Source organism: Diuraphis noxia, unplaced genomic scaffold, assembly GCF_037042655.1.
Source record: "Diuraphis noxia isolate RWA-SAM2 unplaced genomic scaffold, SU_Dnox_SAM2 contig0001, whole genome shotgun sequence".
Classification (NCBI taxonomy): Eukaryota; Metazoa; Arthropoda; class Insecta; order Hemiptera; family Aphididae; genus Diuraphis; species Diuraphis noxia.
In genome coordinates, this window is record NW_028301711.1 from 56,224,944 (window position 1) to 56,369,122 (window position 144,179).

The 144,179-nt window shown below is 28.3% G+C and overlaps 5 protein-coding genes and 1 long non-coding RNA gene across 9 annotated transcripts; 3 read left to right on the forward strand and 3 right to left on the reverse strand.

The window, feature by feature from the left end:
• The first annotated feature begins 214 nt into the window (after positions 1 to 214).
• On the forward strand, positions 215 to 74,484 carry LOC107164017 (nose resistant to fluoxetine protein 6-like). Its single transcript, XM_089217532.1, has 13 exons — positions 215 to 923; positions 40,142 to 40,300; positions 42,673 to 42,899; positions 50,623 to 50,834; positions 52,259 to 52,338; positions 52,429 to 52,622; positions 55,172 to 55,332; positions 56,778 to 56,946; positions 61,445 to 61,638; positions 61,980 to 62,109; positions 62,869 to 63,058; positions 68,656 to 68,798; positions 73,554 to 74,484. The coding sequence occupies exons 1-13, from the start codon at positions 644 to 646 to the stop codon at positions 73,731 to 73,733; spliced, it is 2,319 nt and encodes a 772-aa protein (XP_089073658.1). The 5' UTR covers positions 215 to 643; the 3' UTR covers positions 73,734 to 74,484.
• A 737-nt stretch (positions 74,485 to 75,221) lies between these two features.
• On the reverse strand, positions 75,222 to 81,279 carry LOC107164019 (uncharacterized). Of its 4 annotated transcripts, none has more exons than XM_089217534.1 (4): positions 81,131 to 81,279; positions 79,657 to 79,866; positions 76,510 to 77,398; positions 75,222 to 75,900 (listed from the first exon to the last, which is right to left on the reverse strand). In XM_089217534.1, exons 2-4 carry the CDS (start codon positions 79,809 to 79,811, stop codon positions 75,352 to 75,354), a joined length of 1,593 nt encoding a protein of 530 aa, XP_089073660.1. In that variant the 5' UTR covers positions 79,812 to 79,866; positions 81,131 to 81,279; the 3' UTR covers positions 75,222 to 75,351. The 4 variants fall into 4 exon arrangements, with proteins under 4 accessions (XP_089073660.1, XP_089073661.1, XP_089073659.1 ...); XM_089217535.1 differs by lacking the exon at positions 81,131 to 81,279 and adding an exon at positions 80,735 to 81,106; XM_089217533.1 differs by lacking the exon at positions 81,131 to 81,279 and adding an exon at positions 80,739 to 81,105.
• A 22-nt stretch (positions 81,280 to 81,301) lies between these two features.
• On the forward strand, positions 81,302 to 85,755 carry LOC107165546 (uncharacterized). Its single transcript, XR_001506094.2, has 4 exons — positions 81,302 to 81,559; positions 83,726 to 83,823; positions 83,893 to 84,084; positions 85,189 to 85,755. It is a non-coding gene; the product is annotated as an uncharacterized LOC107165546 (long non-coding RNA).
• Positions 85,756 to 92,351: 6,596 nt separating this feature from the next.
• On the reverse strand, positions 92,352 to 98,833 carry LOC107164018 (uncharacterized). The gene is made up of 2 exons (XM_089217537.1): positions 98,393 to 98,833; positions 92,352 to 92,624 (listed from the first exon to the last, which is right to left on the reverse strand). The coding sequence occupies exons 1-2, from the start codon at positions 98,831 to 98,833 to the stop codon at positions 92,352 to 92,354; spliced, it is 714 nt and encodes a 237-aa protein (XP_089073663.1).
• A 39,978-nt stretch (positions 98,834 to 138,811) lies between these two features.
• Positions 138,812 to 139,543, forward strand: LOC149060977 (52 kDa repressor of the inhibitor of the protein kinase-like). Its single transcript, XM_089230795.1, has one exon. The coding sequence runs from the start codon at positions 138,812 to 138,814 to the stop codon at positions 139,541 to 139,543; it is 732 nt and encodes a 243-aa protein (XP_089086921.1).
• Positions 139,544 to 140,747: 1,204 nt separating this feature from the next.
• On the reverse strand, positions 140,748 to 141,206 carry LOC107172251 (uncharacterized). Its single transcript, XM_015522539.2, has one exon. It carries the CDS (start codon positions 141,204 to 141,206, stop codon positions 140,748 to 140,750), a length of 459 nt encoding a protein of 152 aa, XP_015378025.1.
• Positions 141,207 to 144,179: the final 2,973 nt, after the last annotated feature.

Here is a 144,179-nt window from a genome sequence, read left to right on the forward strand (position 1 = left end):
AATGTTTATTTTAATACAATATAATATACTGGGGCACTGGGGGGCCTGTGCAGCAGTGTGCAACGACTGAGGCGATGACGTGCAGTCGCCGGGGAGGCGGAGGCGTCGTCATCGTCGTCCACCTTGGAAGAACCGAAGAAAGTGAAAGAGATGCGTGTTTATAGTATTATTATAGAGGGGCACGTGGACAGACACCGCCGCCTAAATAATAATAATATATCGCCGCGATAACCGACGAACGTCAGTCGATGGCCGGCTCTGTACTATACTGGCGAATCATATAAATGATATATCAAGCCCGATAATAGTAAATTGCGATTAGAACAAAATCGAAAAACAAAAACGTAAATCCTTCTGCAAAATTATTATTCTCGACGATACGGCAACACGACACTTGTAATAGTAATATATAACCGACGGCCGCGAGATAGGCGACCGCAGTCGACGATCATAACTCACCTAAGACACGTACCATTAAATATCATACGCGCAGTGCTGATATCGTACATACACCCGAATTCACGTCCGCAGGTATTCGCCTGACCGTCAGCGCGGCCGACGCCCGTGTAGGTTTTGGGTCCGTCGCCTTTGGACCTTTGGACACACATCCGACGACGTTTTTCGAACACATCCGCGCCCGACCATGTCCATAACATTGCAGCGCCGATGGCCGCTGCTGCTCGTCCTGCAGTGTTCCGTCGCGTTCTTCGCCATCGGCCAGGAGCAAGTTTTGGCGCACCGGAAGTGCGAATCCAGACATTTTGCATCTCTAAACGGAAGCGGATTCGACGAATGTAACAATCAGAATGACTCGTCATTGTCGTCGCACACGGGACAGCTGGACCAACAGCGCCGATACGCCTTTTTGTCGGCCGACGACAATAAGAATGTTTCGTTTCTGGTTCAAAAAGACTTGTACCGGGGTGAGTAAGAATAGCATAACTATATAATATAATGTTTAACATGATTGATGATTATCACCGTCATCACTGTCGTATTTATAAGACGTATTTCTTATCGTGTCCAGAGTTTTTCGGCATTAGATAGGTACAGTTGTATATATATAAATAATTTTTTTTTACAAAACAATTTTCTCGAAAAATAATATTATGATCAATTTGAACTCAAATTATTGTTAATAATTCAAATCGTTTAAAAAACTTGAATTACTTAAATTACTTAACAGTAATACTTGATTAATTATGAAAATATTTTATCGTAATGACTGAAGTAGCTTAAAAAACCCGTTGCCTTCTTCTTCGATCACATACCAATTACGTTGCTGAACACCACTGTTGATATTTGCTAGTATTATTATACAACATTACGCACCAATTCAGGGTGAAAATTCCATAATATATTGCAGTGTCAGCATGATGTGATCTAGTCGTGGCTCTGTAAATTTAAAAGATAATCTTACGTACAATCATACATATTATTATGGATTTCGAGTAAATAGTATAGTAAAACAAATTTTGTGCGGGAAAGAGTATCGTTAGATTAGACAAGAGCACAACTACTATGCATCTAAATGCGTACAAGAATTTAAATATCACGCTGTTTTATATAGTATATCGTAAGTCTAAAATGCACAGTCGAATATGTTCAGTGGAAATATCTTATGATTTAATAACTTATAAATATGTTTCAAAAGTGAAACATGATTTCAAATAATATTATAATTATTATAAAACACACATATTAATTAAGTGTTTCTGTATTTGTTAGACACTTTCTTAAATACATAGGTAATTATAATATTATAATGGCTATACTAAAAGTAAGAATATAGCATACCTAGGTGTGCTCAACATCGTGTTGTGAAATAATTAGTAAATTTGTGAAATACGATAGTGACAACAACCTCCAAACAACGAAATGAAACCACCGACCAGTTTAACCCGCGAAAAAAAACCACCGCGGTAGTTAATTCAAAATGCACACACAGATTGTACTATGATGCTTATTTTGCAACGGCCATACACCCGTGTCTATCATTTTTCAGCAACAATTCCGTTAGTCAGGTTTACCCAATTCATCAAATAGGATGTCTTCAAAAGTTCAAATTCACGTGATATTATAAATTTTTAATAATCAGGTCATTTAACTGTATTAACTATAATTATTACTATTATTAGATTAATGTAAAAAAATAATAACTGGTAATTTAATTTAATTACATTAAAAAAAAACACATTTTATTTAAAAACCTAGTATTTGCCAGAATTTTCAAAATTGAGTTACTAAATCAATAATTTATTCAATTAGTCGTAGGATTATGATATGGACATTTTATGTACATACGTTATGAAACAAATTTATATATGACAAGATGATATTATGGCGTTTTTATTTATTATATTTGAATAGTTTAGTCTAGTCAAATTTATTTTTATTTGCCTTAAGCTTGTATGGAACACTCGTAATGATTTGAACATCGTTTTAATTATACTTTTCGGGTTTATCTATATTACATTTTTTTGAATATTTGTTATGATGATATATTATGTAGGCATAATTTACTTTTTGGCACAAAGGTATTTGGTCTAATTAAACATAAAAACCGAAATACAAAATCTATAATATCTATATAAATTAAATGTATATTGTAAAAGCATATGGTTATTAAATTAATAAAATATATGGACAAATTAACAAAAAATAATAATATAGTGAATAGATTAAAGATTTATACTTAAATAGTTCTGTCTTTGTTGACGTAATTATCTATTTAAATCTAATAATTATCTCTTACCTATGCAGTTTTATATAAATTTGTATTGTACCTACGAAGTTAAGAATGCCATTATAAGATAACTTAAAAAACAAAATGAAAACACTAAAATAAATTATACCTATACCAACCTATTATGTTTTTTGTTTGAACGGCTTTTAGTGTAACTTCGGGTTAATCTATAGAAATTATGTACCGTAATTATATTTTTGATTAGATGCCATTCTCTTTCTTACACCTAAATATACAAAGAGAATATTGTTGAAATGTCAAAGTAATTACACAAACTATACCTATTTAGTATAGGTATGAGTAGGTGATATTTTTTTAACGGCTTATTTTTGATACATTTGTGTCGTAGTTCAAACACTTACAATCATTTATATAATTATATTTTAATGTAAAGTTTGGATTAAACAATGAATTCTGAAAATATTAATTATACTGGTACATCATACTCGTATAGTGACGTTATTGTGTAATCCGAGACATAAAAATTTTACGGCGTATGATAGTTTGCCGAGAGAAATATTTGTCCTCGCAAATTTAAGTTATTGTGCATAAATTATTTTTTATTAGGTAATAGCTAATAACATGTATTATGGTATTAGGCGGGTATGAAACGTATAATCAAAAATCGAACAAATTATTTTTAGCCTAGTAAAACCACGATATTGCGTATCTAGGTATATGCCATCATATTACAAATATTACGCCAACTAGGCACCTATACAATGAAAACTCAAAAATATTTTTAATTTGTAAAAATTATAATACATTTTAAATATTGTTTACTACGACGACTCTTTAACCATCGATTCCCATTCTCATATTGTCTAAGCCTTTACTTATATCTTAGTATTTATAAATTTTATTAACTCAGATAACTTTTATTTAGATTTAGATGCCTTAACATTTAAAAAAAAAAAATTATCTGTTTAACAATTTTCTATTCAATAAAAGCAAATAATCTTTTATTGCCATAGTGCGCATCTCTGCAAACCTCCAAGTATTAAATATAATATGATTGTTAAAATGTTTGTTGAAATTAGTGATGTCAAAGCGTTATCACTTACATATATTAAATTTGAATACTTTAAATACACAGATATAAAGATTTTTTTTAATGGAAAACAATTTGGAATTTTCTATGGACCCTTCACACGTATGACACGCATACTAATTAATAATTAATATGTTATTTTTTTTATTTTTTTATTATTATTAATATAGTGGGAACACGTGGCAACGCATATTGCCAACGAGTGTGGGGTGGTACTTTAAGGGTTATTTTCGTGTACCATTTGTTAGTAGGTTATTAATAGTTGGTAGGTCGTAACACGTATTTTTTTATGTGTGACAACTGTGACAAGGATATGTAGCTAAAAATGCCGGCTGGTCACCCATCCGAGAGGTAGCAACTGCGGTCAGTACGAACGCTCAGTGCGTTTCCGCAGATTAAGCGTACGACCGCGCCTTACCAAGCCATTAATATGTTATTGATTTTATTGTTACTATATAATATGTTATATCGAATTTAAAAAGTTTCACTATTGATGGCCTAAAACCAGAGAACGACTCGGCCAACAAGATTTAATTCTGAACTGTAAATTACAAGCTCCATTTACATAAGTTGTGTAAAAATAACTTAAATACTTCATTGATTTTATTAAACGTGTTGTAAGAAATATGAACATTCCCCCCAATAAATGATGTTATATCTACTTAATATTTAGGTAACTCTTAAAACAAACCAAGGCAAAACGTCCGTTAATACATAAATAACATTATATATTTTCACTTTTCTACGGCCAATTAGTTATTGCGTCACATTTGCATTTATATATAATCAATACTTGATTCTAGTTACTAACTTTGGATTCAGGATTAAACATCTTAATTATAATCATTACTTCAGCTGCAGCACGGTTACCTATTATGGTTGATATACCAAGGCACGTCCTGTACCATAATTATTATGATGTGCATAATAATATTGTGATGAATGGAACGTCTGAAACTGTATCTTGCATGAGTTGCAGTCTGCAGCGTGCAGGCATATAGGTAGATGCACTAGGTGCATCAGATAATTATTGTTATTATTAGCGATTGGAAAGATATGCATTAAAAATGTATTAAACATGATGCAATTTATTGAATTAGACAAAAATTACCAAATGTGTACTAACATTATATGGTTGTATAAGATATTTAAATTTAATTCATAAAAATTAAATTTTTCAATCAGATAATCACTTCAAATCGCGCGGTTCGGAATATAATAAGATAAATTAAAGTAAATAACAATTATTCGTTGGTATTTTGTTATTGCGTTTGATACATTTTCAGAATTTATTACAATGTACTTAAAATATACCAAAATACCTATACAAAATTTCTATAAAATTTCAAGAAATTATTTTTTAAATATTCTTGCTTCACGATTAATAGTTAACAATATCACGTTTCTATCATTTATAATTTAATATCAAAAACTAAATAACCCAATAATTATTAATATTGTTTATACTTTAAAAGTCTATATATCAGTTGCAATGTATGCACTGTTGAGTAGGTATTGACAAAATATGCCACAACTATCCAATTCAGTTGCTTATCAGTAGAGGTATATTATGCCTATACATTTATGAAAACATTTTATTTATCAAATCAGCTTAAATTCAAATTATGACATTGCAAACTCTAATTAATGACTCAGTACCTATTCCTTATAAACACGTAAGTATACCTACTTGAATTTCTGTAATGATCATAGTATTTTTCTCGCATATACCTAAATATTCTATACCTACATTTTGCATTTCCATTGGTTGGTATTCGATGAATACAGTATATTCGTTCAAACACCACAAGTCAAACAAGCAAGAGTCGGATTAAGCAAAATAGAAGTTAAACAAGAAATCATTATATTCGGCTGTACAGTAGATGACAAATGCACAACTTACTAAAGTAAAAATATAATTTGAATTAATACATTTTTAAAACAAAAAATATAATTCTACAATATAATTATATTTCAATATTATATTATCGTCATACTATCAATTACTATTGTATCATATTATATTAACAGTTTCATAATATCGAAAAGCTAAAAACACGCCAATAATAATTAATACACCAAACTACATGTTTGAAAACAAAATATTACGTAATAATTATTTCAAAAATTGTACATCATAAAATATTATTAAACTTAAATAGATTGATTTTTTTTTTACCTTAAGTGACCCATTTTATTAGGTAGGTACATAGGTAAATTTTATTTTTTTTAAACACGACAGTCGCATGTATTGGACACGTTATAAATAAATTTAAAGGTTACTACAAAAAAGGCATACCTTTAGTGTGAATCTGCTTAGACCCTTAGGCCTTAATTAAAGTGACGATAATTGGAAGTTCATCGAAGAATTTTGCAATTTATTTTTGTTATATGTATATCTAATAAATAATTATTCCTGAAAATATGGTTTGTAAACTACTTATATATATATATATATATATATATATATATATATGTGTGTGTGTGTGTGTGTGTATATATATACATATGACGTGTACTTATCATTTTTTTTTCACTTCGTTATCAGTCTAATAATTCCACAATCAACGAAATACCATAATATATTACACCTACCTATGTGCTGAGTGATTTCCTTTAACTTGACATAATTAGTAGACTACTTTTTTTTATTATTATTTAAATTTATTAAAAATTCATAAAATATGTCATTGAGTACCTACAACAACTGAACGTGGTATTGCGATAAATGTATTATTCAATATTTTTTTTAAAGTTTTATGTTGTATAAAATAATTAAGTATAAATTCAATTTCAGAATTTTTCGTTTTTCTAACAAATGTATTGTAATGTATTAAACAACCACAGTTTCAAACAGTTCAACAGATTTTTATTCATATATACCTACTATAGGTATATAATTATATATCTGGGTATACTATGCCTCCAACACCATAGACTTAATAATTTTATATAAATCCATGTGTGAAGTGATAAGAAAGGAATAAGAAATAATAGCCAAGTTTTAGTGTTAATGTTTTTTTTTTTCTTATCGTTACCTATCCATAAAAAATATATATAGTGCCTATACAAGTGTATCATGAAAAAATATATTGGAATCAAATGATATTATTTTGTGGATTTGAATAAAATATATTTTATGCGGAAGTGTATCGATATCAAAAAAATTTCTCGAAAGAATTGTAATCTAATCATCATTGACTGACAACTCACCCATGTTTCAAAATAATCTAGGTTTACTCTCAATGTGCCGCTAACATTATGGAGATGGTCCATAAAATATGTTTATATATATTACTTATCCAATGATTGCAAAATAAATACTTAATACTTTTAAAATCCCGAATCGACTATACAGGGTGATTCATGCTCAACCCATTTTATTTTTTCAATAATGTAGTTAAACATAATGATTTTTGGAATTTTCAATTATACTTTAGAACTATATTTTTAAATTTTTGAGATTTTTTATGCACCTTAAGAATTGATGGGTTAAAAATGGAAAAATTGGGTACAACACTCACCAAAGCAGCTGATAATCAAAAACAAAGTAATGTCTTGTCTCGATTAGCGTTCATTCGGTAGAAGTATTTTATGTTTAATGTGAAGAGTTACTCGATTTTTACACCGTTAGCAAAGCATATTATACAACAACAAATATTATTCCGTCAGATATTTTATTACTCATCAAGTCTGTTATGCAAATATATACGCGTAAGCTAGCTGTGTTTACAACACGTCAATAACTTTTTAAATTATGATTTAGAAAAATTACCGACTGTATTTATATATATATATATTATTATTATTATTATTTTTATTGGTGAATGTTGAGCCATGCAGATTATGGTACATTTATATGGTATTTCTCTGCACAACAAAACTCTTATAATTAAAACAATTTAATTTCACGGAGTATCCAAGTATAGGTAAGTACCTGTAATAATGACTTTAAGTACCTACGCAAGTCTTAATGCTAGGAAATATTTTATAATGGGCATTTCTGGCATCCATATCTATACATAACACTACACTAGATGAATGTGTGAAAGGCCAACAAATTTATTATAAGAACAATATAAATACCTATTAAAATATTTAGATATCAAAAAAAAAAAAGGTAAAATATGCGAAAAAATATATAGCCATATAGATATAATTGTTTGTATTATTGATAAAATAATTAGGTTTGGTATATGCTACATTAAAAAATTGTGTTTTCTTATCACTGGTATTTATTTAAAGTACTTTTTTTTTATTTGTTGTAAAAATATTGATAAATTTAATATCATGTACCATTAAGCTGTTTCCTAGAAGGAGATATTTCCCAATATTTCAAATTGTTAGTAAATAAGCTCACTCGAGCATATGAGAACTTATCCTAGCGGTCAGCGGACGAAAGAAAATGTTCATAATATTGTGGTTCGTGCTCTGTGCAGGATATGTTATTAATGCTATTATATTATGTGCGTTTGCTGTCTATTACAACTTTATAATAAGCTCATACCTAACAGCCCATATTTAGTATAGGTATAGGTTAATAGGTTAATAGGTATATTGGTATTAAACGCTTGGTCATTGCCACGCGTGTCATTCAATATAATTATGTTCATTTCGCATATAGGACAACCAACCACGGCGCGATTTTTTTTTTTAATATTATAATTGAAAATCGTACAGGTGTGTGGTGCATATATTATTACAATCAGTAAACACACGAGCCAGAGTATAACATAACACGGGTTAGGCGTGACGGTCGAGAACATCGCTTACCTAACCCAATTATATACAGTTGTTATTGTATACGATAAACTCATTGTACTTTATGTTTTGGATGCTTATTAATTAATAATAAATTATTCACTTGAAACGAACGTAATAATTCGGTCGGTGCAATAATTTTATATCAAAAACTGTATTCGAAATTCGTTGTACACTTGAATACCTAATGCAGTTAAATAATACCTCGCGAGTGTAATTACAATAGGTTCCATGGCGTACACGAGTCATTTTCGAAAATTATTGCCTATTCGAAAACAATATAATTAAAAACGTCACTGACATTGAATATAGTACGTATATGGTATATGCCCTGAGTAATAATAAAATATGATGACATAAAATACCTACATCACGTATTCACGTATAAAACGTATATTTAACGAATTGTTTTGAACGATGCATCATCGACTGTGACAAATAAAAAATAATAATACATTTATTAGTGAGTAGGTGCGTAATCGATATATTTACTGTATAGAAACAGCTTACTATAGAGAAAGGTAATAAGTAAATCTCATTTATTTATTTCGTAAAATGTTGTCGATTAAATGAAAAAAAATAATAATAATAATAACAACTAACCGAATATAATTACAAATTTTAACGCAAATAAACTGTTGTTTAGATCACTATATTATTGTAATTTGTGTAGATGTACTTTATATATCCATATTACGATTGAACGATGTTGTAAAATCATCTGAAAATTCCCAATATGGCTATATTAATTCAATAATAAAAATTTGCAACACCAAATTGTATTTGATTTAATTAAAACATTATGGATAACAAAGAAAAAAACCAAACGATACAGATTTACAACTGATAAATGCCATTTGAATATTTGATCAATTTTATGACGAAATTACTTTTTATCAATGATATTAAATTAAAATATTCGTAATCATATTTTAAAATATTACTATCTAAAAGAAACGACTTGACCAACCTTGTAAATATATTATTTATTGTGTTATATAATTTTATTGTTTTTAATATGGCTGATGGTGGGACTATAACGGCTTTACCTTTAAAAATGTATAATCAAATTGTTTTTATTTTTACATTATTATAAAATGTATTTCAATATTAATATTACTAAAAACACACTTTTACAACAAGTGGCAAGTGCAATAACCAAATATTGGTAAGGACTCAAAGATGAGCTGATTATGCACTATATTTTTAATTGAATTATCCCGAGTCTATATACTGTGTTTTCAAAACAAGCGTGCACACGTTCATGAACACATCTCAATTATTATTTATCACTTTATCGAAATTTGAATTTTCTAATTAAAAAGTTAATTTATAAAATAAATCCCAACAAATGCGTTTTTTGCAGTTAAAAACTAGGTACTGCCACTATTGCACCACTATACGATAATTATCCACCTACATAACTACGTATTATATTTTTATGTGTGCGATTCGATTTTGGGATGAGCGGAGTGGAGGTGGGCTCTCACATAATATTTAAAGTTGCATATTATTTTTCCCATCACCGATAACAATATTATAACTTCTGCCTACCATCTGCATACGTCGTATAATAATATAACAACGTGTTCGCTGGTCATCTGCTGTCAAAACTACGCACGTCACTCATATTCAGAATACTACAGAGATATACTTGCGTAGTGGTTATTGACTCGAGTGCAGATCCATGCTCCGTATGTTGGAATCGCATAATGTATGCGTATGTAGGGACTAATGAATAGTTTAATAGTGCATTAGTGCATAATAGTCATAATACACACACATTCGTAATGTTAATATTTATAAATGCATCTACGTGACAATATTAAAACGTAAGTGAATTCCCACGATGTTATTATTATATCACGGTAATATTATTCAGAAAAACTTAATTATAATAATATCATATACATAATATTTATATATATAGGTCGGCGTCGTTAAACATTCATTTTTTGGCCAAACATAAACCGTTGTTGCTTGCCGAGAGACAGTAATAAAATATAATATGTTACGTTATACAACGATCGTAGATTTTTTTATTTTATATTTATATTTGAAACGTAGAGACCATAAATTATGACTTATGATGACAAAACTAATTAATTTAATGACAAATAAAAAAAATAAAAACCACTACCGGCGAATGCTGCAGGTGACTTCTTGCAGTGCAATAATCCGTATTTAACACATTAATTAGGGTGATTACGTTGTTCAATGTATAGGTAGGTACGCCATATATAGAGCCAAATTAATTTAGCACCTATAATATATATATATATATATATATATATATATATATATATATATATATTACTTCTACATCTCATTATCTCGATAATATATAGTTTAAATGTCTTTCTTTACAGCAATTTCATGTTCACCAAAATCCTAAACGTAAAAAGTCTTTCACTTTCTTATGCAATCATAAAAAAAAACATTATCTGAAAGTTCCTTGATATGCCAAATTTTTTTGGTAAGTTAAGTAATTTTACTTAGTCTCCCAAAATAATTTAGGCTATTTGCATCAATTGTAGTTATTCTTAAATAATAAACATAAATTAGGTATTTATATGTATTAATATACGCAATAGTGCTAAATTCTCTAATAACGTTCGTCTGTGAAAACTGAAAAAAGTAGAATTATTATTCATATAATGTCGCTATTAATTAAATTGTGACAATATTATCTACCGATTGTAGGTAATAGTGTCATGTCATTAGTGACAAATTCTTACGTATAGTGTACTCGATTATTTTTCAAAAACGATGCGGGTTGGTATGATAGTCAAAACTACTAAAAAGTAAAAACGTTCAAAATATTTTTTATTTAAAACGACAATGACCTTCAAGAAGGTATAACTAAAAAATTTTCATTGCGGGCGCGGTGTGCTTTCTACAAAAAAAACTCGTCTAGCCAGGCGCACGCGGTCATCTGCTTATATTAATAATAATACATATATCGTACACTCTTATTAATATAAAAATATATTATAATATAAGACATACCTACGCAAGGTCATCCAGTTCCGATGCACTTTAAAGCACTGCCGCGGTCGTATACATCGGTATTATAACAACATTATGCAACGACAACTCAGACCAAAAAGTTGCATAATAATATTTTAAACAGCATAAACACACTCACACATATTATATTCGACTTACGCGGTTAGCGGATATGTATATTTTTTATTATTTTTATATCTATAATTTCTCCATCTATACATTTTCTTTCTCTCTCTTCTCTTCTCTAATTTTCTTTCTTATTCTCTTTCTTACTCTCCTATACCCAGAAGTTAAATTAGTGTTAGTTTTTTTTTGCTGGAAAACTTGAAGAAGGCACCGAATTTCATAAATGAAACTAGAGTTCAAATTTGTGTCGTCTTTCATTCTTGTCAATACCTTCTTACTAGCTACTATTGTCCACAAATTTCTTAGTTTCTTCCAAAAACAAACATGAATACTGAATAGTTAAATAAAAACAAAATAATGTGAATTATATTCGTATAACTATCTAATAGATACATATTTAAAAAATTAATTATTAACGTAAACAAGTTCAACATTTTGTGGAAAGTACGCTAGCTTATTTTGAAGAAATCCATGAGAAATATTTTCTTATGGTATATACTATATTTATTTGGGTCCGTACTCCGTATATCTATTATCTGATTAGTATATCAGTGATGAATTTCTAGAGAGGGCTAAATAATTTTATAAAAAGATTGTTCCTCCAACTCCCTTCCTATTCGTGATTATAAAATTGGATTAGAATTTAGATGAAATCTCTTCTTTAATAAGAGACATCACTTATTGTGTATCATTTGGCAACGTTTTTTTTAACAAATATTTTAAACATTTGCTAGGTAGACATTTTAATTGTAATTAATTCAAAATAAATATAGATAGGCATTAAGTAATTTAACTTGAATAGTTGAATATTTAAACTATGAACCTAAACGTTAAAAAAAATCGTTATAGTGCGTTATACAATAACAAAATGATGACAATCCGGAATCCGATAAATCGGACAGAATTATAATAATAATAAGCATAATATAGTCAATAATAGTTGTATGGTTTGGCGATGAGTGTTTTTTTATATATCATTAAATTGAGCTTTACTGATAATGGGTCTAGACTCAAGTCTTATAAATTTTACATTTTTAATGTTTATGTATTGGTTTTACGTATGCATATATATATTTTTGTTCCTTTGATTATGAATTTATTAAGATTCTGATTTGATATCATTCATACATAGAAATATATTCTGATATTTATATAGACATTTTAAGGGTTCCTTTAATAATACTTAGATTTCTTGTACCATTTAAGCGTTTAAAGAGTATCCTGTCGTAACTTTTCAAATTAAAATCACGCTTTTATCTCACTAATTTTTGACCAGATTACCTTTTTTGAAAATGTGGATGTTTGAAAATCGAAGTTCAAAAAAACCTGGCCTATTTCTACAAAAAATTACTCGAAAAATAAAAAACCATGTTATGGTAAATATATAATGTCTATACTTTATAATGACGACTAAAGGAGTGTTTGTAAAAAGAAAAACAATTTTGTTCGTTTAACTGTTAAACTAAATCCGTAAAATATTACTCATAACTCATAAGTTATTATACCTACCTATAGGTACTATATTTTTAACTAATCTGTAAATGTTTGACTGACTAGAGTTATAATAATAAAATGTTTGATAACTTATTTAAGGAATTATTTAAGTGTAAATGATCAGTTTTTTCTTTCCAACCCCGGAACACGAGATCTATGCCAATGGATGATGGATTGATTATAAACTGGTCAACTTTCAAAATACAATAACGTATCAGTCGTATCACGTTGTAAGTTGTAACTTGTGAGTGCATGTATATATTACAACATTTATCATTTAATATTTATGTGTATGGTTACTGCCTACTCGTATAAGTCGTATATTATAATATTACACCTATACCTACCGTTTGTTTCAATATACGATTCGAGAGAAAATAAGCGTTTGATTACTCGGAGACTACAACTATAATAATGTTAGAATATAATAATATACAATTTGTGAAAAATAATTTTGCACTTCTTGCAAATGAAAGGAATATATATTATATATATAATGAAACAAACTCGTTCTATGTTCTATAATATTTTATAAATTAATTTATATCGCTAGTATTAATACGTATATTTTAAATGCTTTAAGCAGTTTGAGCTATAATAAACCAATAATTGGAAATCATATAATATATGATAACAATTTTTTAGCTCCATTAAGAAACATTCTATAACTCTATGCTTTGAAAAAGTATATGTTATTATACCTGCAAAATGTCTGATTAAAATACCGTTAATATTTCAAATATGATATAATGGGTACAGGAGAACTTCGATTAACTAAACCTCCGTTATACGAACCCTTTATTATCCGAACGTTATTTCGTTTCAATTTGTGTTTCTGAAAGCTCTTTTATTCGAACGCCAATGCGTAATATATCATAATAACGCACACGCCCAGTCGCAGTTTATTAGCGCGTAGCAGCGATTTGCCAATGGCCAATTCTTCAAATAAAAATTTATGATTGTCAAAAACAAATGATAATTAATAATTCATACATCATATAATAAGTCTTTATAATATTTAGTAATATTCCTTATATTCGTAATTAGCAATAAACTAATAACATACTAAATATATTGTATGATAAGTCGACAATATGCAATAATAATTCCATATTTGGCTGTAGTCAATTTGCTCCAAAATTGACCCAAAATATTTACAACATGTGTAATTTGCACCATTTTTTTAAAATGCGTTTGTAATTTGCACCAAAATTAAAATCGATTGTTTTTTCGATAGTATTTTGATAATACAAACTTCCACGTTTTTATATCCTAATATAAATTTAGCTTAGTTTTTATTTATAAAATAGCTGAGCTTATACACATATTGATGTAAGTACTAAGTTTATATAAAATTGTATAATTATGAATATAAAAAAAAGTTGGCCAATTAAAAAAATTATATGTTATTAAATCGTTATATTATTATTGTCATTCGTGTTAATCTAGTCTCGACATCTACGAAGATACCGAGGAAAAATCGAATATTTCAAAATCGAATATTCGATAATCGAACAAATAAATAATCATTTTGGTGCAAATTACAAACACTATTTTTGGCTACCTGAAGTGGTGCAAATTACATATCTTTAATTTGGTGCAAATTACAAATTCTCCCGTATTTACAGTACAAATAATATTATTTTTTTAATTTCTATTATCCGAAATTTCGCCTATCCAAACAGTATGATCCCAATTAGTTCAGATAATCGAGGTTCTACTATACCTACATTGTGTATTATCGTTATAGTTAGGTAGCCAGTAGTAACTTTACTAACATTTCATATTAGTTTTAAAATGCGTAAATTACTTGTTTATAGCCTTTAGGTAACGATTCTCGAGTAAAACATATTACATTTACATTAGATTTAAAATATAATATAAATGTGAAAATAATTGCTAAACAATAGCAATATTGTAAATATTTACCGAGAGGTTACCGACGACCATGTCTTCATATTCTGTGCAGTCAATATGCGTCCGATCATCCATATGGTGTAATTCCATTAAATTTCAGCAGGTGCAAACATTTTATCGGTCCAATAATCGTAAATACATATAATAAGTAATATTTAAAGCTAGCTCATGTATAGGCATCTTTTTATATTTAATAACAATATATCGTACACAAATATTAAAATCTGTATATTTTAAACATCGATCCGTACATAATACATTATGCATATAAAAATATAATATTTATATGAAATAAACTACAGTGTTAACAACATTTTTAAATAAGTTTATAAAAATGTCGACAAATATTTCTATAATTCAGAAACAGTTAAAAATCCAAACAAGTCTCAAAAATCCAAAAAAAGCACTACAAATTAAAAAAATCATTTTTATTTTCGTTCATAAGCAATCCAACGTTAATAATGTATTTCTATTTTTTTTTATTACAATATTATCTAAATTAAAAAAGAAAAAACAAGTACCTATATTTTAATTTATATTTAATATATTTTTTTTAAGTTAAAATTTTATTTTGCGGGCTTTGAGCTCAACTTAATCAATGGTTAAGTATTAAATGACTATATAATATATATTATATATATTTCATAAAATGTTATTTTGCAATATTAATTAATACAAAATAAGTATTACTACTAAAATTTCAACGGGCCCACCGGCCCTTAAAGTATTCGGGCCCCTGTACTCAAGGTCCATCAGACCCCATTGTGAGGGTTCTGTATACCGGTATGAAAATTGGCAACAACGATTAAAACTTCGTACGCAATCGAGTAGTTAAAAAACAGGTAAAATCGTACGGAATCGTGTTGCTTAAAAAGGTATCGCCGATAACGAACGTACGCAATCGTGTTTTACCCATATTATCAGGCGGTGCAAATGCACCGTCGTGCACCCCGTAATTTCGCAACTGGAGCCATCATCTACATTTGTCGAGTTTTTCCACACTCACCAAAAAATTATCTGGTTGAACGTGACTTTATATGGCGATATGACCTGCAGTGTTCAAAATAAGTGAAGGAATGTCCTAGATTTGTTTATTTGTCATATATGACTTATACACATTTTAGGGTTGGGGGAAGGGGGTGAATATCACTCCTATATATCTTTTTTTATAGCATACATTTTAGTTTCTTCGCTTGGTGTCTTTTACCCACCTATATATATATATATATATATACTTACAATTAACTATAATGTATTTTGAATTTAAAATATAACAAATATTACATTTAAGTTATATAAATATATGATTAAATACATTTATTATGCTTAAAGTATTTATGCACATACCAATGGCTGCAGCCCCCTCCCCCCCGATATGTTAATAAAATTTAAAAATTATTTCAATGGTCTACAATATTCACTCAAAAAGTATTAAATTGTATTTTACTAATTTTAAATTATCATCTTTATTTTGTTAGTTTTCTATAGCTTCGTAATGCACCGCTGTGTATAAAATTGATCAGCCCCCCCCCCAAAAAAAAAAAAATCCTGGCTACGCTGCTGGCACATACAATTTATAAATTCTAACAGAAAGTATACAAAAAAATAGTTAGAAACTTTTTTAAATACAAATTATATTCGTTATATTTATTAATTTTTTATAAAATTAATCAAAAGGGTTGTAACTTTAAACAGTTTAAACTGTTTAAACTCTATATCGAAAAGATTATATATCAACTTATTATCATCATAAAATTGTAAGAAATTACGTTTATCTAAATGTATTAGATCTAGTATTCCCAATTTAGATGAGCAAACAAACAGGTGTTCTTTTTTTTTATCAAAAAAGTAATAAAATTTATAATATTAATAAATATCAATGTTAATTATATTGTTGTAAAACTAATTTAAAAAACAATCGTAAAAATGAAAATGTTTTAAAAGACACGAACATAAATTGAATAATATTTGTAAATAATTATAAGGATGTTATATTGTTTTTGACAAAATAATTGGAGGGATTGAATATATAATATGAATTATAAAAAATGGAGAGATAGCAACCTACTCCACTTCGACCACTGGATATGACGTCCGCAGAATTCGTCCTTCTGTATGCCAGGACTTTGTGATTCCTAATAAAAAAAAAGGACTAATTGGCGATCATCAATCCCCTAAAAGACGCTTTTTCTGAAAAACAGGCTCCAGTGCCGTATCTCATCGTTAAATCATAAATAGTTATGACTAATGACATACTTATAATAATACGTTGAACAATATGTCGAAGCATTGACATGAGAATTTCGCAAAGGCGACTGCAGTTCGCAAAACCGTAATAACTAATAATATGTAATAAAATGTACCTACACGTAACAAACAGCATAACATTGTAACTTGTAAGTATTTATCTACCACAGGTATAATACCAGACTCGAGTGATATAATTATAATAATTACAGTCAATCGGATTCCATACATATTCTCGCGCGCACACACACACACATATATGTATATATTTTTAGGCTTAGATTTTTAATGAATTATCGCATAATCAGCAGTCGTGATTTTTTTTCTACAAAGTTGCTTAAATCTTTGTCTGACGTTTACCCATAATATCATAGTAACATCATTACACTCATTGTGTGCATATAATATATAAACTATGTGTACAGAGTGATTATATTATAAAAAATCTGTAAGCCTATGTATTTTTTAGAACACAATTTTTTCGAAAAATTACACAATTTTTTATCGTTATAATTTTCTTATTTTTTTTTTTTTTGCAAATAACAAAATAATTACGTTTTTCAGTTCAGCAAAATATTTTTCTGAGAATTCGTATCAATAATATAATTAAATATAAAACGAAAAATGACCGCAGTAGATATTAATATACAGTAAATATATTAATAATGTATTATAAATCTTTACGTACAAAATGACTCTTTTACGTGATAAAATACACATGCTGTATATTATGTAAATTCATTACTATAGGTAGGTTATATTATTATTATATTATTATACTGTACTGCAGTGGCCTAATTACTTTCTCGTGCACCGTGACTAGGCGTCAATTTTATTCAAAACAAACACATAATAATAGAACAGGTACCTATACAGAATACGCATTGCACGTAAATGTGTAATGATGTTATAACAATAATAATAATAATAATATGCAAAACCGCAGTCGTCTTCTATTTATTTTGCGACCGAGAAAAAAATAGAAGCAACAATAATAACAACACTCTAATCCTACCCACGCGGAGTATAACCAGCTAACATTATGTAATATTATTTTGTTTTGGCTTCATTTTTTCCACACTATTTAACACTACAGACCGCGTCGATCTGATTTCAGGCATTTCAGTCCCGTCATCGTCATTCGTCGTTCACCGTTTGCGCCTAATTATGGGCCTTAAATAATAGGTACATTATTATCATAAAGTTAGATTGTTGTTTCGCATAATTTCTGTTCGTACAATTTCACCAACACCACAACAACTTAAGCTGCAATTATATATTGATACATTATTATTATTACTAACGACGAAGATAAATAATAATATGAGATATTTAAAAATTATTAATAATTCGTGCCTATATTATTTTCAATATTTTTGAATAGCTACAATAACAACTTATTAAGACCTTATATAAAACTTGTACCTAGGTATTGATAATTATAGAAAAAATCGAAGTGTCTATGAATACCATCACAAAATAGTCTAAGTATATTTAGAAAATTAAAGGTATGATAATAATACTTTGTAAAAATTTAAAGTATCTACACTTCTACAATTAACCTATTTTGTTTTTAAATTACTACCAAATAAAAAATCGATTTTGTCAAAAACTACGAGTAGTTTTGCGTAAAAATTCCAGTTTTACCATAATTTTTTTTTTCAAAATCATTAAGAAAAATAGATTGTATAACTTTGACCTTTCAAAGTACTATAAAAGTTTATTTTTCTACTAGATAAGGTATTAAAGTTAAAAATCCAAAAATGTATACAGTTCTAAATGATGATGACACAAAACACACAAAACATTAGATAGGTTCAACACATCATTGTAAAATCAATACATACTCAATACATCACTTTACTCAGAATCTAAAAATGCCATAAATATTACTTTGACAAAAATATCTTAAATTGATTTTTGACTAATTTAAAATATTTAACGATTTTCATTATGTTATTATCAATACATACTGGATAATAATCACAAGCCATTGCATCGTATAGGTTACGATTTGTTTCTATTTTTTAAAATATTATCATTTATCAAGTATACCTACTTAATAAAATATTTATGAAAAATTGATCTTACTATCATGCATATTTATTTTAGATTTTTGGGGCGGTTTATGATGCATATCTCTGCATGTTAATAGCATAGTATGAAAGATCTATACCTAACTCTCAAGCCCTGAAAACCAAACTATTATGTAGATACAGACGCCCACGATTGCGCCTGTTTCGCCTCAACGTGAAAGCGACGACCTTGATTTAATTATGTCACCGTTAGTTAATGCGCGTGTGGTCTCGATATTTTTCTTATTTATCTAAATTATCGTTTACCAGAAAAATATACTTTAAAACGAGAGATTGCGGACCGAGACGATGCGATGACGTCGTTGTCCGATAAAAAATTTGAGATTTGAATTCTAGTAACGTTCATATTATAATATGTTTGTATGAATATAAAAATATGATATAGCCCGGATTTCCTCAAACGGCTTTCATTTTCTACCAATATGCATGCTTGATCGGTACCAAATGAAATATTACATATTATTATTATCTTCATTATAATATCTTTCACGTGTGTCCTACAAATCGATATTTTTTAAATGTATATTTACGATTTGTTAAAATTAAGTAATATCACTGATGGGGTCTTTGGAAAAATAATATTTATTATTTTTAATTAATTATTTAACGTTTATATAATTTATATTTATCTGAGAATTAAAAGCTGCACAAAAATACTTGTTGAGACTATTATTCAATATTGTGGCCTGTATGACTATAATCTCCAGGAATAATTAATAATATAACTTGTATACACTGTGATAAAGCAAAAATGTAGTACCTACGTGCACAATATATATCTATCTATTTCTTTTTACTCATATATTATGATTTATCATTTATATATACATATATGTGTATTGTATATATTATATAATGTATGTAAGTATATGTATAATGAACGCACTCTAATTATATATATATATATATATACGCATATACGCATGTTGGTATATTTATATGTTAAAGGTTTATTATATAATAAATAATTAACTTACCCTAATTCGACTGCAGACTTGTCATATATTTTATGAACAAATAAGGAAGAAGTAATAGTTATACTATTTATTTGCTTATAATTTAATACTAATTAAAATATTATTTATATACTTGAAGTATTGAAAAAAAATATATCTAAAACAAATGTTTTTACTTATTTGCCGGTTTTTTTTTCAATTTAAGGCGTATACCTATTACATCATAATTTATGTAAATCGGTGAAAAGAGAGTGCATGTGATCTATCTTCCTTTAAAATATGATTGCACTATTTTTCACCGGATTGAAATAAATAAACAATTGGAAATAAAATTAAAACATTACATTCGTTCTCTTTCTGTATTTCAAAATTTAAATAATTTTGAATAAAAATTGTTTTTCTATGGTTTTCTAAAAAGTTTGATAAATTTATTCATTTAAAATATGAAGAATGTTATTACAAAAATATCCAATTATGACTTAAAATAATGTACGTACCTATCTAATAAATACTGATATGAAATCCTATCAAGATTGGTATTTTGTTGATGGTCAAACATTGATAACAATTTTATACAAGTTAAATGTTTAGTTTTCGTTCATCATATAAATATTACATGATCCGATATTAAATATGCATGTACAAATAATAAATGACTGGAGTTTCGAAATCCTGAGTTAAATACATAAGGTGGAGAAGGTATATTTCAAAGCTGTTCTTTAGAAGGTTAACCATAGTTAAGTTATAAATTTATATAATAAGGTTATAGATAATGAAAATAGTATAGATCCTCGGTAATTTATAGATTTGAGCTGTGGTCTACATGCAACTAAACAACTAGAAAAGAAACTACTATAACGTTTGAAAATAAAATATGAAGTATATGTGGTCCAGTTGTTAACAGTGTACTTAACTTATGGTGTAAAAGATAAAAAGCATATCAAGTAGATATCACTTAGGTCTAAGGTGTCATTACTAACGAGCTACATTAGAAGACGAAGACCAATGGTTTGACCGGGCGATGCGAAAAACTAAAAATGCAATTGTGGGGAAGACCAAGAGGATAAATAGAGTAAAGAAGGGTCTGGAAACATTGAAAGTGACAAATTGGAAATATATAGAATCCGAAATCGGGAAGAATGGAAAACAGTGCCGGTGGCGGCAAAAATTCTTAAAGAATTGTAATCGCGAAGAAAAAAAGAAAAAAAGAAGAATATGAATATATAATAAATAATTTGTGCTACACCATCACGATTTCATGAATTGTATTATTCGTGGAGCATATCACCTAGTGTGTGAAGATACTGAAAATGTGTTCTTAGATTGAACCAAACATTGAAAGATGATGACATCGAAATTCGAAAGCACTATCATTATTGTAATATAAATACGCAACGACAACTACTGTTCAAAATTATGCTAAAAATCAATAAATTTTCGTTTCATGTATTTTAAATCATTAATTTTTATAATATTGGTTCAGTGTAATTGGTGAACCTATTCTGTATATCGGTTAAGAGGACGTTTACCCGCATGTGTGTCTCCGTCTTACAAGTGAGTAACATGACAAATTTTACACTCAGAAAATCACGTTTAGCTCCGTGAGTTTGAAATTTAGAGTGAATTGACCTATTATAAAAATTAAAGGTAACATTATTATCGTGGGCTTCTCGTAAAATTTGTATTATGATTTAATTTTAAAGCGAGTTATGAGTATTTTAAAATTGTAAATTGTTTGTATATCTTAAAATACTCATAACTTGCAGCTTTAAAATTAAAATATAATAAAAAGCCTATGAGAACCCCTCGATAATAATGTCAACTTTAATTTTTATACGATTTTAGACAGTTCAGCCTAAATTTTAAGCTCACGGGGCTTAGTGTAAAATTTGCTATGTTACGCACTTGTAAGACGGAGACAATACATGCGGTATAACGTCCTCTTAACATTTTTTGAAATATAATATTACCCAGGTACTCAGGCCCGTGCACAGGATTTCTTAATGGGGGAGGGGGTGTTTTGAAAAAAAAAATGTATAAAATGTATACATCAATAATAATTAGCAAATAGTGAAGATAACGCTATATTATATTATAGTATTGTTCTATATTATGTTATGAATTATTACAAATAAGTTCATAAAATATTACATATAGGTAATAGAGATCAAAAATGAATAACACGATGTTTTCGGACATGGTGAGCGGGGTTGAACCCCTTCCCTCTTGCGCACGGGCCTGCTGGTACTTAAAAATTGTCGTCCTGGGGAGGTACTTGATTTTTTATCATTCAACGAAATCGCTATACACGTTTTAACAGAACTATATCCACCTACCGTACTAAGGCACTAGGACTAGGTATTTAATACCTAACTAAAATTTTATGCAAATAATAAAGAAGCAAACAATTTAATTAAATATTATGTATATACCTATGTAAATGTCTATATTATTCCGGTCGATTTACCAATTATTACTACCTATATCATTGTTTAATCACTACCCATATTAAGACTTAGATAAAACGCCGTTTAAGTGACTTCACTAATCAAGCCGCCGTGCCTAGTAAATTTTGAAAGAATCATTCTGTGTCAGTGTATAATATAACTTATTGTATTTGATTATACAGATTGTAATTAATTGTCATTGTTTGTCAAGAAAAAAAAAACAACTCAATTGTAAGCATTCTAATATTTCCTATGCCTACATCGTATTATATTATTACGCTATCGCAGCTGAAGTTTATTATGAATAATATTGTTATACATGCAAGAGGTGAAATATCGGCGAGTAGAAAACAAATGACTGTGTGTTCCTCCGAATTTCTGGCATGGCTAAAATTGTCTCTGGGTTTTAAACATTTTCCCATACTGCGACATCATTCTAGGAAAACGTGCAGATTTGTTCAATTACATTTATTATTTACCGTAATTCGTCTATTATAATCATATAATAATCATAACCAACGCGGTTATAATAATATTTTCGTGCAAGTATGGAAAAAAATTGTTGAATAATATAATAATAATTATACGTCGTGTCGTGAATATCGCGTTTGATGAACAATTTTTAAAAGCCACCGAACAGCGTAAGTAATATAGTTATAATATTGTTTCGTGCAGGTTGTAAGCATTCGAAAAAAATGTGTGCACAGATTACGTATTTTATATAATATTTTGAGTAGCTCCAACGGGTTGAAGGTCGGCCGGGCGTGTGAAAACAAACCGCCGTCGTCGGCTAGATAGATAACTCCACTGGCCGACTGGCTTGTACTTCGATGATAACGGTACGGCACGCAGTACTAAACGGACGTAATCGTTACGTGAAATTAAAACCGAATTCGATAAATATTAATTCTTCTTAAGCACTTAAGAGAACGTTAATACGTTAAACAGTTGTAGCGACAGTACTGACACATACACTTATACAGTTATACCTCACAGTTTTTAGTTTACATGTAATCACGATGAATCAATGCGTAGAACAATGATTACTCGTTTTAAAGTTGTTTAAAGGGAATAACCCAATTTACAAAATGTCAAGCGATTATCTGATATTTCGAAGATGAAAACACCCATTCTCCAAACTACTGTAACTACTGAAACACTTATTGTACAGCCGTTTAAAAAATAAAATAATAATGATTTTCATAACTGACATTTTTACACCTAATACTAAAAGAATAATCTGATTATAAGAGTTATTATTATAGTAAGCAGTATGGGCCTATCCTAACGTAATATTATTCATTTGACTATTTCACATGATGAAAAGTTTTTGATCTAAAATCGTACTAGAAACGGTCGTAAAAGGCATTTTGCCATCTACGTCTATAGCCGTGTTTTATAATAAATTGTTTATATAACTTTATAATTACGTAACAATCGACACAACGGTAATGAACACTGGGCAACCATTAAAGCTTGAACTACTTTGAATTTTCATTTAAACTAAAATTGCCGGCAATATATTAAACCCTTTAAAGGACGTCACATCAACATTCCGTGAGTGTCGTCTCGGTCTGTGTAAATACGAACCGAATTGTTGTGTAGAAAATGGAACCAATTTGTTGTTAGAGCTTTAACGATATTAGAGTGAGTGGAACAGTGGCGTTTTCAAGAGGGTGTTAGGGGTTATATCCCTCCTATTGTATTTTTTGCCGACCTACAGAAAACTACTTATTAGTTATAAGAGCTGATTTCTGGGCACGCCACTAGAATGGACCGTGGAGGCGTGGACCTATTATTAAACTTAAGGAAAAAACACACACCTGTGTGTGTGTTTGTACACATGATAGAAGTGAATACATAATATTATGATGTCAGTGCAATAGATGTGTTTTTTCTCAGACCCACGCGCAACATAATATAGTAACTACTCAAAACACTTTCACCTAAAATTGTTTTTATGATTTTTGAATAACCTTATAATAAAAAATAAAACCCTCTATTACCTACAAAAATTATAGAGAATAATATTTTTGAAGGTTTATTGGTTTTATATTTTACGATTATTTGACTTTATATTCGACTTTCAAAATAAATATTGTAAATATAAATGACGTTTAAATTGTTTTGGGATAATATTTACATAAATCAACGTCGTTTCCTCAAAAATATTATACTCTATCGATTTCATAACGAGTAATTTTACTCTAAAATGATTAAAATACTGTAAAAAAAATGTTAAACGAGTTAATGCATTTTGCCTGTGTTACTGTGAGCCAGAGAGAGAAAACAACCGTTTACGCTGACAAAGTGACAACCTCTGTCCTCTTACGAATATTTGACTTAGATTGCAATTAAAATATTTTACACAAACAATAAATAAAGAACGTGTATTATGTTAGTATATGATATGTATATATCTAGTATAAATAATTTTTTAGACTGAAACAACACGTCTTTCGGGCATGACATCCGTCATTAATAATAATATTATGTACCTCTATAATCCTTAATAATAATACATTGACGATTGGATTTTCATCGCACATTTGACCTTATCATTGCACGGTTGCACACTCCTAAAATGCCAACTGCTAATGGAATGCTCTCGGCCATAGTTTCAATTACGTAAATCGGTCAAAAATGTTCGGGTTTTCCTTACGGTTTTTTTTTTTTTTTTATACTTTTCTCGATAATGTCGTATCTCTCGAAAAAATTCATGTTTTTCTAAGAGAACTATTTCGGAATTAGTGATATCTATATTGATATAGGTACCCACAAACTAAATGTAAAATCTAAATAACCTTACCGCCATGCAACGGCTGAACTCTAGAATTTATTTTGGATCCTTTTTAGTCATTTAAATAAAATACTCGACCATTCCAATCATTAATAGGAAAGCGAGAAAATCGACTTTTAGGTATTCTAATAACAAAATTATTTTTAATTATTTAATAATTATTTTTCAATGATAGAACGATGTGAATAATAAAGAGCAATTTTTATTTATTTATCGCATTTAGAATTTAGGCAACGAAAAGACAACAAGGACCAAATTAATTAATATTATATAATCATCATGGTTTACGATTTATGAACACAACAACAGGAAGGCAATTAATGTTTAGAACTTAATAACACTAAAACAATTATAAGCTTAACTATACGATGATATTATAATATTTAATAAATAATTAATTTAATTTTGTATCAAATTAATTATAATATTATTATGTAGGATAATTTAATAATACAAATAAAATGTAATTTTATTCTTGGACAAATCGTTTAAACATAACATAATATTATATATTAATGTGAAATCGTTTATTATACCATTTATATCATACAAGTTAGCGTAGGCTTGTAAGTTGTAGTACAATTATTGCAAGACAGTATAAAATTAAAAAACCTGACTCGAGTCAGCGGACTCGGAGAGATAAAGAAATAGAGACAGACAGATAGACAGAAAAACGATGTGACAGTGACAGTGAGACAGAAAGAAAGATAGATAGATTGAAATAGAAAGAAAGAAAGAGAAACATTCGGGATCCATTTGGTGATTGGTATGGTGTCTTGTTAAAGGGAAGGGAGATTTAACGCGCGGATAACCCCTCCCGTCAACATAAACGAGGTAAGTCGTTATGTACCATGTACGACATGGGTTCAAAAACTTCGTTCGATTTTTTTCGTAGGTTCGTTACTACGACGTCTATCTTGGTCTGGTTGAACAAAACTACAAATATTGCATCACAAATTCACAACGACGCGCGACGTCAAGGACATTGCAACGACGCTGCACAACACTTACGAAGTTATTATTATATATACCCTCATTTCTGACCGTTGAACTTAAGAGGACGTGATACCCGCATGTGTTGTCTCTGTCTTACAAGTGCATTATATGGTAAATTTTACGTTCAGCAGAACACATGTAGCTTCGTTTGCTTAAAAATTAGAGTGAATTGACCTCTTATAAAATTTAAAGGTATGATTGTTATCTAGTCAACCTCATATGCTTTTTATTATATTTAAATTTTAAAGGAAGTTATGAGTATTTTAAGATGCACAAAAAATTTACAATTTTAAAATACTCATAACTCGCTTTAAATTTGATATAAAATAAAAAGCATATGTCTAGATAATAATCTTACCTTTAAATTTTATAAGACTATTTAACACTCTAATTTTTAAGTTAACGGAGCTACACGTGTTCTGCTGAGCGAAAAATGTACCATGTTACGCATTTGTAAGACGGAGACAACACATGCGAGTATCACGTCCTCTTAAATATAAAATACAGCGAATCGCGATTGCTATTGTACTAGACAGTACTGTAGTTGTGCAGAAACATAAATTTAAACCGATATAAAACAATCTTAAAGAGGTTATTTTCGAGAACCTAAGTACCTACCCTGGTTATTGTGGCGCAACTACTATTATCCGTGTTATCGTCAATATCATTATTATGGACCCCATATTATGTCTCGTGTATTAAAAACAAAAGTCCAAGTCCGTATAAGATGTGTGACTCGCTGACCGATTCCAGCCTGTTTGAACAGTTTCTATAGTTCATGTATAGTTGTTTTTCTCGAGACGATTAAGCGTCGATTGACATCGCACCGACATTAAACAAATAACGTTCCATTTAGGCTTTAACATAAAAATGTTTAATCTTATTTAATCAAATTTCAACATATTATTATATGAAATTATCATAGTATTATTACGTATGGGATCAACTTGCGAACAAATGTAGGTAAATGCTCTTTCGATATGATCGGTAACAAACCGACCACGATTCAAATTTATTCAAGAAACAAGAGTAGAATATTATTAATTATTATTTATTATTAATATATATTTGTGTATATTTAGTGTTTATTTATACATTGTATTCGATAGATGCCCCATTACTTTTTTTTTCAATGTTTAATTGCTTTAATTTATGACAACTATAAATTATATTTTTAATAATTAAATAGTCCACGTTAAAAAATCAGCCACATCCCCTCCTCCATGACGAAATCATTTGATCACCACTGGATGCCATGGATGTCTATATACCTAAAATAAAACTTTTATTCATTTATTGAGAACACTTTGATTTCGTCCCAAATTATAATAATTAATAACAGTGAGCCCAGGCTCAGCGCGGATCGAGTTTGACAATAAATGATCCAAAAACAATAGGTAATACAGTTTACATAAGGCATTTTTTCTGTAACGGCTTTTTACACATTTATATAGATATCTATGATCTTGTCACTTTCAAAACTAATTTTTGAAACAAAAAAACAAAAATAACTGTTTAAAGTCATGAAAAATACTTCAATATTATCAATAATTGTGACGTAATCTTAATTATTTAATAAAAATATTAATTGTATAAACACTATAAACCATGAGTAATAAATACATGAACAACATGGGTTTGGAAGCTAAAATTATACTCTAAATTTATTGTAAATAATTATTTTATATTTGAAATGCTTTAAAAAATATTATTTTTATAGTATGAATTATAATTATTAGGGCCAATGTGATATAATTTAATTGTATTTTGTATGATATATTCAATAGCATGTTGTATTTTGAACATTCACTCATCTAAATAAAAATTCATGAACAAAAATCAAATAAAACAAATTTATTATATTTTTATAATATTTCAAAATTACACGGAGAGTTGCAGTTAACCCTTCAGTTAACTACTAAAGACTTGGATACATTTTCAAATAAAAATGCACTTCGATTTTCAAGCAAATTTTTTCTTTACACATCCACGGGTTTTACATAATATGACATAGCATTAAGTATTAGTATTAATAGCATAATAAGTATTATTTTTTCATAAATATGCATTTTATTTTAGAAAGATGCTAAAATATGCATAAAAATTAAAAATGTTCCAAATATTATACAAAAATATGGAACATTTAATTTTGCATACCAACACATCAGGTTAAGATTCAAATTTGTATCTTACCTAGCTATTTTTAATTTAATAAATAAAAATATGCAAACCATACAATTCCGGGCCCTAACAATCATTATTCTGTTTTTTTTTCTAAATTTGCTTACATTTTTATTTTTTTTAATGGATTTTAATTTTTAAGTAGAGCTTTTAATCTCATACAATAGGTCGTTTAAAAATGTAAACTGTAGAAGTTACGGTAAGCAGATATAGAGAGGAGGTCATACACATAAAACAGTATACGAGTAGTTACAGACAGACTGTGGCCTATGGGACGTAGCTGTAGCTGCTATTAAGACGAGGACAAACCTTCAGAGACACGCTCTTATATTATGTTTAAATATAAAAAATTACACTATATTACACAGTTATAGAACGAAGCAAATGAATGAAAAAAAAAAAAAAACATTATGATGCTATGCACTAACGATATCATTAAAATTGTAATATTATGAACAATACAATCGACTGACGTAGATATAAAATAGCAAAAAACGCTCTTTGTATACACATTATAATATCATGTTATGAATTATTGTGAGTTTAGATATCAGATCATAATTTTTAAGTTATTATTTGTTTTATAATTATATCACTATATTATGTTATCGCTATCAGAAATTTTCAAAATTATTCGATAACCAATTAATCATAATAACCACTTAATCAAGGCCTTCTTTTAAATAATTATAGACAAATGACGCAATAACATTTCGTAAAAACTTACGTGAAATTCATGAATAAGATGTATAAAAAATACTCGGCGCATGAAAAATGTTAATGAAAATTGACAGATATTCCCAAATGGAATTTTTTTTATCCGAACAGCATTTTTTTCTTTTTTAGTTCTAAATAAAAATAAAAATATATTCATTATTCGTCAAATGATCCAAGCTGTTTCATATTCGAATACTGAAACAGTCAAACGTATTGTGCTCAACCCTCAACAGTCAACGTATCATATAATTATATTATGTTCGTTTTTCTTTTACTTTGTTTAATATGTTCATATATAAACGTACATAATCAACTTCAAAATCAAAATCCGTGTGGACCTAAAACTGTTTTAAAAATAACTAATATATTACTTATTACTATGGGCTGATATTTTGTTATTAAAGTAAATTTCTTTTTCATAATGTTCATGTAGGCTTACTTATAACATTATAAAACAAAATAAAATATTATGAGACTAAACTTTAATATGTAAGACTTAAGTAGTTCAAAAAGCATACATTTAAATACTAAACACAATTACTTGAAAACGCAAAATAAAGTATTTAATTAATTTCTGTCTAATTGTAACTATAAAATTAATATTTTATGCACGTAAATGATTTTATCCATAAATATTTCAAATTTATTTATAGCTTAGTGTGTGTTGATGGCAATAATAATTGTGGTTTCTTTTATCATAAAATGAAAACAGTTCCGGTTCTTGGCTCAGGCAGGATCATTTTAAAATTGTTCGTGGAAGCCAAAACAATTTAACAATATCTAACTATAATGTCTATTATCGCATAATCGCAGCAGTTTAGAAATTATAATAATTGACATTTTAAACAACTGCAGCACATTTATTTAATAACTGATAATTCTTTTGTCATCAATACAAATAAAAATAACTAGTAGGTATTTATATTTTGTATTTCGCAAAATATGTCGATTGCGTTTTTTCTCGGTAGATTTTCTATTCATAAACTTTACACCAATCGAGTTAGTAAACATTAGTTAGAAAACAGGTAAAAATACCTCACAAAAATTGTTAACATAGTTATATGCTTATATATAATAAAATAATTTTAATTTATGGTATATTATAAGATTTTGTGTTTGGTCAGATTATTCCCTCCATAATAACGACTCCATCTATAATAATAATATTATAGATGGAGTCGTTATATGTATAAACACATCAAATGCAATTTAAGAACACAAGTGAATTAATATATAAACAGGAGAGCGTGTGTTTAATTTACATAAATTTGAAAAATCTGTAAAGTATGAAGATCATAGATACCATTTCGCTGGATGTAAATTCACATTCATGAACCAAAAAATAATGCCCATAGCTTATAAAATATAAAATTATAATAAATTATGATAAATATCAACTAAGTACCAAATATTAATTCACCAATTCGCAAAACCTTTTTTATACTATCGTCAAAGGTATACGGAAATATTTGCACCACAGTATTGTAGCCAACACATATTTCAGCCAACAATTATTACGACCAATTTGAAGTTGTAATTTAAGGTTTAAAACTTCTAAAAGCTTATTATTCATGTCAGAAAAATGTCCAACAATAAAAATTAGATGGATTGGGAAAGTATGTGGAAATATAAAAATATAATATAAGCTTCCGAACAATAATTACAAATCGTAATTATTACATCAGTCGTTGTTAAATTATTGACATAATTAATGGTATTTATTTATACGGCTATGAGAAACTAATCATTTTTTAAATTGACTCGATAAAAAATATAGTTATGTGCTTACGAATTATAAGTCAGGGAATATTTCCATTATTAAATGCATATTATTGAGCACATAATTAAAAGGTTTATATTTTAAATAATACCATTTTGGAGCAATTGTGAGTATTATTGGCATAATATTGTTTTATTGTGTGTACGTACAGTTAGTACTTACTGTTCACAATATAATATTATTAATCATGTATACACTAATTTAAGAATGAAAGTTATTCAGTAATGTTTAAGATTATAAAAAGAAACACATAATAATATGTGTTTCTTTAATGTATTAAAAATTTTATATGTACCTCATACACAATTTTAATCTAAATTGAATATCATTGAGAAAAAAAGGTAAAATTTAGTATTTTAATATAATAGCTAAAATATTGTCTGATCTTGTTTTTATGTATTTCGTACAAATTAATTAACTGTGTGAGAGTGAGACTGTTTTCATTGCTTCATATCATCATAATAATTATTTTCCTATAACAAAAATTCAGGATTCCATCCATCCCTTCTCAACTTAGAAGCCTTGTTATGCTTATGTTATCTGTCTATGCATTTATGACTTGATAACGATAATAAAAATTAATGTTAACCGACTATGCCAACTTTTGATAATATTGATATACCGTAATGGACACGACTCGATCGATCTGGATTGTTAACAATCGCGTTGACCTCGTGACACATTCAGTTAAGGTTCGGGTTTACAATTAATTGAGAACTCACGTCACTTATACAAATACAGTTCAACAGTTGGACAGTTAAATCTTAAATCTTAATACATTATAATATTATTGTATAATATGTACATTATGTTATGTACTTGATATTTATGTAAGAAAAACGCATTATAAATGTCTCAAAAATCATAACACTATTTTTTGCAATAAAATAAGTCTAGGCCGAAGATACTTGTTTACAAAATATTATACTTACGAGTTACTTACAGTTAAGTACTAACAGCTAACAGAATTCATACTAATACAATATTATTTAATACCTATCGTTATGTGTAGTATATAATTATACAAATTAATAATACAAATTATACAAATTAATAATATTTTCACCTTTAATAATTTACAACTGTAACTTTTTGCGATTTACTTAACTCCAAAAAAATATGATTAATGACAGTCGACAAATTTTAGATGAGTTAAGCTGGAAACAAGGTTAACTGAAAATAGTTTTTATTTAATATATTTTTAATGACAATGTTCAGATAAATTATCAATCCATACACATATTTTTTGTAGAACGTTGTCAAAACAGCATTATCATTAATTATTGTATTATAATTAAAATAGGTACTTATTTCGTACTTGTATAATATGTTTATTAAACATGTTAATTTTCAATTATGGCACCATGCCAATGTTCTTAACCTTTTTTAAGTACCTTTTCCAATATGTATTCTGAAAACATTTTTTTTAAAGGTATTCGAATACTAATATAATTATAAGTATTAGGTATTCCGATCATAAAATAAAAGTATTCTTCGAAATACTGTGAACTATGCTAAAAATTATTTTCGGATGTTACGAACAATTAACAATGATTCGTTATTATTTATTGCACACAAGTTTAAAATTTAATATCTCGCAAAACGATAGGATTATTATTGTACGAGTTTGCCGTTTTTAGTAGCTCTGTATTAGTTTTTATTTGTTCATCAACATATTATTAGTTTAGATAGAAATATAATACAGAAATTGTTATTAATTTCTGTATTCCGTATTTTTAACTGCAGAGGTCCACCGATGATAGTGTGTTCTGTATAATATGACGATAATAATAATATTATTATAACATTTGCATAGACGCACATCGTGGTGGGACAAAATATCATTATAATGTTATTCTAGAACGATTAAGATTGTGAACAATATAGACGCTATGTCGTAATAACAAATAATAACATACTATACTGCGGACTACAGTGTATAAGTTGTAGATAACAATGGTTTAATACTAAATATAAAAACCGCTGGTCGCTGATAACATTAATTAATTCTATGAGAAAAAAAAACCTACAAACGCCATTAGTCATCTAGAAAATAAATACATAATTATAGCTATAATATCTATAAATATTATGGTGATGTATTTTAAAGGTCCCCTACCGCCGAGTCCGCCGACACACGCACATTCATTCGATAAAATATAAATATCGTACTTACGGAATATTACATCGATTCGTTGCGTATTATAATATTGTTTACATAATAACTTGCAGATTAAATTATAGTACCGCTTGACATTCAATTAATAAATAATTGCCGAATATTCGAATGCGTATAATTACTTTAACCCGCGGTGCCATGTATAAATTATTATAAAATAATACTCTACAGTATGATTTTATTAAAACCTTTGTATAATATAATAACCATTCATATGTTATGTTTTGGAGTACATATTATTACATGAATATTTTATTATACCTATTGTTATTGTTCTTAAAAAAATATAACAATAAAAATTTATCAATTATTTGCTCTATAACGGATCAAACACCGCTGAATACAAATGTATAATACATTTAAAGTTACGAATAATGGTACTCGTATTGTAATTATTTAGATATTTACCTAAATTGTAATATCAGTTTTACAGTTTACAAATAATTACAAACACTATAGTTATTATTATTGCTGCTGTTTTACGTATATTGTTCCCCATTAAAAAGTTTAGGTAGGCACGTTAAATATTTTACATGATTACGGATAGTGATTAACTTGTTTTTATATTGTTATAGATGTTCTTTTTTTGTACTAGATAGAAGATACCTATACTAAATGTAGTAGTGTAGTTAGTAGTACTAAGTGTATTACTGTAATAACCAAAGAGTAAATACACCGTTATTAATTGTAAAATATTAAAAATGCTATAAATAAATAATAATTATTATTATCCTATACTTTTTAGGTTTATACAAGCAGACTCCTTTAAAATGTTTATGTTTGTGATCCTATATTATACCCGATAAAGTGATAAAATATAAGTATAACCATATGACAGTGTTAGGTAGGTATGTAATAAGATGATTATATCATAATATTATGCATTAAGATGTATTAGCTATTAGAAGTATACTTTAAAAGTCTTATCCCACCGATAACTACCCAATTGATCTAATATTTATTTAAAATTTATTTAACAGATTGTACTAATACTCATATACATATATTATAATTTAGTGTTACGAAAATAAATATAATTCATCCATATTCCACACATTTTAAGCGTAGTTAGAACGAAATTAATTTCAGAGTTTTAATATAAAAGTTTATAGAATAATAAATGATAAGCCAAAAATATAAAATCAGCATTTATTGTAGTTACATTTATAATAGATATATGGAGGTGTTTTACCTGTATATTATGATACTGTCAGAATCTTAAACGCAATTTGTGGGAATCCAGTGGATAGCTTAGCCTTCTCATGATAATGGGCGCCCATAGGTAAAATTTTAAGGAGGATCAAAATAAAAAAAAAATCTCAAATGTAAGAAAGTAAAGATTTAATGTTATTTTCACATATATGAATATAAATATGCATGTTATATTTGTATATAATATAGGTACAGTTGATTCATATTATTTTCTGTCCAGGGAGAGGCAAGTGCCCTATCTTGCCCCCCCCCCCATAGGCGCCCATGTTCATGATAAATTAATCTTCGAGCTTGTATGATATTATCAATTAAAAATTAATAAATAATAATAATGTAAGAATTTAAGAAGACATTCGTGGGAGAGGATCAAAGCAAGTAATACCTAAAAAACTACCCCATCGGTTCTATGATTCATAATAAAAAACATACAAGACTATGTTGATATGTCTACGTATATGTCTTGAATAATCCAAAAGCAGAAGGAGCGATGTCTCTTTTGAATATTAATATTTTTTAATTTAGAAAAATATATGGTTTTGCACTGTTGTAAGCTCTTATTCATTGAATACTGTGACATATTTTTTTTAAAATCGTTTTGCTTGAGCTTGAATATAATTTTTTTTGTGTGCATATTACTAACTCAACTCGTAATAATATGTAGAACACTTAAAGTTTTGCTTAAATATGGAATATGGATATAATAGTACAAACTATTGAAACTTGATACATTTTCATCCGTTCTACAACTCGACAACTTCAAGGACTATTATAATGCAATACTTACATGTACAGATGTATTATTGAGAAATTATATGGGAGTATAGTGGTTGACACCACTCAAAAATGAAATAATTTTCAGTAATAACATATTTTTTAGCTTTAAAATATATAAACGTGTTAATGTGTCATATACAATATATTTTTTGTGTAATTACTATCAGAACTTGTATCGGTAGATACAGACATTTAGGACACAGGCAAGCGAATTAATCTAATTATGTACCTGCAAAAATATTTCACAAAGCTTATTTTTATACTTTTGTTTGAAAATATATAATATTTTAGCGTCAATAAGAAAACAAATATCAGCAATAACCAAACCAATCATAAATTATTTTATTTTAATAAAATTATAATTATAGTCTTATAGGCCTTGGCTCTATTAATTCTTATAAAATATGAATAACTTATGCTATTATAAAAATTTATTTTCAGAAAATTAACTAATTAGTTGTATTAATAAAAATACCCTTGGTGACATGGGCCACTGGGAAACAAGTATTGCTTTACAAAATAGACTTAATTGTAATGATAGCCAGATATGACTATTGGCTAGCTTAAAATAATATTGTTAGGCAAATAGGAACAATTATTATTTATGTCTTATGACTTATGAGTGTTATAGGAACTTAGCCTATGACTAATAGCATTGCAACTATAGGTAATACATCTAATACGTGTTTATTAAATGTGCTCCGCGTGGCTGATAGCTATATAAATATTTTTTTTATTTACTGTCTATCGACTATCATTATTTTATTTATGTATTATGTTTATGCCAAACTATGTAACAGTAATAATTAATTAGTAATAACCATAACCATCAGAACTCAGAAGTAGTAAATTTTAATAACAGATTAATGGACTTTTAACGCTGTAAGTATATTATTCATTGTTTGAGTTCATCTTGGCTGTGATGTAACAGATTTCATAACGAATTTCAAGTTCAACTTGTACGTCCTTACTCCACTACTCTAGTCGCGTACAGCGTACAGTTATTATAAATTATTCACGCATAAACATGACCGAGCTGTGATCAATGGGAACAACACAAATATAGTTTATAATATTAATTGTATACCACACACGGCACACACTAGGGTCGATGTACAAACATTAAAATTATCACATTTGAGACACAGCGAAGAACTAAGTTTTCGATTCATGCAATGGAAAAAAAAAAAATATTTTGGAATAACAGTGTACAGAAATAATATTTACAGCTAGCAGGGGGCCACCGCTTCGAAAACGGCCAAACGAGTCTAAAAATATATTTAAGTTTTAGTGTTTTACAGAGTATAGCGCGTCACTGTGTTTTGACAAGTACTTGTTGCTTGCTTTATACAGATTACATATTATATTATTAAATTTCAATCCAATTAAAAAATATATGTTACGAGATTTCTGTATTATACAACTAATAATAATAATAATAAAAAAAAAACTGTAAATTGTATAATATTAACGTCGTGGCTAAATAATATGTCACTTAACTCCATCATGTAAGACTTGTATTTTCTATTTCTAGCTAAAAACTAAATCAAAATAATATGTTGAACGTATTACATTGTGCGCACGTAACCCGAGCCTTGGCCTTAGCTTAGACAGACCACACAATTAGGTACATAAAAATAGAACAAATGGTATAATAAATGTATGACGTATCTATAATATCTCCACAGATGAAACGTTCTCTACACTTTATACTTCTCTATTTGATATAATATACTCATTTACTCGTTTTCAATGAAAATTAACTAATACTTTTTCAAAAAATTCTTGGAAACTTCCACAGTTTTTATGCTACTCTTATTAATTTATTTTATACATGCGTGATACGTCATAAGTTCATAACGAACTTGTAGACCTATTAAGTAATATAAATACCTACGTATATTTCAGTATAAGGTCCATAAATTAATTAAAAACTTTAAAATCAGAATTTTAATGAATTGATTATCAAAGGAAAAGTAAGCAGAGCATGTTCAGTGATTCATTCTGTATAATGAAATTACGCGGAGAAAACGATATGTTCACAGTGGTAAATTTTTATCAAATCTATCGGTACAACAGTTACACTTGTAGCACCGCTTCTCATGTCGTGTTTTTCATGTCATAGCCTTAAGACCATAACAGATTACTGAACAATATTTTATTTCCATATATTATGTCTATTTAAGAAATTTTTGCTCGCCTATTTGTCCGTAAACTATCATTTGATTCATGCATGCACATTAAAACATAATTGCCTTTATAAGTAAACACTTGAATTAATGCAAATATTGAAAAGTTGCTTGATAGACAATTTTCCTTGAATTGTATATACGACATGAATATTTGGTCATTATCAGGGCCACATTTACTTGTTGACTGTTGTCTCGAATAGACATTTTAAATATTGGAGATTTTTAACTGACCCGGAACATGTTATATCTTCACCTAATAAAACATTATTTTGTTTTCATATATATTTTTGGTAGGGAGCACCAATATCTTTAGTTTTTAATCTTTTCGGTAAAGATTAATCCAAGTCTTCTCAGTGGCGCAACTATGATCTATTTTCGGGAGAGGTTATTCATATAAAAAAAATTAACCAAAAAAAAAGGTCTTCACTTTGAAATATTTGACTTTTAAAAACATTTCGAGGGGTGTTACAACCCACAAACCCTTCCCTGGTTGCGCTACTGAGTCTCTTTACCCACCAAGGGCCTTTTATAAAATATCAGATACCTAATTGAAATTGAAATACAAGCACTGCAGTGCAAACACAACCTAATCTACCTACTTGTATAGCTATATTATAAATTATAATATTTATTTAAATGAAAAATATTATGTATTATTATGTATAGATTATATCAGAATTAAATAATTAATATAGTTCTTTAAAAAAAAATAATTCACTAGTAAAATAATAAATCAAGATTTACAATCAAATTTACCAATGGAAAATTATTTTGGTGTGGTAATTTTATACGAGTCATATTACTTATGTCCTTATGAACAGCATGCAATAATTATATCTGGAGCAATATTCTATAAAATATAATCAATTCCTAATCATATTAATATTATAATAGTTTCAACTGTTTTAAGTATGAATTATTTACAACTTTATGATTGCCTCATTTAACTTGGCCACTATACGGGAATAGTAAATAATAAATATTTCCAATTATTTTTAATGAGCTTTGGCTCATTTGCTTACTTGGCTTTATATATTAAAACCATTGTGAACCATAAATATAGAACAAAACATCTAATTAAATAATGTTTGAAGAATAAAGATTATAGAAAAATATTCATACATTTGCTCCAACTTTAAACTTGCATTCATCCCGTATGGTAAATTTATTAAAGGGAACAAATATAACTATTTTTTTATTGTTTTAAATAAACGATCATAACAATTTCCATGAGTAAAGTTGATTTTAAATACAATAAAAATGATAAAAAAACAAATTTGAATTTTATATTTATAATTTTGAATGATTTATTCAGTCAATTATTGTCAGAATATCATTGTAAATAATCGGAAAAAAAATTTAGGAGTATTACCTAGGCAACAGATGAAAGTGTTTTATTACATACTTAATATGTGTATAAGAGGACTTAAAACTGGCATTTGATGTCTTTGTCTTACAAAGTGTGTAACACAAAAAATTTACACTCAACAGTTCACGTGTACCTTCGTTAGTTCAGTTAGTTGAAATTTAAAAAGTTTTAGTAAATTGACCTATTATGAAACATGATGGTAAGTACATTATCTGTGTTTTTAATGGGTTTTTACAATGGTTAATTTTTTTAGCAAGTTTTATGTATATATTATAGAATGTAAATAAATATAAATTACAAATTCTCATAACTCACTTAGAAACTGAATTTTTCGTAAAAATTCCACTTACAAAAACAGATAATGTTATTACCATTAGGTTATACATATAAGAGGTTTTGATTCACTCTAATTTTTAAACTAACGAAGGTATACACTTGAAGTGCTTAGCGTAAATTCACTATGTTACGCACTTGTAAGACTGAGACAACAAAATATGTCAGTGTTACGTCACAGTACTTACCAAAATTTGTTTTTACCTTAATTTTATAAATTGTTTCAAATTATATTATTATTTGGGTTCTTAAATACTTTAACAATTATATAATAATACAATTTAAAGGTTTGACTATTGTCTAACCTCCCTCGAAGGTTTTTTTTAATGTTATTTTTATGTACACAGACAAAAAAATAAATACAATACATCTAAACATAATAAATCAAAAATATCTGCCCATCGAATTACATTGAGTATCGATTTTAGTGATAGGAAATAAATAATAATATATAGGTAATAATTAATAATTATATAGCCAACTTGCGTCCCATTTATAAAATATTCTTTGTTCATTACATAAGTGCATGCTGCATAGGTACAATTAAACAATGTTAACAATACAAATAATAATAGTAATTGTTATAGCTTATAGACTTGTAGGTTCGTTTTCGTTTCAACATAATATACATTTTATACGAATGAGAAATTATGACAAAAAGTTTGATAAAAAAAAACTGGAAATTCTAAATGTGTGTTTAATGTATATTTAATGTATATATAAATAAATTTTAACTATTCTTTTCTTGTGTGTTTAAGGTAATAAACAAAAGGACATAATGTTGTCAAACACCATTCAAGGATTGTTTTCCGCAAGTCCTCCGATGGCTGTGTTAAGCAGTTCAAACGAATTATGCAAGAACCATAGTCAGATTTATTTAAGAGAATTAGAAAAATTAACAATATGGGCATTAAGAAGTAAGTGGTATTATTAGTATAAAATGGTTTGATAAATAAAAAATTTAAAATTTAAATGTTGGTTGAATAATTTATTATTTTTGTACCTACTATACTGCTATATACATATGATCATATAAATAATACCTAGGTAGCTGGTACTAGCTATAATCATCAAAATGGGTAGGATATTATAGGAATTCGATACTGGGTGACGGGTGTTGGAAAAATACTTTTGAAACGCCTATACGTGTACCTATGTATGAACGTAAATAATTCGAATTTTAGGTTTATTTGATATTATTATTTATTTGATATTATATTACTGATAGCGCCTATAAGCGTAGGTGAGAAGGTACTTATAGGCTTTATATAACTCAATCAATATAGTTTTATAAAAATATTGAGACATTTACCCAGAGCAGCAGCCCCTTTTTAGTGTTTAAAAATAGGTATATAAAATATAAATACAACTATTATATGTTACATATTATAATGTGTACATATATAGGAAATTTAGAAATAAAAATAGAGACTTCTCTACAATGTGTATTGCAGTCATACAAATTATTGCACTTATACTCTGTTCAGTGAGAGAACATGCCGATTCTACTACACCCCCTACTCTCACATCATCAGGTTGTCGTAAAAATACTACGATACAAGTATGTCATTAAAATTTGTAAAAGCTGCAGTACTTTTTTATTATAATATATCGAACAAAATTTGCAACACAACTTGGTATCGAAGAGTGTCAATGCGCATTTTATATTCTGGAGGTTATTTTTCAAGTTCGACCTAGTACTTATTTTACTAAATAGAATAATACGCAATACTCTGTACACCTGTGTCTATACTATACGTCATATGTCTACTTATATAGTTCCGTCTGTCCCGACTAGCTGGCAACTATTAATATTCAATATATGTCAAGCGGTATACCATGTTTACGTACACTGCATATACAATTTTTAAAAAACCTTCACGTTTTTTCCGAATGTTTTGCAAATTATGCCTATAATATGATATGTATATTGCATAGTGACGTCAATTTGATAATTTAATATTATATTTAATAAGGATTTTAATCGAATTTTAAAAATCATTAATCATTCACAAAATTATACTTAATATGAATGACCCTGGACAAATAGTTTACTGTGACTAAATCTAAACGCTTGATTAAAAATTAAAAAAAAAAGCTAATTTTTATAGTAAATAATTATCTATGAATAATATCCATCAATACTGCTAACGTGTCACGGTATAAGCAAATTAATTGGAAATTATATACTAATTTTCCCTTGCACTGAAAGTTAAAACTCAATTCGTGCCGTATACTATAGATTATTAATATAATAAAATATAAATACTTTTATGCACAATTTTTTCACTGAAGTGAATAAAAATAAAACAAAAATAGATCCGATCAGTAACTCAAATTATAATGATATATATATTTATTAATTAACCCGCGGAAATATAGCCCATTGGGTAGTTATTTTTAGTAGGTTTTTCAACTGTGAAAGAGGGTACAGTTGGTTTGGAACCAAGAACCCAGGTGGTCACCCATCCGGAAACTAGTGGCAGCGGGTGATGCGTACACTCTATCAAGTTGCGTGAATGATTGCAACAATCATGCCACAATAATATTTTGTGTATTAATTAGACATAATTTGGCTTCTCACCCCATCTTGTTTCCGGTCTTATCGAGTATGTAAATAGACGGCTAACGATTATTCCTGCCATATTATCAAAAATCCAGCAGTCATATTAGTCAGTACCTAATATATGAAACATCATGAATGGCAAATTGACATGCTCTGTTAGGTATTCACTATTCGATGATAATAATTAATAATAGCTATAATATTCATTAGTTCGTGTTCCTCTTAAAATAAAGTAGCAGATGTACTTACGATACAATATTTTAAAAAATCAATTGGTCCCCTCGAGTCCCCCACAAGTCAAGAGTCAAGCTGATGTCGAAAATATTGTCTATAATATGAGTCATTGACACCTGAACATTTGAACACTTAGTGTGCACTAGTGTGCACTTAAAATGTCAGCTATATTTGAATTATTTTTTTATTATACACCCACGAGACTGTGTAAGCTAATATATTATATATCTATAGGATCTTTCACAAATTTACTGACCTATAATTATATTCTACAGCTATTGAAGTAGATTATTTTTACGAATTTAACATCGTCATCTAACTTGTACGACTTATATAATTTATGCTCTTATACATGTCACTTGGTACCGCAGAGTCCAATCTCGTCTAAGGTCTAAGTCATTTTTGTAGAAAAATTTCGCTGCTGTATTTATCGTGCTCGAGCGTTGGACTGTATATGACTGTAAGTTAATATCTTGTTTACGATTACAGTGTACGATTCTTCAGCAAAAATACCATCGGGCATTCTGAACGGAAATATAAATCAGTTTGGAGACTTCGATCAATGTCTGAGTGCGAACGATGAAAACTTGGGCATTCGGGGACAGTATTGCTTGACATACATAGAAATGACGTTGCCATCAAACTCCAACGAAAAATTAAAATACATAATCGATTTAATGCATTCACACTCGGCATTTCGTAGTCGATTGGAGGACGTAAGTATAGATTATAATTTATTATGTATATTATTTTATATTATGTATACTTAATACTTACCTATGTATTATGTATATAGGAACATTCGGGACACATGTTATTATGTGTTATATCTTATAATTATTTATATTACGACGAAAATAATAAATTTAAATGAAAATACGTTACCCACTACAGGCCACAATATTACAATATTTTGTTAATCCGAGCCTCTGAAACGAAATCGTTTTTTAACAATACATACAGATATTTAAATATGTAACACTGGATAACGGTTATATTGTAAATTTGTAAGTACTTATACGACTATACATTAATCATGCATACTAAAAATAAATACTTTTGGAATGAATTCTATCCAGGAGCAAACTCGGGGTATATTTTTGGAGGGAGGACTTACAAACTTTCCTACTTTCCTTCACACAAATAAACAACTGACACACATTGTTAATAATAATTTTTTTATATAAATCTACAAATAATTTCCAACGAAATATCGATCAGTAATAGCCACAAACCTTATCATGTACAGCTATATTAAGAGGTCGTTACACTGACATTTGTTGTATCCGTCTTGTAAGTGCGTAGCATGGCACATTTTACGTTCAGGAAATCACGATTAGCTTGTTTTAAAATTAGAGCAAATGACTCGTTTTAGAATCAAAATATAATAAAAAGCATATGGCAGTACCTAAGGCCTTTTTATTAATATTAAAAATATTAAACGAATAAATTTGTGCACGATGATGAGGTATTCAGTATTTTAAAATCTGTGAGCGATTTTGTCCAATACGTATTTTTCATGTTTGTACGGTATAAATGGCGACGCCCCCCCTTTTCCCGCCTTTTAATGACGTTACCGACTTTACCGTCGAACAATGAGAACTTAATAGAAGTCGCGAATAATTGTTAAATTAAAATACAGACAGAAAGTTTATTCATAGAGCATTCGAGGATACAATATTTAAATATAATATTTAAACAATTTAAACGCGGTTTGGCGCTGTTGGGACGAAATATTGTTCATCTATCAGTGTCACCGTCTCTAGGTAAATACGATATTCCGGTTAATGTGTAGACAATAAATACGTAAACATAATAATTATATAATAATAACACTATGATACCATAAATAAACTCATGAACACGATCATAGTTTAGTGTGTCAAGTATACGGGTTAAACAATAACTTGTAATAATAATATATGATGGGTATTGTATTGAATGTGCTAATCGAATGTGGTTAGTTGAACATGGACGAGCGACCGTGAAAAATAAAAAAGCGAAAATAAAATAATGTTATTGGTGGAAGGTATAGACGATATATGTTTTAATAATACGTTGTAGGCATAGTAATGTCCCGAAGTTTGATAATTATAGGAAGTCAATGTACCATGAATGTCAAGTCAGTTATTATTGCGATTGTGCCGATATTACCCATATCATAATATCGAGAGACGATTTTATTTCAAATCCTGGCTAACAATAATATTGTCATTATTTTTTCAAAAATAAATTCCCAACTTATCGCGTTGTTGTTTTCAAAGACGAACGTATTATTATCATACGGGTCAGTGACACACGTCGGTCTTGCAATGATGATAGATATCATTGATTTAATGTTATAATTAAAAACCTTATTAAAAATATTAAACCCATAAACTAAATGATGGGATATCTAATCATTTGATTATATTTATGAAGCTTTCGTGTGCCAATGTGTATTTACGAACTTGCGTCTTGGTACACGTTAAACAAGTACAATAAATTTATATACCAATAAAAGTAATATTATAATTAATGAGATGAACATTTTTTTATTCATTTTAAATGTAATTTATTTCACAGTGTTAATTGAATTGCTTACAATAAGTCAAAGGATGTGTATTGAAGGTGGTGAATTAGGTGTTAAAATTAGAAATTGTATAATCTGTTGGGCCATTAAATAATTTGTAAATTATCATGCTTTTGAAGAATTTCGTAAAATTTGAATCTCAAGTGCTTATAATATAATATAATATTTATACGTTAGAGCAGGGTTTCAAAACTACGGCCTGCATCCGGCCGGGAAACGAACTGTAAATAATCTAAAAATATGCGTAATACCCAGTCGTTATCGTGCACACAATATGTCAATATTGACACGATCACCTACATCAGCTCTATCATATAATTTACGACTCGTATGTTACGAGGTAGAGATGTTCTCATTCATGATAATATTTTCACTACTGTAAAAGCATTTAAGCAAAACCATATTTTATTTGAAACACAAATTTAAAAGAATTGTTTCACTCATTATTTAACTTATGATAAATATAATAAAAATTTTAAAGTCAATTTCTAGTCGACTTTTTGCTTAATAAATAATTTCTCAACTTTAAATCCAATTTTAACAAATTTTTTCTGACCTTGACGGCTTGACGTAAAATCTGAAGAAATTAATATTTTTAAAAATCCGTTTAGTTGAGAAATTGTCTCCTACCAGTCCTACCCTACCAATGGAAATGATTGATTTGCAAACCAATGTAGGTAAACGGTCTAGCCCGGTGACTCTAACTCTAATAACCAGCAGGACAGCCAGGATATAACGAAAGATATAAAAATAAAACATTATCAATATAAAATAATATTTAATTAATAATTATTGATGTTCAAATAAAAAGTAAAATTTATGGTCAAATACATTTTTTATTGTCCAATAACAATAATGAATATTAAACATTTTCGAACTATTGCGGACGACATCGAAAAGGTTTGCTGGCGGTTTGTAAGAGTCGTTAGACTACCGGTCCAGCCATACACAAAAGAATTCATTCGTTCATGTTAAGACTCTAAACCACCTTAAAGATGTGTAACCTTTTGTTTTCAATAATTATTAATAGGAAATTGAACAATTTACGAGGAATTGAGGAACATTGTTTAACTTTAAAGCTTTTTTACTGAAAAATAGAACTTTTATCATACAGAAATCGAGAAATCAAAAAAAAAAAAAAACAGAATATTTTAAATATCTATAAATAGCAAAAAGAGAAATATTTTGAACATTTTATCATGTTTATTATATTTAAATAGTAAAAGTTACAAGCCTATAGTTACCAATTAAAATAAAAATCTAAATCTATTTTTGTTTTGTTTTTCCTGGTTATTTTGGTAAAGTACTGGGACCCCGCGCTCTCAGAATTTAAAATTATTTGATATCGACTTAAACTCGGTTGCCCTACAGCCAACTTTTTTAAAGAACAAAAAAACTACCCAACGGGGATCGTTATTTTCAGCTGTCATAATAATGTATTGGGCATTGACTGTTTTTATGTGATCTAATTTACACATGTATCATGTATGAGTGTATTGACACACATTAATATTTATTACTATAGTAAGCACAGCCGTTCAGGCACATAGTAAGGAATTTTTCCATAAGCTAAATATAGTCAATATTTGGACGTATTCAGTAAATATCTACTTGATAATATATCTCTATCAACACCACTTGAGTCTTGAACTTTCCAATTACCACACAAATGCGAACATTTTGGTTGGCTGAAGAATATTAATACAATCTAAAAATTTAATTTTGTGTACAACTATTAAATATCTAACCACGTACTTTTTTTTTTTACCATTCCGTTTTCGAACAGATGGCCTCGCGGGAATGCTATCGCAGTACTTCTGCGACTCCGCCAATTACCTATGTACATATAGGTTGTCATCATAATATATTAGTATTTACTCTTAATTTCCCCCAAACCCCTTATTTAACTTAGCATCGATATTGTTTACCATGCCATTTAAGTATCAGTAAATTATTTAGCGTTATAGGAAACACGTGTTTGTATATTATACTAAAACCTATGTACCTCGTACCTACCTAAATCCAAAATGTTTTATATGAAATATTTCTGACTTCAAACGCTCATAAATAATACATGCGTTATGTGTATTTAAGAAAAAAACATTAGAACACAAGATTTATTTCAGTAATTCGTATAAAAAACAACATGATTTGTTAACGATAAATTAACTATTGTTATTCTAATATGTACCAAAATATAAATTATCATTAATTTATCTAGAATTTTAGATTTTTCCCGTTAAATTAATTATAATTTATAGGTATGCACGTATTTTGTATGTACAGATTATAAGCGCTTCCCAGTTACCGAATATGAGTTGAGTACAAATGTAATATTACGCCGTGTCGGGTACCTACCGAGTAAGAGCCACTAAGAGCTGAGTCTTAAATATGATATCGAGTACCCAGCCGTCGAGTAATTGTCGGATACTCGGTACATCTCTAATATTGATTCATTTTATTAGATTAGATAGACACAGTCACTCTTTACGTGATTGACATACTAATTAAAAAAAAAATTGATTCACTTTTGACTTTTCGAGTTAAATTTATAATTTGTTAACTGTTAACTTTTAACTTAACGATCGTGTGTCCTCCTCTTAACGTGGGTTAATTATTTTGATTAACTTGTCCACTTAAGTGTATACCTCACGCCTCGTTTACTGTAGAAGGTGGCATAGGTGTAGCGTAATTAATTTATATGCGGGGGGACTATAGCCTTTAAAAAAAATAAACAATGGTTCAGTTCTCATACATGGACGGAATTCTGGGGGGCTATAGTCCCCTTAGCCCCCTCCCAATTCTACGTCTATGGGAGGTGATCAGTATAGGTATTCTAAGTGTACAGGCACGATCTGGCTACCTATATTTGTGTTTAGCCGTATTATAGGTGTTGTGCTTTATTTATTCATCACTTATTTTTCTATTTTTTTTCAACGAGTTTACTACGTTTCCGATGTCCACAGTATGTTTCAATTCTATATACATTATAATAACTAATATATTCCATTTCGTTTGGACAATATGTCATTTTAATGCGTTTTAGAGTTTAGACTCGTAAATAACGTGGTTTATATATGTGTACACGAAGTGTGCAGTGTGTCTTATACAGACAACAGGAAGTCGACTGCTTGTGTCTATATGTACTTTTATTGTTTTGTATAAAAACGCAGTTTGTCTGTGTGCTCGGAACGTATTTACCATAAAAAAAAAATCGTTTTTTTGATATGATCGTGTAATATATTATAATACTGAATTTACTGTGTGATCACACTTGAAACAATCATAAAATGTTAATTTAGTTGTAAATAAATACCGTATATAGTGCATGCATCATAGTCTTTTACAAAATATTACTGAAGTCTGAAATAAAATATAGTGTGCTATTAGACAAACATGACGTAGGTGCCTACCAGATAGTGTCATCGTATGCTTGAAATATGGCCAATATCAGATGTCTATCGCGAGAATAATTGAATATTTTAATAATAAAGAAGTTACTGCGGTATGACATATTATTATTATCATAGTGTTTTGTTTGTCTGTATACGGTTGTTTCGTCAGTCACGTTTTTCATGATAAAAATCTTGTAGCACAACAGTCATATTAATGTATTCTTTTACGACCTAACAATAATATTATTATATTTATGCTAATGCGGCCGTTATTTTTAACAATATTGGTATGCCTATATACTGTAATAATAATATTGTTATGGGTTTTAATAGTAATTTAACTGTCAACGAGGACATCGAATAAACTAAACGAGTGACGACTGGAACTGCCAACTGGAGTATTACAGGGGCTCTACCGAAATAGTACCATGTTGTTTGGCAGGGGCGGGAAGTGAGCTATTTCAGTCGCGGTTGATGACGTGTATACTGCACGAGCTGCAAGCTATAGGGATACATTGCACCCAAGACTGAAATTGTGTTCCCGTTCTCGGGCCAGGAATACTATTTTTGATCACGTCTCATCTGTCGCCTCCGAAACAGCCTCCTTCGATATTACTGTAATCCAAAATGAACTGCGTTCATATGCCGTAGGTAAATACGATACGCCAAACTGCGTCACACGACAACACGGATGTGTAACCCGCCGACCATTAAAGCGCTTATGTTTGATATACATGTTATAGACAAAACTTAATGATATACTTTTTAGTGACGTATCAATATAATTTGGGCAATAACTTAAGCATTTTAACGAAACTTATTTACCAAAATATCAATGGGTATAACGTTACACCCCACCCTCACGGCTCATACAGCACGAAAACGATTAAATACAAAATACAATCAAAACAATGTAATTACCATTTGAAGTCAAAAACACATAAATCCATTAAAATAGATGAATGTGACTAAATAAGGCTAAGAAAAATAAAACAGTTTTAAAATACCTTCTGTTTATTTGTAATATTCTTGCAAAAAAACTAAATAATTTTCAAATCCCATTATATATAAGTACTTACGTGTTAGAAATGAAAGTGAATTATGTTATAATATGGTTTACATCGTAAGTATAAATATGATGAAAAATTGAAAACCAACAAATAGCTCGACTGCAAATACTCAAAACTGTATGAAAACGTTTAGGTATTTTTCATTGCATATCAGATATACATTTTTTATTATATAGCTTGTTCAAGTTTATAAAAAAAAAAATTTAATTTATATTCAAATGCCATGAAAATGCGATTGAATTCAATTTTTTCTGGATAAATTGCGTGTTTGATAGACATGAAGAAAAACTGCACAGTTGGAAACTAAAATTGTCCAGAAAAAAGTATTTATCTTCCTATTAGCCTTCTATACACACTGCAAATAATATGCGTCACAAATATCGCGGTAACTTTTTTTTTTTCATTGATCAAATAAAACTTGGCAGCTATGGCCTTTAGTTACAATTGAAGTATGGTTGGTTTTAATGAACAATTTTTTTTAGAGTATACGTTATTATTTCTATGCACTATTAGTAATCCAGAATTCGACTAAATGACCTTCAGAACTGTCGAGTAATAGGAAGTTTGGGGTACCTAATCATAAGTTCATAATGTAGCCAACGATTTCATCCAAACAAAATGTAATCTATCGAGATATCATAATTAATTTGAGATTTGAAATTGAGGTCAAGCATTATTATATTGTTCGAAAAAGTTCTTATTGTTGTTGCTTAACAATAAGTATATTATTATTTATTATGTTAAAATATAATGATATTATATACCTAGTACCTACCTTTTCGGAAAGTTATAACACTTAGTCCAAATAGCAATTTATCACTGTCACTTCCTATAATTTAACTACCCGTGATTCGAACAACTCTCCTAGTAGTTCTGTTTAAAAATAAAAGCAAATTCAAGGCAATTCAAATCAACTATACATTTTCCCGCATCCGGTCTTATACAGAGAAATAATTTTTAATTTTCCACATGAACTATACATTATACATACAGCAAGTGTACAAGGCTACGGGCTGGTAATTTTTAACATAATATATAATATGTATATCCATTTTCAATGTATTATTATTTATAAGAGTTCGGATGTTTATGACCCTTAAAAACTTAAAAAATAATAGATGCTTTATAATTATAAGGATTTATTGTAAGTATAGATATATTGTACATGGAGATACCATATTCGTTATGAAATTATGAAAATGATATATTAGATATATATAAATCACATATCCCTCGCTATTAGTTTTTATCTGCACTTGATGATCTGATAATAAGCGATGATACGCATCTTTACGCTCGAGGGATATCAATAATACATAATTTGTTTCAATTTTTCAATTTGCTTACTGTCAATATTGTAACTACTACTGAAACTTGTAAAACATGATTTCGTCTTTTTCAGCCCGGCCATCGTGTCCCGAGGTTTTCTACCATGAACTGGGCTGTTTGTGCGCCGGCGAGCTGTTCCGCAGCCGACATAGAACATGAGATGTACTTATTGCTATCGAAGTACGTCGATACAACCGAAATCAATTTGCGTCTTAAAGTCGATCCGGAAATGTGTCAGACGTATAGGCCATCAATCGTGCCGACGACGGGTTCATTGATCGCAGTGTAAGTAAATAAGACGAAAGTCGTGTAAATAATGAACTTTGAGTACCTATATAGTATGCATATTCATATATTTGATAAAAGTATAGATTGTAGGTTCTTAGATGATAATATGGCCATTTAGTTTTGTTCACTAATAGTCGTCAGTATAAGTCCACGTAAACAAAACTAGTAACAAATCATAAAAATGAATTATAATTATTTGATTTACTATAATACTGTGATTTATTATTATTATGTATTTTGAGTTTTGACGATTGGGTGCTAAGTATTTAACTATTATAGAATACACAATACAAAATTTGTTTAAGAGAATTTAACGCACTAAAATTTTACGTATTTTTATGTCATATAAAGTACATTTCCTAAAAATGTTGTATACAATCTAAAACATAAATATTTTAAGAATTTCGAAATTTTAAAACATAACTTTTTGTCAAAAACATGTCAAAAACATTTGCTCAATTCGGTAGGCCACGTTTGTGTTATGAGTATAAGTCGACGTTATAACAATGCGAGCCTATATATGGTAAACGAAAAACTGGTACGATCCACAATAGTCAAGGTTTCCCAAACTTAGATTTTAGAATAAGTTATGGTATGAAATATGAATATATGATTAACGTCTTAGCATTTTTACCCCTTAGTGAAGTAATAGATGAAATGGTTTATTTATATACAACGACACCAGTACAATTGTGAATTGTTACCATAACTAAATTATTTTGACGAAACCCATGTTAGTGGGAAGTCTGGGAGCCCATTATCTTCTCCCAACTTTTGGAATGTGCATGAAATTACTTTAAATAATGGCAACAGAACAAATAATCCGTCATTTTGGTTAGTAGTTAAATGTATTCAACAAGATGAAGCGACAAAGCGGATTGAAAGAACACACAATACTAATAATACCTTAATGCCTAAAAGTTCAAAAAAACAAAATAGTTTGCAAGACAAACTACATAATGAATGTGAGAGCTATTTGAATAAAGAGATTAATATATAGGACAATTTTTAAATAATATAGCTAAGTGTACGAAATAGTTGTTTATATATTTATCAACTATTAATTTATTACTGATCATATTATATTATATATTGTATTTATTGTATATTTATTTTAATTATCAACTATTTTGTATGAACTTATTTGTGTGCTTTGTTCATTTTTATTTCTAACATTACTTTTTTGTTTTAAACGTATTATTTTAATTTAACTTGTTTACGATGGTAATTTATCAAAACTATGAACAAACATTGTACATTTGTAAATATTTTAGGACCCCTGAAAATTAAATTTTGAAGAGTACCAGAATTCCGCGTTTTTGATTTCTTTTGTTATAAATTCTATGGAGCGTACCAATGTTCCGAGCATCCCTATATATATATATATATATATATATAATATAATATCTGATAAATTACAGATCGGTCTTTGGAATTCTGTTCTTGGTCATAATCTTGTCTACCGTTATGGACAAGTACAACATGTTCCAGAGTGTGGAAAGTGAGTGCACCACGGACACCTCGGTGAACGTAACACGCGATTTTTATCGATTATATTGATATGAAATGGATTTATACGCAATTTTTCCAGACACCGTTTCGAAGGTTCTGTACTCGTTTTCGTTGAAGAGGAACGTTCGGCAGCTGTTCAGCGTTAATGAGTCACCTGAAGACATCAGGTCAGTTCACGGGATTCGCGCGCTAAATGCTCTCATGCTGCTGGCGTCTCATAAGTCCATGGCAATGTTTTTCAACCCTTATTCGAACCGGACCGCCATGACAGAGGTAACATATATAAATTGCATGAAAAACGATTCAGTAAACTGATTACGTATGCTCGGAAATTATTTAGTGGTACGATATTATCCGTAACTTACTAACGACTTTTTTTTCGATTTTTTTTTCGGGGAATACTACATATTTTGTTTAACATAAAAGTTTATAGGTTAAAAAGAATAGACGGATTCAAAACCAGGTATAATCTTAATCTGCACTCGACTTCCTATCAAATTTTTTAATACTTTTGCTCTTTTTTATACAACTATTGACTATTACCAATTGTGCAGGAAATAGTTTATGTAAAACAAATAAAATTTTAAAGTATACTGCAGTTCATAATAATTAAGCACAATATTTTTATATAACAGCTAAGAATTAAAGTGGCAAACTATTTTATTGAATATTTGTGATGGGACGAACTCTGATTTTTTAAATCGATCTGAACTTGAGAATATATTTTTTTTAATACAAACTGGGCTGAGCTCTGACATTTTCTTTATCAAACCCAACTGGACCGAATCTATAATCATTTTTTATCATGTAAAAATTAACTAAACCATAATTACAATTTATATTTTGAGTTTCCGTATTACTTTTTCTACATTTTAACTTATATAAGTCTTCTTAGGTAACTCTATTTACATTAAATCTAGATAATTTCTTATTTTTATTTTTACATAGGTATACAATAAAAAAAAATAATAATTTAATAATAGTTATTAGTAATTTTAAATATTTAAAAATGCATTTTGAAGAATAGTACAATATATAGGTAATATTTTGTTCTTCAAACTATCGTCTATCGCGGCTAGGAATTCTCGTTCGAAAAATATAATTTATATGAGTTCGATTTTCCAACAGTAAAAGATGCTTGATTAGAACGGTTTTTAATTTTTTCATATCTAATTCGAATTTCGTATCTAACCGATTCGGTCTTACGGTTCGGTTCCTGGTTCAAAAAGTTCGACCCATCACTATTGAATAGCTTAAATATGAATAATGAATATTAAGCAAAATGATTTTTACCGTGATGAGACGGGTTTATAGATAACACTTAATAATTACAAAAACAAAACAAAATACGCACGAACCCATGTAGAGTATCTTAATATACTTATTCTGCGTACCTACCTATATTTCTATATAGTTGTCACGATATTTTCCGGTAGCATCCGGCAGCGATGATTACGCATTAATGCTGTTGTTTGCGAATTCAAACGTGAGACCAACACACCCGGAAGTAATAACCAAAACAATTACACTTAAATATATTATAAGTATATACCTACGTATGTGTACATCGAAATAATGAATTACCAGGAAAAGCGTTTTTTTTTTTTTTTGTTATTGTGATCACGATGGTTTGACGACTTCACCTTGGCCCGTCGCGTCATTCTGCGTTTCGCGTCGTTTAACGCGTACACCTAACTTTTTAAAGGGGAAAATCCCCAGACAATCGTTGTGGTTCAAATCGTGTCATTATTATTATTATTATTATTATTATATAAATGTATAAAATTGACCTCAAGTATTATATTCATGATTATAGCAATACCATTCCGTAAGATAGGGTAGGTAAATATGTATATATCTCCTTAAGTGATATAAATCCGACTATAAGTTCTTAGGTGTTACCAATGGGTGACTTCCTTAAAAGTTGTTGTTTTTTTTTTTAAATAAACTATGTATATATTCTATATCAAAATTACTAAATGTGCTTGTTGTACAGATTGTTTTTGAATAAAAAAAAAAAAATAAAAAAAAAAAATATGTATATAATAAATAATATATGTAAAAAATGCACATAATAAAAAATATCATAAAATTATACATACTTATATCATGTAGGCAAATGCCAATAGCCATGTAGGTATTGTATTGTGTAATTTGAAAAAAATGTATGAAATAAAATAGTGAATATAATATTTAGAGTAATTGTAAGTGACATACAATGTAATTTATCAAAAATAGTATGAAATAATGTTAAATATTATATAACAACAAAAATCTAAATTATTAGTATAATTTTACACTTATTTTGACAAATTTCATATTAATATGCAACTTAAAATCATAAGAATTACATCAATTGTTTTATTATATCTTTTTTTGTTTTTGTCTAACTATTTACAAAATTTGCTTTTTTTATTTTATGGGTTGCTATTGTAATCGTGTATTTAGTATGTGAGGACAATCGGTACAATTAGTTGAGGACAACTGGGACTCACCACACACCAGTAGGTCTGAAAAGGAAATTTGGATAGAGGAAAAATGAATCTTGATTTGGACATCTATTAACTAGATTCTAGTGTGTAATTTGAGATAATTTACGACATGTTATCAAGTAACTATCGTTAATATAGACATAAATTTAAAAAACATATAAAATTAAGTTAATATTTATTGGTATAAATTTAAAATTTCACCTTCATTTATCTTAAAATCACTTATCCTATAATATAATACTGATCAATAGAAAATCGAAAAAATCATCATTCGTCACCATTCATCATTCATCACATATAAATTTAACCATTTTCTGAAATATGTTCTAGCATCTCGGAAAGCAGTGGACCGTTATTGCTCGGGCGGCGAGTCTCTACACGGATCCTTTCATATTCATGAGTGGATTATTGACTGCGATATCGTTCTTGAGACATTTAGATCGAAGAGGCAAGATCGATTTACCAAAAGAATTCATTTCTAGATTTGCCAGGTACGTACTCCATAACCGATATAATAAGTACGTAACAATTAACAACTATGTCTAATTTGATTTAGAAGGTATTTAGTTCACTGGTACCTACAATTATTAATTTTTATCAACAATAATATTATGTCAATTTCGTGTAGGATGGACTAAGTGCAAACATAGTATTTGTGACATAGTGTCTCTCATAATCCTTGTTTGAGGACCTCTATAAAATATGAATTTGGGAAAATCTTTTCTTGGTACATCATAAAACGAAACCACTGACTACATTTCATAGCTTAGACAGTTTCAACTTGATGATGATGAACCAGTCTGGTCAAGTTTATATGTATATATATATGACAATGCATGTTGGTAAATACTTTAGGCTTATATAAATTATACTTTATTCGTAACGAGAACGTACTTCGACGGTCGACTTGCGCATGGGCGTGGCTTCGTTCCGTAGCGAAGAATTAATTTTTGGACTAGGTGGGGGAAGCGTCTGATCGTCGTGGATGAAAACTGGTCGCCTCCGAGGTACCAACGATCTCATTCCGAATAGAGTATATTAAGTATTTAAATAATACAAGTATATACAATTCATAACTCGTAAGAGGTCTAAGTCTAATAATAATATTTTCACTAATCTATCCAGTGAAGAGATACGTGCACCATGTTTTAACATCATGTTTCAAATTGGTGAATAAAATATACAACTAATTCGTAAAAATCTGGTGTTGGAGGCAGTGGCGTAATTAGAAATTTGTCTTAGGGGGGGATAAACATTTTTTTCCGCACAAAATACTTAGATTTTAAAGTACAATATCTGGGAAAACTATTTTATCAAAAACTCTTAAACTAATATATATATGTACACAAAATGTATTAATAAATGTGCTTTAAAATTCTACACAATTTAGTACCTATACAATATTATAATAATTTCTTCAAAATGTAAATTATGAATATATTAGAATTAAAATTTACTTTTAAATTAAATAATAATTTATAGATTTCTTGATATTAATTATGTTTAATATATTTCGTAGTGATGTCAGCACGATAAAACATATAATTCCATAAGCTTCAAATTAATATATAAATATACACATTATATAGGCTCTGGGGGGATATATCCCCCTCATCCCCCCCCTTAATTACGCCCCTGGTTGGAGGGGTTCACGACCACAAAAACGAGTCCTTCTAATTGTGAAAAAAATGACTATTTGTAGACAATTTTAAGTAATAAATAATCGTTAAAACGCGAAGAAATATTAATAATTTTCTCTTCTTCCAATTTATCACGGATGTGAGGCGCACAGCCTCATTGCCTCATCCAGCGAGCCGTCACTAATACTAAGTGTGTTGGCCGACATCTATATTTATTTTTCTTGTACGATGAAACGTATATTTTATGTGAACTTTTACGTTATATATTTATTCTTAATTATCATTTGGCATTGCAGACTAGTACCAACAATGGGTGCCATCATATTATTCTGCACGCTAATTTTGCCAAATTTGGGTTCCGGTCCACAATGGAATCTAGTGGTCAAACACCACGCTGACATTTGTGAAAAAACATGGTGGAGAAATTTCTTGTTCATTCACAACTACTTCGGCTTCAAGAATATGGTAATGCTATTATGCTAAACGAGCAATTAGGATGTAACTGGATGGCGCACTTCTTATTCAAGCCTTGCAATTTAAAAAAATATAAACAAATCAAAACCTATCTCAAATTAGTATCACCACTTATAGAAAAAATTCGTTTTTATAAGAAATTATTGATTATTAAATATGCATAACTGATGTTTAGCACTCACTCCAAACCTCTAACTATATTGTCGTATTATTGGACACAATAATTATAATAAAAATTGTTATATAATAATTCTTTATAATATGTAATCCTGCTGTATTGAGGTAGGTTTGGGTTATCAATAAATGTGGAAGTGCATCATCTAGTTTTACCCATATAATCTGAGACATTATATTGTTAACATAAAATAAATCGATATTAAATCGAATAAAAGGTATACTTATATAATTCATAACAATAAATAATTATAGTTAATAACTAGGGCTAGGAAAATGAAGCACTAAAAACCTACAATAAAGGAATTAAAAAATTGCCAATAATGCTACAAAAAAAAAAGGATTTTAACCAGGAAAATGCAACTAAAAAAGACTTGAAGATTTTTAAGTTTAGCTGAAAAATATTTTTAATATCAAAAAATAATTTATTAAGTACATTTTTATATGTTCAAACCAATTAGTTCTTAGAACAACTAAGCACAATTTATAAATATTGAAAAAAATAAATTAAAAACTGTTTTATCAAGTTTTAGGTACCTGTTTATTTTATAAATATTCAATAAGACAGTAAGATATTTGAATTTTTTTTTGATATTTTGTAATATTTTGACGAAATATATATAATAAATAATTAATAATACAATTAAAATTAATTAATAAATAATAATTTAGATAAATATGTACGTAAATGTTCTAAAAATATTAAATATGCGTATAATTAACAAAAACTCATTAACTAATAATCTGACAAAAAAGTACTAAAAAGCATTTATTTACGAATATCATAAGGAAAAGCAAAAACAAAATTGCATATTTTGATTAGCTATGTCCTGGACTACTATGAAAGAAAATGCAAACGCTACAAATAAATCTCAGCCCTATTAATAATAACATATTGTAGATTTATAGTTACCTATACATTTAATAGTGCGACCATTCTGTTATCATAAAATATGTCATTGACTTGTAAAAATTTTATGTTCTCGGTAATGTGATTTTATGGAAATTAGAATAATTAGATTACATTGCTAGGTACTTTACAAAGTTCACATGGTAAAATATTATATATCAGTCAATAATATGATTTGCTTAGGTATTTACCAAATTGGTAGATTACAAAATTGTATAAATAAGTCAGATAAGAACATGATGATTATTTGATCGAGAAACGGCCTTCTTTCTGTGACAAAATAACCTTTTTTTAAAGTCAATGTGCAAAAGTGTTAACTGTGTTGAATAAAATTTGTATACATACTGCAATAAAGAAATCGTTAATAATATGCAATAAAAAAAAATATTCTACGATCATAATGCAAGTGCCTATAGATATTTAGTAAATTAAAAGTTATTGGAATATATTATTTTTTAGGTGGTTGTTAATTAATACGATTTTCAGAAATTTTTTTAATACTATATTTTCTTACGGCTTGACGTTCAATTGTAGAATCGGGTTCATGGTTTTACATCATACAACTTATATGTAGGAATATATACCAACAAGATGTTGTTTATCGTTAAATATTATTTTAATTTATTTATAACCGATTTTTTTTTTACACTTCTTATAATATAGAACATGTTTGTTTGATAATTACCCACTTTTTTGCTTCATAATGTATTTAAAACTTAAAATTATTTAATGGTAATCGTTGTCTACCTTTCTGACTAAACATCAATGAGGATTCAATATTAAATAAAACTGATTTAACATAACTTTAATTTTTTTTTTTATGAGTTTTAAACACTAAGACACGTTAAATTTATAGACATTGACCATAGCCTATACGCACTTCCTTTACTGCATCTAACTAAAATCATTAAAGCTTTAAAGTGCCGAAACTTAAAATCTGGATTGTAATCAGTGATATTTCCAAATGTATGATTCTTGATTGATATAAATTATTGCAGTTACCTAATATAATACTAAGATTGGAAAGGGTCCAAAATAAGTTCCTTTCTTATGCACCTTTCCTATTATAAATTGACCACTTTATACACGACTACTCGTTTGTTCGCCAATCTTTAAATATCCACACACCTTACCCATCGACTAACTGCTGGCATTAATTTTGTTTCATCTCTTCTTAATGACTCCTTTGATGCTCCTATTCTTCTATCTAGCATCCAGTTCAGTGTTCCGTCCTATTCTACTAGAGATTACACTCCTCTTCCACCTCACTCTTCTTCTAATGGGTACAATCACTCTTTACACTGTATGCTCAAAAATTTTAATAAAACAACTGTTGCTTACTTCTTGGGCCTTTTGTGTATGCATATATTTATAAATTTTTTTTTGTTTTTTTCTTCTTTTTTCTTTCACATTTGTTATATCTGTCTATTTTTTATCAAATATTTAACATCTTTACTATATAAGTATTTTATAGTATAACTATAAAAGTATCCTTAAATACTCTTTGTAAAATTGCCCGATTGGATGTAAGTTAATTTAAATTAAAATAAATAAATAGAATAATGTTGATGTACCTTGTCGTAGTTTTACTACAGTTTGTGTTATATTTTTTCACAGTTTATACATAATATTTTTCAATTTTCTTTAAAAACTTAACTCTTTCATAGCATCTCTCTGTCCCTTTGGTAAATGCATGTGTCTTAGAAAACATTTTACTTCTCTTTGCAATTATTACTGGAATTCTAATTTATTTTTCACTATCTTTTATTAGGTACTATGGTTATTATTCAAGGTTTTACTTTTTTAGTTATAATACCTAATACATATATATTTTTCCTTTCGTATTCTAGAGCAGTATATTTTACTTAAGTTTATAAATTTATCATAGAACCATTAGATAATAAGTTATTTATCAAAAAACTTTGAAGGCATATTCTTGATAGTTGACGTTAGCTATAAAGTTTTATTAATTTAACCATTAGACTAAAATAAATTATTTTATATTATGTTGTAGGTATAATGCAATGTTACGAAAATAACGTAATACGGCTTTGAAAATTAAAAATAAATATACGAGATTCATGCAACGGTTATAGTAAATAATGTTAATTTTATGTTGCGTAATTTGATACTGATTAGTAATTTCTACTATATAATTTTTTGAATTTTAGCGAATTTTAACATTAAATATGGTTATATAGGTTATATATATATATATATATATATATATATATATATTTACATAGGTAGCTGATAATTCCATTGACTAAATACGTTTTATAATTGGTATGTACATTTTATAATGGAAAATAATATACAATTTACGAATTTTTTTTAAAAAATAAAACACTAATAATAATTCATGTTTTTTTAATGTAATTCGAGTATCTCAAATTGAGTATAGTATAGTAATATATTATAGGTAATGAGTATTGAGTATTGAGTAATGACGCAATTAAATTAAATTATATTTTATCACAATGGATTTTCTGGTTATGTTCTTATGATTTATACCATATTATATTGTTAAATAAATATAAATATACACGCGCAACGTTAGTTGAAAATGCGTACACAGTAATATTATCATCATTCATCAGTCATCACAATTCATAAACGTATTATATAATTTACAAATAACTATCATATCTATACGTTTGTACTTTGCAGTAGAAACTTAAAAGTCTACAAAGCAATAATCGTTTGCAGTGTAGGGGATTACTTATTATAATATGCATGCATTTAACTTTAGATAGTGGTTGAAGTGCATACTGCAACCATGTGCTTACAAACCTTAAAAACTGATATGCTATTAGTATAGATATAAATAGATATAAATATTAGGTATATAAAAGATCAATGGTAGGATGAAAAATATAATCTAAAAAGTTGGTAGGATAATAGTGATTAAAAGTAAATCACTCAGATTTAGCCACTTAGGTTAGGTTAGGTTTTTCAACTGATTATATATAATTTGTATTTGTATAAATAATTCTTAAATATATACCCAGTAGTTCTCAGCCATTTTTTCAAAACAACATCCTAACTTGGAACCAAATAAATGGTGACACTCTTATAGCTCATCAAGATCGAAGACTGAAAGAGTATGATAAACAACATTAAAATCCAAAAACATTAGCCTGCAAATATTTTATTTTTGAGTGACACACATAGCGATACGTCGTTGCTTATTACCATAGATATACTCGTAGACAATATTATATTGTCTTGAGAAAATTATAATTTTTTAGGGCACGATAAACCTTCTTCTCTCCAAACGTGTTGGTAGTACCTAACTGCAGAATATAATATTATATAACTACCTATAATATTATTAATATTTTAAAAATTACAAAATTTACATTTGTGTATATTAATGTAACACATTTAACTTGTACTTTGCAGTGTTTGTCGCATACACATCACATTGGAATAGACTCACAGCTGTTTATGGTGTCACCATTGCTCGTTTGGACTTTGTGGAAATGGCCTAGGAGGAGCATGGTGGCGCTCGTGGGGTTGGCGACCATATCAACCGGACTTCGATATTACGTGACGCTAACGAAAAAATTGAACTTATTCATCAATTTTGGAAGCTCGTAAATAAACATATTAACTTGAGATAGTTAACTATAATAGCTATAATACCTAGTTACATGAACGTTAAAATAAATTTAAGTTTTATAGAAATAGGACAAAAATGAATTCTAAACAAACCTAGAAAAGTTTAATGATAAAGAATATAAATATAGCAATTTAAGAAAAAGTGGCAAGATTAATTATTCTTAATTACCAACCGAGTCACCGTTATAATTATGTGAAATTTATGATACGGAAAATTGCGTTTTCAGATTCTTTTTATCATTTTTTTTTTTTTTAGCCTATTGTAGATACGTATGTTACCTTTAGTAATGTATAACACTTTTTGTCACGTTTACAGAGTTTCACAAATGTATGATACTGCTGACTACTCATACATTTTGCCAACTCACAGGCTGACCGTGTACATAATGGGTATTCTAATGGGTTATTGTCTGCGTTACGTAGGAAGAAACTACCCATTGAAAAGCGTAAGTCTGTTTACCATTATTTATGTTCATATTTTATAAATAATTATATCGCATATTCATGTCAATCGATCGGGTATAGTTAATTTGCACCAAAATTCATCCTAAATATACACAACATATATTTTACAATTATCTACAAAATGTTTAAGCTGTGCTTGTAATTTACACCAAAATAAAGATATGTAATTTGCACCATACAGTAAGAACAGGAAGACGTAGTAAGAAATAGTAATTGTAATTTGTTCGGTGATGAAAGTAGTTGAGTTTTTATATAACCGGAGTTTCATTTTGATTTTCTTCGTGTCAGAATTTCATACCGATTTCGTAAAACAAATTTTTTTTATTAATACCTTTCAACGGTTTGTAGAGTTTTTAGTAAAATTGGGCGGTTTGAAGCAGAAGAACTGGAGTGAGTGATTTATTTTGTTGGTGGACTTTATGACAGACCAGTCTGGCAGTCTGGATCAGTTGTGTTCTTTTTATTTTTCTTAATTTTTATCAGAGTAATAACCTCGGTGGCCGCAGAGAGAGCTGCGTATGTTGTTACGGCGTAAAGAAAAAATATTTGGAAGTTGATTGAACATTTTCACATAACTATATGTTGTGGTAATAGAAAATTAAATATTAAAATGTATCGATTTTAATTAATTAATTATTGAGCTAATTAATTTACGGGGGCGCATAGAATATGTGAAAAGTAGACGGCTTTTAATAATATTACAAAACACCATTAATAATATTAAATTTGATGTGATTTAGGTTCACTTGAAGTTGGGATGGATCATCGCTATTGGATTCTTCTACGAAGCGTTTATTCACCCGGCCAAAATGGGTGACATCGACTACGTATATAATGCCAGCGATGCTGCCAATTATGCGGCTTTCGCGCCCATCTACTGGTGTATTTTTTTCAGTTGGATTATATTTGTCTCATACACGGGCAATGGAGGTACCTAAGTTAATTTTTTTTTTAAATTAATAACTATTATGAGTTATAATACTAAAACAGGGTGAAAAGTCCCGAGATGGTACACTATAATGGACTAGGTCTATAAATCGGCCCCAAAATCATTGGCGCAACTAGAACTTAAATATTAGGGGGGGGGGGGCTGAAGTCCTATACAAATAAATGTAGCCAATGTGAGTCACGGGGGGTTCGCCCCCATATCCTCACGGCCCTATCAACCAAAACTAATTATTACGAAAAAAAAAACAAGCATAACAAATTATTACCATACCATATTGTTAAAAAATGATGTAATTGTAAGTCGTACATAAAATATTATATGGTCACATAGGTCATTGATTATAATTTACATGCTGAGATCTATTCGTATATTTTTATTATTAGCTAGAAAATGTTCTAAGACAGCATCACTGTCAATGCCATAGACTCTATGGTATTAGTCAAATCTCTTACTATGCTTAGTAAAGCTAAATATTAGAAAAACGGTCTTGTGACATTGTTGAAAGTAGTTAATTTTTTACCCGCCGCACAGCAGAGAATGTGAAAAAATAAATAAAATGCTCTTTAACCAGTAGCACTTCTCATAGGGATTGTATAAGCTATTATGTTCAACAATTTATATAAGTTTGTAAATGTGTTGGATGATATATTCGGATTCAATCCGCGGATCCCGAAACACCGATTTATTTATAGTCGGGAATACTGGGAGTTGGTATATAGTATTCTGGACGGTGACCGTGGTGAACTGCCGAATTCCACTGCCACATGTCCGCATAATACTAATATTATTACCTACTAACGTAGCCACGTAGGAATTACAAAATAAACTATAATATCTTTATCTTATATTTTTTTATAATTGACTTTTGAATAATTTTCCTCGTTATATTCACATAAGTATTGCATATGATGTATCTCATGCTTAAATTATTATTATTATCTTAAATAATCAATTTTTTTTTTTGTTGTTGTGTGGAGGGGCTAAACTACATTTGGGAGAGAGGCTAAGCCACCTAAGTCCCCCCATCATAATTGCGAAAAGTTTTTCAGAAATTTTCTTGGAATATAACGATATAATACGAGTAATACAGACCAAATTTCAAACTTTGGCGGATAACGTCATAACAAGTTATTTTATATAATGCAGTCACCTTTTTATAATTCGAAGTTAACGAGATTGTTGAATAACTTCGAATTACTTATCGAGAGTTCGAATTGTTGAGTAGTTTTTAATAATGAGAGTAAAAAAATATTCGAATTACTGGGAGTTAAGAGTAAAATTTTTTTTTTTGTATTGTACATAATTATTAATTCTTTCAGCAAATTAGATGGTACATATTAGAATTATATATTGTTTTAAAATTGTAAATTAAACTATATAATAATTATACTAAGTAAATGATATTATGATTTTAAAAGATTATTATTTTTTGAAGAAATCTGTAAGTAATGGTTTTCTGCTTCATCGAATTTAGTTTCATTTTTCATAACATTTTACATTTGGTGAATATACCTACTTTGAATTACCGAGCGTTGAACGGATGATACTTAGAATTGTCACGTGGTAGCAAGGCCGTAACTGAAAAAAATTTTGGGGGGAAGGGTCCGAAAATTTAATTTCGAATTACAAAGTGTACTTAAATCCATTGTTTTTATTTGAATTATTACGGCGTGATTTTCAAAGAACCGAACATTCACTTCGAATTACTGAAGGTTTCGAATAATTGAACGTTTGAATTTTCGATAGTCGACGTTATGTACAATATAAATGTATGTACTTATATTTATATTATTTTATCTAATGTATTTTTTGAAAACATGAATATAGATTTGAACAATTAATGTATAGATAGGTCCGTTTATGGATTGTTTTACTTCTTTAATTGTTTATCATTCGTGTTGCTCGCGGCTTGATTGTATAACATCCCGTGGGCTGTAATGAATAATAAAAAAATGTATTCGTAAATCGTAACCGAACTACCTTGTGCTATTTTTCCATGTAAGATGTATTTATTTTAATTGACCTAAGTATTAAATTTGATTCGGTTGTGTGGATGCATAAAAATACGTCATACGACTGGCCTAATATATAATTCCACACGTTACAAATTAATACTATTGAATTCAGTGTTTTCGATGATAATTCTTATTTTGACAAAACAACTTTCATTGTTTATTCCGTTCATTTCCATACAATATCAGTTTTATGTGAAACATTATTTATCAATTTTCACTTAAATGATAATGAAACATTAACATAATAAATGTCAGCTTTGGTTTTATTGTTTGTTTAATATTATATATAACAACTATAACGAGTTTCTGCGATAGTTTAAATTACCTATATTGGCTATAAGGTAAACCTTCAAACTCGCCTATACTATATAGAATATATTGACGACTGGTATACCAAATGGGGATTTAAAATAAATCATATCAAGTTTATTCACACCACATTTACACTGAGACTAGCTGCTTCACCTGAGGTAACTTTATATGGTGCTCCAATACCTTGGTCTTAAGCCGCGTCCACACCTGAACACACACAGACCGAGCATGTGTGCTCATGTTGTGCGTTCTACAAATTTGCATGGTTTTGACGCACAGCGAACGCGAGCCGAGTCGGTCGGCTCGGCGTGAGCACACATGCTCGGTCTGTGTGTGTTCAGGTGTGGACGCGGCTTTACACAAGATAAAACATTAACGTGCTCCATTGGGCCCACCATATCAGAGCTAAAAGACTTTTACTGAACAACCGTTTTTGTTTCCTCAAACCTATTATCCTTTATAAACACACTTTCCTGTATATCAAACTCCTAATCTAAAAAAAAAAAAAACATTACTGAAACCAATCTGGAATTCTGGACTTATGAAATCCAATCACGGAAAAGTGAAAAAAAAAACTTAAATAAAATTCAATCTTTCCAAAACATTTCCCCGAGTAAATTAATGATAAATGCTCCCTCATATATATCAAATCATACTCTCCGCTCCAGACTGACCTGAAATCAAAAACAATCCATGAAGAAGCCAAACGTTTTTAAAAAAGATTCCAAATAACTGTCTTTCTTTCCACTCAAACCGTTTAATTATAAACCTTTCTCAGGCAGCCCTCCTAGACGATTAAAACACTAATTTTATAATTTTAAAAATCAACGATGAAGTGGTATCATTCGGTGGGTTACCTACTCAATTTTGGTGTACTCGTATTATCTGTTTTAAATAACATATACTTATAATGTCTACTGATATTATAGATTGTATATTTCGGCTAAAAATAAAAATAATATTTTCAGTTTAGTTAATTATAATGGAAATACTGCATATGTACTATAGTATCTACCTACGTATGTTTTACTTTTATAAGTTTTCGACGTTTACCATGAATACAGAGAGCAGCGTTCAATACATACAATTATTTTACCTTCGAACAAATCGACCTGCATGTACTGTATGTCGTCATTAAATATTATATTTTATTAGACATTGCGATAGTCTCGAGGTTTAAATTGTTCATCATTAGTTATAAGCTTTTTGTTTATTTAGCTAGTTGAATTTATTTCAATATAAATATATATAAATATGCCACTTTAACCGACAGTAATAAAATTATTAACTAAAATTTTCAAGGTATCCAAAAAGATTGCTGTTTTTATACATATATTAATATTAATGTGTTACATAACATTATATTATAAATATTTACATGTAACTACACACTTTAATCATTACAAAGACACAATTATTTTTAAAACGTATATAAATTTATACAAGTCAAATACATAAAAATTATGTATAAATTTATAATATTATTTACATACGTAATACAAAATATTGGCGGTGTGTTTTGAAATGAATAAATTATCTTTTTATTTGACGAACACCCAAAATTGTATAGTGAAGTTATTTTGATTTTACCTATACGTTCTTGTATACTGTTTACCGTTTACGTATTAAAAAACCTAATATGGAACATTAAAATTCCGCCAAGAATATAAAAACAATTAAACTTAAAAGCTTCGGACTCATCAGAGCTCTTAAATCTGTTTTTAGAATTTCTTATCGCTTCGTTAGATCAACCGATACGTTTGGCAAAGAACACGGTATCGAATCTCCTTAATACTAATAGGTACAATAGGTAGTTATATTTTTTTACGTAGATCTTTATGTATCGAAATAATGAATATTAACTACTGTCACTTTTTAGGTATATATAGGTATATAATAGTAATAGTTAAATATGTTCTTCTAATAAAATAGACTGATACGCGTCATACTTTCAAAGTGTGGAATTGACGATGAAAACTCGACATAAATGACCTAACCTGATGAGAAATTTGGGTTGATTATTGTAATATTTTTCTCAATATTCGGCTAGATAAAATCAATTTAAGTTGTGACTTGTTGTATGGGCGTAACTAGGACTTAATTATTCGCTATAGATTAGTAAAATTCTAAGATATCAAAGTTACCCAATATAATCCGTTGTATAGTGGCATATGCTAATGTCATGATGAGCGTTACTAGAATTAAAAAGTCACAGAGACTAGACACTGTGTAAATATTGTAAAGTAAAATTAGAAAATTAATCATAGACTAAAAGCATCCTTAGACCCTCTAGTTACATCGATCAGTGTTGGTGAGTTGCGGCCCGGGTTTATGAAAGGTACATACGAATTGCGGCCATACAATAATGTATATATTACATATATATATATATATAGTATATAAAAATCACAATATTATGTAGGTATTTTCTAGTATAAATTGTCGTACTTATATTAATATTGGTCGTAAAGAAAATAAAAGTATTCATAAAATTATAGAATATAATATAATATATTAATATTATGACATTATATTAAATAATAAATAATAAAAAAAAATAAAAGTATAATTGGTGTAATATATTATGATAATAATGTCCAAAAAAAATCAAAGCATTCATAATGTAAGTCATATATGACAGATAATACGATAAAACGATCTATATTATCTTTATCATATTATATACAAAAATATAACTTCCCATACGTATTGAACATTCCGTTTATCGTTATTCGTTTATAGTATAAACTTTATACGGTACATAGGTAATAGGTATATAATATAATATATATTATATAAGTAAGGTACATATGTAATGATAATTACTTGGGCCGCAACTCACCCATCGCTAAAATATTGTCGGGCCGCAACTAACCTATACCTAAAATATTATGGTGCCGCAATTCACCGGTCTCCGACACCGGAAACGAAAGGTCGGGCCGCAACTCACCCTCAGCCACATCGATAGACTTGTTTCCGAAGTATTAGATATATAATAGGCGTTTCTAGTACCTAATAATAATTATTGTTCCTTTTCCGTTTGGCGTTTACACGCATGCAGTGATATATCCCGGAAGTCTGGTAGTAAGATTATATTTTATTAACAAATTTGTATACAATTTTTTTCCCATACATATATGTACACGTTTAGCCGTTTAGGTGTTTAATTTTAATATTATATTGTATATGAATATAATCATTTAATCGGATTTTACTCATATTTCATTATCATTTTGTATAATTTTTTTCAGGATTTGTATCGTCATTGTTTTCTTGGAAAGGATTTATCGTGTGCACACGTCTGTCGTACACGTTCTACTTGACACAATTTCCGGTGTTTTTCTACAACGTGGGAAGTCATAGATCTGCGTTGGAATACAGTTTTGGATTGATCGTAAGTATAAAATATGTATAGTGTATTATGTATTTATGTGTAGACGTCTACTATAACCTAATATGAATGACGTATCCTACACATTTACACCCACTCAGTCGTATAAAATATACGTTTTTAACGTATTTAAGTAAACAGATTCAGGAACTTATTTTAAATATTATTTAAAATACGTATTTGAATAGGTACACAATAAAAAAGTATTGGAGTACAAGAACAAATAATTTAAAAAAATAATTAATATATAATTTCAAATAAACTTAGAGTTTTTTTCACCATTCTCATATTGTGCATAATATTAGGTCATATCATTTGATGTACCTATAACTATAAATTACTCATCTGATTTCGTTGTAAATTTAATTGAATTTTTGGTGGGGTATAATTCACATAGGAAAATATATATACATTATACATCTACGACTGTTATATATTTTCATTTTACGTAGGTATACCTAATTAAATCGAAATTAGAAAAAATTAAAAAAAAACTATTTGAATTCTTACGGAAATCGTGGAAAGCAGAACTTACGCTAAGCTTCAAACTACTATATTCTCATTTCTCAAAAGTAGTTAAATGTTGTTAATTTATTCTAAGAACGGAAACTTGCTAATATAATAATAATTAAAAGAAATAAGATTATTATGCTTACCACATCAAATTATGATAGCATAATAAAATATATTAAAAATCACCAATAAGACAGCATATGTTTATGTTAAAATACTTGTGTAAAAATGTATTTATAAATATTAATTTAAAATACGCATAACAACAGTATATTTCAAAGACTTGTGAATAGGTTAGGTTAGGTACCTAGTTATTTATCGGTTAGAGCTATTCCTGATGGGGCTAGTTGTTTTTTGGTATAGTATTGTGCATTGATACAATTATCGTATAAATAATTTTACTTACCATGAATATTCATGATTAAATATTTTTTTTCAAAATTTAGTTGATGCAAAGTAAACACTAAACATGCACAAATATCTGTAAGATTCGGTGCACCAGTATAGGGACTTTGGCTTTTCTTTAGTTTTTGCAGTATTTTTAAATATAGGGAATATTACGAAATAAATACTTCAAAAGCATTTCATATAATTGACCATTACTTGGGAAAAAAAATGAAAACAGTAACAATTCACATACGTAAAACAGAAATATTTAATTACGATTTAATTGTAAGCTTGTGACATTCAAGTTACATCTATATAGGTACCTATATGGCTATATATATATATATATATCTATAACATTATAATGGCTAGAAAGTTATGCAAGATCTAAGTAGTTGAAAACGATCACACATATGTTGTAGCATTTGACGGCCATAACTGGTTGTTTTTTTTTTACGATACAAACTTTTGTACTAAACTAAACCAGACATTTATTTCGATCCGTGAAGCCGGAATATTTTAAATTGACAATAACTCGTTTTGCATATTCGACCATTGCTAGAATATTATATATTCGCATAAATTTCTTATAATATTACGGGTACCTATATCAATAATTTAATTTTTAATAGAGAAAAAAAATGATTTATTTTAAAATTTTCATTGACAACAGCAGTATACATTTATGAATTTGTGTAAAGAACAAAAAACAACCGAGATAATAATAATAATAATAACAATAAAAACAGTTGAGTGCGCAACGGTGGCGAGGCGTCTACACAAGTAATATGCAAAGATTATCTCATAATATTATACCTGTAACGGTCGCTACTTGAATAACAGATTCTCGTCTGGGCACTATAATTATATTATTATGATTTCTGAATATAAAGTCAATCGTTGCGTAAAATCGGTTGAAATTTTCAGACATGTGGACGCTGTTAAACCATTATGGTTATGACTGCTTATGAGTACCTATTATTCGTAAAATCGAGTAATAACTATATTGTAAATGGTATTATGCTAATATTTACCAACATTATGGTATATTAATAAAGTCATTTAGGTATACTTACAGTAATAGTATCGTTTATAAGAATATTGGTGGTAACGAAATGTCGGTTATAAGTTATAACAATTTATTCGCAAGGTCCCATCAAATCTCAACATAAGTGTGTCTATTTATCTACTTTTTTTCTTGTTTAACCGACAGCAAAGGAGGCTCTGTTTCAATAATACTACAACTCTGCTGCCATAGTTTATTTCGCGAATAATTTTAAACACACCCAATACATAGACAACATACAAACAAATAATACATTTTTTTTTTTTTTTTTTTTAAAGTGTTTCTGACATACAAGGTCATCGAACTTATTGATATAATAAAAAATGTTTAACATCATTAAGTTGTTAAGCGTAAATTAATTACAATATATAGTAAATTACAGTAAATTACAAAGATGAATTAATAAATAAAGTATGACATCATAAGTGTATTTTTTTAAATTTTTTTTTGTAAATCTTATTGGTGTTGAGAAAGGGCATCATGAGGACGTCCGCAATTGAGACGCCGGAGGGTAGGATTATCGCTGAGTTTGAAATATTTTGCACTTTTGACGTTGTTTAGTTGACTAAATAATAATAAAATAAATAATCTTTCAATCATAAGCGTGCGCAGGTATTCTTTGCAGGGGAGGCAATACCTTAGCTAAGGAGGTCCAGACTCCAATCCCCCCCCCCCCCGATTTTCCCCAATTGGTAGGTATAATATTATATTTTGGTGAAGCGGAAAATCTCGCAGTGATTACCCCAGAACGCACGCTTATGCTTTCATTATGCACGAATAGATATCGCTCTGTTCTATTATCGTTCAGCTATTGATCTACGTACGTCATAGATCATTAGTTATTGCTATATTGGTAGGTATATTATGTCATATGGCTGTAACCACATTTTATGCACATTTACCTATACTCACTCATGATGGTTGGTACTTGGTGGAGAAATAGGAGAGACTTACTTAATATAGTACCATATTTTGCATAGGTGAAAATCTCAGGGGGGGGGGGCTAAAGGGACTAAGCCATTTTAATATTTTCTATTAGCCCCTCTAAAAATATAGTTTTTCAGTTGTGTGAGGGTCCAAGCCACATTGATACATATTGGTTTTAAAATTTTAGTCCCGCTGAAATTTAATGGATTTTTGCCTGTGTATGACACACTATAGGTAGTAAGGCAATAATATGACTCTTTGATTTTTCGATAAGAAATATTGGTTTTGAGATCCAAGGAATAATAAATTAGGTATGCGACTCTATACATGATTATAGTGATTATACAATATGTTAGCTCTGTAAAAAAAAAAAAAATAATGTGATATACATTATTTTTTTGTATCGATCTAAATATTTAACTTTTAGAATATTACATTTTGTCGTACTTAAAATTGTCCATTTTATTTTTTGTAAGAAAAGTGAGCTATTTATACTTATTTCCACTGGAAAATGGAAACCTGTCTAAAATATAAGCTTGGTGGTTAATGGCGAATATTTCTTACCACAGAAGACTTAATGCTTCATAGTCAGTGGTTGTAGTCTGGATTATGTAATAGCAAGAGTTCACTATGGTGTAATTTCTGACACGTGTTTTTTATAGTAGTTTTGTTGATAACACATAGAAAAAAATTACTTTAGAGTTTAGACTTTAGTGTTTGGGACAATCAGATAATTTTATGTTACAAAATAACATATAAGCATGTTAAAAAGAGTGGCAAAATAATAAAACAACTGGTGAAACTTCTGGAAAATTGGTTATAATTTTTTTGTTTTTGAAATCACAAAGTTTGTCATGTTAAAAATTAATGTATTTGTAAGTTCTTGCTTACTTTTTGTATCCAAATATAATTTCCATTCATTTTTTATTCGGGTAATATGTGTAGCATATAGGGCATCGAAACTTTAAATACGACTTTGTTTAGGTACTAAAGATGCCTAGTTCACACCTCTAAGACAAGATAAACGAAACTTAAAAAAATTGTCAATTTTGGTTTATGATGCAGACTACTTTCCAGTAGGTAGTAAAATATTAGATTAATATAATGCAAGAACGCCACTATAAATACCCATCGTTTTTCATTTTGCCACTCAATCGATGTGCCAGTATTGAATTATTCAATTTTTAGCTAATTTTCAAAGCAATATAAGTTTACTTAATTACACTATGATGATGGCAGTATATATATTTACATTTACAGTTTTAACGTAAGTATCTATCCAATTAATCATTGAAGTTACAATTTAAGATTGCCTTGGTGCTTTATTTCATGTAGCATTTTAGCTTAAAATAGTAGCAGTTTTTATATGAAATACGTCAGTCTTGTATTTAGAAATATAGACGTTTAACTGCCACGTCTTTAAATGTGACAGTTTACCATTCACTTTAAACATTGTAAAAGTTCATAACTTTTGAGCTTAAAATTAAGAGAGTAAGTATTCGAATAAGTCATAATATAAAATAGGTTTTTAAGTATTTAAGTTTTTAGTTCTAGCTGCAAAGGTAAAGAACTCTTTAACATAGGTATTCATGTTTTAAATTTTAAATCACTTTTTATCAAATCAACACACAACAAGAGTTGTGGTTCTAGAGGTGCGATATTCGTGTCATCACCTGAGACTATAATGATTACATTTAATAATTTATGATTCACAACCGAGAAAATGCCACTGCATCCTCGTCTGTCGTCATAAACCTTGTTATCTATCTCCAAATAGGTTATACCCATAGGCCATAAGTACTCACGCCGCGCGATCGATAGTTCTATCATAATATTTACCGACCAAATGTGTGTTTTTTCCGCAGATAAACATCAAAGAGATGCTAGCCATCGTCATGGTGTCCGTGGTGCTCACCGTGGCCGTCGAAATGCCATTCAACAACATCAAAACGTCGTTCGTGAAGAAGTCATCCAGGGCAGAGACGGAAGCTCCTACCCCCGTGCCAAGCGTAGGAGGCGATACAGAGTCACGACGAAACCGATGATAGATTTCTTTAAACACGTGTGCCCGAGGGCTCAAATATTATATAATTAATCATTAATTTCCGTCATCTCGATCATCGATCACATCGTTCATCCCACACGCACACCATTTCCATTTAGCGTTTAGGTTTTAAATCGGTTCACTCTCGCTCTATTTGGCCGCCACTGTAATGAAAAACATAACATTCGCTCAGGTGTTTGAGAGACTACGCATTAACAGATTTTATTTTCATACATTTTCTTTCGTACACTCCTATACTCATATAAGCAGTCGGCGCACTTACAAATCGATTCACAAATTTGAAAATTGTTTCAACGTATTAGACTGAATTTACGCACAATTCAATCGACTTGCTCTGCGCTGTCGTAGTAAATTTTAGTTTATAAAGCATACAAAAAATTAAGCTCAATTATTATTATTTTTTCTAATTATTGTACTTGCCATTACAACAAACCGGGGTACTACTTATAGGTTAAATTACGTGTACATACGATTCAGTATTGAATTAGTTATTTATCATTATTATTATTATTATCATCATCAACATAATAAATAATTAATGAACTCATAACAATGAAGTTCTAAATGCATATTTATTTGTCATCTAAATTTTGGATGTTATAAAAATAAAACCATTATATATTAAACCTATTGATTTATCATGTATTGTATATTATTTTATTATATTATATTTGTAGTTTTTTACAATAAACATGATAAATTAAACATATTATATATACTGTTAAAAAATGTATGGTCTTTACTTTTATTTGTTTTATTTTTCCAATCACTTGATAAAATGTTTGATTTTTTATTATTATCTACTTTACAGTGCCTCCTACATGTCATATTTGTATGCAAAGGTAATATACTATATAATTTAAGACATTTATCATACAATTATATTATTCAGCAAAATTATTTAATAATAAGGATAAATTATTCAAAAATGATTTAACAATTAAGATATTAGATGAAAATTAAATCTTTTATTCACATTAAATTATGTTTGAACTATGATTAAATTAATTACTTAACAACTTTATACTAATATATTATTAGACCTAATTATTAGAATACATATAGACTTAGATTATATAATCAAATAATCATTTTTCAAATAAACCTTAAACAACAATTAAGTATCAACAATTATTTTTGTAATAAATACATTTTTATGACAAAACAGTTATTGTTTTTAATTAATATCATAGAGTAAATTTAATGTTAATAAAATGCATTTTTTTTTCTAATGAAAAAATGAAAAAGCAGTATTATTGAAAAAAATATTACAATCCAAATGAAAATGTAATACTAAATCTAACACAAAAATGTAAGAAAAATAAAATAAAATCAAAATAAATCATATAATAAAAAATGTTATACAAAAATTATGCTACAAATGAATATATTATTCTCTTGAACACAATCATAGTAGGTTAACCCAATTATCTTAACAAATAGCCTTCAGTTAATTTAAAATTTCAAAAATTTTAAAATTTATAATTAATAAACAAATAATTGTTTGCAATAAACATTGCATTGTAATGAAGTTTAAAATAATAATCATAATATATATATAAAAATGTACAAAAAAAAAAAAAAAAACAAACACATAATTAATTAAATGCAATTACCATAAATTCACTGGAATTAGAGAACATTATAGATAGTTTACCCACATGAACTAATGAATACCCTGCAGTTAATTGTATCGACCTAACAGAAACGTGTTCTTTAACATCAAATATGTCATATGAATTTGGATAAGTTGATCGAACTAACAAATATCTATCATTTATAGGTGTTAAAGGTAAGAGATTTGATATTGCATCGATAGCTATTTTTTGTACCACTTCAAACTTGGACAACATGGACTTTAAAAGGTCGTACTGAAATATACTTTGATTAACATTATAATAAATATACTTTCTAGTACAGTCAAATGAGAATGTATCGCATTCAAGCCAAAATACATTTAAGTACGAATTATTTTGCTTTGTGATAAATGGAGTTGCAGAACCTGTGTTTTCTACTCCAATACAATTACTGGTCACTTTGAACTGAGTAACAGGCCCTAACAAGGGTATCATTAATCTATTGTTTTGTGTACATCCTTTCATGTGATAAACAATTGCCAAATGTTCTGTTTTCAAGTCTTTTTTTTTCTGAAAATTAAAACATGGTAAATGTAAATAAGTTTTTTTATAAATCAAATAGGATATGACAAATAAATAGTTAATATTTATAGTCATAATATAGCACTAAAAATGTCTAATTTAAATACTAAAATGTTTACATGAACATTTATTTTAACATTTTAATGGTTGTTTAATAATTATAATAAAAAAGTATAAGATAAAAAACAAAGAATATGTTTTATACTTTTACTTTGAACACTGAAAACTCTTTCTATTTAGGTTTATTTATTAAGTGATTTATTATACTATAGAGTTACAATTTTAAATGATACTGTATTTATTTTACTATAATATATATGTAAAAGTTAGTTAGTTGTAAAGTTTAATAATATTATGCAATTTTTCTAAGTATAATTTTTTATTTGTAGAAATTAGGTATGAATTTCATTTGTAATATGTTTTGTACACAATTAGATAAAATAATTTTGTGTAATGAGTTGGATGGAAAAAATATTATTAGATTTTGAGTTCAAAAATCACTTGTAAACAAACAGTACAATTTATATTCTAATCCAACATTCATTTGAAAAAGTTTCATATTTTATTATTAATAAATAATATAATTAATATATTTACCGTTTTTGTGATTCCAATCATGAGTCTATAGTCAGAGCATTTCATGCTATCAACAATGCATCCTCTTGAACTAAATTCCAGTTCTTTATATGTTTTTCCTGTACTCAAATCAGTAACAAATAATGTACTAATAGCTGGGTGCACCATTGCTAATTTATGATCATATAAATCAAATTTTGTGTCACAATGACTATTTAAGAATTCTTCGTTGAAATCATCCTTATTTAAGCCATAATCAACAGATTTCTGTATCACTTTAAAAAATTTTTTAGTGAATTCAGTTTTTGAAATTGAATACACAAATATAATTGAACAAATTTCAAATACCAAGTACCTTTTGTTACCAATTACTTTGAGTGGATATTTTCTTAATTTAATCAATTCTTCAAATTTATTAAATATAGGCAAAAACTTTTTTTTTAAAGGTTTATTTGCTCCATTTAAAATAACTATTTGAATTGGTTGTTTATGTTGACAATTTATATTGACTATGTAATCATCAGTACAATATGATTGTTCTACATGCTGACGAGGTATATAAATGGTCGGAAAATCATTGTTTTTTATATTCTTTACAATCATTATATAACGGTTAAAAGTTTGCCAATAGTCACATATAGGTCCGAATAATTTTTCCGAAGCTACATCAGCATATCCTATACATTCTGAATCATGTCTTGACCTATCATTCAGACACCGGCTATAATCAATGACTCGTATATTTAAATCTTCACAAATCCTTGCCCATATCTCATTTTGGTTTACATATACACACCGCCACATCTTATTAACTAATTTTAAGTTCAAAACATCATTGAAGTCCAATTGTAGGACAATTTTATTTATGATTTCAAGTGGAAGTTGTTTAAAAATATCATATGGTTCAGATCTAAAAAAAAATCAAATATTATTACATTATTAATAAAATTGGAAGTTGTTTAATAATTGTATGATTGGATTATTAGACATATACACAGTATTATCAATAGTTAAATATTATCTATCCAACTATTACTATGAACTAAAAACATTAAATTAATTTATTAAATGTATTCTGAATTTGTTACTCAGAATAGTTTTTTATTTGTAGTTGGCACTTTATCAGATGGTAATACACTATTTTGATTACCTATAATGAGAGTTTTTTCAAAAGTGTTGATATTAATAGTACATTTTACTTAGGTATTAAATTATTAGAAGCAGTTTAAATTATGATACAATTATTATAAAAATTACACATTTATACAAATAAGTAAATACTTTTAATCTCAGTTGGAATTCCTCATTAATATCTATCTTTGTCTATAAATAAACTTTAATAAACATTTTAAAATGCTAAGTAATTTTAAAAATTCTTAGTTCATTTTCAGTCTGACATTAAAGTATAATACCTACACTAGAATTACTTATAGTAAAATGTATTTTATTTTTACAGGGATTTTTTTTAAAGAGATATTTAATACTGATAACATGTTAAATTTAATCAATTAAAATAATAATTTATATACAAAGTACCTATAGGTAGGTATTTATAATTTTTTGTTTTTATACGCCTACATACTACATAGTTTGATACTTATATGTTATCCCAAACACAGGGTGTCTCAATTCAGTTATCTTGATTACCACTGGTCACAATTCTGTTATTATTATGTTGGTTATTATTTAGTATTTACAATTGATTCAAATAATTATAGATCTTCAAAATTTGCTGAAAAATGTAGTTAAAAATAATTTGGAAACCTTTGGGATCTGATAGAGCATCCATTAATAATGACAGAGATCTATTAATAAACCAAAAATATAATTTTGGACTATTTATTATTATTATTTGACTCTTTACTGTTATGATAATGTTTGATATTATAGTCTATGATAATTTTTGAATAGTAAATACTAGTTATTGATTTTTATTATAAATGGTAGTAGTGGCAATAGGCGGTAGCCAAAATAATGAATAAGTATCCATATTTGTATTGTTAAGCTTTTAAGATTTATGAAAAATAGGTAATAACATAAAATATGACAAATGATAACATACATTGTCGGTACAAACAATCATGTGATTATGGTAGAACAAAAAAAGATGAGATAATAATATCTCTTAACAAAACCGTGAATTGGGTTGCACCTATAAGAAGTACATGCAAGTGAGAGAATACCCAGAAATTGCTATAAAGTTATCTCACTTTACCCTTGGTAGCAGTCATTTAACACAAAACAAAGATGTCTAGTGAGATACTTCAATTTGTTTTTAAATATCAATGGAATCAGTTTTATGAAATTTATATGTAGTGTAAACTTATTTATAAATAATAATAATAATTTTTAAACTCTTTATACACTTTAATAATAAAATATTTAAGTAGTTAATAATATAGGTTATATAATATTATTATTGAGATTATAATGTAGTAGCTATATTACCTATTTAATATTTAATGAAAAATGATATACCTACTAAAATTGAAAAATGTTATAACAATTTCAAATATGCTCCAAAAACAAAAAAAATATCTAGAAAGTTGATTTTTTAAAAATAAAACTAGGTAGGTATCATTAAAACAACTGTTCTCCTTGGTTTTAAAACACAAGAAAAAAAAACGAGATTACATTAAAATAATCCCAGTCCTACTTATCAATTATTGTCTTTTTTTAATGGCTTGTTTGACAATATTATTCAATACATAGTTTTTAATTATCAATAAAATTTTTATTTTACTTAAAAAAATCAAACATCAATGCTGTCATATTATAGAACATCTTTTGTGGTTTTAAATTAGTAAGTATTTATACATTTTTAACATACATATTAATCGGTATATTTTGAATTCCAACAACTGGCTACAAAATTATTGATAATTGTTCAGTGTTGTAAGACAATATAAACCTTAATAAAACTTTTAGGTTGAATTCATCAGCTATTAAATATTCTAAGTACATTAATTTAATAATTGATGAAAATCTCAACTTGACTAAGTTTAATACAAACTATTGACTTATAGTAGTATAGACTTAATTTAAAAAATTTAAAACAACATATTTATCTGTTAAAACTAATTAATGGATCTCTTTTGTCCATGCAATATATGAATTATGTACCTATGTAGTAATTATTAATTATTAGTGAATGAAAAATTGACTTACTTCTTTAATTTACTGGGTAACATGTTTTCTGTTTTTACACCATTAATATTCATATTGCCTGATTCAGTACAATCAATATTCATATTATCTGATTTGGTATTTACACAATCAATATTCATGTTGTCTAATTTTGTTGGAATACCATCAATATTCATATAGTTTGGATTATGCTTTTAAATCATTGACATCTAGAATAAAATTAATATAGATCTGAAAAAAAATACAAAATAAAAGTTATTCATTGGTAGAGGTACATAAATATAGTTATTATTTGATTGGTAACCTATCAAATTAAATCTAATTTTTATGAATAATTTATAGTATAAAGATTCAAGAAAAACAATAAAAATATTGTATGGTTATAGAAAAGTTTTGATGATAAAATATATGGTAAAATTTTAAACGTTTGGCGACACGCAAGACTGAAGGAGGCTATGAAATATAAATTTGGATAGCAGACCCTAAACGCTTTTAAAAAAAAAAAAAAATGATAATAATCAATAAATAATAAAAACATCACGAGTAAATGTGTGACATTGATATATTATTATGGATTTTACGATCGAGAATGGAGGGCATTCTACAAAAACATCGCGTCCGACAAAAGTCAACAGTTTTGAGACAAAGCGCCGAGGTTGTTTACACCGTCGCCAACTAACAAAAATCCTACGATTACTGTAACATCGATCGGAACCGCGTTTATAATATTACCTGAGGTGTTCACGGGAATAAATAGACACAACCCTGTCACACATCACCGTCAGAATGAAATTATTATTATGCACATCGAGCACACGGGAATCGACCGGGCTCAATGGTTTATATTATATTTTATTGTGTTACATCAGAATTCGACGAAACGATTTTAATAAACGAGTCCGACGACGAGTTTTTGAACGGTGAACGAGACACGTCGATGACCATAATAATATTAATAACGACGGTCGATGAGTGACGACGACGACGACGACAACAACAACAACAACAACAACAACAATCGTGTAGTCAACAATAACAACAACAACAAAGATGACAATAGCGTGCGTGTACGACGATTGTGACTCGCGAGGTTACGTACTTACGTCTGTGCGTGCATGTGTATACTGAATGTGTGCGAGAGTGTAATCGCGGTCAAACGACAACGGCGATTGCGGATTGAAGCGCGAACGACGGACGGAACAACGAAATAATAATAATAATAGTAATAGTAATAGTAATAATAATAATAAAGACGACTGCTGTGCGTGACGTTTTGGCCCGACCGAGAATAATAAAAGAATAAAATCGAACACTACCTATAATATTATCCTACATAATGTATCAATGTTATTATTGTTATTATAAAAGAACACACACAACGACAACACTGGCACGAAGTCGGAGCCGCTCGACGACAACGAACGGTAAATGGTGGGAGAGAGGGATAATAATAATAATAATAATAAAAATAATAATAATAACATGTAATAATTACACGTTATCGGGCCGCGGTCATGGTGAGGAATTTGACAACGTTAATTTGTCTGAGGAGCCAACACGGATTAAAAACGAGTTGCGCGACTCAAGCGATTTGATATTTTCACACGCACTCGAAAATTTCGTCGTAGACATTCGGTCGTGGACGATGGAAGCGCTACCAGTGAGTACGGCCCGCGACGTTATCGCGACTAGAATGGTTATCTGCGCACTGTTTCACGAAACCGTCGAAAGCAAAACAATAATTAGTTTAATAGTTTACGACGTTTACGTCTCGTGCGATTAAATTAAATTTTAAACACGCCAAATTATACGGACTATGATTAACGGTTTACGAGTTTTTCTTATTCATACTCTACGACGACGACCTGGCGAATCAAATAACCGACCACTGGACGTCCACTGAGTAATTAATATAATAATTGTGGTGGGTACTGCCGAGTTGCATAAGAAAAAAAAATAATTGACTAAATAGTTTACTGAAATTTAATGGTCCAATTATGGGCCTATCAATCATAGTATTATACATTTCATGATAAATACATCATTCAAAATCTTAGTAATCCATATGTAAATTGACAGTTCAAGCAAAATTAGTGCTCTAGGCAAGATCAAATTTGCTGCCCTTAAAATAATAATGTTATCATTATTTTTAATGCTTTCTTCTTACATAAATGCCACTCTAGCCGATGCCTAGCTCACCTATACCTTGAGTTGACCAACTAGCATTTACATTAATATTACTACCTATATATTATGTAGCCATGTGAGTGGGTATCGACTAGAGTGAAGTTGGGTGACCAATGTTAGATGACTGTTTTTCGAACGATTGGTGGCAATATACTATTATTAATATAAGCCCACCTACTAAGTTTATTGGAAAAAACTATTTGGTTATTTTTTTAAATATAATATATTTGAAGAAACAATGTTTTACACCAATCAACAAAAGCCATATTTCTAAAACGTTTTCAATATCAAAGTTTTTATTTTTAACTTAGGAGGATGTCGTACCTGTATTTGTTGTTCTTGTTTTAGGTGGTTGATATATAGTTTTAAAAAGGTCATAACTGACATATACATTATATCAATATAATTCTACTTATATAATAATCCTAAATTAAATTTCATAGTAGGTCAATTCACTCAAATTTCAAAACAAACAGCACTTAATTGAAACTGGTGAATAAAAATGTGGTATGTCGTACATATTTTAAACGGAGACAACAAATGTAGGTACAACATCCTCTTAAAAAATATAAGTAATAAAGCATAGAAACTATGTCAGCATTCAATTTTCTTACATGCTATCATTTTACAAATGCAGTTTTTATATTTTTAAATTTTATATCCGTTATTGAGGTTATTATTAGTTTCCTATTTAACATTAAATACATAAAAATAATTCTAATCAACTAATATTTCACTTTTATTAATTGCTTATATTATATTTAAATTGTTGCAATACATCATTGACCAATTTAAAGATTAATTTAATTAAATCTTATTTTAAATATGATCAATTATAAACATAATTAAATAATAAATGTCAATGATTTCATTATGATTTAAATTTTTTTAAATGTATCTGTATTATTTGTTATGGTACATAAACAGATTAAGGACTGCATGTCCTTTTTATACTTTACACTAAAGAACAAATTGTCATATGTTGTTATTAATAATTTGTAGTTACATTACTGCAAATTTTAATTTGTCTAATTAGTTTAATTCTGTTAGTTGTTATTTATTATTAAAATTGTAATTCAAAATCTTGATTTTCAAATCAATCAATTAGTCATTGTAAAGTTTAATGATAATTTTTTATCCTAATATTGGATAATATAAATATTTAATTGGTTAGAAATAAATCAAATACCTCCAAAACAAATCTAAATTCAAACTTAAATTATATCTTTTCTGCTTATAATAAAGCAATAAGTACAAAAGTTTTAAATTTTGGTAATTTGCACAACTTTTCTTTCTATTGTTTTATTCAAATAAGTTATGTGTCCTAGAAAATAAAACATTATTCACAATATAGATTATAAACTAGAAATTGGTGTTATCTGTTTTACAGATAAACCTACAGTGAAACCTATCCTGGCCACCTATAAATAGGGAACATTTTTTCTGAAACACCCCTAAATAGCAGACACTTTTATGGCTATTTCATATTGTTTTGATAATTTTTATCGTAAATATAGAATAATCGTGGAATGCCTTAGTAAATATTTATATATCTTTATGATAGTTTTAAGTTTATCTTATCTGTTCATTAAAAACATTTTTAGAGTTTATGTTCTGTGAAGTATCCTATTTGTATTTAGTTGTGTTTATGATTCCATTACATACAAACGTATTCGTAAATGTGCCGTCTTCAACGCAGTTAAATTAGAAAATGCCTTGATACACGAAATTACTATGTATTTACTAAACTTAAATACCTTTGATTTTTAAATGAACTCCAAATTTGTTAAGCAATAAAATATGTATTATTTAAATTTTAAATAAATCTGACCAATAATAAAATATCCATTACATTTAAAATTAAATATTTATGATTTTTATTTAGAACTTTAATGTCTTACAGAAAAATGAAGAACATTGGCGTGCAACGACAGAAAGAGTTTATTCAGGAGTAAAGAGTTTAGTTTATTACTAAGCATTTTACTTGATGCAATATTTTTAGTAAATATTGTTTTATTTTGATAAATTATTCAAATAGCCAAAATTTTCCTATCTTTATATTTTTAATAGGTTCATGCTACAGTTCAATGCAGTTTTATTCAAGGACCCAAGTTAAATATTGATACAGATATAGTCATGTTGGTTCTCAGAAGTATTGAGTATGAACAGTGAATGTGCTTCAAATCAGTGGCGTAACTAGCAGCAAATGTTTGGGTTAGCGAACACTTTTATATGCTTCACCTTCTCTAATGAGCATAATGTGTATGTACCACTTATATGCATAACTTCCTCCTAAATTATTTTAATATAATCATTATACTTACAGTTTTATAAGACGAAAATTCACAAATAACATAATAAAAACTCCATAAAAATGTTTGTGGTCAACACCGCTACCCCATAGTTATACCACTGCTTCAAATTCAGTAAAGGTCTATAATTCCTATTAAATTTCTATTTTTATTACATCTACTGTGAGTGATAAACTTATAATATAAATATATAATGTTGTAAGTTCAGTAGTAACTAATACTGAAATACTTAAATGTTATCGTATATAATGATAACAAAGTTGTATTAATTTAAAATTAATATTTTTAAGTATTAGATTGATGTATAAACTATAAATAAATATTTTATAATGTTTAATATGATTGGCTATAACTGATATAAAAATAACTAAAAAAAATGATATTAATTATATTTTATAAATAAATTGTTTCTAATTAATTCACAATTTTTTTTATGTTACAAATTCAGTATGCCACGAAAAAGAAAAATATTTTACAAATATGGAATGTATATAAACGCTGAGATAGATATTTATTATTTAGACCAGGTTTGGGACATTTATCCATTTACACATGACTGACCACATGATAAAGTTGATATTTAAATTCAAATAAATATAATATAATATTGATCTTTGATAAATTTATTATGTTAAAAAAATATAATATATTATTAATACTGAATAGAAATAAATATAAGCCACACTTCATGAATTATTTTAAAAATGCTCTAAGAATTTTTTTTCAGCTCTTCTACACATTTATAATAATAATAAATATGTTCTTTGTAAAACCAATGCATTATTTTATTTTGAATCTGCATTTCAAAAGTAAACAACTGCATATAAAATGAAAATAAATTATTGCTTTACGATTTGTCCTTTATCAATTTATTATTAAATGTATGTAAATATAATATTATTTAAATAGTAGATACTTAGCTTGTAAAAATTAAAAATGTTAATGCAACAACTTTTAAAATTATGTTTTAAGCACAGTAGATTATAATCTACTGTGGTTTTAAGTGTTAATTACTTATCCATTATGAAATATTTAAAAATAGTTGTATTTTCAGATGCCTTCTTGAAAATGGACAAGGATAAAATGATGAACTGGCTACACTTATTTTCGACATCAATTAAGAATCTAGTTTTGGTTAAATATAGTTAAGAATTCAGTTTATTTTGTTTTCATAATTTTTTATTATGTTTATAATTTATATTATAATTCCTGATTTGTATAGTTTAATGAACCAAACCTAATTGGTTGTTAGGTATTTTTTTACAAATAAAAATTGCTTAATAATGTGTTTTTAAAAATAACTATCATGTTATATATGTATAAGATTTAGTTGTTATAGTCCATGCAACGAAAACTGGCTGATGAGCGACGTGACTCGATAAAATTAATTTATTAACTATTGAAAAACCTAAACCAATATTTTAAATATTATTCATTTAGAATTTGGAATTTATTATCTATATTTAATAAATAAATTAGTATTTTTCATTACTAATTTTTACCTAATATGGTTTTTATATACAATTTATGGACATGTAACATTAATTTAAAAGTGTATATACTATTGTAAAGTATTAATCAATATATTGGACAATGAACTTATAAATTATTTGATCATTTACTAAGGCAAATTTTGTAATTTAATATTGTATGTTTTAAAATTTATAAAAAAAGTAGGTATTGTATAATTATAGAAAATAAGGACTTCTTAAATTATCAAGCAGACAATATTCTGTCTTTGAAAAATGTAGTAATATAAAATTAGCAATACAATAAATTATCTATAAATATCAATCAAAACAAGTTCATTACTAATGAAAAAACATTAAATATCATATAATTAACATTTTTTAAGCTTTAATGTCGTAGTTAAATAAACAAATATCTAGGCAGTTAGTAAATTTGTAATAAACCTATAAAAAAATATTTAATTTTAAATAAGATATAATCAAATCTGGAGGTTATACTAAATTTTTTCTCGCCAAAATTTAATTATCATAAATATAAAGTATAAATTGTTAAAATATTAATACATAAATTATCAGTAAAACGAAATTTTGTATAATTTGAAAAATTTGTATTAAAATCAATTTAGTATTTGAATTCAAATTAGACCTCAAAATCATGATTTGCTTAGTCTTTATAAACAATATATTGGTTTCCCTTCATAAATTAAGCATTAAGTATACTTAAAAGAATTACTTGCTTATTATTTTATAATAAATTTCATATGTATATTATGATTTATGGCAATTATTTAACATTGTAAAACTATGAAACTTAAAAAAAAAGAATATTACATAGCACATTATTATAATAGTTAGATAAAATAAATAAGACAATACTGAGGTAATTTTTATTATTCCACAATTCATAAGTAACAGAGCCAATGCCAATGTTAAATTATATTTAATTATGCATTATTATTCTGATTTTATAAAAAATTATTAGAAGGTTGAACTATAAATTAAAGAATAGGGATGAGTTTAAAGAAGAAACATTATTCATATTAAAATTTGATGTAGTACATTTTAAATATTTTGATAGGTACCTTTTTTTATAGTTTATTTATGTATAGTATATTAACTACCTGACTTAATCTCATTACATCATTAGTAGTTATTTATTTAAATAGTATTTTTTTTTTTACTGTTATATCAAAATAGTATCAGAATAGTCTATGAACATTTTTTTAATGAGACATGATAATTAGCTATTGTAATAAATTTGTAACTGCATTTTTATTTCTTTTATTTTTTATTTATTCATATAGTTGATATATTTTGGTTTAGAGTTAATTTTATATTATGCTATTTAAAAAACTACTGTAGTCATGTTTCATATAAGGATATTAATATCTATATTATTTTTGATTTCTTCTTAAATATGATCCTGTACATGTGTTTAGTAAAGAGTTTAATTCAACAAAAATAATATAATATATTTATTAATATTTATTAATTATTATTAATTAATTTGAGAGACCAACACACATATGTATATATATTGTACTTAATGTATACTGTGAACAAAATTTGAAACATAAGGAAATATCAATAAAATGCGTTAGGAACTTAATGACTTGTATCTATACATTTTTGAATTAAACACAATTATAATATGAAATTTTAAAAACAAATACAATAGATATTTCAAATCATACAAGAGTAAACATAACTTTTATTTGTATATTTAGCAGAGTATTATAATAACAATTTTAAGATTATAGGTTTTTTCTTCAAACAATAAGCAAAATAAGTACCATTTAACTATTTGTATAAAATTGTACTATAAATTTTTTTGACTAATGAATATTAATAAACATGAGTTTAATAAATATTTAGCTTTTTCCAGTTATATTTTAAGTTTACATGTCTTATAAATACTGATTTTTAATATCAGAATTTTAATGTACTAATTTTTGGTAAATTACTTTATAAATATACATTTTTATAAGGTAGCTTATAAACATAAAAAATACTTTCCAATAAGCTGTCATAATTATAATAGAATAAAAAAAAAAAAAAAATGATTGTTACTTGTTACTAGCTTACAATAAGACTTTGGTTCAAGAGTAAAATACAATAATAAATTCATTAGTGTTGTAAAGTGTCTAGGTATAACCTATGTATATTTTAATTTATCTAAGAATATGACTGTAATAACTACTAATCAGTGGTAAAATAATAATTACCTAGGTACCTATTATTGTATCTTAAAATAATTGCTTAAATTGAAACCATATTATTATTTTTTGATAATTTTAATATTACCTAAACTAAATTAAACATGCATAGTATGCTTAACCATCCTGGTAAATGTGTAATTAATTGTAATGAATGCTACATAATGTTTGAGAAATAAATACTGAGTACTTCTTTATGTACCTAGCTACCAAAATTTAATCATACGTTTCTGGAAATTTATCACATATATAATCTATATATTTCATTTTTAACTGAGTAATTTTTAAGGAAATATATAATTTATAAGTAATAGCTATTTTCATATATATTTGTATTATGAAATAATATAAGTATAATGTGGAATTTCTTAGTTGCTTAGGTATACCTTAGTACCAAAATATTAAAAAATAAATCACCTAATTGGCTAATATTTTATATTATGACATTATTCACATTATTGACACATTCATACATACCTAATTCTAACAGTGATCAACACTTAATAATTATGAATAATTACCAATTATTATAATTTATATTTTATAGGTAGGATAAAAGAATGCAACTGTTTAAATTTTGTTATGAATTTAAAGTATTTGACCATTTTAAATTCTTTAAATATTAACAAATAAATAAAATAAGACTTAATATAGTAATAATATACCTTCTTATATATAATTGTACTCAGTAAAATGTATAAAACTCCCCAATTCCATATCTTTCAAAGTCAAATTTTAATTCAACTAAAAACAAATTTAATTCTATTTTTAATCTTGTAACTTACCTACTCCATGTAAAAATTTGTTAATACTTAGTTATAAAAGTCAACAAACAAACATAGACAATGAAAATTAAAAATCATGATTCCCCTCAGCAAATGAGCAAAAGAAATCTATGATATTGTCTTTACACCGCAATAAATTATTGTGGTACTTCTATTTATAACAGATTACAGTAATAGTTATTGTGTTTCTCAACCTTTTTACCGTCGCGACTCCCTTTTCAATTTCAATTTTTTAAAGACCCATTTTTACATTTTTTTTTATATAGGTACTGTACTCGCTTAAATAGAAGAAATACTATAAATAATAAATATAATACAAATATAAATAAATAATAAATACAAATAATTCATACATTATTACAATTATTTTTTATAAAAAGAAACGATTATTTGTTGTACCACAATATGTATGCATACTAAATATTTTATTTTAATTTGGATTAAAAAACAGTGATTCATAAATATAATAATAAAATTAAGGTTTTTAATGGCTTGATTTTTGTTGTTGGTTTAAAATTATTTCGTCAATTCTTGGCTTTATAGAGTTTGTTAAAGGAGCACACAACACAAAAATTTAGTTTTTTCATTTGAAAGAATGTTCAATTATAAGGATAATGTTATAAGTTTTACGTATCTACTCACATTATTCAATAAGTTATGAGCAATTGAAAAAAGACGCATGACGTCATTGGGCCTTACTCTTCGTAATCGCTTATCTTATACGTGTAAAAGTTCCTCGCTTCTCACAACGATTTACCCACCTAAACATTTTATTTTTGAAATTTAATTTACGTATAAATGTGTGGTTTTGTGTGTTTAAGAGGACGCAAGAATCAGAATTTTTATATGACGTTTTTTAAATATTTAAAATCTTAAAAGAGAAATTTTGGAATTTTTATTTCGTATTTAAATCGCCATGGAGCGCCATTTAGCAAAAATATCACTTTTAAGATTTTAAATATTTAAAAAACTAAACGCCATATAGAAATTCTGATTCTTGCGTCGTCTTAAACACACAAAACCACACATTTATACGTAAATTAACTTTCAAAAATAAAATGTTTAGGTGGGTAAATCGTTGTGAGAAGTGAGAAACTTTTACACGTATAAGATAGGCGATTACGAAGAATAGGGTCCAATGACGTCACGCAGCTATTTTACATTTTATAATATCTCTTAAAGTAATAATTTTTTTTGCATCAGATTTTCACTAAATCATTTCATATAGCCATATCTACAATAATTTAACATTTAAAACTAATTTAAATATTTTTTTTTTTTGTGTTGTGTGCTCCTTTAAGCTAATTCTCAAGGCTGCTGAAATTTCCAGTCGGTTTCTAGTTTTATTTTTTACTGCAGTCAATATAGAAAGAACATATTCACACAAATGAGTAGTTGAAAATGGAATGAGTACTTTTAATGCTTCTTCGACGAAACTGGGATATTCATTTTGAACGGATATCTAAAATTTTTCTATATTTTTGTAACTTTTAAAATGCTCGTGTAAGCCCGGCCACATCTGAACTTAACTCAATCAATTTCTCTTCATTTATTAATGATAAAATATTTTGATCTGATTGTACGAACGGGTTTATTACCCAATTATAATTTTTAAGGATGTCTTTTGTGGGGTCGAAATATTTGAAAAAATTTTCTTTCAATTTGCATAATTGTTCTTTAATTATAATACACATTTCATTATACTACAAATAACACATTGAGGAACATCAGTACCGTAAGCTGCGGTGATTACGAGCGCGTGATACTTGCTCGGAGATGACTTTTTTGCACACCCGTCATCGCTATCTGGAGGTCCGTGTCTTAAAATGACAACGGATTATTGTATTGTCATCCAAGACCAAGGTCTATACCAATTTTCAGAATTTTTCATCGTCAAAAAGTGCCTCAAATCGAGCACGCAAGATTTGATTACAGACAAACAGACGTGAAAGCGACCTTAAGAAAAGTGTGTAAAAATGCAGGTTCATTTATTGCTATTATATTTTTTAATTATTTAGGCATTTAATTTAATTTATTATTATAGATTAGAAACCAATTTGCAATGAATTTGCAAAATATTGACATAGTTTTGGAATCGATCGGACCAAGTCGGGGAGCTGCGTGAAGTTGGCCCCCCATAATGGTTTTTTGCTTATAATTTTTTTATGAGTAATTTGCAAATTCTAAAAAACAATTTGCAATTAATTTGCAAAATATTTACATAGGTTTGGAATCGATTGGACAAAGTCGGGGGGCCAACTTCACACACATAAAATGGATAAAACGCTTTCGCATGAAATCGCTTTTTATGATTTTTAAGTATCAATTATACTATCGATTTTATATTTTATTATTACCTATTTGATTTTGTGTTCAAATTTCAAAATAAAAAATTTTTTATTGTTATTATTAAATTTAAAAACGTTTAAATTGTTTTGAGATGATATTTAGACAAATCGTTATGCACTCATTCCCTAAAAAATATTATTTTCTATCGATTTTAATGGGTTATTTTACTCTAAAACTATTTAAAAAAAATATTCTTTGTAAATGCGTTTTCTCTCTCTGACCTTCTCGCAACTGACGGTGTATACGATTTCGCGCGGTTTACTTTTTTTGATATAAGTAGTAGGTACGCTTGCGCATAGTGCCAGAGTAACAAAGCACATAATTTAGACTTTTTAAAGATGTTCAATTGTACGTAAAATTAGATGCAACTTTGTCAAATTGTTTATAAAAAATTGCAGTCATTAAATATTTTTAATATTTAAATATAAATACAAATACATCCATTCAGAAAGTATTTAAATACATAAATGTTATTAAAAAAAAATAAAAAAAATATTGTACCACTAATGGTACATTTACTCTCAGTTTACCCCATAAAATTCAATAATTATTATCATAAAAAAGTAAAAAATTCAAAAAAATTGTATATATTAATGTCAAATTAAATTTTAAAGTACCTACTGATTCCTAGCTATTTCCAACTAACCCTAAATACTTTAATAAGTTTTTGAGGTTTTTATTTTTTACAAACCTACTCTTCGTGTTGCTTAAACGCTTAAAGATAAATTCAATTTAGGATTATAAACGACCAGGTTCAATATACGTCTCCAAAATATAATCAAAAAATATTTTATCAACCGTATATTTACCGTGCACCTATTATATATTTGGCAACTAAGTAAAATAATAAAGCGCCCGCAATCGTACTCTTAAAAGGTACCGCCGATAATGAACTCGAGCAACATCACAAATTTATGTTCAGCAGAACTTACTTTGTATTGTTACTTTTAATATTAGAAAACGAGGTTGAAATGGTTAAAATATATTTTAAATCTAAAATAATAAAATTATTAAGTATACCAAAGGTTAAGTATTATTGTGGTGGGAATGATAGAGAACGATCGATATGTCATGTGTAGGTAGTTGAATTAGGAGCAGGAAAAACGAAATTTCCGTAAAAATATTTTCGTCAATATTAACCAAAAAAAAAAAAAAATTAATATTAAATAATGTGGATGATAATACTATATATATACTATACTATTACTATACTATATAATACGTATACGTAAGCACTATACTTCAACTGATAAGTTACTAATTATTATAATAAAATGGTAATAATTATAGATTTATTGTAAATGACTAATTCAACTAAATCATTAAAATAAGATTCAAAATATTTAAATAATTAACAATTCAGGTGTGTATATTTTATAAATATTTTTAAAACTATCATTATTTTTGATGTTCCTCTATCGCCTTTTCGAATTGTTCGATTGTTGTTAGGAAGTCGTCGTCGGTCCGGCTGGCCACAACGATTGTGTCTCTGATTGACAAGGGATGCGGTTTCCAGTGGCGATTACTGCTTTCGTCGTTTGCCGTAGCCACAACCTTCTCGTCGGCATTTGGCTGCTTACATTGGTTAGACTGTTTCTTGAACTCTTTTTCAACAGCCATACGCTTTTCTGTGAGTTGAGCCAAAGTGCTATTGTAATAACATAGTGAATCCTGTAAATGGAAATTATATTATAATTAACTAGCACTATTACCTGATTTGGCTCAAGAAAAAAACGAATTAATATAAAATACGGCACTATATTGTTGTATCTCGGTTTTAGTGTTCTTGGGTGTTTCTTAGGTCAAGGGTAAATAGGTGGGGTGGTATATCTATATATCTCGCTTAGTGAATTAATTCAATCAGACGTGTACACAAGAAGGGTTTTTGGAGTTAATCTCCCGAAATTTCAGAGTAAAATTTTAATAGAGTAAAATTGGGGAAATGTAAAACAACTTGATCTCCTCTCTCAACTAAAGAAAAATTGTTTATGTACGTGCTTGAATTCAACCGAGATGGGAAATCTGCTTAGGTGTAGTATGTGATTAGATTAAGCACTTGGTATATTTTCGAATGTGGTTAAAACTACTCTCTATGTTTTACTGATATCTCTAAAAATAATTTCTGACATTTTCGTCAAAATAGGTCAAGTAGTTTTTAACGGGGTTTATAAATTGAGTCCCAAATGACCCTAACTCGGTAAATTGAGTCCCGGGGAAAAATAAGTAGTAGGTAAGTTGAGTCCGGAAAAATAAGGCAATAGGTAATTTGAGTCCTAGGGGAAAACGATTTATATGCATTTAAAATTTAAAAATGTGCCCTATAAAATTTTTATTTGTGATTTGTGGACAATTCATTGACAGCATGTATATGATTTTGAAAATAGCAACATGCATTTCTCGATTATTCAGAAAAGTATTAAGAATTTTTCACTTTTGACCCCCCAAAGTACCAACTAGATTCACTTTCTGATCGAACTTTTTATATAGTTTAATAATTTATAAATATAAATGATTGGCATATAATCCAAGACAAAAAAAATTCAATCGACAATAAAGATCGCACGTTATCTATTGTGACTGTAATAAAGCATAACGATAAAATCAATAAAGAAGTTCATTGATAGTGATAAAAGAATTTTAAAATTAGTGTCTAATTATGATAAAAATAGAATTTTATTATTTTTAGAGGCATTGCAAACAATGTTTCATTGGGTAACTATTTTTAATGTAATATTTTAGATTCTGAACGAAGTGATGAATGTATTGATTTTACAATGATGTGTGTGTGTTTTTTTTTGTGTCTGTGTACAGCCAGACTAGTCGAAATAATGCTTCGATTTCAAACTTTGGGGGTGGTTTCCGATGTAAAATTGAAGATCCTTGGTGCATTATAGAGGTCAAAAGTAAACATTTTCCAACAGTTTTCAAAAAAATCGAGAAAAACAAAAAAAAAATGACAGAAAAACGGGAATTTTTACGCAAAATCAGTTTTCGACCAAATCGATTTTTTTATATGGTTGTAATTCAAAAAATAATCACTTTAAATACTTGAAATTTTCACCAAATGTTTATGTTAGTGTTCTCTATATACAGTTTAATTTTCAAAAATTTTTGACTTTTTTTGAGTTATTTATAGACCACTGAAATTTACACTTTTTTGAGTATTTTTTTTTGAAGTGTCGGTAAAAAAATTTTGGGCGACCAAAAAAACTTGAAAATTTAATACAAGGTTCCTTATGAGTTTTTTTTATTGTAGCTAAAAAAAATTAAAAATCGTAAGTCACAATTTTTTTTAATAAGCTTTTATAGTTCAAAATTTTACGAAATCTGTCGAAAACGCTAAAATTTGCAAGTAATTTTGAAGTTGAAAAATCATGAAATTTTTTGCGTTTATAACTAAGGATTAAAAATACAACACTAAGTTATCCATAAGTTTTCCTTCAAGTAGCTATAGAGAAAACTCGAAGTATCATTATAGAAAAAATTTTAAGTGCGTTTGAATTTTAAATTTTTACGAAATAGCGTAACGATAACGATTTATCCTGAAACGATTTTAAATATTTGTTATTATTCAAAAAGTATAAGTCCTAGATACTTGAAAATTTTACCAGTTATTAGGATTGGTATTTTCTTTACATGATTAAATTTTCAAAATATTTTGACTTTTTTTGAGATATTTATAGACGACTGAAATTTTCAATTTGTCTGAAAAATTTTTTTTGAAGTGTCGATAAAATTTTTTTGGCCCTATCAAAATACTTGAAAATTTAATACAAAGTTCCTCATAAGTTATTCTTAAAGTGATTAAAAAATTATAAGAATACATAGGCACAATTTTTTTTATTAGCATTTGAAGTTCAAATATTGACTTAATACGTAAAAATTACGGCAATGTTCAAATTATCTTAGATAGAAATTCATAACAATTTTTCTTTTTTGATCTAAGATTTGAAAATTTAATACAAGGCTCCTATCATATTTTTACAATAGCAGTTGAATAATAAAAGAAATGCGTAGTCACAAATTTTTTTTATAAGCATTTAAAATTCAAATTTTGACTATAAATACGTAAAAATTACGGCAATGTTCAAATTATCTTAGATAGAAATTCATAAAAGTTTTTCTTTTTAATTCTAAGATTTGAGAATTTAATACAAGGTTCCTTATGAGTTGTTCTTATTGTAGCTAAAAAAAAATTAAAAATCGTAATTCACAATTTTTTTTAATAAGCATTTATATTTCAAAATTTTACGAAATCTGTCGAAAACGCGAAAATTTGAAAGTAATTTTGAAGTTGAAAAATCACTAAATTTTTTGCGTTTATGACTAAGGATTAAAAATGCAACACTAAGTTTTGCATAAGTTTTCCTTCAAGTAGCTATAGAGAAAACTCGAAGCATCATTATAGGAAAAATTTTAAGTGCGTTTGAATTTTAAATTTTTACGAAATAGCGTAACGATAGCGATTTATCCTGAATCGAGTCAAACGAATTTAAATATTAATTCAATTAAAGTTCCTCATAAGTTATTCTTATAGTAATTAAAAAATTATAAGAATACATAGGCATAATTTTTTTTTAATAGCATTTGAATTTCAAATATTGACAAAAATTCGTCAAAACCATGAATATTTGCAAATTATTTTGTAGTTCAAAATTCATAAAATTGTTTGTATTAATATCTAAGCTTAAAAAAAAATTCAACACTTGTCTTAGTTTTACATAAGTTTTGCTTCAAATAGTTATAGAGAAAATATGAAGCGTCATTATAGGAAAAATATTTTTAGCGTTTGAGTTTTAAATTTTTATGAAATTATCGTTATCGTTGTTAGTTTACTCGTTTATCCTCAAACGAGCCAAACGAATTTAAATATTAATTGTTATACTTCAAAAAGTATAAGTTGTAGATACTTGAAAATTTCACCAGATATTTAGATCGGAAATTGAAAATTTGAACAATGATTGTACCACAGATATGCGCATAAGAATGTTGCTGACATACCTATTTATTTTGACATGGAATTAATCATTCCTTATGCAAAATGCGTCCTAATTGAAAAATAAAATATTTGTTTAAAATAGAATATATGACAATATTTAAATATAATATATCCTAGACTGACAAATCATCTTCATTCAGAATCGTTTTTCGTATACAATGATATACCTATCATTGCATTCAAATTTAATCCCATCCATTACAGTAACCTACTGTACAGCAGAGCGACATCCACGACTTACCCGCTTTTTTTTTTAATTAATTATTTATTTTAACAAACTGTTTAAATTTTACTATATATTTATATTTTGACTGCATTACCTTGTAATAATGTTTTAAAACTATTTATTTTGTATTTATACTTTGACTATATCTATTAGGTTAGTTGGCGCCAAAACGGCTAAATCCAAAAACGATTTATATGCATCTAAAATTTAAAAATGTGCGCTATAAAATTTTTATTTGTGATTTGTGGACAATTCATTGACAGCATGTATATGATTTTGAAAATAGCAACATGCATTTCACCCCCAATGAAATTAAACAAACTATACAAAAATACTCATTAAAAAAGTCACCAGGGTCTGATTACGGACGATGTAGCCAGACGCCTTCCAAAAAAAGCCATAGTGCTAATAACATATATATTTAACGCTATTCTCAGACTAGTTCTTTTTCCTAAGCCTGACGAACCACTTGATATTCCAACCTCATTCAGACCAATAAGTCTCTTGCCATTTCTCTCAAAAACTTTGGAAAGACTTATTTTAAAACGCTTAATACCGCATATTACACTAACAATATACTTCCAAATACTCAGTTCGGGTTCTACAACTCCCATAGCACAATACATCAAGTGCATCGAGTTGTTGATGTTATTTCTACATCCCTGGGAAAAATCTATATTGCTCTCGTATTTTTCTAGATGTAGCACAAGCGTTCGACCGAGTATGGCATGTAGGTTTGCAATTTAAACTTAAAAATGTCTTCCCTCTTCATTACACTTATTAATTAAATCTTATCTGACTGATACACACTTTCAAGTCCAATACAACTCATCGATTTCAGGAATCGCACCAATTAAAGCGGGTGTACTACAAGGTGGTATACTTTCCCCTTTTCTCTTCAACGTCTACGTAGCTGACCAACCCACCACGCAACAAACTATTGTAGCCGATTATGCCGAAGACAAAGTAATTTTATCCATCAATAAGAATCCTCTAACTCCTCATCAAACTTACAAGTACAGGAAATCCTAACCGTAGATTAAATAGGAAATGATGCCGTGACCTTTTACAAAACTTAAACGACTAACGTCGCTATGTAGTTATAAAAGAAAAAAAAAACTAATTAATTAATCAATAGCCTAGATTCACTAATGGGTGGCTGCTTAATCACACCTTTCATGTCTTATTTTTTTTCTTGTTTTGTTTTGTTTTGTCTATACTCTCATCAAATAAGCTTATTGTGCTAATATTGTACAGATTGTTTATATCTAATAAAAAAATAATATATATTACCTACCTATATTCTGTTAGGCTGAATGGATTTGTTTAGGTTGTAATAAGGTGTTATGATGACTAAAAGCAAGCATTAATTTCATTACTTTTAGTTCCTTTCGACACAACTGTTACCCCTCATCGACAACAACAACAATATTATTTACACATTTTTTCTATTATTTTCAAATTGTATGTTACTGGACAGATACCACCATTTTATCCTTATTTAATTTCTCAATATTTCGTGGATAGATTTTGGGTCCATAAAACTGTGCTTTAAATCTGCTGCGTAGAATACTCTATCATTAAAAAAAACCGCATGACTATCGAATAGTTTCAAAGAATATGCAGGAAAAAGATTTCCATATTCACATTTATAAAAAAAAAGTAAAAGTTCATTTTATTTAGTGACTAATGGTATCCCTATGAATAAACAAATAAATATTTGAATTTTGAGAGTTAAAACGAAATTTCTGTGTGGCTATTCTATAACGAATATATATAATATATATATTTATATGCAGATTTGAACAAAAAGCGACATCTCGACACTTGCGCGTCAAGTATAAATGGATATACCTATGTGCAAAATATAGTGTCAATTGGTTCAGATGGCACCTAGGTTGTTTCCGAGATCATCGAATATCTCCAAACAAACATCTATTTCAGATAAGTTGATACGCACAGCATTTTACTTCGTGTACTGGATGGTTTTATGTAATCACACCTATCCATATTATGCATTGGTGATGGCGGTTGTAGCTTGTAACCGATATCGCCGATCGGTATGAAAGAATATAATATCATATTGAAAATAGAACATGACTAACATCTAAATAAATTTTTAAAGGTGCGAGTGATTCAATGCGTGTTATTATAAAATACGTAGGTAAGGTACATATTCGAATTATATGCATATTAACAATAATTTGCACTGACTTCGAATTGATTCATCGTCTTTTCCAATGAATCGCAATAATCGTTGACGAGCCGGATCAATGATATTACATTCGGATGATGTAAGTCCAATTCGTCGCACATGCGTTCCATAAGCACTCGAGCCCACCGGTCATCCTCGTTGTCGTCAATCGCGTTGCCTTCGTCGTCCGTTTTGACATCCTCAGCATTCAGGACGTATACGCCCCTCTGCATCATGGCGTAAATTGTGTCTTTGGAGACGGTCACTGTTTTCAGATTTTTCGCCGCTTCTTCTTCATCCTTAAACAACTGCAGTCTCGACCATCGCGAACTGAGTGCACTAGGCCTCAGCTTCGCGGAAATTCCGCCAATGCTTTCACGTCCCGCGGGATCCGCGTTCAGTAGGACTAGCGCTAAAGTTCCGGACAACGCCATGATTACCCATAATATTTCCAGCAGCATATTAACAAGACGATATACGACGACACAAATACATATTTAGTTCTTCTATTTTGATTTCGGTTAGTAAAAATCGAATACTTTCGTCGTTTAAGCACTAGCGCGTGGCATAGCAACCCACTCAGTTATAAAATCATTAAAATCGCAACGTAGATACCTATATGAAATCCTTATTGCTAAGGTCTTCTCTTTATGGTGAACTTCGAAATGTGGTATAGGCTCAGAAAAACTTATTGATAATTTTGGTTTTGTTTTAATTATTGTTATATAGGCATATGAAAACATTTACTGGTGTGACACCAGTGGTGTCTGATTCCAATATTACTTTGAAATATAATTATTTGAATATAATTAAGGATTTAGTTTTTCTTAAACTTCGTTAAAACTGTTTATATCAAACATAGCGTGTTGTACTATAATGTATATATTATTACGCTTATTTTCAGTTTATTAAGGATACCTTTTAAAGATTAAGGATAAATTTGTTGATATTTTATTTTTAATCATACTTATTATACCCTATTATAAAATCTATGCATACAACTAATATTTAAGGTATTTTCAAGTCGAAAAATTAATTGTTATTTAAGAGGGGGGCTCTGATTTAGCTTTGTACCAGTGCCAAAAATATAATGTGGGGAAGGCTGATTAGTGATTAGTACCTATATTATATAAGCTAGGTATTGTGATGTTTCAGTCTATAAAGAAACTTACTTTGCTATTCACTGGCTAAAGGAAACACTTGTACAATGACCTGTGAGCTGAGACATTGTTGTATATGGGTGAGTGTGTATGTAGGCAAGTATGTATGTGTGTACATATATATATTATGTATACATGTATGTACGTAGTGTGTATGGAGGCTTGCATATAAACGCTCAGTTGTGTTGACTCAGGGGAAAATGAGTGTGTGACCATTTTGGTTCTCACGATGGCCTACGTGACCATTTTCGGCTGGGTCAGCACATACCAAAGTCCCCGGACAGACCGTTGCGACGGGCCCGGGCGGTGCCCGGGAGTCGGTCGAGTGAGGTCTGATGAGAAGAGTGAACGACGCCAGCGTTACTCTGCAAAGCATCTTTTAAGTTTTATTACAGAGCGTCACGTATATTTTAATCAGAGCCTCTCATAGTATTAATTTATCAGTGTTAATATTTTATTCATTTATATTCTATACCGTGTTTAATTCAATAAATCGATAAGTATACATCTATTCAATCCTCGTGTTTCTACATTGTACACCAATACCCAAACTTTGAACGTCATTCGACGGTGGACTACACTTCATTGGTGGCAGCGGTGGGATATCTAAAAGGGAAAAATTGTCGTAATTTATTTTGCGATAGTACAATTTTGGAGATCTCTAAAGAACCTACGTAAGCTACCGCCGTCTGAATTCAATCGGTTTTGGTGTCAGAAAATCTACAGAAAATCGTCAGAAAATCTTCAGAAAATCGTCAGAAAATCTACAGAAAATCGACAGAAAATCTTCAGAAAATCGACAGAAAATCTACAGAAAATCGACAGAAAATCTACAGAAAATCGTCAGAAAATCTACAGAAAATCTACAGAAAATCGTCAGAAAATCTTCAGAAAATCGTCAGAAAATCTACAGAAAATCGACAGAAAATCTTCAGAAAATCGACAGAAAATCTACAGAAAATCGACAGAAAATCTACAGAAAATCGTCAGAAAATCTACAGAAAATCTACAGAAAATCGTCAGAAAACCTACAGAAAATCGTTCAGTAATCAGAGACACGAGTGACATAAGGTATACAATATACATATAATATAAGTAATATAGTGTATTAGTGTTTATCGATAACATACGCGCTACTGCCAGTAGGGTCGTAGCTACTTGTCGTTACATCTGACCAGCGGAGTATACGATATTAAATATATATATATATATACACTCGGGTATATACATTATACGTATATTCAGTGTCATTATATCACCGGACGATCGCGCCGACATTATCGTCCCGCGCCGTCGTCAAGGCTACCCGTTCGCAGAGTTCGTAAGATTTTTCTCTTTTTTTTTAAAAAAAAAAAAAATAGTGGTAACTCGTACCATACGCGCCGTCATTACATTCGTTGTCGCGTGCCGTATATAATATTTAAATCTTAATACGCGGCGTCGCTAATACATAGTAGCTGCGAAACAGCGCACCGTACGCACGGGCGAAAAGAGTTCGGTCGGCTTCGTCGTTGTCGTCGTCGTCGCCGCCGCAGCCGCAGCCGCCGCCGCCGCCGGGACAACCCGTTACTACGTTACGATACTAGACAGCGCTCCGAGCACATCTACGGGAGAGTTCGGTCGTCGTCGTCGTCGTCGTCGTCGTCGTCGCCGCCGTCGTCGTCGTCGCCGCCGCCGTGTTACACAGTGTCACCGTCAGGGAGGAGTCTTCGTTTCGGTACGCACCGTCGCAGCACGAGAAGGGGCAAGGTCAACGTCGCCAGCAGTGGGTCAACGACACCAAGCAGTAGGTCAGTGGAACAATTCAATTATACAGCGCACAATCTTATCACGCGGTAGATAACAACAATCAAGTGTCAACACAATCATGATGCAACAGTATTTACTATACGTCGTTTCGTAAGTTTTATTTGTAATTACTTGGGGCAGTTAAATTATTTGGTACTTATTTCTTTAGTATAATAATTATTGTTATTATTATTATTTTTTTTTTCCTTATCTAGTATTGCTCGTATTGTTTTGCTAATTTAATTAAAAAAAAAAAAAGAAATATAATAATAATTGGCTTCAGTATATTTAATTTATCTAATAATCAGGCCTTTTTGCTAGTGCATGTCGAACTCAGGGTCAAATGATGGCATTGATTTAAATTTAATAGATTTGGATAGCTCTAGTAGTGAGCCGTCTAGTGGTGAATTTTATGAACCAAGTAGTGGGGTCTTACAAAGGGCAAGGGATACAATAGACCGAACGGACGAACTGCTAGGGTCAACTAGGTATTTATTAAGGAGTCGAAAGACCAAGCCACACACAGAAACTCCAGAGCATCAACAAATTACAGAGCATCCAGAAAATCAACAACAAGCAGCGCATACAGAAAATCAACAAAACTCAGAACTTCCAAAGCATCAGCGAAAAACAGAGCATCCAGAACCTCGACCAAATCGTGAAAAGCAACAATATTCACATAAGACAGAACATCAGAACAACCCAGAGCAACAAATAAGAAAGATGGATGACCAGCACAAATCTGTAACTTCAGATTCTATGACGGAAGCACCCAAGGTTGGAGTAAGTGTCGAAGCAGCAATGCGAGTAGTACCGAACTTTGATGGGGCGAGCCCCGACCAGGCATACCACTTCTTAAGGGCATGCGATTTTGCAGTCAGGATGGTCAATCCAGAACAGATAGAGATGCTAGTACAGGGATTGATAATAAAGCTATCAGGAAGAGCATTGCGATCATTGAGGTACAAGGACATAACGACCTATAAGGAGTTCCGGAAAAATATTGTGGAAATGTCGGAAACGAAGAAGCTGCTTCCACAGTTACACATGAAATTACTAACATGTAGAATGATTCCTGACGAAGGGGTACAGGAGTATTACAACAAAATGGAGCAACTGTTACACGATTTAATCGGCGCAACAATGGAAGGGGGAGGTTATACGAACGAAACGGACATTGACAGGCTGTTACACAATCAAGTGCTCAACGCGTTTATAAGTGGTCTACCCGAGTCTTATCGAATATTATTAAAAGCGCGAAGCCCTAAAAAACTGAGCGACGCACTGATATTCGCTTTAGAGGAGGAAACGGAACAGAACCTGGCAAAGGAAACACAATTATTTAGCCTGCAACTTAATGCCAAAAATCAGCAGCAACATTCGCCCAAACCCAACCCCGGAACGTCTAAACAAAATGAGAACAGAAAGAATGTCAGCGCCAATAAAGGTTGTTTCAAGTGTGGCAGAACTAACCATTTCGCTAAGGATTGCAGAGCCTCACAATGGGACCAAGAAAAGTATAAAGCCAGCCAGCAGAGCGGAAACCAAAATTCAAAAAATGCCGTTAAAACAGTATTAATATGCCGGTATTGTAAGAAAGTAGGACATGAATTGGAAGAGTGCCGGAAAAGGAAATATGTTAACAGCAAAAAGGAGAATCAACAAGAGAAGGCAACAGAGAATCAGGAAGCGGAAAACGGGCACGAGCCGAGCACAATCAGCGCGCGTTCGGTTCAGCAGATTCAAAGCGCTGTCTTAAGCCTGCAACGGCCCTCCACTTCTCAGCCACATTAATAAATAATTCGATCTCGCTCAGGATTGCTCAATGTATAAAGGAAAAAGTAAAGTTGCTGGTGGATACCGGTAGTGAAGTCAACATGATAAAGCTTTCAGAGTTAAAAAAAAATATTCTGGTCGATGAAACCACCATCTACAAGCTAACAGGAATCAATTCACAACCAGTGTTCACCTTAGGTTCAGTCTCCCTAAGTGTCCAACTTGGAACGAATGTCACGACTGCCACGTTCCAGGTCATACATGACAACTTTCCGATATCAGAAGCAGGAATCTTGGGCACCCCATTCCTTCGGGACAAGGAAATGAATATTAACTTCAGAACCTCTACGCTGTCGATAGAACCTATAAATCAGCCGGAACCTCCAGAACCTCCAGAACCTCAGAAGTTTTCACCAACATTAATCATCCAACCACGTTCAGAAACTCTCGTACCTGTTTTGACAGACGAAAAAGAGGGAACAACCCTAATAATACATGCACAGAGCATCGGAGAAGAGGGAATTTTATTGGGAAACATTATCAATTGTGTAAGGGATGGACAAGTTGTGGTTACAATAATAAACCCATCAGAGGACTCCATAAAATTCTCCCCACCCCCGCTACGAGGTGTACAACATGAAGTCTTCAAGGAATCAAGCGTCTATCTCTGTAATCAAATAGAAGAGCAGGAAAGCAAGGCTAACCGAATGACAGAATTAGCAAAATATATCCAGACGGAGCATCTAAATCCTGAAGAACAGGCCAGCCTGTGGCGAATTTGTAAAAAGTATCAGGATCTGTTCCATCTCGAGGGGGAGCCACTATCGTTCACCACAGCAATTCAACATGAGATTAAAATTCCGGAGGGAACAGCTCCAGTAAACATCAGGCCATATAGGCTTCCTTACGCTCATCGGCAGGTGATAGTCGAACAAATGGAAAAGTTGGAAGAGGATAACATTATTCAACCATCAGAATCACCGTGGAATGCACCTCTTGTAGTAGTACCTAAGAAGCCAGATGCGAATGGAAAACCGCAATTCAGAGTCTGCGTAGACTTCCGTCGTCTTAATCAGTTAACTATCGGGGATGCTTTCCCAATCCCAAGAATCGATGAGATTCTGGACCAACTAGGACGTTCCAGATATTACACCACACTAGACCTCGCCAGTGGATATCATCAAGTCGCAATTCGTCCGCAAGATTCTGAGAAAACGGGATTTTCAACGGACAAAGGTCACTTTGAGTTTGTTCGAATGCCCTTCGGACTATGTGGGGCCCCTAGCACTTTTCAGCGTCTAATGAACAACGTGTTGACAGGATTAAATGGCACCAAGGCGTTTGTATACTTGGATGACATAATCATATACGCAGTCGATCTGACTGAACACGAGGAAAGATTGGAAGAAGTATTCCAACGTTTACGAAAATTCAACTTACAACTTCAGCCAAAGCAAAAGTCAGAACATCACCCTAAATTCAGAAAGAATGAGGATCATGCAGGTGGAAACAGATAATCAGATAGCAAAGATTTCACAGCATCAGGAAAAACTCGAAGAAAATCTTCAATATTTACAGGAGCAAACGAAAGTAATAGTACAAAAACTCGACCGTATAGAATTCAAGACAAGGTTACTAGAACAGGCACTTCTTTTCGAAATTCTACTTAACCAATACTCATACCAAACCCAAAATTTAATGTCCATAATCAATTCAGCGATGAATGGAAAAATACATACTAGCGTGTTTTCATCGGAGAGGTTCCTTACAGAATTGAGAGAAATTAAGATGAATCTACCAGCTGGAACAGCATTACCATTAGACATTAAAACAGAATCTCTAACAGAATTCCTCCAAATTTCGGACCTAACAATCTTTCATCAAGAGCAATACTTAGTTTTCTATATAGGAATACCTTTAATATCTGTTGAGGAGTATACAATGTACCACCCTATTTCACTACCCATCCAATATGATAAAAATACCATAGCCCTAATTGCCCCTGAGGTCGACTACCTGGCATTAAGTAATGATAACGAACATTTTATTTCATTAGAGGTTAGTCAATGGGAATCATGTGTCAAGGTGGGGGTACATACACTTTGTAAGGGTGATCAACCGATCCACTACCGAACGGGATCCGACTTGTGTGAGTTGTCACATCTAACTAACTTTCTTAACCCCCTGAAAGACTGTAGATTCAAACTGGTAACATTAGAGACACCTATTTGGCATCGGTTATCAAAGGCAAACTCTTGGCTGTATTATACTAAACCAGACCTATGTACAATTACGTGCACAGATCCTCCGCAGACCTTTAGAGTTGAGATCTCGGGTGTGGGTAGGTTGACCGCCTCGCCGTCTTGCGAAGTTCATACGGACAGCTGTGTACTCGTACCATTTTCTAAGACCAATAGAGATATACAGATAGATATAATTCCAGAAAATCGAAAGTTTAATATAGAATCAATGTTGACAGAAACTCTTTGCTCTGTATTACCGCAGAACCTCACTAATGTAAAAATTTTTAAGGATTTGAACTCCCTAGCCCATAAAGCGATAGAATCGAGTAAACTCGAGCCCAAAACCATAGCACCATTGTTTATATTTAAAGTAGAATTCCACATAACCATTCTTTATGTAACAATAACCTTTTTATTAATATTTATAGGTACAATAGTTATAAAGTTTAGAAATAAGGTTGTAAAAATGTATAGTCCAGAGGTAGCAGACAATCTTTCAAATAATGACCAAGATAACCTTTAAGTTTATATAAAAAAAAAAATATATATATTTTGTATTGCCTTAAGATAAAAGTTAAGTTAAGTTAATTTAAGCATTACAGACACCATGTGGCGGTATTGTAACTAGGTGTACCCGTAGTTTAAGAGATTTGTAAAAGTAATGAATTAGGTCGCAGGGACTGCTCCAGTTTAACGCTGGGGGTATGTTGTATATGGGTGAGTGTGTATGTAGGCAAGTATGTATGTGTGTACATATATATATTATGTATACATGTATGTACGTAGTGTGTATGGAGGCTTGCATATAAACGCTCAGTTGTGTTGACTCAGGGGAAAATGAGTGTGTGACCATTTTGGTTCTCACGATGGCCTACGTGACCATTTTCGGCTGGGTCAGCACATACCAAAGTCCCCGGACAGACCGTTGCGACGGGCCCGGGCGGTGCCCGGGAGTCGGTCGAGTGAGGTCTGATGAGAAGAGTGAACGACGCCAGCGTTACTCTGCAAAGCATCTTTTAAGTTTTATTACAGAGCGTCACGTATATTTTAATCAGAGCCTCTCATAGTATTAATTTATCAGTGTTAATATTTTATTCATTTATATTCTATACCGTGTTTAATTCAATAAATCGATAAGTATACATCTATTCAATCCTCGTGTTTCTACATTGTACACCAATACCCAAACTTTGAACGTCATTCGACGGTGGACTACACTTCAACATGATGCGCCACTGGGACGTCGATTGAGCTTACAGGTTTTGGTATATAATAAACGGTAAATTACCTAATACATATTTCTATTTTCTACATGCGAATAGGTGAAAAATCAAGTATAAAATAATAAAAATATTATAAGTTTAAAGATAATCATGTAAATTTATAGGTATCAAAGACAATATTTAAAAAAAGTATTATTAATTTTAAGAGAAATATAACATTTTTCGGTACTCGAAATCGTGTAATATAAAATATATCATAAGCATAAAATAATAATTTTTTGTTGGAACATGAAAAATATATATTATAGTAATATTGCAAAATTATTTAGACAGTACGACTGACTTTCCCAAAAGTACTTAAGAGGACGCTACACCCGCATGTAATATCTCCGTCTTACAAGTGCGTAACATTGCAAAAACTGTTTCGAGCGCGAAAGAACCGAGAAAGCTACAGTTATAACTAAGAAACGAAATTTTTACCACATAAAAAGGAGAATTTTGTCTGTGCAATATCGTTTTTATTTTTTCGATATCACTTACACAAAAAAAAATTCTTATTGTTTTATAATACATTAATTTTGTGTTTTTTAAGCATGAATAACTTTTTTTGTAGTTCTGTTATCGAAAAAATAAAAACGATATTGCACAGACAAAATTCTCCTTTTTATGTGGTGAAAATTTCAATTCTTAGTTATAACTGTAGCTTCCTCGGTTCTTTCCCGCGCGAAACAGTTTTTGCAATGTTACGCACTTGTAAGACGGAGACAACACATGGGGGTGTAGCGTCCTCTTAATACTATATTCTAATTCTAAATTTCTAAATACATTTGAAAGTATTCCAAATAAGTACTATAGGTACTCGAAATACTTAATTAGTATAACATTTTAAAATTTTTTTTTTGTATTTTGATTAGTCCTTTATATAATTAAAAACAAAAAAACACAAAACGTATATTTTGTATTATAAATTTGTAATTTATAACATCTTTTAATATCATACCTACTATAATAAAATTATGACCAACAATCAGCATTGGTCCATATGTCCATAGCGATTTAATTAATTAATTTTGTCTTTTAGATTTATTGAATCTGATTTTTTTTTTGTATTTAGATGATTGAAGAGTTACATGTAAATAAATGACTTGTCAAATAAGTTTATTTTAATTAGGCATATTATTGTAGTAACGGGATGCAATCCGTAAATCACCCATATGTAAATTTTTTTCGCTTTCGATTTATTGGTATCTACAGGGTGTCCCAAAGAGATCTGACATTCTGACAAATGAAATAAATTTTGTTCTAATCAATATTTTTTAAAAATTTCTTTTAAATATAATCATAGACACTTGCGCTACATTTTTAGAATACATTTTTTATTTTTTATTTTTTAGTACTGAGAATAAAAAACTTAAAAATTGATAAAAATTTTTTTCGAAATATTCAATATAGCCAATTTGTATATCTGATTTTTAGAAAAATTTATATGGTAAAAACACTTATTTAAGTCAAAATGGCTGATTTTTTACAATTTTTTTAAATATCAATATTTTCATTAAGTAAAGTACGATCTAGTTTATGTTAGAAACATTTTAATTTCAAATAATATAAAGTTTTTAAAATATATTTTATAAGATCATTTTTAAATAGGTCCATGTTAAAATATAATTATTTTTTCATTGCATTTATTTTAATAATATGTGATGTATAAACTATAAATTACTATAATTAACTACAATCAACCATGATTGAAGGCAAGCATTTTAATTAATCATCGTTTAATATGAGAATACGTAGGCACGTAACCTATAATACCTGCAGTGCACGGAAGTGCAATGTGAGTAGTTACCTATCTAATTTATATACTATGGTCCCATTGGTCCAATTAAAAATAATTTAATTATCAAGTTTTTAACTTCAACACTAATATTATGAAGATCACAACTGAGTTTAACTGTACAATGATCATAAATGAATAAGAATATCAATTTTTTTATTAATAGTAAGGAAAATAAATTATATTTACATAATGCTTTTTATATAATATTGATTATTGACTGTCTAAAATATAAATATTAAATGGAAAAACCTTCATTTTAAAAATAATTCAAAACTTAAAAATAGTGCTTAGTATAAATAAGCTTAAATTGCATCTATAGCAGTGGCGTATAACGATAGGGTGGCATGACGGGCAATGGGCCACGGGCCCAGGACTCTAGAGAGCCCTTCAAAAAAAAAAAAAAGTACATTCAAAAACAAATCACCATTAGTGAAATTTATAAATACGATTCCGTTTAAAAATATATGTATATTCTTGTAAAATAAAATAAATTTAATAACTGATCACGATTATATTTATAGATTATTTTATTTACCAGTCCGTTGACATTGTCGATATTAATATTATTATACATTTAATGATATTGTTATTTGTAGAATGGAAATAAGAATGAATGTCATCGCAATCGCTTGTCTTTGAAACCGAACGTAACATTTTAGCTGTAAGATCAACTCTTAAAAATCAAATAAGTCAACTTAATTCAACTAGAGATCTTGCTCAACTTTTAATCGTGAAAAATCATTCTTTAACAGCCAGTTTTCCAAAAGTATGTGCTGCTCTTTTATTATTTTTGACAATTCCTGTTACAACTGCAAGCGTGTTCCGGTCATTTTCGAAACTAAAAATTATTAAAGGATATTTAAGGAGTACAATGATGCAAGATCGTTTAAGTGGCCTGATGTTAATTTCAATCGAACAAGAAACAGCCCGAGAAGTTGAACCTTTGAAAATTTAATCGATATGTTTGCCGAAGCAAAAGCAAGAAAGAAGAAATTTTGTATTGCTTTGTATATATTTTTTAAACCAAAAAAATGTTTAGTAAAATTTTACTATAAAAATAATATTACACTAAACATGTTTTTTATTGTTTGTAATCTTTTATAGAAGGGTAGAATTTTATAGGTGGTTAATTTTTGTAGGCTATTCTTCATATCTCTTTCTTCCAAATTTATAAAACTAAGGGCCCGATTGGATTATTTTGCCACGGGCATTAAAAGTTCTAGTTACGCCACTGATCTATAGATATTTATAATTTTATATTAATTTATCTACATATATGTATGTAAAAATAATACTTTTTTGCTAGAAGTATGTTAGGTAGATAAAATACATTTTATTGATTGAATAAATTAAAATACTAGATATATTTCAAAAAGTAATGAATTGATATACAATTTGAACAATTTACTTATAAATACGATGTTTTGTGACATCTAAGATTATTTAAATTAACCAAGAACGACGTACTTTTAAACTTACATAATATGTTGTTGTCTAAGATTCTTAAATTAACTATTATAGAAAATAAAAACCTCTCCGAATCTGGAATGTTTTAAACATTATGTTTATAAAATAGAAATTATCTAAAAATTATAAAAACTTATTTGAAAAATCTATCACTGACAGTTAAGTAGGTACGGAATTTCATATTCGTTGTAATTTTAAAGATTTTTAAGAATTATTAGTTTTGGAATTATGAAAAAATAACAATGCTCAATTTTGACGATACTTGATTTTTCTGTTTATAATTTATTTGTTGGTAAATTTCCTTGCATGGTATAGTCAGTATCTAAAAAACATAAAATATGTACGTAAAACGAAAAGCTAAAAATTTACTAAAAAGTACCTGCAAATATATAAAATGTTCTTGTAGAAAATGGCTAGGTATCGATACATTTTATTCAGATTGGATAAAGTATTCTGAAACGGAAATGGTAATAAAAATATTGATAATGTTCATTATAATTTTAATTATTACTAAGGGTAGCTTAAAATACATTAATATCAATAAATTTAAATAGTGAAAATGAAGTAAAAATATTTGCTTAGAAAATTATTAATACTATCAGTATATTTTTATTCGTTATAAAAAACATTTATTAATTCATGATTTATTTGTCTTTGTTCTAGATTGACTATAGAATTATGAAAGTTGTGCACAAAATTTTTAAAAATATTTTCAATCAAACTTCCGCTTTATATGAATTTTACATTATTTTATTACTGTTGTATTTATATACCTAATAACAATTATAACATTTTTTAATTAACATTAAAAATTAATTTCCCGTTAACTTTAGCCAATCATAGTTAATTTTAATAACTTAACATTAAATTATTTCTTATTACCTAGGATTAAAATGAAATTAAAAAAATGTTCTAAGAATTTTTATTATTTATCCATTTCATTGCCTTAGTAAGTGTTTAAATTATTGGACATTATAACCGGTCCACTAAACAAATTGACAATTTCCTCTGATTTTCAATGAAAAATCACGCTGAGTTGAACACATGGGAATCACGAGGAAATTTGATTTGTCAAAGTATCTTGATAACATATTTAACGTTAATGACATTATAAGAGTGGTATCAAAACGATAATATTTCATTTTTAAGTTATAATGACGAATAAATCGGTGTCTTATCTTTATATAGTAGGTAAAGCACAACTGCAGTTAACTACACCGAAATATATAATGTACCTATACATGACTACCAAGTATACAGGGTTGACTATACCCATAATGATCAGGCATTGTACCAACCTATAATATATGCTGTATATAAATTATAAATGGTTAATCTTTCCTCGCGGCTCGCACACATGAACACTGATTTGGTATTACAATCTATACCTATACTGAATATTTAATTTTTATGAAATGTGTATACATTTCTATTGATGTAACATCGAGGTTTTTTATGTTCTATTTTTCTACTAGAGACAAATTCTTGTATGGTTTTTTTGTATAATAATGATATTATATTAGGTACTTATAGCTAATAAAAATTACAAATCACTTTTTGCATTTTTTTTTATGTACACACTAGTAATTTTATTACATTTAAATTAAATTAACGCAAATGACTTAATATTTAATTGCTATATGGAGTAACGTAATATTTTAATTATATTAGGTATGACTGTATGAAAAAATACAAAAACAATAAAGGATAACCGAAAAGGTTGGATTAAGAACAGGACATTTTTGGTCCATTTTTATTTTTATTAAATGTTCATTAAAATTATCCATATTAAAAACCTCTTGAAAAAAAAAAAGAAAAACTAATAAAACGTGTATTCAAAACTCAACAACATTATTGTACCTACTACTGTGGCTGTCAATATATTATATATTTATGTCCCATTATACAAAAGTAATTATACTTCGAGAAATAGGTAATCAAGACTTTTTGACGTTATTGGTTTCGAAATATTGACAAAAAAATAATAATAGCTGTCCAGTTCCCTCGCCAGAATGACATTTTTTAATTCACCCTATTTAATACGCGTAACGTCTCTGCACGATTCTGCACCGTCACCACTATGCCTCGTTTATTGCGTCCCCTCGCGTCAATCCCTATTGTATATTAGCTTACCATAATACCATTTTGTCGTTTCCATTACGAATTCGTTCCCATTTCAGGCTTTTTTTCGTATATTTAGAAGTTTTTTCTATAGAGGCCCTAATAATATGCTCTCCTTGAAAACTTCGATATATATATACATATATTACTTAGTATAGTATCGTTGACGATGTAGCGTGTTATTTAAACACGAGTAAATATTAGTGTGAACTGCGAGTGAAACAAATATCAATAATAATTGCTTAGAGGGTAGGACGTAGGTAGCTATTGTTATAACTAAACTTTTTGCGAATTTCAAGCGCCCTTAATAGAAGTTCCAAGAATTCGTCATGGTATTGTTTGATTTATTTAAACTTCACGAGAAAACGTATAGTCAACATATAGTAATAATAACCGCTTTCTAAAGGGTTTTGAAAATGTTTTTTTGGAGGAATAATTATTTACGTTTAACAAAGATAAAAATTTAATAATTCAAATAAATTTAAATGATGCGTTATAATAGCAATTGAAAAATGACAAGCGTTATAATGGTCGCACTATTGGCCTGTTATATGAATAGAAAGTAGTAAGTATTATGAAAAAAAAAAAACTGTTTCTCACTAACCTGTAACACTATATAACATTTGAAGTTGACATGATGGTTATACATAATAGTAACACCCCATTTTTATCTCGAAATGATAATAATTTTAACTTTGAGTTTTTTTCTGTAACTCAACTCTGTACAGTATTATACAACAATTATTGTGGTATTATAAGCTTGGGCCCTTCCAAAACGATTCTTATTATATTTTTCCATACTTACTACTATTCATAATTCATTATAAGAGTTTAGAGTGCTTGGAAACTATGAAGTTTCTTTAAATACCTACGAGAAAATTATTAAAGTTAGACTTGTTCTAACAATGTGTTGGTGCCGCTTGGTGCCTGGTGGTTGTTATAATTGAATGTGTTCTATTATTCTATTAATATATATTATATTTTATAGATTATTAAAAATTTTCAAATCTTAGATTTAAAAACAAAAATTTTTATGAATTACTAGCTTAAAATAATTTGCGAATTTTTGTGATTTTTACGTATTTTGTCAAAATTCAAACTTTGAATGCTTATAAAAAAAATTGCGACTGAATTTCTATTATTTTTCAACTGCTATTGTAAAAATATGTTAAGAGCCTTGTATTAAATTTTCAAACTTTTCTACCCAACAAATACATTTTTATCGATATTAATTTTAAAAATACTAATAATGATCGAAAATTGCATATACCTAAAATAGTTCAACTGAAATCGAAATGTTTTGAAAATTGCATGGTGGATAGAATATACTTATATAAACATTCGGTGAAAATTTCATGTACCTATCGATGGTAAGTAATTTGTTTTAAAGTTACATCAAAAACCAAAATCGAAGCACTTTTACTGCCCCAAAACATGATGACAGGCATAAAAAAATAAAATAAAAACACACATCATGGTAAAATAAATACATTTATCGCTTCGCTCAGAATCTAAAATAAAATCAGGGGGTCAGTTCGGGGCCACTGACTTTTCTTAGGGGTCCAGAGTAGTATATATTTGTATATTCACAGCCAGCTTTTCCACGGTAAAAATTTTTCTACCAGTTACCTATGTGTATTCTGTAATAAATGTGTAATTAAATGTGCAGAATGTGCTGCACCTGAAGTAAAATCCTGAGACCGCCTATGGTCCCTGGTTGAACCAAATCTATTGCTAAGACACAAAGTGTAACACAATACGGCGATTACACAAGATTGTCCACCTATTTGCCGCTTACACAAAAATATTTACCGCAACGTTCCGCATATTACTGTTGATGATGAAGAAAGGTTAAAGTTATTGAAACTTGTAGAAAAAGAAAAAAGTTTGTTTATTCCTTTTAGATCATTCTAAACTTTTGAATATCCTGAACTCGGAACTACTAAAAAAGTAGTATGGAACTTGAAAACCGCTTCAAAATTAGAAAAACCACAGTCGTAAAAATACACTAACAAAAGATTGTAGTATATTCGACCATTGTAATTTAACAAACGTTAATGTATACATATCATATAATAATGTAAAATTATTTTTTGAAAAATCTAAATTCAAATTATTATACGGATATGCAATCGAGTTTAGAAATACTTTAACGTTTGTTAGATTACAATGGTCGAATATACTAAAATCTTTTGTTAGTGTATTTTTACGACCTTTTTGTAATCCAATTATAATAAATCGTGGTTTTTCTAATTTTGAAGCGGTTTTCAAGTTCCATACTACTTTTTTAGTAGTTCCGAGTTCAGGATATTCAAAAGTTTCGAATGATCTAAAAGGAATAAACAAACCCCCTGATTTTATTTTAGATTCTGAGCGAAGCGATTAATGTATTTATTTTACCATGATGTGTGTTTTTATTTTATTTTTTTATGCCTGTCATCACGTTTTGGGGCAGTAAAAGTGCTTCAATTTTTGACTTCAGTACGTCATTCGATCAGAAAGTGAATCTAGTTGGTACTTTGAGGGGGTCAAAAGTAAAAAATTCTTAATTCTTTTCTAAATAATCGAGTAAAACAAACTAAAAATTAAAGTAAAAACGGGAAATTTTACGCACAATCAGTTTTTGACAAAATCGATTTTGGTTTTTGATGTAACTTTAAAACAAATTACTTACCATCGATAGGTACATGAAATTTTCACCGAATGTTTTATGTACATATTTTGTAGTGTATGTCTTTTATGTTCACGCAGCTAGCTTTTCCACGGAAATTAATTCTTTTCAAGCGTGAATGTTCCGGTTGGAGGACACTGTTTTACCATGAAACACAAATACACAATACGACGATTAAACAAAATTGTCCACCTATTTGCCCCTTACATGAAAATATTTACTGCATTAAATACATTTATACTACTTTTTGTTTACAAATGCATTGTTTTTTAAAAATGTAGAGAGCTGAGAGATTGTTTACTCATATTGGTTACACAGTTTTTTTAATTAAAAATTGTATAAGAAAATTATCAATTTATAAATAATTTGAGTAACATTGAATAAAGTAAAAAAATGTATAACAAAAAATAAGAACATTTTACGAGTTTTATATTATCAATTAAAACAGAATAAGTTCTCGATACGAGACGGATTCTAAAATTACGAAAATCGAATATCATTCATAATGCACCTTATACAACATCGTTTAATAATAACGAATAATAACGATGGAATACGTACCTAAAGCAATCCAGCAAGCGGATGTTTATCCGTATCTACACAAAAGCTTTAATTTTTTAGAAAAATAATATAAGAAGCTGACAAATTGAAAACTCTCTAATAATAGTTACCTCTTCGAGCAAATACGATTAGAAATCAATGGGATAGAAGTAGGTAGATAGCACACGTGTTCTCGGAATCACTAGCTCGCTGAAAGGATACTTATCCGGTATACCAGACAACTATAATAATTGTTATGAGAATTCCGGCTGGAATTTCAAAAATGGAACACAGTCAGTAATTGATACGACAGAAAACGCCGTATATGTATATAGCTTTAATATTGGTATTGTTATTGTATAAGCTCGATTTGTAGAGTTTTATTTTTATTTAAATAAAATAATTATAACATTTAGTTTTTGTACCATTTGTGTATAAATAATGTATTAAGTTACATCAATACATTACATCAGGCGGCGTCCTTAAGTACATATTAATTTCTTTGCTATGCTATAATATATATCATCAAACATACTTATTGTACATTGTAAACTATACCGATTGTCAGTAAAAATCATTTTTAAATAATAAAAAAAAAGTTAAATAAAAATAATGGTATTTCGAAAATTTGCTGTTCAAATTATTTTTTCTAAAACCGTATTTTTATCAATAAAAAGTGTTGTGGAATTATATATACTGTTATAAAAATTATCATAAAACATTTCAGAAATAAAAAACATGCAAGTGTATACCGTTCTGTAATATATTATGTATCTATAGAAAGGGTCATTGAAATAGATGAATTAAATAATTTAAAATCATTGCATTCAATAAAGTAAAAATGGTTCTATGCGAAGACGGTCGGTCAACTACAACTAAAATTATTTTATGATATTATTACTATTAAAGTAATTTATTTTGCTATTACACATTAGAAATATAGTAGGTTAAAATTATTTTTGGTAAAAAAAAATTGCATTTGAAAATGTCATCGAGTGTATACGATATAAACATATCATAATATACTTTAAACGTTTCAAGTGTCCACGAATAATATTATTAAATTACAACAAAATAACTAAAATCATTCTCTACCTACTTAACATTTCGTTCATATTTGAACTTGAAACGTCTATAAAAAAAAAAAAAAAACTATGTACATACTTTTATTCTATATTTTAGATTTTGTGATTATAATAAGAACTACTTGAGAAACTTTTTTTTTAATTTTTCATCCTAAGATATAAATGTTAAACATTCTAACTACAAAATAATTTGAATATTTTAAAGATTTTGATGAATTTTGAAAACAATTGAACTTTGAATGCTTATAAAAAAATCGTGCCCATATATCTTTAATATTTTTGAAGAACTATTATACAACTTTTAAATTTTTCAACCTGGAGAAAAAAAGTTTTATTGACATTTCAGTTGACCTTCAGAAGAGATCAAAACAATTTTAAAATTTAAAATGTCTTTAAACAGTTCAAAATGGGTCAATATATTTCGAAAAAGTTTTAATGTAGATATAGAAATGAATTTTGTGAAAATGTTAAGTATCTGTCTATGGTGATTCATTACATCAAAATAAGAAAATCGTTTCATGAAAATTCGGGTGAATATATCCATTATCCAATGGTATAAAAATTTGATCTTCAAACGCTCATAAACTAATTTTACTTTCAGGTAAACTTTTTTGTTGTTGTTAGTAGTAGATAAACTTATGAAAAGTTTTGTATTAAATTTTTAAAATCTTAGATTTGCATAGAAACACACTCATTGTGAGGGTTATACGGTGTGACCAGTATTTATAGTTGTAGTTTCCAAGTCTCTCTATACCCATTTAAAAATAGCAAAAATAAATAATTTTTTACGTATTAAATTCTAAATATATTCAAATTAAAAATGAATAAATATAATTTAATTTTTCTAAAATATTATCCTGATATGGTTTTATCTCTATAAAATCACATGAAAAATAATAGATGTAGCTTATCTGCATCAACGTGGTTAGTGCATTTATTTTTCGTTTGAATAAAACCTGGACCCTAGAAATATGTAACAAAATATACTTAGAAATACATAGACCAACAGCTGACTGCACATCTCCGTTCAGACTCATTTTTTAACCTTCTAATATAATTAATATTTGTCATTGAATTCGAATTTGATATATTATTTATACAGTAACCTTATAAACGATGTGACACAATAATCGATTTCTACTATACATCAGAATGAGTTGCTAATTTTTTTATTATTGTCAAGTGAAATGATACTATTAAGTAATTCTTAGCTAAATAAATAGACTTTAAATATTAAATATTAAAAAATTTGAACTTAAGAAATTTAAGAAAAATTATAAATACAAACGTTTACGATTCAACAACACATTATAAAAACTAAACAATACCTATTTAATTAATTTTGTATAATATGTCTGCTATATAGGTTGTTTAAAATTGATTATTTTGATTTTCTAACTTTGTATAGAAGTGTTGAACAATTTTAAGTTTTAACCGAGCTTTGTTCGACATTGTTTTAAGGAATATCATCATTGGCACTGCAAAAATACGAATTCAACAAAACCAGATGCGGTAAATCCATTGGTACTGTATCAGCACTTTTATAATGGCATTTCTATCCGGTTTATATTCATATAGGTATGAAATCTACAGAATTTCGATTTTAGATTGACAGAGGAATTCAATTATGATATATTAACAACAATTCGCTGTAAAGTGTATTACAAAATAATGTTCAAGTTTATTTCGATGAGAAAAAATCGATTTTATATAAAATATAGAGTATTTAAAATTTTAAAAATCGTGAAATTATTCAATTTTATGCTTTTCTATTAATTATATGTTTAATTTAAAATTAAAACGGTGAACTTAATTCTTTTAAAATATCGTTACCTACTGCTGTACCTTTCTAAGACAACACAGAGTTGTCAAAATTGATTTTGGTGTTTAAAAAATTTCGAGAATACAATTTTCGTAATCAATTCATTTATGTAGTTTAAATTCCCACGTGGATATTTATGTGATAATTTTTTTGTCATGTTCATAAAAGTTTTTTTATAAGTTTTAAACAGATATATATATATAATCATACAAAATATTTACAAGTTTTTAGTTTTGGCTATAACGCCTTCAAAATATTTTATATGCATAACAGGTGAAAATAAATTAATAATACGCTGAAGATTGAAACTATATTATAGAGTCTATAATATTCCCAGTATTACGACACAATTATTTTATCGTGTGCATAATTTTGACCCATCTCAGTTATTTTTTTGTAGAGAGTTAGGGGCGAGGAAGTAATTTTTCACAAAAACACCGAGTAAATCAAAAAGTCTATTACTTTTTCATATAAATTCTCCAAAGTTCAGATATCGTGTTTAGTTTCCAATTTATAGATTGATACAACACTAAACTTTCTAAGAATTTATTCTACCCTATGCAAAGGGTGTGTTAACACCTCTCTATCTCTCTCTGTCTCACACGCACACGTTGCACGCATATAAAATTTTTAAAATGCCAATACATATTCCCTATATTTCACTAATAATCTATTAATAAAACATACTTTAGTGAGCACGTATTTTTTCGCTAAACTATCAAAGTTTATCTTCCATTAAATAACAAAAAATAAATCGCATGTTTTAAATTACGTTTAGTCTTCGGATAGTGATGACATGATGGTATTGTTATAATTATATTTTTTGAAGGAATTTTATATAATAGGCAAACGTGGCATTATAATATTCTATAAAAATACTTCAAGGACTAAGTACCATACATAATATGGTAGATAGTTAATATTTAATAATACACAAATAAATTATTTTGATAACCTGCAGAAACATATAAATAATGAACTAATCAAACTAAAATGTGAATAAATAAAGTAAATCTATAAAAATTATTTCATTTTAAATAAATGTTTAATGTATGAAACTTTTATAATATATAAGGCATGTACATTATATATTTATGAATGCTAAAAATAAATTTAAAACTTTTATTTTATAATTCGTTTACATGTCATTACGTATTTCGATGTGGTTTTTTTGGATAGAATCTGTGAAAGTTGAGTCATTACATAAAATACTTTTAATGAACAAGGGAAACTTAAAAGAGGAACAAGACTAAACGATAGATATAGTAATATTTAATATGTTTACTATTTAGTTATGTCACTATTAAGCCTATGTACCAACGCAGTGAGTTTTGTGATTGCCACATTAACATGATTTGTTATTTTTTCTATAAATTCTTCGAAAAAATTACTGTTTGAAATTTAAAAAAAACCTGAGGGACTCAGTTCTTATTTATTTTATTAGGTTTATTAAAAACATTTATATTATTTAAAAGCAATCTGTCTCGTTTAATGAAACCCATCATCTGTTCTTCTTCTATATCCTTAAAATATCGTAAAAGCTATCCATCATTCTAAATTCTAAAAGCAATATAATATTAGTTCATAACCTACATAGTGTGCATAAATAATATTTACTTTATTTCGATGAGAATATATATTTTTCGTGATCGATAAGTCCTTCGCAGAAATATTCAGTCATGCCGTCATGATGTTTGGCAATCACGATATTTCTACGTATTCGAATACGTTCATGTCGTTCATACATAGTAAAGAACAGATATACTTATTTCGAAGGGACTAAAATCAATATTGTATTTGGTAGGGAGATTGTGATTAAATTAATTTTCAAATGTTATTGAAAACATACGACTATCGTAGCTTGAAATGCTTCGATTACTCATACACTGTAGGCTATAGGTCGGACCGACCGGATTCAACCAACGATGTTAAATAATATTATGTTTTCTATGCAAAACAACATATCTATAGTAAGAGTTGAGTTCAGTGACTTGCAGGGGGAAGAGGACGAGTATAGTTAACTTTTCTAGATGATGGATTGTTTATCTTAAGTTACAGGAGTGGATATGAAGGGTGGAATGCAGCTAGCTGATAATTCAGCTGACGATTAGACACCTGAGGAAAAGGGGCCAAGTAAAAGGCGGTGACTAAGGTCTATGGTTCGTCTGTACCAACTCTGTTTTAGGGTTCAGAAAGCGTAATCAAGGAAAGGGTATGAAGTAATTCAATTATTTGAATCTCTGTTCTGATTCAATTTTGTATTCAATCAATATTATTTCATTTTATGTCAAACTAGTTTAGTAATAAATAGTTTTATATTTAATCAAGCTTGATTTTATGAAATATAAATTATACAAGTTATAGGTACACGATTACAGCAACGTCTGACATCTAGTCAATCATCGGAAAAATAATTATTAAATTGGTCCAATGTAGACAATGTTGTGGTCATTCTCCTATGAAATTTAAAATAACAATAACTTATTTTTATATCTTGAAAATTTATCTTGATGTTTTGATCCACACTATCGAGATCACTTGAGATAAATGACATGTCCAACTTATATAGGAAAATTAATCTTTACACCATTTGTCATAAAAAACTCGATATTTTCGTCGGACATTTTTAAATTTAATTATTGATTTTATATTATAATAAAGGATATTAAAATATCAGTGATGGTATAACATTCAATTTCAACATTTCTGTTTATATGAAGTTTAAAACTAACATAAAAAGTTAAAGTAGAACCTTATACAGAGTCGGTATCTGTAAAAGACTGTCGAGACAGTCATAATTATTATTGTTAGGTATCGTATTTTACCGATCGAAGGCGACGGATGAACGCTGAAGATCCGACGTTGTCACTAGTATCTAAAATATGTTAGTGGGTACCTACCTATAAATCCATCAAATAATAATTTTCAAATAATCGATTTGGTGATAATTACAAACAATATAATCTAGGTACAACTATTAATATGTTTTCTCGTTTTCTGACACAATAATCAGTTAAAAAAAAAAAAATCATAATTTTAATATATTTGTGACATGTTATAATAGTATATAATCTACTATAATTCTTATATTTTTTGGCTCGAGGGAGAGCGATCAGGGGCCAATTCATCTTTAGACCGGTATTTATATTAAGTCAAGACACATCCATTATATGCATCGAGATAAGGTATACAAATATACAATACTAGAGCTCGAGCGATTTCCCGTATTTCACCAACACTGGCAGTATTACTAGATACAAATAACATAATTAACTATTGATGATTTTATTGTATATTGATTTCAATGGAAAATATTAAATAACAGTAAAATGATATTTAAAATATAGAAAATCTATTCTTTAAAATCACTAAAAAATGTGTATCAGCTTTAAATTGTTTGGGCCCCTTTGACTTTGGTACTTGAGAGGGCTACAACACGGATTCGCAATTTTTCTTTTTTTTGACCCGACTAATTTTTCCACGATTGCGCCCCGATCCTTTTTTACCCGTTAAAATCACACCATTGCGCACCAAATGATATGTGTATATATTAAATAATATAGTATCATATATAGGTACTATATACCATAGTATATGATGTGTATAATAATTTATGTAGAACATAAAATAATTTATCAATCAAATTAAAAATAAATAATTAATGTTTATTATATAATTTTATGTTTGATGACATAATAATAATATTATTGCATACGTAGTACAATCCGGAATCGCGTTTCAATCGCAATAACGGCTATGCGTTTGTCGACACGAATTCATTCCTCGGGCTTAGTAAGAGCAACGTGACGATGTGCCATCTCGTGATGTGTGCGTACTTCCGACTGACAAACAATAATATTATTGCATCGTTGCAACATTTGTGCTGGTCAACGTCAACATGTCAGCCCGTCGGCCGTCCCCGAAATTGCTTAGGTATAGTATTAGACAACGATAAAAGCGCATAAGCTCGTCAACGTCCATATAAAAGTTTGTCAGGACCGATGTTATATAATTTGTAACAATTTTTTGTAACAAGCATCAATCGGTTTCCGGGTCTTAACATGCCACACAATTCGTATGAACGTAGACTGCAGCTGATGTGCAGTGCCAAGATGACATTAACAGCAATATGCCCGACGGAACCGAAATGAGCCATAATATATTTAATGCTTCATAATGTATTGATAGTGACGTTTTGCGGTGGCCTGCATCAGAAGTTGCAGATAATAATCATAGTTATGGATGTGATTTTTGTTTTAATGCACGCATTTTTATGTTTTAGATTCTGAACGAAGTGATGAATGTATTGATTTTACAATGATGTGTGTTTTTTTTTTTGGTTTTTTTTTTTTTTTTGTGTCTGTGTACAGCATAACTAGTCAAAATAATGCTTCGATTTCAAACTTTGGGGGTGGTTTCCGATGTAAAATTGAAGATCCTTGGTGCATTATAGAGGTCAAAAGTAAACATTTTCCAACAGTTTTCAAAAAAATCGAGAAAAACAAAAAAAAAATGACAGAAAAACGGGAATTTTTACGCAAAATCAGTTTTCGACCAAATCGATTTTTTTATATGGTTGTAATTCAAAAAATAATCACTTTAAATACTTGAAATTTTCACCAAATGTTTATGTTAGTGTTCTCTATATACAGTTTAATTTTCAAAATTTTTTGACTTTTTTTGAGTTATTTATAGACCACAGAAATTTACACTTCTTTTGAGAATTTTTTTTTGAAGTGTCGGTAAAAAAATGTTGGACGAACAAAAAACTTGAAAATTTAATACAAGGTTCCTTATGAGTTTTTCTTATTGTAGCTAAAAAAAATTAAAAATCGTAAGTCACAATTTTTTTAATAAGCTTTTATAGTTCAAAATTTTACGAAATCTGTCGAAAACGCGAAAATTTGCAAGTAATTTTGAAGTTGAAAAATCATAAAATTTTTTGCGTTTATAACTAAGGATTAAAAATACAACACTATGTTCTCCATAAGTTTTCCTTCAAGTAGCTATAGAGAAAACTCGAAGTATCATTATAGAAAAAATTTTAAGTGCGTTTGAATTTTAAATTTTTACGAAATAGCGTAACGATAACGATTTATCCTGAAACGATTTTAAATATTTGTTATTATTCAAAAAGTATAAGTCCTAGATACTTGAAAATTTTACCAGTTATTAAGATTGGCATTTTCTTTACATGATTTAATTTTCAAAATATTTTGACTTTTTTTGAGATATTTATAGACGACTGAAATTTTCAATTTGTCTGAAAATTTTTTTGAAGGGTTGATAAAATTTTTTTGGCCCAATCAAAATACATGAAAATTGAATACAAAGTTCCTCATTAGTTATTCTTATAGTAATTAAAAATTTATAAATATACATAGGCACAATTTTATTTTATTAGTATTTGAAGTTCAAATATTGACTTAATACGTAAAAATTACGGCAATGTTCAAATTATCTTAGATAGAAATTCATAAAAATTTTTCTTTTTAGATCTAAGATTTGAAAATTTAATACAAGGCGCCTAACATATTTTTACAATAGCAGTTGAAAAATAAAAGAAATATACATGAATACATTTTTTTTTTTTAAAGCATTCAAAGTCTTAATTTTTACAAAATACATAAAAATCACGAAAATTCGCAAATAATTTTAAACTAGAAATTCATCAAGTATTTTCCTTTTATACCTAAGATTTGAAAATTTAATACAAGGCTCCTAACATATTTTTACAATAGCAGTTGAAAAATAAAAGAAAGATATAGTCACAAATTTTTTTTATAAGAATTTACAGTTCAAAATTTGATTAAATACATAAAATATACGGCCATGTTCAAATTATCTTAGATAGAAATTCATAAAAGTTTTTCTTTTTAATTCTAAGATTTGAGAATTTAATACAAGGCTCATAATATAGTTTTGCAATAGCAGTTGAAAAATAAAAGAAATATATAGCCAAATTTTTTTTTTACATGCATTCAAATTTTAATTTTGACAACATACGTAAAAATCACGAAAATTCGTAAATTATTTTATTCTAGAAATTCATAAAAAATTTTCCTTTTATACCTAAGATTTGAAAATTTAATACAAGATTCCATACAAATTTGTCAATCTTTATTACAAAAAAAATGTCCACCGGAAATTCAAATTAAATTTTTATTAGCATTTGAATTTCAAATATTGACAAAAATTCGTCAAAACCAAGAATATTTGCAAATTATTTTGTAGTTCAAAATTCATAATATTGTTTTTATTTATATCTAAGGTTATAAAATTTAACACCAAGTTTTCCATAAGTTTTGCTTCAAATAGCTATAGAGAAAATTTGAAGTGTCATTATAGGAAAAATGTTTTGAGCGTTTGAGTTTTAAATTTTTATGAAATCGCGTAATGATAACGATTTATCCTCAAACCAGGTACATGTATATTGTATATCTTTGATAATATAAAGTATTATGAATTATGATAACTACACTAATTGATTAACCATGCCATATGCAAAATGCATCTTAATTGAAAAATAAAATATTTGTTTCAAAATAGAATATATGACAATATTTAAATAGAATGACAAATCATCTCCGTTCAGAATCGTTTTTCGTATACAATGATACCTATCATTGCATTCAAATTTAATCCCATCCATTACAGTAACCTACAGTACAGCAAAGCGACATCCACGACTTACCCGCTTTTTTTTATTATTATTATTATTATAAATATTTTTTCTGTGCTAAATTGATTTATACAAAACTATGGACTGAAGAAAAAAGCATTTAAAAATATTTGAAGCTCAGAAAAGATGACAAATTTTGATGATTTTGTTTGAAAATAAGTCCGTCGTACAATATATGGTATAGAGTTAATTATGATTTTTATGGGTTGTAGGAAGGCATTTTGAATTTACTAATACAATTTTATATGGATCTTTCCATACCACTTTTTACCATCGTTTAGAATCTTTTTGCATACCTATACAATGAATTATCATTGAATTTAATTTTAAGACATCCATTATAGTGATATACCTAATGGCGAGGTAAACTTTATACTTATAACTGTACAATTATGTGGTAGGTACCCATTTTAGATTCTGAACGAAGTGATGAATGTATTGATTTTACAATGATGTGTGTTTTTTTTTTGGTTTTTTTTTTTTTTTGTGTCTGTGTACAGCATAACTAGTCGAAATAATGCTTCGATTTCAAACATTGGGGGTGGTTTCCGATGTAAAAGTGAAGATCCTTGGTGCATTATATAAGGTCAAAAGTAAACATTTTCCAAAATTTTTCAAAAAAATCGAGAAAAACAAAAAAAAAATGACAGAAAAACGGGAATTTTTACGCAAAATCAGTTTTTGACCAAATCGATTTTTTTATATGGTTGTAATTCAAAAAATAATCACTGTAAATACTTGAAATTTTCACCAAATCTTTATGTTAGTGTTATCTATATACAGTTTAATTTTCAAAAATTTTTGACTTTTTTTGAGTTATTTATAGACCACTGAAATTTTCAATTTTTTTGAGAATTTTTTTTTGAAGTGTCGGTAAAAAAATTTTGGACGACCAAAAAAACTTGAAAATTTAATACAAGGTTCCTTATGAGTTGTTCTTATTGTAGCTAAAAAAAATTAAAAATCGTAAGTCACGATTTTTTTTTATAAGCGTTTATATTTCAAAATTTTACGAAATCTGTCGAAAACGCGAAAATTTGCAAGTAATTTTGAAGTTGAAAAATCATAAAATTTTTTGCGTTTATAACTAAGGATTAAAAATACAACACTAAGTTCTCCATAAGTTTTGCTTCAAGTAGCTGTAGAGAAAATTCGAAGCATCATTAAAGGAAAAATTTTAAGTGCGTTTGAATTTTAAATTTTTACGAAATAGTGTAACGATAACGATTTATCCTGAAACAATTTTAAATATTTGTTATTATTCAAAAAGTATAAGTCCTATGTACTTGAAAATTTTACCAGTTATTAAGATTAGAATTTTCTTTACATGATTTAATTTTAAAAATATTTTGACTTTTTTTGAGATATTTATAGACAACTGAAATTTTCAATTTTTCTGAAAAATTTTTTTGAAGGGTTGATAAAATTTTTTTGGCCCTATCAAAATACATGAAAATTGAATACAAAGTTCCTCATTAGTTATTCTTATAGTAATTAAAAATTTATAAAAATACATAGTCACAATTTTATTTTATTAGCATTTGAAGTTCAAATATTGACTTAATACATAAAAATTACGGCAATGTTCAAATCATCTTAGATCGAAATTCATAAGAGTTTTTCTTTTTAATTCTAAGATTTGAGAATTTAATACAAGGCTCATAATATAGTTTTGCAATAGCAGTTGAAAAATAAAAGAAATATATAGCTACATTTTTTTTTTACATGCATTCAAATTTTAATTTTGACAACATACGTAAAAATCACGAAAATTCGTAAATTATTTTATTCTAGAAATTCATAAAAAATTTTCCTTTTATACCTAATATTTGAAAATTTAATACAAGGCTCCTTACAAGTTTTTCAATATTTATCAAAAAAAAAATGTCCACCGGAAATTCAAATTAAATTTTTATTAACATTTGAATTTCAAATATTGACAAAAATTCGTCAAAACCATGAATATTTGCCAATTATTTTGTAGTTTAAAATTCATAATATTGTTTGTATTTATATCTAAGGTTATACAATTTAACACCAAGTTTTCCATAAGTTTTGCTTCAAATAGCTATAGAGAAAATTTGAAGCGTCATTATAGGAAAAATGTTTTGAGCGTTTGAGTTTTAAATTTTTATGAAATCGCGTAATGATAACGATTTATCCTCAAACCAGGTATTCGTATATCTATGATAATATAAGGTATTATGAATTATGATAACTATATGATAACTATGCTAATTGATTAATCGTGCCTTATGCAAAATGTGTCTTAATTGAAAAATAAAATATTTGTTTCAAAATAGAATATATGACAATATTTAAATTATATTGTATATCCTAGACTGACAAATCATCTCCGTTCAGAATCGTTTTTCGTATACAATGATACCTATCATTGCATTCAAATTTAATCCCATCCATTACAGTAACCTACTGTACAGGAGAGTGACATCCACGACTTACCCGCTTTTTTTAAAATTAGGTTTACTATTCTTTTATTTGAGAACTATTTTGTCCTAGAAGAAGCAATTCTCATTATTAACTAATGTTTTTCACTTTCATTTTACAAACATATATGAAAATGAGGGATCTCTAGATTTTCCTGAATTGCTCTCTTCTATCTCTTTCCATGTTCCGTCTCACTCTACTAGAAATCATCCCCTTTATCAATTACCTCACCACCACACTTCCTATGGATTCAACCACCCACTCCACAGAATGTTACGCAGCCTCAACTCAACCTAGTCTTCCACATTTTTTACCAGATATTTATTTCACATATTATACTATTGTTTTTTTTTCTCTTTGTTTTATTTATTCAACTGTTTTTGTTATAATTAATTCTACCAACAAAATATTGTATTTAAATTAATGCCTGTCATGGCGTAGATCAATAAAAAAAGAAAAATGTATAAAAATAAAAAATGCACAAAAATGTATCTTTAACAATCGTAATTTAGGAAAATTATATTACTTTATATTTTATATTAACTTAATCTCTTACATATACAAAATAACTCATTAATCAAACAACTATCCACCATCTCACTTTTCGATAATATACGTAGATGAAACAAAAGACAGTGGTCTAGAGACCTACTATAAAAACAAATAATAATTAAAAATAAACAATAATATCTAAAGTGTACCAGGTTGGGTGGCACTTCTGAATCCCTGCCCATACATGATAATTTTCTGCTACTAATCAAATTTGCTAATCAACTGTATAGATTGTTAATCACTTTAAAAAATATAAAAAACAACCGTCATTGTTGTAGCGACAAACTAACTAAATAAATAATTGTTACCTTCATAGCGTTGTACATAAAATGTAATGTACATTAATTGTGAAATGTAAATATTTATTGTACAATAGTATGCATTGAGAAATTCTGTGTTTTCATTTGTATTGAAATATTTTTAAAGCAAAATTTATAATTATTACATATTTTGTTTTAATTTTTGAGTTTTAATATTTGTACGTTTATTAAATTTGAATTCAGAAAGTTCAATAATTTGTTGAAAAATAATTTCTTAATTATTATGATGTAACATAAAATTATATTAAAATTTCGGCATTCGAAACTTTTTATAATACATATTTAATTTTACTGAAATAACTATATAAAATTAATTACCTATCTACTTAATTTGTTTGTAGGTAATGTTGTTATATCTGAGTTTAAATATATTATCAAATGAAGGTAATTTTTATGATTGATGCATCTTATAAAGCCATAAATGATAAATAGTATTGTATAAAAATATAATTTTATACTATTTTTGTGATAAATACTGAAGAATTTGAATACACATATTGAAATTGGAGAAAATTCTTAAAATATGAGAGTCTAGATGAGAGATTTTGTTGTAATTATATTGTATTTAATGATTATATTCTAGATTTTTTTTATTGAAAAATTGCTAAATTTATAATCTATAAAATGAGCTTAATAAATAAATGAAATGAAGGAATATAATATGAATATTGGCTTGAATAACTTGAAGTGGGTAAGCCATTCAGCAACAGTACTTACTACTTTCATGGGTTTTGATAGGAAACAGTTTTTTTTCTTAAATATTATTTTTCTTATCATTTAAATAACACCGCTCTTGGTCATTCGAGCTTCATGGTGTGTTTTTGAGAATGGGGTGTTAGATGACATACGGGAAATTAGTTGGTCAGGTTTGAGTTAAGTTTAGAATGAAATTCTTTGTAATGTTGTTTTGCTACTTCGGTAATGGTTGGTATTTGTAGGTCATAATGTAGAGCATTATTGGTTATGTACCATAGAGCTCTAGTAATTTTCTAAGACATATGAATTGAAATTCTTGAATTGGTCTTATGTTAGAGGGTTTGGCTTGGCCCTAGATCTGAATACCATATGACAAAAGAGGAGTTATAATTGTTTTGTATATCAGAATGTTGTTTTTAGACTCATTGAGCGGGATAATAATGAGTGGAGAAGGTGTTGGTGCATGTTGGATTGTTTTATTTTATTTTTTGTTTGTTGGTCCCAAATTATTCGTTTGTGTAAATGAATTCCTAAGTATTTAGCTACATTTTGAATTGATATAAGTATGTTATTGAGAGATAGTTGAGGGTAATCGTTTATGTTGAGAGTAAAATCAACTTAAACCTGGTTTGTTTTAATTTTTTTAATTTACTATTTATTTATCCAATTTGAGATCTAATTTAAGTAGTATTAAATATCGTGGGTGGCAGTGATTGGGTGCTAGTATGGCTGTGTCATTAGCATATGGTGCTAGGGTTGTATGATTTGTTTTAGGAAGATCAGATGTGTATATATTATAAAGCATAGGCGTGCGCACAGGGGGGGGGCGGTTGGGCCGCGGCCCCCTCTGCGGCCTCTGGCTTTTTCTTTAATAAATGCATAGATATGTATATTATACTAGACAGCAACATTTTTAGATTTTACAAAAAAAATAGTGAAGCCAGTTTTGATCTAATAGTATAAATAAAATATATATGATTAAGTTATTATTTTATTAATTAATCAATTATCATCACACAAGAATCTTTATAAGTTAAACATGTAAACCATTGTAGGCTAATAAACCTAATAAACCTTTGTATTTGTAGCCTTTAATTAATAATAAAAAAAAAGAATCTTTAGTTCGGACCTTTTTAAGGGCGCCCCCTGCGGTCAAAGTCCGCGCACGCCTATGTTATAAAGGATAGGTGATAAATCACTTATTTTTGGTTATGGTACACCAGCATTTAGGTTATACTTTATGTAGTATGGAGAATAAGAGTTTTTGTGCTTAACAGTGAAATGTGATAAGATAGATTAATAAAGGAAGAAAAGAAGCAAGAACCGACAGTGCCAACCTAAAAGAAAAGTACCTAAATCAAAATTTAAGGACGAAATGACTAATATTATATTTTGGATATGTATTTAATTTTTCGATAAATGTTGTTTATTTTATTTGTTTTGTTTGCATACAAAATAATGCTGCATGCTGTATTAATTCTATTTGTAACAAATTGGTTTTGTCAATCATAACTTCTAGAAACATGAGTTTGGTTAACAAGTTCAGAAAACTTATGGTTTCATTCTTCAATGGTTTTGGTTTTTTTTTAAAGTAAGTATTACTTTTTTCTTGAGGTATGGGTTGAAAACAAATGAAATATAATTAGTTTCAGCTCTCCATGAATCTTATTGTACAATAATTTGAATCAATAAAGATAAAATATACCATTTAAATATGTAATTAAAAACACATCTTCCTTTTGATTTTCAAAATTATAGTCGATTGTTTGTTAGTTGTAGCATACTGTTAGTGTATATAAACATTAAACATCCAACGAAGACTATCAATTCCACAAAATATAATCTATGTCCTAACAGGCCAATTAAACACATAAAATATAACTGAAAGTTACGTAGGACAATTAGGAGATACAAAATTATGTTTATAAAGCCATAAAAGTGCCTACAATAATATAAAAAAATATTGAAAATACTACCAAATAATCCAATTATTTTTATCAACCACAGTATTACAATATATCTGTCCTAAAAATAAGATGCTGTTATTTATTTCGGTATCATTTAAATAAGTGTTTCTTTCTTGGGTATTTTATCCCATTACAATAATACTATACTATAGTAAGATGTTTTTTACAATATATTTTGTAACTTTTATGATGATTTTATTGAACTATTTTACATGTACATTTACATTTTTTAATAATATTAAATTATAATTATTTTATTATGGTTATTGTTAGATGGACAATATTGAGCACGAACCGTATACATTTTTCTTCAATATTTCACTCGGACGTTGAAATTAATTGACCGGTCATCAATATCTTACTAACCAAAATCTTTCCCATTTCTTGTTTGTTGACGTTTGTTATCGACTGTTGTAAATCATTGTTTTTCTAAATTACATCTTTGGCCGTAACATAAATGTAGCTTAATATGAACAATAAATATACATTATATTATGTTTGTCAGGACTTGGTTCAGTGACCGCTTTCACCTCTTTCGTATGCACTCGTACATCGGGATGGGGCGTATACCTGCATCGACTACCCTAAAATATGTCAACCACCCTTTACATTATTTAAATTAAGAAAAAAAAAAAAAAACCGAAAATTGATGGGGCCGTGTGGTTTGAATTTATTAAAAGCAAAACATTTTATTTATTTTTCAAAAAATAATGATTGGTACTGTTATTAAATATTACTAAAATGCTTGAAACAAATATTGTGTTTGAGTTATGACATAAAATATAATATTAGGTACTGCATTACAATATTGTTTGATTGGTAATTCATAGCTGTTTTTTAAAATAGTGCTTCTTAAAAAATGTATGATTGGCAAAATATGTCTTCAACGATCATCGATGATCTACTCACTGTTCAATTATGCGATTATTGTTGAGTCTGTTAATATCTAGAAAAAACATTACCAATGTGGTTAATTCATATTGAACCATGATAACGTGAACCATGATTTACGAAAAAAATAAAAATCAAATCAAATTGATAATAGTATTTAGGTATAACTAGTAGTTAAGAGTTAGTAGGTGGCAATAAACACTAATAATACGAAGCTGCAATTTTACAAAAGATTCAAATCTATTGAATAATCATAAATTTGATTGTCATGTTTGCAGGTTTTAACCATTATTTTAAGTATTTGTCAAAAATATTGAGAACAATTTCAACATACATTTAAAGTTACTATTATAGATTTGTAGAGAATTGTTCGTCCATATATTATATATTAGTAAATATTAGATTTAAGAGGTAATAAGTAAACTTAAGTTTAATTTTGATAAGCAAGCTGGGTTTCCTTCAATTCGGAGAATCAGGAATAAGATCAGTGTACCTACTATAAATATAATATTATTATACACACAAATTTGCAAAACAAATAAAATGTAGTTTAAAATACATAGAAGAAATGAATTATTCATCCTTAGATACAGGAAATAATTTTACTAGAGTTGAACAATGTAAATATCTTAGAATAATAATAACAGAACAAAAATTAAGTAGCTAGAAAAGTATTTATTTAGTATACAGACGGATGCAGAAGATTCTATTATCTAGACAAAACATAAGAATCATGATCATTATCAAAATAGTAAAAAAAAAAAACAATTATGTGATTATTAGATACGTTCAGTAATTCCATGATATTCCAATGAAAAAAAGTTATTAATACTAATAAGAAAAATATTATGGACACTTTTGGAACAACCGAGGATTTTAGTTATTGAAGAGTATGAAGATGGGTAGCTTTAGTCCTAAGTACGAGTATAATAGTCAAAAGACATAATAATAAATGAAGATTATAATTTGTGATACTTACTTGGAGGAGTAAAAATGAGCTTATAAAAGGGGGGAATGAACCAGAATCCGTGAGAAAATTTACCTTAAGAAAGGCGTGTGAAACTGGCAAGATATAATTAAAAAGATGATGAATGCTCAAATTGGAATGAAAATGCAACCGATAAAGAATGAAAAATGATTGGGTGTGGTATGTTATGTCCTTAGAGCCTTAGAGATAATAAAACCATAAGAGAAAAATCAGAAAAGTAAGTTGATTTAGAAATTCTATGTGATTTTTGTAATAGATGTAGTTTGTATAAATAAATAGTTATAATGTATTGTTAAAATTATATACTCTTTTTTGTTCAATTCAGCAATTTTAAATATTCTATTTAACACGAACTTCGAATAAAAATTAAATGTATTATATACTTAATATTTATATATTGCGAAGTATTTGTACTAATGCTTCGGTAAAATAATTTAAATGTTTTGCAGGCAAGTATCTGGGACCTCACCTTAGGGGTGGGGGGGGGGGGAATCATGTTTTTAGGAATACCTTGTCCAAATCATCCATAATACATTTAAGGCGTTAGCCGGTGTGCTTTTACATTAAAAATAATTTGTTGTGCCTAACAATACATTTATTAAACAACTGTAATTTAAATAGGTAATAAATAATCGTTTAATAATTTATAATAATTTATAATAATATATAATAATATATAATAATATATAATAATATATATACTAAATTCAGTAATATTGTCTTCTACTGGATGTTGAATGTGATCATTTTTGATCCCCCAAATTTAAAAATAAATGTTTTTAATCAGGTATTACCTGACATTTATTATTTAATATCTATATACACAATTTGCATTTATCTATATTTTAAATGTAGTTATTTTAAAAACATTGTTATACCATCTAAAAGTTTGTTTTGTGATGTACTGGTATTAGTCAAACTATAGCCTTCTACACGATGTTTGATGTGGTCATTATCAATCTCCTTTAGTCCTCCTAATTTATGAATATATATTTAATTATAACCTGACACTTTACATTTAAATTATATTACTTAATATTTATATAAACAATTTACATAAATTTATATTTTGAATGTAGTTATTTAAAATATATTGTTACCAATTACCATCTAAAGGCTTCTCTTGTGATGTGCTACTATATGTATTAGTTGAATTTCAATCTGCCAGTAACGGAGCATTTGAATTTACATTATTGACAAATTTTGATAAAATTGCTATAATATTTGTCAAATGTCATGTTAAGACATCAAGTACTCAATTATAATAATTTCTGAATTCTCATTTCTCAGTTGGGTTTACATAATTACGTTGTTCACACGTCGATACGTCGTTGTTTACCTATGATCTGTAGTCTGAACCTAGGAAACGAGCCGGTAAACCAATATGATGTTAGATCCTTCTTTACCCATTTTCGAAAAACGATCATGTTTTCTTCCAATATTTTCGTCAACAAATGTCATGGATAATATTTGAACCGTGATAAGAATATATTGAAGAATATTCCTATCTATCTCAGTGTAAATAATTATCATAATTTAACTGATACTATCTTAATAATTCTTAAATCGTAAATTAGTCATATTATTATACAAATTTATTTTAAAAAATAGTAGATCATAAAATTTTTTACGATCTTATTATTTATGTTTACCTACATACTAAGAATTAAGATGGACTGTATAAGGTCAATATTGTGAGGGGGGGGGGGGGGGCGATTGCTCACATCGCCCCCCCCCCCTATCAAATACGTGCCTGCTAGTTCAAAAAAATTGTATGAATAATTAAATTAAATTTACTAAATAATTTAGAGACCGTACGTTCAAGATTCTAAATTTTAATCTCAGTTATAGGTGTACAGAGTATCAAAAACACACATAGAAGCTTTCAAAAATGTAAAATTCATCATTAAAATTAAACTTATTCACAGGAATGTTATAACATAGAAAAAAATAACATTGGAGTTCCAATGAGACGGAGCTCTAAAGGAACCAGGTATTAGGTATGTATATGTATCATATATTGAACACCTGGATTAAAAACCAAGTCAATAGTTCAAAACAGTGGTTGCCAAACTTTTTTTCTTCCGTATTGCCCTTTTTTGGACTAAATATGGCCACGGTTCCCTGCTGTGAATACCATAAATATTATGGCATAAAAGACAGGAAAAAATATTCATTAATAACTAATTTTGAAAAAAATTCTATACATTTTAAATTATTTATTATGAGCCGTAGACCGCGGTGTCCTTAGAATGTGCTTGCGGTGCCCCTAGTGGATTAGGATAGTAATCGCTGGTTTAAAATATATGGTAGGATCTATAAACTAATATTTATATAAATTTAATATACTTGATTTAATTAAATTATATAATATAAAAATTCGACAAATGTACGAGTATATGGTGTACCTAAATTATCTATACAATGCGCCGTACAACATTTTATGTTATTTTAACCTTTTTATGCTGATCACTTTTGAACGTAAGGACGATATAAACTTGTAAAACAAATCGAGGCTATGTCTTTTTCGATAGTTTTAGTTTTTTTAAGAACGTTAAATATTTTGATATTTTATCATACCTATCAAATTTTAATATAAAATATATTCGGGGAAAATGTAAAAAATTATTAGTTTTACAAAAATCTTACAAAAAAAACAACAATTTTACTGCATATCTATTTAGAACTACAATAGCTTATAGACAATTATTAAATATATTTTTGGGTTGATGAAATTGCGAGTTATTGAAATAATATTCCAGACGTATGTACCTAACATAACCTACTTATGGTTTTATATCACTTCATAATTTTTTTGAGAATTTAATGAATAGGTAACCAAAAAATTAAGATGTTACTTATAAATTTATTGTATGAAGTAGCGGCTCATCATTAAATATTCTAGGGAAATTTTTATATTGCCTTCTACGATTATCAAATGTAATGAATTATGACGGTGTACAATAACATTACGACGGTGTGACGGGGTATATTTTCATTTGTTGTAAATCCAGTTTCAATAGCACCAATAATTCGCGGCTTATTCTCCGCAGTTCCTTTTGTCCATCCAGCGTAAACATTACATGCCACGATTGAAATTTTCTGCTGGCAGTTTAATGCGAATCAGCGGTCGTTGTCCAAATTATTGAAATAATATTTCCATTTAAATAACTATTTATAGGTTTTAGATTTTGTGGCTTCGAATAATAATAAATAAACAAAACCATATACTTAATATATTTTCAATTCAGATAAAAATATTCCTACATAATGTTCTTATAATCAATAAATTCCCTCAAATATTAAAATTACGCACACTAAAAGGTTTCGGCAGTAGGTACGTAAATTATCCGTGTTGTATGTATGCAAGATCGAGTTTAATAACAATAAATATAAATCAACATTTCACTACATAGTAAAAATCGCTTTTTCTTTGGGATGTAAAGCTAAATGGTTCATAAAAAAAAATAAAAAAATAAACAATATACCTTATTTAAAAATTTAACACCAAGTTTACACATCTAATTTTTTCCTACTTATAGCCCCGAGTATAACTATGCTCCGGGTATACTACCAAGAAATTACGATTTTATTTTTAAATAACGTTTTTATTTTTATTTTGGTAATAACTAAATGCTATCAAATGTCCCATAACATTGTCGTTCCTATTCAATTTGGTCAATTGTTTTAAGAAATTGTTATGTTATTTTTCACTTATATCAAAAACATCAAGTCCCTTCAAAGTTCAGCTCAAAGGCTTATATATTTCTCTGGTTTAGTTTTCTATTAACAATATCACTCTTTGTATTTTTTATCTATAATCGTATTCATTTGGTATTTAAAATTTGTGGAACAAGAATTGTCGATACTATAAAATTTATTTTATTTAGTCTTACTCTCAATTAATTTTTATGTAACATTTCTACTTATTATCCGATCATCAAACTTTCAAAATTAGAATTTTTGTAGTTTATCATTGTACAAAGAGTGAAAAGCTTCATTAAGGCGACAGATTTGTAAATCTATAGATCTATAAATCTATAAATTATTTCCATAATTATATATTAATATTTAAAAAATGTATTGTTTATTTTAATTATTGATTGATATTAAAAACAATAAGTCTTGTTTATATATTTGATAAGAACTGTTATTTACTGTCTATTAAAATAGAAAAAAAAATACAAAGATAATATTTTTAGCTTTAAATTTGATAACAGAGTAATTCAGGGACGGACGCAGATAAAAATTTCGGTGGGGAGGAGGGGGTTGAAAAAATAATAATAATTACTGTTAAAAGTAATAGATTATAATATCCAAAATATCTTCACAAGATACCTCCACGTCTCTGTATATGTTTAATAATGCTAGTCCTTTGAATTGGTCTTCCACTGATTTGTTTTGTAAATAGGTTTTTAATCTACGAAGACAAAAGAACGATCTTTCACTCGAAGCAATAAAAACAGGAAGTGTTGCTCCAAATTACAGATTCACTTTTCTTACCAAAACATTTTTTTTTCTAGCATATTTTAATTGTCTTTTGAACAATATATTTTTTTAAGGTATACATATTGTAGAATAATTACGTTTGAAATTCATCAGCCATTCATTTCGGGGGAGGGGGGTTAAACCTCAAAAACCCCTCCATGCGGCCGCCACTCGAGTAATTCAATCTAACAACAAAATTGATTCTTTCGAAGGAAAATTATTCACAGAAGATTGTGTTCATGTGGTGTCTATATTTTAACTGATCAGTGGACAATGATTATTTTTGGCTAAAGATATACTCCACCCGAAATTTACTATTTAGATTTATCTTGGATTTTAATTACAGAAAGGTAATAATATCTCAAAAAAAGTCAAAATATTTTTAAAATTAAATCATGTAAAGAAAATGCCAATCTAAATAACTGATAAAATTTTCACGTATCTACGACTTATACTTTTTGAATAATAACAAATATTTAAAATCGTTTCAGGATAAATCGTTATCGTAACGCTATTTCGTAAAAATTTAAAATTCAAATGTACCTCAAATATTTCCTATAATGACACTTCGAGATTTCTCTATAGCTACTTGGTTAAAGATTTGGTCAAAAACTGATTTTGCGTAAAAATTCTCGTTTTTCTGTCATTTTTTTTGATTTTCTCGTTTTTTTTGAAAATTGTTGGAAAATGTTTACTTTTGACCTCTATAATGCACCGGATCTTCACTTTTACATAGGAAACCACCCCCAAAGTTTGAAATTGAAGCATTATTTCGACTAGTTATGCTGTACACAGACACAAAAACAAACATAAAAAAAAACACACATCATTGTAAAATCAATACATTCATCACTTCGTTCAAAATCTAAAAACATAAAACGTATATTTTGTATTATAAATTTGTAATTTATAACATCTTTTAATATCATACCTACTATAATAAAATTATGACCAACAATCAGCATGGGTCCATATGTCCATAGCGATTTAATTAATTAATTTTGTCTTTTAGATTTATTGAATCTGATTTTTTTTTGTATTTAGATGATTGAAGAGTTACATGTAAATAATTGACTTGTCAAATAAGTTTACTTTAATTAGGTATATTATTGTAGTAACGGGATGCAATCCGTGAATCACCATATGTAAATTTTTTTCGCTTTCGATTTATTGGTATCTACAGGGTGTCCCAAAGAGATCTGACATTCTGAAAAATGAAATAACTTTTGTTCTAATCAATATTTTTTAAAAATTTCTTTTAAATATAATCATAGACACTTGCGGTACATTTATTTTTTATTTTTTAATACTGAAAATAAAAAACTTAAATTTGATAAAATTTTTTTTTGAAATATTCAATATAGCCAATTTGTAAATATGATTTTTAGAAAAATTTATATGGTAAAAACACTTATTTAAGTCAAATGGCTGATTTTTTACAATTTTTTTAAATATCAATATTATCGTTAAGTAAATTACGATCTATAGTTTATGTTAGAAACATTTTAATTTCAAATAATATAAAGTTTTTTAAAAATATTTTATAAGAACATTTTTAAATAGGTTCATGTTAAAATATAATTATTTTTTTTATTGCATTTATTTTAATAATATGTGATGTATAAACTCTAAATTACTATAATTAACTACAATCAACCATGGTATTTATCCATGGCTAAAAAGAATATTAAAATTATAATAAATCTTTTTAATAGCATACGGGAAAATCCTGAAAATACATTTAATTCTTTATTTGAGAATGCAGCCAAAAAAGCTCAAATGTTTGGAGAAGAAATAAAAATCCCTCAACTTTGTGGTCAGCAAACTCAAAGAAGTAATATAATTGTTCGTGAGCCTATGGATTGGTTTAAAGTTACAATATTTATACCATTTTTGGATCATATTATACATGAACTTGATTCTAGATTCAATGAAAGGTTTAATAATATTATTGCACTAGAAGGTCTAATTCCTGCAAACATTAACTTTTATGATACTAAAAGTATATTAGAATCCGCTAAATTTTATTATGAAGATGTTGAGGGTTCAGAGTTAGAATTGAAAGCGGAAATACATTTGTGGAAAAATAAGTGGACAAACATTCAAAATAATCCACAAACTGCAGTTGAGGCATTAGAATACTGCAATGAATTTTTCTCCAACATAAAAATACTATTACACATTTTTGCCACTTTACCAGTTTCCACAGCCACAGCAGAGAGATCTTTCTCGACCTTGAGAAGGTTAAAAAATTATTTACGGTCCACTATGTCTGAAGTACGTCTCAATGGTTTGGCCATGTTAAATATTCATAAAGAAATAGATATAAACCAAGTAGTTGACACCTTCGCTCGACAAAAAAAAAAGGAGGATGGAATTAGAAGATTGGTCAAAATGACCTAAAAATTCTTATTTATTTTTTGTTAATTGATTATAAAGAAATAAAGAATACAATAAGTGGATGTGATTTGTGAATGATGTGATATACGAGTAATTTGTTTAAATTGTTACTTGTTTTATTATTATTTTTTTTTTTATTAAGTACAGAGAAGATTTCTTTTTTTAAATAAAGGTATTTGTTTTAGATGTATTTTTAAATTTGTCACTTATGTTTATCCATTTAAATATTAAGCACATTATAGGACTAAAAAAAGGTCATGCCATCAGGATGTAGTATACAGAATAAAATTATACCTTAAACTAAGCGCCCCCCATAAAAAAATCCTAGATCCGCCACTGGTAACAATATGTTAAGAGCCTTTTATTAAATTTTCAAGCTTTTCTGTCTAACAAATAATTTTTTATCGATATTAATTTAAAAAAAAACTAATAATGATCGAAAATTTCAAATGCCTATGTATAGTTCAACTTTAGTTGAACATTTTTAAAAATTGCACGGTGGATAGAATATACTTATATAAACATTCGGTGAAAATTTCATGTATTTATGGTCATTCGTTTTAAAGTTACATCAAAAACCAAAATCGATTTTGTCGAAAAATGAGTGTGCATAAAATTTCCCGTTTTCCCTTAATTTTTAGTTTGTTTTTCTCGGTTATTTAGAAAAGTATTAATAACTTTTTTACTCTTGACCCCCCAAAGTACCAACTTGATTCACTTTCTGATCGAACGAGGTACTGAAATAAAAAATCGAAGCATTTTTACTGGACCAAAACGTGATGACAGACAAAAAAAAAATAAAAACACACATCATGTTAAATTCAAAACATTCATCGCTCCGCTCAGAATCTAATATCAATACTTTTTATGAAAATATAGAATTCTTACGCTTGGCTAACAATTTTTCAATAAATGAATATATTACACATTAATAAGAATGGTATTTATGCCAGAATTTATGATGGTACCTGTAAATTTCATAATTGTGCAATTATTATGATACTCACGATTTTTAAAGATGTTCATGTAGAATTAAAGTGATTAAAAACCACATTTTCAGCAAATAAAAATTCAAGTATCAAACAAAAATATTTAACCTAATTTAAAAAGTCGACGTCTAGTTTCACATAAAATATAAAAATTTTACATACTAAAAACTTTTAGCTAAGTATAATAATTATAAAGTGTATTAGTGAAAATTATGGTTTTATTGCTCAATAATATTATTTTTATTTTTCTCTCGAAGGTTAGATGCTATTAAATGTGTAAACACACGTCGTTCCTTTTCCAATTGGGAAAGTTGGATCGAGCACTCCTCCTGTTCTCGTTTCACTGTTTTCAAAGCCTTATCAAGTTCCTTCGATTCAAGAATCAGCATATTTCTTTCGCTAAGTTTCCTCTCAACAGCTTCAATCCTTGTGTTTTGATCCAAAATCGCTTTCATTTTGCTTATAATATCTGTGACACTAAAATTTTCATTAGTTGAATATTGATCTTCTATAGTTTTACGTAATAATATAATTTCTTGACCGATCATTGAATTTTCAAAATTCAAATTTATATTCTTTTTTACATCGGACAAAGAATGAAAAACTTTATCAAGGCGTTCAATTTGGAATTTTACTGGACGAACTTTTCTTTTTTCTATTCTTTTGGCAAATCTCATTATTATATATTAATACAAATATATTATTTATTTAAATTGTGATTTGATATTAAAATATTATTGACTTATTTATATTCAATGTGTGCCATTACTATAGTTATTTAAGTACAAATTATCTGTATTTTATATTTTCAGCGGAGCTATGAATATATTATTTTGATTTTACAATTATGCGTGTTTTTTGTGTCTATATCTACTAATAAATAGTAAACATAATAATGTTTTGATCTTCAAATTCAGAATTTTTTCCGTTAGAATAATGAATCTAGTTGATACATTCGAAAGTCAAAATTTAAAATTCCCATCGGTTTTTAAAAGCACCTGAAAAAAAAAATTAGGGACAACGTAAATTTTACGTGAAATCGGCTTTCAACAAAATTGATTTTGGTTTTTAGGGTTATTTTTAAAAAATTTCGGTGGTTACATGAATTTCTTAATGAATACTTATTTTAGCATTTCCTACACACTATGAAATTTTTAAAATATTTTGACTTATTTTGAGCTATTTATAGTAATGTATGTTGAAATGTTCAATAGTTTTCATTAGTTTTTTTTTTAAATTATTGGCAATAAAAAAATTTCAGTCGGCCAAAACTTTGATAATTTATTTATGGAAATTATAAAAAAAGTTTTAATTTTTACAACATTAGATATTTGCTTGATTTCTTATGGTGCATTTCTCTTATTTTGTTATAATTAAAAGACGAATAACTGTAGATATTCGAAATTTACACTTAGCTGTATAGGTTTATTTAACATTTTCTTTAGTTCATACAATTTTCAAAATATTTTAATTCGTTTTGAGTTGTTTATGGATATTTAAAATTTAATGTGCTTTTAGATTTTTTTCTATAAATTTCAATCAAATTTTGTTTGTTGGGTTAAAGTGCTTAAGATTGTATACATTACTCCTGATATATTGTTATAATAGCAATCGAAAAATATTACAAAAAAACACATTAGGTATGCACAATTTTTGTTATAAGCACTTCAAGTTCAAATGTTGACAATATTTATAAAATTTAAAATTTGCAAATTATTTTGTTGTTTAAAAAAATGACCAATTTTCGTAACTAAGGATTGAAAATTTTAAAAAAAGGTTGCACATATCTAAATAGTTAAATTTTTAACCAAAAATACAAACACAGTTTTTTTTCGGTTCATCTGAACTGTATATTTATTCAGTACAATGGTGTTATATTACTGAAATTGAAGGGTACCAAAACTATCATTCTTTCAAAATCGTTCAACGCACGGTTTCTAAATTGAATTATTTTGGAGAAATCGAAAGCCATCTCCCCACCCCTAAATGTTTTAGTCTAGAAAACGGTTTCCAAAAACTAAAATTACCTTTGAAGGAGCCTACTTGAACTAGCTATGCCTAATGGTTTCAAATTTTCATAGCTTAGGTAACTTTTTTTAAGAGAAAAATTCTACTCTACCGTGATACATACAGGGTGAATTCGATTAATGATGAATTGTTTCAAGTTTTGATTTTTATTCTGAATTTAATATTTTCATATATTTATAATTATTATACCTATATTGTTTAGTAATTAAAGAAATGCTTTGAAGCGTAAAACTGTTTTTTTTCCGAATTGGGACTATATTTTATTACTGAATCTAAATTGTTGAACAAGTAATTGTATAAATATTTTAAATGTATATATAATATAAATCAAAGTTCAAAGTGTACTTTTTGAATTATTAAACTAAAGATTGTAGTTCATGATATGTCTAAATGTAATAGGGGGTTTAATGATACTACAATATTTTAATAAATTAAAATTAACTTATTTTAGTACGCGTAAGTGTTATGTTTAATAATACAAAATACCATTCATAATAATAGCACGTTTGTTAATTTTTTTATTCAGAGTTCACTCGCCCTTAAAATATATAACGAAATGAACGTACCTAAGGCAAGTTCGTTTGATATTAGTGTATACCTATGTCACGTGTGTAGAATGTAATACCAATACAGTTTTCATTGAAGTATAGTAATTTTTTTCTGTTCCGATAATATTTAATGCTATTCTATGTAAAACTTTAATTATTAAACGCATATCAAAATTCATCAATAATAAATAAATAATTCCTTATTTCCAATTCGGCTTCTGCAATAAGCACTCCACTAGTCCACTATTCACCAAGTCCATTATCTAACCAACACCATTTTTTACTCATCTGATAACAAACTTTACTGTTCGACAGTTTTTCTTGATGTTGCTCAAACATTTGACAGAGTTTGGCCGACAGGAATTTTATTTAAATTAAAAGATTCCTCCCCTTTTCATACTTCTTAAAAAAATAATCATATATTGAAAGTCACCACTCTTAATTAAGGTGGGTTTTGAGTTTTCAATCCTAGCACATTGTACCTTAAGAAGCCATCTTGTCCCCATGCTACCTATACAATATACACGCGGCTGCTCAACCAATATCTCCTCACACTTCAGTAGCTAAATTACTTCTTATGAAAACCAATTATCGCCGCAACCATTAATTACAAAATCATCTCAATGAAATTGAAGAATAGTACTACAAATGGAAAATTAAAATAAATAATAAGAAATCTTCGCATACAACTTTTTTTCTTAGACAAGGCACTGTCTTTTATATTTTTATGTTAAACAAAATTATTCCAGAGACTACTTGTGACAAGTACTTATATGTATTTATATATTTTGATCCTTGACAGACGTTTTACTTGGGAATAACGTATAAAACAAAAATCTTCTTTTAAACTTAAGACGAAAGTCCCACTATCCAATCTTAGGTATACATTTCAAACTCAACCTTAAAATATATTGTTGCTTTACAAAACTCTCCTAGAGTCTATTTGAAATTATAATGTACCAATATTGGGAGTGGCAAAAAAATCCAACATTCATAAAATAATTACGTTACAATCTATATCGCTCTATATAGTTCCTAACATGCCTTTCTAAGCTACAAAAGGTGAATTCATGA

Excerpts from the sequence above, each read along its gene's own strand:
- LOC107172251 (XM_015522539.2), bottom strand. The coding sequence starts at position 141,206 with ATGAGATTTGCCAAAAGAATAGAAAAAAGAAAAGTTCGTCCAGTAAAA.
- LOC107164019 (XM_089217534.1), bottom strand. The coding sequence starts at position 79,811 with ATGAATATTGATGGTATTCCAACAAAATTAGACAACATGAATATTGAT. Across the intron at positions 77,399-79,656 it reads TTACCCAGTAAATTAAAGAA|ATCTGAACCATATGATATTT; the intron begins GTAAGTCAATTT and ends ATTTTTTTTTAG. Across the intron at positions 75,901-76,509 it reads TGATTGGAATCACAAAAACG|AAAAAAAAAGACTTGAAAAC; the intron begins GTAAATATATTA and ends TTTAATTTTCAG.
- LOC107164017 (XM_089217532.1), top strand. The coding sequence starts at position 644 with ATGTCCATAACATTGCAGCGCCGATGGCCGCTGCTGCTCGTCCTGCAG. Across the intron at positions 50,835-52,258 it reads ACGGGTTCATTGATCGCAGT|ATCGGTCTTTGGAATTCTGT; the intron begins GTAAGTAAATAA and ends GATAAATTACAG. Across the intron at positions 52,623-55,171 it reads ACCGGACCGCCATGACAGAG|CATCTCGGAAAGCAGTGGAC; the intron begins GTAACATATATA and ends AATATGTTCTAG.
- LOC149060977 (XM_089230795.1), top strand. The coding sequence starts at position 138,812 with ATGGCTAAAAAGAATATTAAAATTATAATAAATCTTTTTAATAGCATA.
- LOC107164018 (XM_089217537.1), bottom strand. The coding sequence starts at position 98,833 with ATGCTGCTGGAAATATTATGGGTAATCATGGCGTTGTCCGGAACTTTA. Across the intron at positions 92,625-98,392 it reads AGACGATGAATCAATTCGAA|GATTCACTATGTTATTACAA; the intron begins GTCAGTGCAAAT and ends TTCCATTTACAG.